Raw genomic sequence first — 138,271 nt, forward strand, 5'->3', positions numbered from 1 at the left:
TATCAGAGTAAATGGCTTCCAAGACCTGACACTTTCAAGCTGATATCCCCCCCCAAATTGCATTCAGAGACAGCTGTTTCGGAGCTCATTAATGAAAAGCATGAATGGGATGAAGAGCTGATTCGACAGAATTTTCTGAGAGTTGATGCAGAGCAGATTACAAGAATCCCCCTCCCACGGCAACCAAATCCAGACCAAGTAGTATGGCACTATGACAAGAAGGGAGAGTACTCAGTGAAGAGTGGTTACCAATTGGCGTTAAAGATGAAAACCCCAGACATGGCCAGTTGTTCGGAGGAGAAGCAGAATTTTTGGAAGGCTATCTGGTACCTTCAAATTCCAGAAAAAGTAAAGATTTTCATGTGGAGAGCTTTCAATGATTTGTTGCCAACTATGGAAAATTTGTGGAAGAGGAAGGTGGTGCAATTCCCGCGGTGCCAGAGGTGTTATGGAATGGGAGAGTCCATTTTTCATGCTCTTTTTGCTTGTAAAGTTTCAAAAAAAACATGGCAGCTGACTTGTTTTGGAGAAGAAATGGGGCTGTGTAAAAACAAGGATGTATGCAGTTTATTTCAATTTATGACGGGGAGAAAAAACAAGGCTGACATGGAGCTGATGGCTGCACTATGCTGAAGTATATGGCATTCAAGGAATCTTCTCATTTTCAAAAACAAAAGAGAAGATTCTCAATCATCAGTTGCGGCAGCAGAAGCAGTTGTGCAAGCTTACAGAAGAATCCAAATGCCACTGATGCAAGAAGACTCAAAGCATGAAGATGTTGTCCAAAAGAGGTGGAAACCACCTCCAGCAGGCTGGTTCAAAGCTAATGTGGATGCAGCAGTGAAGATTGATCAGCAAAGAACTGGATTGGGAGTAGTCATAAGGAATCCAGAGGGCAAGGTTGTAGCAGCAGCTATGAAGACCACAATATTCCTGGATAAAGTGGATTATGCAGAAGCTGAAGCAACTCAGTTTGGGTTGGAGATAGCAGAGCATGCAGGCTGCATTCCAGTGATCATGGAATCTGATGCGCAAGAGGTTGTAAGCTTAATGTTTGGTAAAAAAAGTACAAGAACTGAGATTTTCTGGGTTGTAGCCGAGGTTCATGATCAGATCAAAAGGTTAAAGCATGTAAAAGTGCAATATACTCCAAGAAATTGTAATAGTGTAGCTCACTCGCTTGCAAAGCTAGCACTAGAACTTAATGATTTTGTATATTGGGTGGATGATATTCCAGGCCAAATTTTGTACTTATTCACACAGTTGATGGAATGAAAGTATTACTTTCTCTCAAAAAAAAAAAATTGACAATTTGGTCGGATCTTCATGTTTTGAATATAGAATAATCAACTTATCATTTGGGGTTAATTCATGCTCTAACCCCGGTAAAAATATGGGGTTTAAATCATCACATATGGACTCTATTATTCCTCTTTTAATAAAAAAAAAATTAGATAGAGATAAGTATTTTTTTTTCAATAAAGTAAATGTGTTTGAGAATAAAAATTTAATTGTACCTAAAATAGTTCTTGATCTGTCCTTGTAGAATCTCTTTTACATATGGTTAAATTAATAATCAAATTAGTATTAAGAAAATTGTAAATCAACATACATCAATTGGTTAAATTAATAAAGTCTCTTTGTGAACTTCGTGATTTTAATCAAACTGGTCGCTTAATATTTCGCAAAGGGAATTGAAAGCAGCACGTGTCATGTTTATTCATCCATTACTTAAAGTCCATGCACATGGAGACAACATTTTAACCAATCAATATACCATTGAACTCCGATAAAAGCAAAAGAATCGATTGATTTCCTACATATAGATACTCGCACAGTACTCATGAACATCACTAAATTTTAGTCCCAAATTGTTGGAATATCAACCAATTAACAAGTTAAAAGACAATATCACCACATACATGTAAGAGGCCAAAACAACCGCACGAGACAGTGGGAAAATCGTTACATTTGAAGAGGAATAGGAGGATCCTTGTTTCTTCTCTTTTACAAATTAACTTCTTTCCTTGGCTTTATAGCATTATTGGCACCCTTCACCTTTCCTTGTTCTTCACAATTTTCTTCGAATACTCTGCAGCCGAAAAGCTCCAACGAGCTGCCGCTGCCACGACCACTTGCATGCTTATTAATCTCACTCAAAGAAGGCACTCTTTGAACCACTACCCCAGGTCCACTCCGATGGTCACGATCAGCAACATCAACTTTAACACCGCCACCATTTTTATTAGCTCCCTTGGCGCTAGCGGCCTTGAAAATTTTCATCATAATGGAAACTTTCTTCTCTTCCTCCTCTTTTACTATTGCATGTTGTGGTTGCTTAAGCCTATTGGGTTTGCACTTATTCTTCTTCTTGATGACTTGTCCCATGCATGAGACTTTTGGTGAGGCTGGCTCCTTTTGTTCGAAGCTTGAATTCTTTGGTTTTCTTCTAGCCTCCTTTGGAATAATGGGTATCTTTCTAGTTCCAGCTCCAGCTTTGACTGGACTCAGTGGTGGGCTTATTCGGAACGTCAATGGGGTCGCTGCTTTTGGCAGCAAGGCCATAATCTTGCCTTTTATTTTCCATTTCCTCTCCAGCATAATTCAATATCTATTTTGTTGCTGCTGGCTGCTGCTGCTTAACTACTTCTAATCAAAATCGAACAGGTACTTTGTGCTTGGAAGCTTTTAGATTAAGATTGAAAGAGTTTACTTGACAGGGTCAATATGTTGGACACAGTCTGTGGAAAAAGGTTTCTGACTTATGGATTAATGCTTGATTCCTTAATGTAACTTTTGAATAATTTCCTTGATTCCTCAATGAAACCTTGTAGCCGGCAGAATTAATATTATTATTATTATTCTGAGGACGGCATTCTGAATATATTTATGCCGCTCAAGCTATAGTAAAAACTAACACCTTCAAAATTCACATCCCAATAAATTTATCATTGTGGACCTCTTACATGTTACTATATGAAAGAAAATTAATAGGATAAATAAGTAACCTCTTAAATTACGATAATTTCAATTATGTCATCATACATATGTCACATTATTTTATATACAAATTTTGTTTCCCAATTTGTATAATTATTAATATTCTCTCCTAAAACAACTTGTCAATTATATGAATTATTGAAAAGTAACACTTTACCATATTAACTTTTTAAAAGTAACAATTTATTACATTTTTTTCAATTTACAATAATTGATCATGGGATGGATCAATTACAGGGGTAATATTGTCATTTGCTTGTCATTGTAAATTTAAGCAGAAATGTTGTTTCGTACCAAGAGTAAGACAAAATTATAAATTCACACGGCATTGATTTATATAATTTTATTTTTATTTTTGGAGTTATTAACTAGGGATAAAATTGATATTTTACAAGTCGATTAGCATAAGTGACGGAAACGTAGTAAATTGTTATTTTTAAAAAGTTAATGAAGTAAAGTGTTATCTTTCAATAATTTGTGTAGTGATTTGTTATTTTGTAATACTTAGCATAATGAAAAGATATTATATATATTGTGAGGGTAATGAAGTGCTGGGACGATATTACACCACATTGTATATTAGTATAATACTTATTAAACTAATACACTATATGGTCTAATAGCGTTCGCATACTGACTCTATTAAACTCCGTATGAAAGAAAAATGAGGGCTGTCACATGAGAGATTACATATATATATATAAATAAATGAGAGCGCACATGCATGAAAATTTTTATTTATACTAAATGACACAGATAAATAATGACTTGAACACTGACTCTATTAAACTATATGGGTTAATAACGTGTTGGCATGAAAAAAGAAAAAGGCACCTAAGAAGGACTATTTATAGCATCCTTTAATGTGTGTTGAGTGTGTGCGTGTATAAATATGGCATCCTTGTATATGTATGTATATATACAAGTGATGTTAGATAAAAATATTTAGAAAAGTTATCTCAAATTAAACTTCGTAAGTATCCTTCTGATATTTCGAAACTGGAAAGAGCAACCTTGCATTTAACCGGTAGGATCTAGGAACTTTGAAAGTCAAAAGTCCCAAAATTAGTATTATGGACTATACTTAATTTGTAAATCGTTGTCTCACTCTAATTTCTTTCAAGATCTTTTCTTCAAAATTAAGTCTAATATGGACTGTACTTAAAAGGTAGCTTGTTATTAACTCCGTGATTGAATTGTGTCATGCAAAGTCTAAATATTGTTGCTTGGAATTAGGCCTTTAACCACTATAAGCTCATTAATTAAGCTTGTAGGTTAACCTGGTAATTAGAAACTCAACAAAGCTGGACACTTAAAGTAACAGTAGCAATTCAACAAGATGGGGATCGAACCTCGCTCCCGCGCAGTTGGTGACGATCGATGGCCATTTTGGTAGTGGAATATCAGACCAATGAAGTTGGAAGTTCGTAATGATACAACATTGCAATTAGAAAAGAGTTGTAGGTACACAGCCAATTTGCAAAAGGTTTTACTTTTACATATAATTGAGGAGAAACAGGAAGAGCATCGTTTCTTTTCCTTCATATGTTAACTTCTTTCCTTGGTTGTGCAGAACAAGGCATGATCACCTCGTTTACTTCCTCTTGATGATCTAGCTGCTCATATCCTCCAATTCAATTTCGCCAACCCACCACCATCACAGGCTACTCCCATATTTCGTCATCCGACGCAAAGGAGGCCTGTGATCAACAATAACATCATCACATTGTTTTCCTCCCTTGAAAATTTTCCTCGTAGAAACTCGTTCATTCTTCTTCACATCTTTAGCAGATAACACTGGTGTTGTGTCCCGAGCTGGAGCTGGGTGCAATACTTCCTTTGGTCTGATCATGTTCTTCTTCTTCTTGTTATTTTTCTTGTTCTTCATGTTCTTGACTTGCCCCATGCATGAAACGTTCGGTGACGCTGGTTCCTGCTGTTCGAAGCTCAAATTCCTTGGCTGTCTTTGAGCCTCCTCTGGAATTATAGATACCATGGGACTACCAAATCCTTTTCTACCAGCAGCTGGACTGAGTAGTGGCGACAAGGGACGCAGCTTTGGCCAAGGATGCCAGAATCTTGCTTTTCATTTTAGATGGTCTCTGATGGTCTCTCCACACTATTTATCATTCTCTAAGGCCTCATAGTTGCGAATGCTTAAGGTTCAAAGCTTAGGAAACAGATAGGCGCAAATAATTCTTCGGGTCAAATAAGTGTGAGTTGTAACCGGCCAGCACTTGACATTCGACGTAATATCCCAGTTCTCACACTTGCTCTACTAACTTTTCATACTGAAGTACAATTAAACCTCAATTTAAAAAAATAATAATAATAATTTTGCCAATAAACACCTTCAATCAGCCCCCCAAACCACCTGTAAAGCTTAATTTTAACAGTATTATTACAATATGTCATCGAAGATTGCCCACAAAAACACGTTTCCTCGATTTAAGGAAAAAAAAAATTATTGTGTAGCATGAAAATCCTCCAAAACTGTGTACACTGAATACTAAACATTTACAACATAGAAGAAGACCAATCTGCAAATAATTTTATCAGCTAAATGGAAAAATAAATTATACAAACAAGTTGTAAACTCAGTAACAATCTCTCAATAAACTTGAACTGTACTGACTCTGATTTAGAGTCCGGCCTTTGGAATGATAGCATTCAGCAGTTAAAAAGATAAAATAACAAAATAACACCCAATGAACTGTCACGTCCGAGTTTTCTCTCGGTACAACACCTCAGGCATTCAAGCCTTAACGTGAGCTCTTGTCACCTTTGGTGTTCTTGTCATCTTTCGTCGCACTGTCATCTCTATTTGTTTGTGGTGTATACTGACTAGTCGACGATGGGGAATACCCCGGTGCACTGGGAGAGTACCCAGCACTTGGACTTCACAAAAGAAAAAAGAATTGTAAGAACAAATTGATTAAAAGCAATCTAAGTTTTAGTCAACATTGCAGAAAATTTTCTAGAACTTGGATTTCAATATCTGCTTACCTATACTGAGGTGAACTTGGGCTATAGTCTGGGTTTCCACCTCCAGCATTATATGGGCTGCAAAGTAAAAAGAAAAGCATTAAGGAAGGAAAAAGAAAAGCATTAACGCACGCTAATCAGTCCATATCTACAATAATACTATATTGGGGACCATGACCACTAAAGCCATTGTCAAGGCTCAAACCAAAAAGGAAAAGATGCATGTAAGATACAGTCAACATCACAAATAACATGAATAAACTTACCTGCTAGGGCTGTATGTTGGGCTCGAAGGAGAATAAGAGGGAGATGTCGGTGAATACGAAGATGATGTTGGACTGCGTAAAAAGAAAAGTTGCTTACAAGATACATCAACATAATCATCCAGATATAATAATGTTAAAAACAACAGAGATAAAATCATTAATAATTTAAACCCATCCAAGTCCAATCCCCAGCTACAGCAAGTCTTAGGTTCAACAGATATTTCAGTATATAGAATTCTATCAAAAACAAGACCTAATAAATTGGATACAGCTTTTAACACAAACATTAGACTTGACCACATATCGCACTATGGCTTACCTGTAATTTGGAGATGTAGGGCTGTACGGACTGGCAGGAGATAATCTTGGACTACTTGGTGAGTAGGCCAGCGACGGACTGTATTTGGCAGACTGAGGATTGTAGCTTGGGGATGTAGGACTATAGGTTGGTGAAGTTGGGCTATAACTTGGTGAAGTTGGACTATAACCAGGAGAAGTGGGGCTATAGGCTGGTGAAGTGGGGCTGTACGATGGAGAAGTGGGGCTGTATGACGGTGAGGTAGGGCTGTACGAAGGTGATGTTGGGCTGTAGGAAGGAGAGGTTGGGCTGTACGATGGTGAAGTGGGGCTGTATGCAGGTGAGGTGGGGCTATATGCAGGTGAGGTGGGGCTATATGCCGGTGAGGTGGGGCTATAGCTTGGTGAAGTTGGACTGTAACTGGGAGAAGTGGGGCTGTAACTTGGAGAGGTCGGGCTGTAGCTTGGGGATGTTGGGCTGTAACTTGGGGAGGTTGGGCTATAGCTTGGTGAAGTAGGTGAGTACGATGGACTGGTAGGAGAATAGGCAGGACTGGTTGGACTATAACCAGGAGAACTTGGACTATAAGTTGGTGAGGTAGGGCTATATCCAGGCGAGGTGGGACTGTATCCAGGCGAAGTTGGGCTGTATCCAGGTGACGTGGGACTGTATCCAGGAGATGACGGACTGTAGCCTGGTGATGATGGGCTGTATCCGGGTGATGAAGTAGGAGAGAAGGCCATTCCACCAACATAAGGAGAAAACTGGGCATCCGTGACCGGGGACAGACGGAGATTTGGGCTAAACAAGTAACCTGGAGACATCATGCCATCATGATAAGGAGTCCCAGACACCGGAGAACGAGCAGGTGTCATGCCAAACTCCAGACCTTCCATATAACTAGGAAGCTGAAGTTCGATGGCATTTTTCAGCATCTCATCATTGAGATACAATGAACAGTCTCCTGTCCCAATAGGCGCAAGCTGACCTAACATTATATTCTCAGTGACCCCCCTCAAATAATCTGATTCTGCAAAGACTGCAGCATCAAGAAGAATGTCAACCGTTTCTTCAAATGAACATCTCATCATTGGTCCAGTATCATTCCTGTTGATGCCATGACGAGTGATGGCCATCAAGTGGCCTCGATAGGTCATCGTATCACAAAGTATAGCCAGATGTCGGTAATTCACATAAGAGCCATCAAAAGATATAACTACTCTCAATTCATCCAATAGCGCCCGACGAACTGCCTCAATTCCTAGTACTTCAATTATTTCAATCAAGTGATTGCTTGTTGTCCTTCTCGCATCAACATCTTCATGACACATAACGGCTAAAAGATTCACACCTTCAGTATCCAGCATCCACTCATCTTCCGACTTAAATCCTTCATTATCATCATATTTGGTTGTTTTACCCTTTTTAATAAACACCTTGTTGATATCAGGGATACCTCGAAGAGCCATTTCTGTCAGCATGTTACTCTCAATCTTCTTCAAGAAAACATCATCTTCAGCTGATTCATCATTCAATTCTCCCTTTGGAGCTTCATCATTCATTATGCGAATACGAAGGATGAGTTTATCAGCATTATCATCATTGAATATGCAAGTCAAATCATCATCGAACTCCTGATTTATCTTCTCAGCAACAGCTGCCATGCTTAATTTCTTATCAACCATCATTTCCCGATTCAGCTCTATGCGAAGCAACCAAGGAGATATTTTTTCAGGTGCAATGTCCTCGTCTGGCATCTCATAGTAAGACTTGACAAATTCAACATCCTCTTCAATAATTGTGCCCATGGGATCTGGATCATACCATACTTCTGTAGCTTCAGTAACACTACGGAGAGTAGTGTACTCTAGTGCACATTGAACATTCTTGGCCCTCTCCTTAGTTGAGTTAACGCCAGGTTTCAGAAATACAGAGAGTGAAGGAGTTTTGATTTTCTTAGCCACATTTATAATTTCCCTCAACCTTGGAACTCCTAGAGTGACATTCTTTGCGCTCACACCAGCATAATGGAACGTATTAAGAGTCATCTGGGTGGCAGGTTCACCAATTGACTGTGCAGCAACACAGCCAATCATTTCCCCAGGTGCTACTAATGACTGTAAGAATCGTGACTCAATTTCACCAATAACCCACTCAAACGCTTCACGGGTAAGCCTGTGCTCCTTCAACACCCTTTTACTGGCAAAAGTGCTACGGAGCAAGATATTAAAGAAAAGGGTGGCATTCTTTTGGGCTTCCACACTCAATGGATCTTCACCAGGAACAACTTTCAGCCTCTCCTGGAGCTTATCAACAGCTTCGACTACTTCCATTGGATGCATATCAGAAGGCCTTCGCGGATCAACCTTGAAAGTCTTCTGCGCATTCCAGATAAGTCTCTTAAGGTTAACAGGGAGTGGCCAAGAACTATCACCTGAGGTTGCTATCTCCGTTGCAAGCTGGTATCTATCTGCTTCAAGTTTCTGAACTTCTGCATCAAAAACATCTCGTAATTCTTTAATTGTTTTCAAATCATCAATATATTCTTGCAGCATATAATTCGGGTTCCAGTTTTCTTCATCCATCTCAAATCTGAAAGCCTTATCAAATTCTGACTTTTTCATCTTCAAAGAATCAAGTGTCTGTGATTCTATCCAGACTGAATCCATACCATCTTCGCCATAGAGAAACTGGATTACATCACCCAATGAGTTCCTCACAGTTCCATCATATTTTACCATTATATCTTCCATTGCCTTCACTAGCCGCCTCTGGATGTATCCGGTCTCAGAAGTCTTCACTGCAGTATCAATAAGACCTTCCCTACCACCCATAGCATGGAAAAAGAACTCCTGTGGGGTCAGCCCACGCAGGTACGAGTTCTCCACAAACCCTCGACTTTCTGGCCCATAATCATCTTTAGTAAAATGAGGCAATGTCCGATCTACAAACCCAAATGGGATACGCTTTCCTTCCACATTCTGCTGCCCCACACAAGCAGTCATCTGTGATATATTGATGAAACTTCCTTTGGATCCAGCTGTCACCATTGCCTTAAGATTATTGCTTTCTGATAAACTCTTCTGCGCGCTACTTCCAGCTTCATCACGAGCTGTATTCAGAACCTGAAGAATGGAGATATAATAGTATGAGCTAAAGGAACCAGAACAAAAGAGTCAGTAAAGAAGCAATTCTAGACTTCTAGTTAGGCACCTGGTTCACTTTGTTCTCAAATGACTCCATCATAGTCCGTCCAGGCTCAGGCTCTAAGCTTTTGTCTTGGGCTTGCTTAATAAGGTTTTTCACATTATTCTTTGCTTTAGAAATGGTATCGTTGATAGTTTCCATTGTTTTTGCATCAGCAATTGTATCTCCAATTCCAATACTAAAAGCATTCTGCAAAAGCCAATAGTTAACAAGCCACTGTGTATGTCCCAAGAACTTGCGAGCAGCATCTGGACCAACTTCCTCCCTGTATGCATGAGACCAAAATAAAAGTTTAAAAATTGTAGAATTTACTAAAAACAACGAAAAGCATTAACAATGGTGTTATACCTGTCTCTCTCCTAGTATTTTACATACTAGACATAAAGCAGAATAAAACTTGGTAGGGCTACAGCTTATGGTTTTTTCCACTGTTACATGTATGTTCTTTCTCCAAATATATTCATTCAATATTTATTTTTTGGCTCCCAAACTAATATACAAGCATGGCATGCCTGTTAAACATTATTTTCCTTCACTATGAGCCAAAATGATAGATATTGTGGCAGGTCTCAATCACATAACTAGAATATCCAAAATTCTAGGTACCTCATACTTTTGACTACAATCTGCAATGCTGAAATATCTCTTGTTAACCATAAACCGAAAGGACTTACCAAATAACGTGTATAAGACTTCCTGTGGATGTGCCAAGGGTCTTCTTGCAAAGCGTTCCAGAAAGCAGCTCCCCTTTTTCTATTCGAACTAGGGTATCCCCTGCAGTGAGTATACCCTTGTCATTGTCTGCATGCCAGGCAGCCGTTCTGAATAGATTTATTTGCTTAGGTATGATCAGATTAAAAACTTGTTTCCCAGTCCAAAGAGGCCGAGGTTTTAAAATTGTGGGTTGAGGAACTTTCCCATCAAAATCCTCCCACCACATCAATATGTTCATGAAAACATCCTGCAGAAGGAAGTGGAAATCACACTTGAGTATCAACCAGGAAGAAATAACATTAAAGCAACCTAGCCCAAGTGAAATAGTTATCACTATTACCTTCTCAATGAAGGTATCTCTTTTAGTAATTTTACGGCATCCCAAAAGTGTATCCTGGACGATGCCCATTACAGGCCTATTTGATTGAGGAGACACAATGCATTTAGGCACCATCATTAACTCCAAAACTTCTGCTCTAGTTTCAAACGACTGAGGGACATGCATGTTCATTTCATCACCATCAAAATCAGCATTGTATGGCGATGTAACAGAAAGATTCAGGCGGAAAGTTGAGTATGGCATGATCTTGATTCTATGTCCCATAATTGACATTTTATGAAGACTGGGTTGACGATTAAAAAGAACAAAGTCCCCATCATTGAGATGCCGCTCCACCTGCAACCACATCAGCAATGGTTAGCACTTATTATGGAAAGGCAATAACTATTTCTAAACCAGTCCGAACAGTACCTTGTAACCAAGCTCCAAGTGGTGGTCACTACTTTTCTTCAAGTAACGGAGATCGAGCCTTTGACCATCATCTCTTATGATATATTTGGCACCGGTTTTTCCAGGAGGAGGATGGGGCCCATATTCAACAAGCTCTTTTAACCTGTTATATAAATGAAAAAGCTTCCAATTCAACATGCATCTAAAAATAGTAGAAAAAAAATAGCAAATTTGACGCACACATACCTTTCAATGTTATACGGGGTAACAGTTTCTGGGTAAGTCAGATTTAATGCAATGCTCCATGGCACCCCCAACTGATCAATGTTGATAGTCGGGTCTGGTGTTATAACCGTCCTGGCAGAGAAATCAACACGCTTCCCCATCAAGTTACCCCTGATGCGCCCTTCCTTTGCCTTAAGCCGACTACAGATTGATTTAATCGGTCTACCTGATCGCTGAGTAGCCTGATCAACAGAGAATAAACCCCAGCAATAAGTAGAGATTGAAAATATGCATATGCATGCAACTTATGCATGTGCATGTTAGCAACCGTACCCTTGGCTGCCCAGGCAATTCATTATCAAAATATGTGGCTATGTGAAACTGCAACAATTGTGCAAACTCGGATATGATATGTGCAGGTGCCCCATTCCTCTCCTGTCTCCTCAAATTCTCATTGTGCCGAATGATCATTGCCAATTGATGAGTCAAATCATCCTATAGTTGGCAATAACAAGTAATCAGAATATATATAGATAGATAGATAGAAAGAGTGAGCGAGAGATAGTCATGCTCAGGTACAAATGTTTGCACTCTTTAAAATGTAGATGCAGAGTTTTACGATGTTGTAAGAATGCACATTTTAAAAGTGTGCCATCTACATCTTTATATATGTTTATATATAAAATAATTCTCCAATGAGGACATCCTCATTTTAACAAAGTAAGGATGCCACTAATAGAAGAAAAAAACCCACAGATTTCAGCAACAAACAAAAAAACAGACTCCAATGTGTTCAAATATGTATTTTTATATATTTTAGCTGCATCATCATTTTGTTAAAGTGAGGCTGCAGGCCCTGCCTGACCTGCTGACCCTAAAAACACGAGCAAACAATTGTCAAAGTGGGAGCAGCAATATAGTCTTTCTCTAATAAGGACATTGTCACTTTGTTGCCACTGAAATTAAAAAAAGAAAAAAAAAACAGATATTTCCATACATTAGAGCCTCCTCTTTTTTATTTTTTATTTTTTGCTTGTTAGTGTACAGAAATCTATGTTTTTTTATCTGTTAGTGACATCTTCACTTTGTTAAAATAAGGATGTCCGCGATAGAGAATTTAATTACTATTATTATTGTTGTTGTTGCTGTTGTTGTTGATGTTGTTGTTATTCACCTTAAGAATACTTGAACATTAATTAATAAAATTTCATTATTGCACCGTAAATTGGACAAAAGTTGGGATTAAGGTAACAATCCTAGAAAAGTGAATACAAAAATATGAAATGGGGACTTGCCTCACTCCTAGAGGAGGTATCCATCATCACCGAGGGCCTCACTGGAGGTGGAGGAATTGGAAGAACCTGCAGAATCATCCAATCTGGACGAGCATACTTAGGATTCAATCCTAAGAGTTGACAGTCCTCATCGCTTATCCTCTTTAGAACACCAAGAACCTGAAATCCAGTCAAAAAAGTTAGAATCACGAAACAAGCAGGTGAAAATGAGGATAGGTATATACTGAATTTGGAATGAGATACCCTTTCAGCAGTAAGTGTCTGCTTTCTTTCAACAGGTTCAGGAAGTTGTTCCTGATCATCATTCTTTTTCCTCTGAGCCTTGTACTCCGCAATCATCTTCATGCCTTCAATAGTCAGCTTTGGTTGCTGAGCACCACAGCCACCCTTGTTCTTTTTAAGAGGTTCTTCACCATCTTGACCAGGTACATCAATCTCATCACCACCCTCACATTTAGTTTTGTTTTTGCATGCATCCAAAATCTTTTTAAGCCTGTTCTTGGGATTCCTAATTTTCAAGGCTTGCTTAAACTTGTGATCGTCCTGCTTGAACAAGAAGTAAATCATGCATGAAGCAGAAAATAATATACTAGAATTCCAAGGGAGGAAGAAGGAATAAGGCATACAAGGAATAACAAGATTCATCTCATCAACCTCATGAGAAACCAAATAGAATGAAAAAGGGAGGATTATTCCAACAGTTTAAATAACCTAGTCCACATGGAAGGCCTGCGTCAAAATGCATATATGAAAGCCTACCACAATCCACTCCAAAACCATAACTCGTTTACAAATCCTGTTTCCCAATGTCTAATGGTGAAATTGACCACATCTATTTTTTTAACTGCACAAGGTCAACCCTGCATGCATGAATAAAAAATTATTTACATCTACCTAATCAAGGTTTGTCATATGTGTGCCAAATGATTAACATTTAAAATGTCCAATTTTTCAGTTTTTAAGAATCTAACGAGTTCTCTGAAAATGATGCAAATGTCTGATATCAAATACTATTTGGAATCCCCTGATGCTAGCAAAAAAGCCAAGTAGGAAAAAATTCAATTAAAACCCATTGTGATCTATAACTACTGATAATCAAAATAAGGATTTTAAAATCAAGAACCAGAATCCTTCTACGAAGAAGGCAGAACAAACACAATATCTGCCTTAAAAACACAACGAATGGTAAGGGCTACCTCATCAGCAAGAATTTTTGAGCAATTGAAGCAAACAGATCGCATGATGCTGAGCACAGTCTTCATAAACCCTATATGAAACATCGGCTTAGCAAGCTCCAAATGCCCAAAATGACCAGGGCACTCCGCCATGTTGGCCGTACAAGTCTCGCACTTCATCTTTCTGTCAATTGTACCAAGCCTAGGGTCACTCAAACCTCCTGGCTTCGGCTTCCCTCTCTCGGTAGTTTCACCATGCTCAATCTGTACCACTGACATTTGCCTCTGTATAAACCAAATAGCAATTATTCAATCAACCGTTAAAAAAATTATCAACTATCAAGAACCATTTGCAGTGTCTTCAGTGTCCAAAAATATCATAGGAAAAATGATACAGAGAAAAAAAAAAAACACATTTTCACAACGAGTAGTGAAACCAGTGCTCTTCACAAGCTTCAAAAGTTCAATTTCCCCCTTTTCCTCCCCTTTTTTCCCGTTTATCCTCAGCAACCAAACAAACTACTAGGAATTACAAAAGAGATATTCGAGAGGAAATTACAATTTCATCGGGACTGAGAATGCCGAACTGGACCATGCGGACCTTGGCCACCTCCGCCGGGGAGTATGGAAATCGCGTATCCATGGCGATCGAATGTAGAAAACCCTATTCTAGGGTTTCTGAAAAATTGGGAAGTATAGTTTAATTATTTAAAAAGAAATTTTTTACTTAATAATAACTTATGTTGTTGCTTTTTTCCTCTTTTCTCAGTTTCTATTTCGTAAAAACTTTTTGGGTTGGTTACCGTTGTTATTTGACACAGAGAGATCGAGGGATATTGATTCGATAGAGGTCTCTCTGAATCCTCTGCGATCGAAAGAGTGAAAGTGCTATCCCCAAAGGCATATTTATAGACGAAACAAGCCGCCTAGGTCACGAGACCGACCTTGTTTAAGTGGACTGACTAAAATACCCTCTTGCAATTGCCTTGATAGCGGCCAAAAGCCCAAAAGAAGACGGAAATTGGAGAAGGTGTTGCTTTGAAACGGACCAGGGAATGGATTTTTCAATCCTCTATAGAAACTCATTTTAACACTTTTAAGGGGTTTAAAAAAATAATAATAATAAAATAGGAAAGCATGTATCTTACTTCATCAAAGCTTCTTAAATTAAATCTGAGTTAATTTATTACAACTTTAGTTTGAATCCCGCATCATTTAGGAATAAGATAAGATCTCTTGTTTATTCAATATTATTTCCACAAACATATAGAACATTTTCTATCAAAAATTAAAATAAAAAACATATAGGACATTTTAGATTTAACCACCTTTTTTATATTTATTAACACGTGTAGTATGTTGTATTCAAAATAATAATATGATTATTTTGAACAATTAGACTTGGACAAGTTGTCTAACGAGTCACTCATGATGGACTAACCCAACCCAATCCAACTTGACCCATATAAAAGTAACCATTACTTTGACAATTATTGATACTAGTGTTTATATAAAGAGAAGTTGAGGGGAAGTTGAATATGGTGGAAATCGCTAACTTCTCTTCCTCTTTGTTTTCTCTCCTCTATATGCAAAATAAAAAGAGCATAGAACCAATTATAGAGATTTGAGAACTCATTGATTCCAACCTCATCACTTATCCTCTTCGGAACACTAACCACTAAAAAAACACTTAATAGATGTCAACGTCATGAAACATGTGGCTTAAAATGAAGATATAATCATATTGCATGTGGTATGAACGAATGAGTTTCTTTTAAGAAGTTCAGGAACTTGTTTCTGATCATCATTTCTTTTCCTTTAAGCATGGTAGTTGGCAATTATCTATTGGATTTTTAACTTAGTATTGTTGGATTTTAATCTAATGTTGGACTTATATGTGAATAATTATGTGTTATGAACTATTATATTAGGGCAAGCCTAATTAAAAGTAATCTATTAAAATTTTTAGTAATATTGACTTTAATGCATCGGATAGGGTGTGTGCCTTTGATGTGCAGAGACGTAAGGGTAATTTATGTTTTAATGTTGGGTTGAAATAAGAATATTTAAATATAACAGAAAAGTTATCTATATAAGTGATCATGATCCTCAGGTCACATATATCATTATATTCTCTGCTTGCATCATATCATCAGAGAGAGAACGCAGAAAAAATGAAAGGATTCTCTATGAGAATGTGTTGATCTGGAAGACTAACAACACAACTCTAGATGGCAATTAAGTATTATAGATTCATGTATACTTCCACATCTTTTGTTATTGGTTATTGATGACACAATATAAATGTTTCTTAATAATAAGTGATGGTTTTTACCAAATGAATTTCTTGTTCTAATATCATTTTCATGCCTTCAATAGTCAGATTTGGTTGTTGAGCACCACAACCATCTCTTCTCTTTCTAACAGTTTATTCACTATCTTTATCAGGAACATCAATCTCTCCATCACCTTTACACATAGTTCTCTTTGTGCAGGATCCAAAATCTTTCTAAGTCTATTCTTAGAATTCCTTATTTTCAAGGCTTGCCAAAACTTATGGTCCTCCTGCTTAGATTACAATGAGATCACACACGAATAAGTTAATAATGGAAGAGCATATAAAACAAAAAGGGGACAATAATCCTCCAAAAAGGAAATTTTAGCAACTTCATTTAGATAATATTATGAATTTCCTGATGCAAGTAAAGAACCGAGAAGGAAATTTTCAATAATTACTCATGAATGATAATATAACCTATGGTAACTTACTATCAGTATTCTTAAGGAAGATCCCAGATAAATAATGAAAAAGTTCAGACCAAAATCAAATGCAGTACCTATCTAAAAACCATAACAAAGTGGAATGTTACCTCATCAGTAAGAATTTTCAAGCAATTGAAGCCAATAAACAGCATGATAATGACAACGGTCTTCATAAACCCAATGTGAAACATGGTTTAACAAGCTCCAAGTGACTAAAATGGCAAGTCTCACAAATCATCCTTCTATCAGTCCAACCAAGCGGAAGATCGCATAGACCACTTGGCTTTGGCTTTCATTTCTCTTGCATTTCATTGTGCTTGATCTCTACCTCCGAATTTGCCTCTAAATACACCGAACAACAATTATTATCATAGAAAGCATGGAAGAGTCAGTTTAAAAGATAAACTGTAGTCTCAGTAGATGCGACTAAAAATATCCTCATTTCAATTTACTTTCTTTGTTCCATGTACCAATTCACTAATCAACAAAACATTCTTTTTATCTATTTCCATGTGCTAATTCATTGGTCAACCCAACATTAAGTGAAATCAAGTATTTAGCAAATACTTAGACTTTAAAAATTGTTATTATATCTCTTTATCGTTTTAAGTGATAATCAATGGTTCATTTGTAGTTTATGTGAAAGTTTTGTTTTTTTAATAGGTTTTATTTGGGAGTATTAAAAAGATTGATAAAATTGTGGTAGTTTTGTAATGTCTAGCTCAATTTCTTCTATAATTAAAATGACTTTAGCTTAGGGGGTTATCGATGGCAAATGACTGCCATTGGTAGGAAGCTTTCTAAAGCTTTTGTCTGCAGATATTGTCAATGAGGGAGAAGGACTGAGTGATATTATTTGCAGTGTAAAATGGCATAGCAAGACCAAATTCGACATGGATACGGATACCCACCTCTGCACTTGGTGGTGTTTCTTGATTGCCAAGAAAAACTCAATACGAGTCCCTTCTGTTGGAACCGCACATTTGGGCCAACTCCAACGGGCACTTTATTGGGCCAAGTCGCACAACGCAATTAATAGTTGGGCCAAGTCGCACAAAACTGCCGCCGTGATCAACCGCTTGTCACTTGTAGAATGACAGCCTTTTCAACCAAGAACCTTCTAAGCCGCGGAAATCGTCAACTTATAGCAAATCGACAACTAGAAAATTCGCGACAACGCGCTTTTGGATTTCTTTCCTGTCCCCTTCCTAATTCAATTCTATAACCATCGTTTATCACCCCAATTCACCAAACATTCTCAAACTGAGAGAAACCAGATGGCTTCAATTTACAGCTGCAAGGAGTGCGGGACAAATTTGAACCTGAACACGAGCCACCTTTATCCGGCCACCGTCTACTTCCCGGCGGGCAACAAGGGCACTTTATCTTTTGCGATGATCGATAGCACCAAGTTCAGGCTCGAGAAAGAGGACAAGATCAGGCCATTTTTTGAGACTTTAGATTACTGGGGCATTCAAAGAAAGAGGACAAAGATTAAATGCAATAACTGTGGCGCTCTTCTTGGTTATATTTACGACGATGGGCCTCCGGCTGTTGATACCCCTGGCCAGTTTCATTTTGGACCCAGTCAAGTTATTCCAAGATATCCCAGATACCGGTTGAAGACCAAGGCTCTTCGTATCTCGACAGAGACTTGAACTGTTTGGTCCTCTGTTTATTTGATTGTCTTTGTTCTTAGGTTGTATAATTGATGGGGTTTTGGTCATTTTCATGTTCTTGTAAATATGTTGATTATTGATAGAAGGGTTGTTTTTAACTACTCAAATCGTTCTGGATTCTTGTTTATTGTGTTCAATATGTGCTTCGGTGTATCTGTAATGGATGTACGCTAAATTGAATTTGGTTTAAGAAGTTCTTTCATATCTTCTGTTTATTTTTAATGTTTTTCTTTCGGGCCTGCAAATTGCGAGCTGTTCTATTAGGGTATTAGAATAGATTTATGCTTCAAATCCGCTTGGGATTTTTAAAAACAAAATAAAACCCTGCTAATTTGTTTAAGGTGATTCTTGTGTGTGAAATTTACCATGAAAATGAAAATGATCAAAGCTTATTAATCAAGTCTAGGAACCAAGTACTCGCATCCATTGCCAATCTGGATTCTTGGATGGTTAAACCTATTTTATCCAATTGCTTTCTGGGTTTTGGTTTCTGTTGGATGAACTGGACTTCCTTTCCTTTTGAAAAAAAAAAATGAAATTACTTTGTCCCGATCGCATTAGATTGACTTGTAAATGTTGGTTTGGATGAACATTTCTTGGAAATCGAGAGTCAGTCAATTCAAAACCTGTAAAATTTTATTGATAGTGGACAAAGTTTATCCATTTCCTTTTTTTTTTTTTTTTTGAAGAAAAGAGTATTTATCCTTTATGGGAACCAGCTAGTGCATCCGTAGACTCTCATGTTAATTGATGGTTAAACTTATGAAAGTCAACTTGTATTCCAAGCCTTATTCTATTCTTGCTTTGAACTCAATTGGTTAACGTTTGTTAGATTTTTCTTGGCACTGGAAGCATTGGAGTTTTCACATTATGGAATTTAGTTGTTGCGTGTGCTTAGTCTTTTTTAACTCTACATTTTGGTGAACATCTATGGATTCTCCCAAGCAAAGAACTGCAACTTATAACATAATTTCTCAGACTCGTTTAAACCATCGGAGTTTTTTTTTTTAAGGTATTAAATTATTTGATATCCGAAAATCAAAGTGAGTCCTGACTAACTCATATTTAAGTCAGGTATGACCACTATGACGACAAAATTCTCCCAACAAATATTTAACACAGCTGCATTCTCAAATTTCGAACTGAGGACCTTAATTAAGATAGAACAATCGCATGCTAACTGATCTACGCACTTTTTGGTACTGTCGGAGCTACTTTGATTAACCGTATTGAATGATAATCCAGAAAATTGATTGCAAAGCATTAGTTATTCTATGTTTCATTGATAGGTGTTCTTTTTTGAAATAAATGTATCTGATTTTCGAGATTTCCTTGTCAATTGGTTATAATTATCATTGTAAAGTACATTTTTACGGAAAGTTTGGTTGTAGAAGTGTTTAAATTGTGGCCTATATGGTCTGCAAACAGTTAGCCAGTAGGCAGCACCTTGTTTATGAGATCAGAATTGATTTTCAGGTTCATAGAATGCGCTTTAATCATTTAAGCACTTTACTTGGACGCCAAAACTTTTTTCGGAAGTAGATACCAATTATGCCCTCACAATTTTTTTTTTTTAATTGGAGCACTGTTATCAAATTTGACAATTAAATCATTAAGTGCACATCTAGATACTTAATTATAAATTAGAATAAATGAATGAGTTTGATTTCTTGGCATTACAAGTTAATAGAATTCTCGAATTACCACGGAAGTGAATATATGCTGGAAAGGAAATAAATGCAAAGATAAAACAGAAAGGGAAAAGCAAAAAAAAAAAACAGATCGAAATGGATTATTTTCATGTTCGCGTAGATGAGTTGATTATTGATAAGACGATTGCTTTTTTAATTTCTTAAAACTACTTATGGGTTCCCGTTCTAGTGTCCTTCTTCTTCACTTGATTTGGACAAAGTCAATATGTGCTTTTTGTGTTTACGAGTCAACAAATTTTAGACCTCGGTCTACTTTAAGAATCCTGCATCTATTCATGGTGATGATTTTGGAGCGAAATTTACTTTCTTTTTTCTTTCTTTATAATATGCTAAAACAACAAGTTGCATTTAATTATTAATCCAGTCTGGGAACCAACTAACGCACCCTTGGACTTATCTGGGTCATTATATGAATAAACTTATTTTATTCTTTTGAACTAAGACTCTCTTTTAATTGGATGCTCTATGCGCCAATCCGTCAAGCCTTGTAAAAGTTTATTTAGAGTATCTTTGGCATTGAAAGTAATTGGAGTTAATGAATCCGCGTCTTCAATATGCGCTCTTGGTACTTCTTGAAAATTTAGCTTACATATCTGCCAGTCAAAATCTGCTAGACAAGCTCTTCGCTTGCCAAGAAGCCACCAGGCTCAGCATTCCATAGTTGAAAGGTAGGTTTGATTATTAGCTCTTGAAGGGTTTGCTTTATAGTAGTCTCTACATAATATTAATCTTTATTTCTCCTGTTATATTGTGATGATCTGAAGCTGTATAGTGCTTGCTAAATTGGCAGAAGAATCCTGTGAGAATGAAGCAAATAAACAAGGAAAAGGAAAGTGTTGATTCAAAGACAAAAAAGGTACTTCCACCCCCGCCACCTCCACCACTGCCACTTGAAAAATTCTGGGTGAGGAAGGCTACTCCAGAGAGTATAACAAAGCAAGAGATTGCCAGGTTTTGGAGGCAGAAACGGATTGATGAAGAGGATCATCTCCTTGCTGCTATTAAAGCTGCAGCTCGTATCAGGGCCCATAATCTCTCGGTAAGAGCTTATGCTGCACATGTGATGTGATTAAAAAAATTAAAAAAATAAAATACTTGTGCTGCTCATAACAATTTTAGGATCGCAGTGTCACATTCACAACATAATTTTATTCATATGAAGAGAAGTCAGCAGAGAGAGGACGTGACTTAGTCGTGCATATAGCTTGTATTAATTGATGTGTACCCTAGTCAAATAACATTTTAATTGCCAGGTAGCTGGAGGTCCTTTTGGGATCACAGTTACCGGAACTTGACTAGGGGAAAGAAGCACTGAAAGGTTTCTCGTGAAGCAATCTGTTGGAGGGATGATTTCACAAACTTTTGTGCACTTCAAATCCCAGTTACTTCCCAGTGTTAAATTACTGCTACTTGATGGCCCATTTAAGCATATAATAGACCCCAAAACTAGCCCATACCGAATTCTTGTATGATTGATCATTTGAATTCTGACGCTTGTCAGAAAATGATGTATAGGAGGAAGACTATAAGCTGTTTGAAGAATCCTTAAAGTATGATGATGACGGAACCACTGAGGAAGTTGTCCCTGATGCCAACAATAGCAAGGAAAGCAAGAACAATGAAGTTCGCGTTGGAATTAAGGACTGGTTAGTTGAATTTCTATATTCACGAAATTTGATACACCAGAATTCTTGTGAATTGGAGACTGTGCTGTTAAGTTTAAACTGACATACTTTTAACCAACATGAGCAGGTGGACAAAGAGCAAGTATGCATACTTGAACCAACCGGCTATTGGGTCAACGGATACTCCCAAGAAAAGAACTTCAACTTACACACCCAATTGCTTCACTTATAAGCCAGTTCCCCTGCATTCGGCATCTCTTGGAGTCTTTTAGACTAGCGGTGCGGCTGTTGAATTTAAATTTCTTCGGATTGTGTTATTTTATACTGTGATATTAGATTGCAATGCTTCATTTGTTGTATGTTTCAGCGAGAGTTGTTGTTCTGTTTCATAAGTGTGCTTGCACACGTGTAAGTTGTTGTTCTGTTTAAGAATATTTTCTCTGCAGGTTTGGTCGTGTCGAGGTATTAAACTGCTAGTCCTATTTTCCTTCTTGTGCATTCTAACAGCAATAAAAGTGTCTGCTTTTGTTATTTTAATCTAAACAGAAGCATTTATTCATTACCTACTAATATGTATTAGTTATTAGTTATTACCATGTCTGGAGTCTACGGAAATACTCTACACTTACCGCCCAATTTTTAAAACTGGAAATTGTTTACAATCACAAGATATATGCTTATTGGCTAGTTGACTCTTGCATTTTTTTTTTCAAGCTAATTAATAATGCCTTCTAATAATGGACGTTTAGCCATTGGTTCTCCATTATCACAAAAGAAGAATATAACACAAAATAAACAACATTTAAAAAAAAAAAATCTCACTTGACCAACTAACTAATTGTTTAATTGTACTTAAAAAGAATCAAACATACATCATTATTTTACTGAAGTCACCCGTCGAACGGGGTATTGCTAAATCATATTATTTACGTTAGCACACATTGACTGGTTATCTTAGCAATTTATTTTTTTCAAAAGGGCATAACATGAATAGAAATTAAATTCATTCCTCTCAAAATCTTAGCTCAATATGAATGAAAATTAAACTCCCTCAGTCATTCATATGTACAAGTTCATTCCCATATTCATCGAAAATTCAGAAACAAAAATCAAAATTTAAAACACAACCCTACCGTATGAATGAATATTCTTAATAATTAAAATAATTTTATTAGAATTTTTATGTGAATTACCTTCTATTTCAGCTCTTTTTACATATATATGTGTGTGTATTAAACATTTGCTTAATGCTCTATTTTCTTTATTTTTAAGGTGAAAAAGAAAAACATATTTTGAATTCGATATTTGGAAAATCGTTAGTTCTTTTTTTTTTTAATAAATGATGAGGAGTAAACGGGGACAGAATTGTAAATACAAATAAACTGAAATACAGAAAAGTCAAAACAGAAAATGCTCTTGAAATGCAGCCGCGTAAGACAAATTCTCATATTCGCCGATTCGCGAAAACTTCTTCATTTTGGTTTTATTTTTTGCATTGAAAAACAGCAAAAGGCCCCCAACTCCAATCTCCTCAACGCATCTGACATCACGTCAAAGAAAAGGGGAAAAAAAAAAAACGCGTACGTAACAGACAACGTGCTCACAAACTCATTTCTTATACGAAGCCTTTAACGGTTGCACTTCCGTCCAGATCTCGCTCTTTAATTTCTAGGTTTTGCGGATCGGATTTGAATTTTTTTTCACTAGTTTTGGAATTTCGATAGTGGAATCGGAGAACCAATGGCGAAACCGAGGTATTCGCGATTCCCGACGCGAAAATCGTCGTCTTCGACTTTGATCTTGACATTGCTGATCATGTTCACGTTCGCGATTTTGATTCTTCTCGCGTTCGGGATCCTATCCATGCCTAGCAGTTCCGGCGATTCGCGGAAAGCCAACGATCTCAGCTCCATTGTACGCAAGTCTATGGAGAGGTCTCTTTTTGTAATTTATGCTTAATTCTTCGAGGATAATTTCGTAATTTATGCTGAATTGTTTTGTTTCTTTCTTTCTTTGTAGAAGTGAAGGAGATGAAGGGAGAGCAGAGCAATGGGTTGAGGTGATCTCTTGGGAGCCTCGAGCTTTTGTTTATCATAATTTCTTGGTGAGTTCTTTTTCTTTTTTTTTGGTTGTTTTGATTTTCTACAATTGAGCTTAGAAATGCTAATAATTTTGACCCTTTGATGTGATTCTCCCTCTTCATTCTCATTCAGTCATGGCGATTTTCAGAATGAAATCCATTAAGCCTTGCCTCTTATTTTGACTTTTGATAAACTTGGCGGTTGTTTGTGATTTCAGCTGGCATTATTGATTGATTACGCTTCTTGAAAGTAAATCTGATCTACTATTGATTGTTATGAATTATATTGAAGTATCTGTCACAAGAACAGCAGTACAATTGGCTACTTGGCTTGGGTGTTTTGTTTGTATGCATGTGTGGATAACAAACTTGGGATCTTGGGCCCAATTTCATTTGATTTGATTTGCTCACATACTGAATTTGATCACCTTTTCTGCGCAGAGCAAGGAGGAGTGCGAGTACCTAATCAATCTTGCCACGCCTCATATGAGAAAGTCGACTGTTGTTGATAGTGATACTGGCAAGAGCAAAGATAGCAGGTGTGTATAATTTAAATTAAATCTGGTTGTTGGAATTTTTCTGACTTCCTTTCTGCCTTGCAGTTATGTATCTTCTACCTTGTAAAACAAGCATTTGATGTATCACTAAATATACAGGGTTCGGACAAGTTCTGGAACATTTCTTGCTAGAGGACGAGACAAAATTATTAGAGATATTGAGAAAAGGATTGCAGATTTCACTTTCTTGCCTTTAGGTATGCAGTTTAAGTTTTCACTTTTCTTTTTTTATGTGCTTAAGAAATGAATTTGTTTCATTGTTGTAAAATCCTTTTGTGTTTCTTTTGCTATCATTTCCTTGATAACAGTGAGATATTCCTGGAAGGGAAGCCCCACTTAAACCCTGAGTAAGAAAACAAACTTGGTAAAAAAAAAAATCCTATTTGAGGTTCGGGGGGTTCACCATCGGGGCTAGCATCATTTCACTTTACTTAATGCACCTTCTCCATTACAGTCCATTGTCAAGTTCTATAAATATGCTCCACTTTTATATTCGAGGTTTAGTGTCTATTTGTTATTTGGGGTCACAAATTACGTTGGCTGATGCTTGAGCTGACAATGTACATATAGAGAATGGAGAAGGACTTCAAGTTCTCCATTATGAAGCTGGACAAAAATATGAGCCTCACTTTGACTATTTCATGGATGAGTTCAACACCAAGAATGGGGGGCAACGCATGGCTACGGTGCTAATGTACCTGTAAGTGATATAGTTATCTACATTTCTTGGAGTGTATTATTTGTAAGTCCATAATTGTTCTTCTGATGATTTTCTTACTTTTAAATCATACAGCTCAGACGTTGAAGAAGGAGGTGAGACAGTCTTTCCTAATGCCCAAGGGAACATCAGTGCTGTGCCTTGGTGGAATGAGTTATCTGAATGTGGAAAGACAGGACTTTCTATTAAACCAAAAATGGGTGATGCATTGCTTTTCTGGAGCATGAAGCCCGATGCCGCTTTAGATCCTTCTAGTTTGCATGGTTAGTTGGAGTTATCAATTACATGCTTGTCAAGGTGTTCAGTTCAAGTTCAGTAATATGCATATGGACATGAATTAATATTTATTGAATGAAGAGAAAAATCCCATCAACTTTTTTGCTGAATTGATCAAAATGATCCTAGGAAAGTTGTACCCGAGTTCATTCTACACAAGACATTATGATCTGATGAGTTTGTTGTCTGTCTTACACCAGGAGGTTGCCCTGTGATTAAAGGCAATAAGTGGTCATCTACAAAATGGATACGTGTGAATGAGTATAAGGTTTGAACTACTGGCTTAAAGGTAATTGTTGTGTATCTTATTCACTACTTTGCCAATGATTGTGGACTAGTCGTCATAAACAGCATCTGACTATAGTTGCTGACTACAGAATGAACTCATTGATGTCTATACAATTTTGTTCTTTTAGACATTTTGTATTTGATATACTTTGCTTCTTGTATCTAAATACCTGCCACTGAGCTTTATATTATCCACGTCTGCATTTTTAAATGAGATACCCATTTTTAAAAGAGTTACCCATTTGAATTGGATAGGATAGAATATGGCTGTGTGAATAGGTATATTAGAGGTTTTATGCTATGCACCCTGATATTGAGAGGAATTTCCTTAAAACATTCGTGATGACCAAACTAGGATAATAGAATGTTCTGCAGATTGGTGTGGTTACATGTTCTTTGAATTTATACTAGTTGAGCAGCTCAATCTTTCACTTCTTACTTTTCAACTACAATGTCCTCTTATCTAATTTTCTTTTTCCTTTTTGACAGCTTTTAGTTTCTGAGTTCTCACATCATTGAAGCAAATTTGTAAAGTCTCAGCAAAAGTTCCAACGAGAATTGGGCTTCAATTATTAAAAAGATGACGTCCTTCTGCCCCTGCTAACTTATTTTTGTTTTATTAAGTTGAGAGCCCTCACGTATTGCCGCCCACATAGAATAAAACTTTGGAAATTTACAAGTATTCCAGGTGTCAAAAGATTTAGGACATTTTAGTTGCTGTTGAGCTAAATGTGTGCTTTGATGTAAAATCGACATTTTGTGTTTGTTTAATATGGCATATGGTTCTTTTATTATTTAGTTTCTTGTCTTAGCTCTCTCTTTTTCTTCTGTTTTATTTGTTTGGTAGTCAATTATCCTCATCACCAATGTGGGAATTAGGGTTTTAAATTCAGAATTCAAGGGTTAGAAAAGTTTAGAACTTCTTTTTCTTTTCCTGATTAAAAAAAAAAAAAGAACTAGAACATTGAATTGCTGATGTTTACGATCACTGAAATTATCATCATATGGAACTTGATTTGTTTCTGCCAGTTTGAATCGGACTGGTTGACACATGCATTCTGGTTTAATCTTGAGAGTCCAGCTCTTTAAGGGCATTCTACCCTAAGGCAAAAAAGCCGGAAACCAGTGTGAAAATTGCCATTTGGGCCTTTGGCCCATAGCATATGGTCTGGTCTAGTGTTTAATGCCGAAAACCCGCCTGGGCTACGAGGTGATCCGGCCGCCCTGACGTGCATATATATTTTATCTGGAATTCTCTCTTTTATTTGTGTTTTTCCCCTTCTCTGCCTGGGTAAACTAACGAAAAGGCCGAGATGACCATAATTAAAAAATAAAAAAATACAAAACTCAATTTTAACCAACCATTAAACCAAAAAAAAAATTCTGTCCATTTTCGTAGTTCTATACAGATAAAAAGACATCATATAAGACCGTATACTACAATAATTCCTATAAATTAGGAATCAGCATATAGTATATTGTTTCTATTACATCACACTTTTAAAATCCATTAGCCTTACTGTGTTCTTCGGTTGACGCCACGGAAAAAATAAATTGACAATCATGCTCAATGTGGAAATTAACAAAAATTTCAATAATTATTCTCTTATTGCGGGAAATTCATGTCTAGGGCGTGTCCTATTGTTTATCAAAGCTCTCGATATAAAAATGTAATTCAAAATGACTGCAAAAAACAGAAATTTCTAAACTTAGTTCCGTAATTTATTCATGGACGTCGGCTGAATCTGCTAAAGCGTTAAAGCAATGAAGAAGTAGACCCCGGTTGAAGAGCACCAGTTGGTTCTTGCGGAATCATTGTCTCACATTGATCAAGTTTCTTATGACATATTGCAGTATGCCTCCATGATCAAAGTAAGCCAATTCCACCTACATTTTGTAGTGATGAAAGATTCAATAGAAGGTGGCAATAAATTAAGCTCAAGATTGAAATAAGAGCCCCCATGGCCCATGAGATGAGAGAAGCACAATGAAATGGATGTTATTACCTCTGTATCAAATCTTATAACGCATGTGAATGACTTGCCACTGTCTGTGACCACTCTGACATCCTGACCAGGTCTAATTTCACTCACACTGTTTGGAAGGTCAATGGTGTAGCGTTCATGGCCAGTCAACCCATGAGTCTCGGCATCCTCACCAGGCTTGAAACACAACGGGATTATGCCCATACCCACCAAATTACTACGGTGAATTCGCTCAAAGCTTTTTGCAATCACCGCTTTCACACCCTGAGTCCAATTAAAATTTAAGCAATTTTCACAAGACTGAAAAGTTTATTAACCTGAACAAAAATCAGACATTATACAAGGATTTACCAGCAACATTGGACCCTTAGCAGCCCAATCACGAGAACTTCCACTGCCATACTCAGCACCAGCTAAAATAACAGTATCGTGCCCCTCATTCTTGTACCTCTGTTAAGAAAATGAAAAAGGAATTTAAGAACACACTTTTATTGAAAAATCCGGAAACTTCTCATGAGTAGAAAGAAATTACCATAGCAGCATCAAACACAGAGAGTTTCTCCCCAGTAGGAATGTGAATTGTTTTAGGCCCAACTTCTCCGTTCAACAATTTGTTTACAAGCCGAATATTGGCAAATGTACCCCTTGCCATAATCTCATCATTACCACGACGACTTCCATAAGAGTTGAAATCTCTTCTATCAACCCCACGTTCCATAAGATATTTGGCTGCAGGACTATCTTTGTGGATACTACCAGCTGGTGAGATGTGATCGGTTGTAATACTATCTCCAAAGTTGAGTAAGCAGTAAGCCCCCTTCACTCCATGGGGGCCTGGAGGAGACATGGTCATGTCTTTAAAGTATGGTGGCTCATGTATATAAGTTGATTTTGGGTCCCATGCATAGAGAGTGCCAGAAGGGACAGATAATTGATTCCACATGGGATTCCCTTTGGTGATTGCTTCGTATGTGGCCTTAAACATATCAGGCAGAACACTTTTTTGTACGACCTGAAAGATAAGTGACGAAACAAAAATTAAATATCCAGTTATTTGTCACTAATATTTTTAGCAGCTCAAAATGACACTAAAGCTGGATGAGTTGCTCACATGCGCTACTTCTTCACTGGATGGCCAGATGTCCCTGAGAAAGATCTTCTTTCCATCTTTCCCCACCCCAACAGGTTCTGTTTCAAAATCAATATTGACCTGCGACGTTGGTTCTTATGAGACACACTTGCAACTGAAGTTGCATATCCGGAAGGATGCTTAAAAAGATTAAATTTGCATATTCTACCAGCACTAACATGGAAAAAGTCAAGAGAAGCATCAAAATGTTGGATTGAAAGTTTCAGTGTTCTATAGCTTTTCTGAAGAAAAGTTACGTACACTGCCAGCCAGAGCATATGCAACTACAAGAGGAGGTGAAGCAAGATAATTAGCCCTTGTTAGAGGATGCACACGACCCTCAAAATTCCTATTTCCAGACAACACAGCTGCCGCGACAATATCTGGGAAGTTCAGAGAAGATTAGGAAACATGATCTTCTGGCAGTATTCTTAAGAGAAGCATCCAAAAGGCACTGCTTCTATCAAGAAATTTACCATTTTCAGTAATAGCTGCTGCTACTGCATCATCAATATCTCCAGAGTTCCCAATGCAAGTGGTGCATCCATACCCAACTATATGGAACCCTAAGTGATTCAAATATTTCTGCAAGCCACTGCAAATGCAATTGTTTGACTCAGGAATATATCAAAAATTTGAAACAAATAATGGAAGAAAATATTGCAGATTCTTATAAAGCACCTGTTCTGCAAATACTTGGTTACAACCCCAGATCCTGGAGCAAGGCTTGTTTTAATCCATGGTTTGACCTGTCAAAAGATATATCATAATTGATATACACAAACAAGGGAATGGAAACATTTTCCCATCACAATCCAGGCTCATCTACCAGGACATCATGATAGCTCTCAAGATCATATTTCCTAATTAATCTCGCAAACAATCCAGTGGACATTGCTACATCTCTAGAGATCGCATTTCCTGATTGATCTTGCTTAATAATTTGTCTTAAGTTTTTAATTATTCAGTCAGGAAAATCCATACAGGCTGATAGAAAAATGAAGAAAGAAAAAGGCATCTAACCTCCAATCCCAATTCACATGCTTTCTTTGCAACCAATGCAGCTCCAAGCATAACACTTGGATTTGAGGTATTTGTGCAACTGGTGATAGCTGCTATGACAACATCTCCATGCCTAAGTTGTGCTGGAGTCCCATGAAAATTGAACTCTGCAACCTTACTCTGATATTCCTTGGGTATAGCGAATCCCTGGAATATGATGTGTGAAAAGTTAGTATCTAGAGAGAAAGAGAAAGGTGATTATGCTGATTATTTGAGAAAACGTTACTCAGGAGTGAAGTATCAACCCAGCACCCATGGGCCATGGACAACCATTCCCATGAAAGATGAGCAAAGTCTGGTCTAAAGTTTCTCACCTTAAATCCAACTCTGTTATCTAAGCATGCATGCCAATCTGCCTTCATTTCATTCAGAGGAACTCGATCATGCGGCCTGCAATATATGAGGTTTGAGGGGCATGCCATTTTAAAAATTGTAATACTATAGATTATGGTGAAAAGGAATTGTAGTGGTACCTCTTGGGTCCTGACACACAGGGCACCACTTCCTCAAGATTCAATTCAAGATAAGAGGAGTACACTCTCTCACTCTGAGGCTGAGATCGCAAACAATTTTAGAAGTCAAGATCTATTACTATTAGTATGTTGGTTAAGAATGTCTAGAAAAAAGAATCAAATTTAGGGAGCCTGATTCACCTCACTATAGTCAACAAACATCTTATTGGCCCGCAAATATGATTCTATCATGGAAACCTACATTTCGGTTTGTAAGTCAGTTTATGAAAACAGACAAAGTTATAAAATAAAATCTGAACTCATGACTTACTGTGTCGTCACTTCTGCCAGTCAGTTTCAAATATTGCAGAGTAACATGATCTACAGGAAAGAAGCCCATGGTTGCACCGTACTCAGGAGACATATTGGCAATGGTAGCACGGTCAGCTAATGACAATTCACTCATGCCTTCTCCTGCATACAAGATACTAGTCAATAACTAAGTGAGTTCAAGTTAAGCACATAAAAGGACCAAGTGGTTGTATCAAAAAGCATACCATAGAATTCAACAAACATGCCAACAACTCCATGCTTCCTCAACATTTGGGTGACTGTCAGAACCAAATCAGTGGCTGTCACACCATCTCGCAATTTTCCCGATAGTTTAAAACCAACAACACCAGGCAAGACCATGCTCATAGGCTGCATAAGAAAAGCTAAAGTAAATAAATACTTCTTGGGAAGAAACTGCATAAGCACATACATCATTAAAAACGTGAGAGAAAGGGATAACGCTACAGATTAATCAACCAGAATAACAAGAGGTGATCAGTATTCCTAACCAGCTATTTAATTAATGCAACCAAGGCTTAAGCTAAACAGAAATAGCTCAACCAAAAATACAAAGGCGGTAATCCAAAACCGTATTGTCTGTTCACTGGTTGAAAAGTATGCAATGATTACATCAAATGGTGCATTGACCATAGCAATAAATAATAGCCAAAAAGTAAATATTTCTTGATTCTTGAGTATGTGATACTGCCAGATCTACAGTAAATCTCAAATTGCACAAATATCCTCCTACTAGTAAAATAGTGAAATATATATATATATATCTGTTCAGGTCCTTGGACAATTGGATATCCATTCAAACAACCAGCCCCTTCTCTGGTCCCAAGAAATATAGATGACATTTCAAAGTAAATATTTTACCTGTCCAAGCATTGCAGCCTCTGCCTCTATACCACCAACTCCCCAGCCAGCAACGCCCAACCCATCAATCATAGTAGTATGTGAATCTGTTCCAACAACACTATCAGGATAAAGCATCCCATTTGTGTTGAAGACAACTCTGCCAAGATATTCTAGATTAACCTGTAAATAAACATCACAAAACTTAAAAAACTCATTGACAAGCAAGAAACCAGCAGACCTAAAAAAAAAGCATATTGGTTTTCCACAATAGCCAAACAAAACTCCTAAATCATGAAGTCAGAGCATAATACTATGATCCTCCAATAACGCCCGATGTTGATTACCTGGTGGACAATCCCTGATCCAGGAGGCACAACAAGCATGTTGTGGAAGGCATTAGATCCCCACTTGAGAAAGGCAAATCTCTCTTTGTTCCTTCGGAACTCAAATTCCATGTTTGCCTGCACTGCATTTTCTGACCTTGCCACATCAACCTGAACTGAGTGATCAATAACAAGATCTACAGGAACCTGCATATACAAATATTACAGCCCACATCACAAGCCAAACCAAAAATAAGTCAAAATAAAGAAATACATTCTCAAACCAAGATTTCTTTAACAATTTAGTTTTTTTTTTTTTTTTAAAAAAAAAGAAAGATACTCACCAATGGATTAATTTTATTAGAATCACCGCCAAGCTTGTTCATAGCATCACGCATGCATGCAAGATCAACCACAGCAGGAACACCAGTAAAATCCTAAGTCACAACTCAAACAACATTGTAACATCCACAATCACCAATAAACACAATTAGATTAAATACAGCTTTAGAAGTTTCTTTTCCATAAAATGAATTTGCGAAAAAGAATCTAAATGACTTTTTACTCAAAAAAGTGCTTTCTGGAAATGCACTTGCCAAGTGCTTTTACACTCTTTAAGTACTACTTTCACAACATTCTTCTGATTATTTCAAATAAATTACTCTAGAATAGTTACCGAAGCTTAAAGCACTCCACTGTAAGTTTAGTTTACAAGTGGAGAAATACTCGGCTAGTGGAATGCAGTGATGATTTAATTTACCTGCAGTAGCACCCTAGCAGGCTTGAATGGAATTTCAACTTGCTTCGGTGAAGTAGTTTCCCAATCAATGATCTTCTCCACATCTTTACTCTTAACTTGAAACTCATCACAGTTGCGAATAGCTGACTCTAGAAGTATCTTAATCGAGTAAGGTAGCTTACCTGTAACATAAACATCAATCACATCAACGCAACTCCTCTTTTCAATTCAAAAAATATTATAAGTAAATATATAGTTAAATTGAAAAATAAAACACAGTTCGTTCGCATAATAAAATCATTTGATCTAAGTATGATATCGTTTTTATAGTACCGGATATCAATTTTCTCGAGAAACACACAGAGACGCTGCGCTGACATACAATAGAAATAAACAAACAGATAAATAAATTACTAACCGATTCGAGGATCGTTGAGAGCCGGCAAGCTGTAATACTTGCCGAATTCACCACCGTCAGGTCTCTGTAGAGTCTTCAGTATGCTCTTGAAAGGATTTTCAGTCGCTGTGAAATAACATAAAAGAGGAAAAACGCAATAAATTCAAAATCGGCCTTAAATAATAACAATAATAATAATAATCTAAAAATACAGAAGTTAACTAATAAACTTGAGTGACACGTCAATAAATGATTAGATGATTTATCATGAATTAGCAAGAACTGATTACTGTTACTAACCCATGGTGAGATGATTTTTACTTTATCAATATACTTTGTGTTGTGTATTTGAACCACTTAAGAAATGAAATGAATGAAGAGCGGTTGGTGAAATTGAGATCTATTTTTCCTTCATATGTTAGAGAGAGAGAGAGAGATTGCGTTCATTTTTGAAGAGGGAACGAGACTCGAGGGAAGAAATCAAAAGATGCGGTGGTGCATGTACCCGGTCCCGTTAAATTTTACGGGGGATATTTTATTCTTTTAGTCACTGGTGTCCAAAATAATCCTAGTAATGCTGACGTGGTCGCCCACAGTACGGTATTGATATGGTAAAAATGCCTGTGATTGGTTGTTCTCCCATTTTTGGCCATATTTTTATAAAGAGTTAGATTCAGTAACCTCACCTTTTAAAAAGATGCTAGTCGTTTTGATAAGAATATAATATAAAATTAACCAAATCTTAATCATGCGTAATGATATAAGAATATAAAATGTAAAATTAATTAAATTAAATTTTACTCTTATATCATTATGTATGTACACATACATGGAGTTCACTACTGAATTTAAATTTATTTTTATATACTCATGTAAAATAGGACATTAACATAAGGGGTTTAAAGTTTTAACTCCAAGAAAATTTATTTGCTGATTACTTTCTTTCAAAAAATTAAAATACTCCTTTAATTTGTAATAAAATTTATTAACGTAAGCTAGGATTGCATCATTTAACACCAAAAAGGAAAAAAAAATGAAATTGTTGAAAAGTTAGTAATAGTGTGCTATTGGCTAATTGTTTGGTTTTAAAGTATATTATTGAAATTAAAACTTGATTAGTTTTGAGGTGAAGGATTAGTGCCAATTACAAGAAATCATCTTTTTAATATTTAATTTTGGGTTTGAATCTCACTACTGATGTGTGTTGAGTTAAATAAAAAAACAAAAATAATTAGCTTTTCATCAGTTATATATTAGAAGGTGAAGAAACTTTTGGCTTCCAAGTTGTGCTCTCGGGTGCGTTTTGGTATCGTTTTCAGTTCGCTATTTTTCATTTTGCGAAAAGGAAAATGGATGAAGTCACATAACTTTCTTGGGGACTGGTGAGGGGCTCATTTTGGAGGGATGTGCTACAGTCTTCAAAAACACAACATTTCCATTCTTTAAAGTTTGGAAACTGAAGAACGCCATGTTCGCTTTTCGAATTTTCTTTATCTGCCAAACGTTTCCACAAATTTGACTTTGGAACCTCACTGCAATAAATTGTGGGTCCTACTATCTGTTGAATATATATTAATAATAATAAAAAATAACACAAAATTCGTTTAATTGTACATGTTATACAAATACAATACACATATTATTTTAATAAATAGATGGCAGCCTAATCTAATATACTTACATTTATTTATAATAATATTCTAACTAAATAAAACTTTTAATGATATATATATTTTAAATTTTTTACGTTACATTATGCAATTCTTTAGACGCTTTATTTTTTATATTTTATTCACTAAAATAACGTCTAACGTTATAAATATATTTTCTCACAATAACCTAAAAAAATATAATGCAACTATTACAAGATTTTTCATTAAATAATAAGTATATTTTTACTTTCTCTCATTATTTATAATTTTTGAGAAAATAATTAAACACGTTTTTGTCGATTTTATCTTCGTACATAATTTTCAAAATAAGTAAGAAAAACATCAATTGAAAGAGGCGCCCTAATTTTCTCTTTTATCACATAATTTACATAATTAAATGTCACGTCACTTAATTATGCCTGGTTGCAAAAATGGATAACCAGCTTATCACATGGTACGGCTGATAATTTGCATGTCTTTTTTGTTCTCTCATAAGTCATCAGTGGACGGACATAGGCTGTAATACTAAAATTTTTTTTTTTTTCTTGGGCTAAATTTAATTAATCAGCACCTAGTGTTACAACTCAAGCCTTACAATTGTAAGGTATTTAGTTGGAGCCCCACAATATTTTATGGGCGTTAATTTTTTTTCTTAATTTGAATGAAAATAATATTTTTTTTAAAATGTGAGTGGAGTAAATATCCTTCGAATATTAAGGAGGGTTAAAATCTGAGTTGTACTATATAAGATTTATAAATTAATCACAGTGATTTTTTAATTGTAAATAATAATATACTAATCTCATTAAATATGATTTATAATCCGAGCATTAGTCTCATATAATTCAAAAAAATTAATCAGCACAGCCACAAACTCACATTTGGTGAGAGAGCTCAGCTCCACGTCAAATACGGCCCCTTCTTGTCCAATCCGTAAACAAGTTCCATTAAGTCCGGTTGTATGTTCCTCTCGCTTTCTCTTCACCAAACTTCGGTTGGGAAGAGACTCGTCGAAGATTTGGTTTCATGCATGCATGTTATTGAAGCCCACAGCATTATTGAAAACCACTCAAATGATCCCAAACAAACCCGTTTAATCTATCTTTTTATTTTCTCTAAATAAGATTTATGATTCATGAAGTGGGTCAAAAGTTGCTTCCTAAATAATGTTACTATAATCCTATATTTAATCTCTAAATTAAATGACAGATTAGTGCAAGCTGGTCGTAAAAGCATCCGGATACCAGCACATTCTTGGTCACCTTGTAGTTTACCCACCAAAAGAAATTAAATTAATAAAGTAATTAACATAAACGTCCTCCCACAGTCACATGCTTAAATTTCCACAAGATAAGATTTTTTTTTTCTTGTACAGTTTTGAAGAGGAACCATTACCTAAGAAGATATTTTAAAGCATCGATTGATTAATTAATTGAAGCATTGTGCCTAAATTAAACACAACAGTTGCAGCAGCTTGAAAGACATAGATTATTCATTAGAAAGCATGATGCACATTGACTAAGCAACCGTATAAGTTTTCTCTAGAAATAAAATCTTTTGATTTTGATTTGAAACTTATATTAGGCCCACCCGAAGACGGAAGGAGAGAAAAGGTTAGTAAGCAAAGGGCCACAGCCACTAGAATTTTCGAGGCTTCAATCGCCAATGATCTTTAAATAGAAAGTTGTATTAATAATTGATGATTGATGATGTATTAATTTGTTCCCTCACAATTAGGTAATTTTTCTGCAATTGTTACTTGCTTGAACCAACAAAATTGGTTTGATGTTGTTGTCACCTCAACCTATTTCCAAATCCCTTCTCAAAGTCAGATTACAATACGCGTGTTTAGCTAAAGCATTTGAAAGATCGGGTGCGTGTAATTAAGAATTAAGATATATCCATGCATAGATAAATTCCAAAATAAATTGAGTCCCTATTTTCTTTTATGATTATTTAATAATGTGAGATGAAAGTGAAAATGCATTTTTTCGATATGGGAAAAATATGAAATTTTCTTTTGTTTTATTTTGAAAATACTTCAGTTCCAAATATATCTAAACATCATAAGAAAATGTTTTATAGCAATTATTATTATTTCTTCATGTACATAACTTTCTTTTTTTTTCAGATACGGCATGTGCAAAATCTTTAAGATCACCAATCATTTTTCATTTTTTTTTTCATTCATCTTTTGCAAAAACCACGGACAACAAACAAGAATTATTTTATAGCCAGTTAGCCGCAGTGATTGAGTATTAGGAGAATAAACCTGAACCACTTGTTGATTGGTAAAATTAAATAAAATCTCGCTTATGTTTTAAAATAGTCCAAAGATCCTTCTTGTGATAAATGTCTCCACTTTTATTGATCATTTTACTAATACCCTTTGTCTTGATGCCAGCCATGTAGTTTAAATGTATTGAGAATATAAATAAAGCACGAGGATAATGACTTTTATACTCTTAGACGTTGCATTAATGGGGTAAAGCTATGTTGTAACAGTAGTACCGTACCACTGTTGTAATTAGTTATTGAATCTATAATTATACAGTTGTATTAAGAATATTCAATGGTTGAAAGCAACAGTGATACCGTACCACTGTTGCAACATAATTAGACCCGCATTAATGTATATAAAAAAAAAAATTAAATTATAGAGAAAAGTAAAAAGCAATTTTGTAAAGTAACTTTGCAAAATATCACCACTAGTTGGCACTTGCAATTTTCAATTTGCAAAAGCATGAAGAAGTGGTCCTCCGTTTATGGTTTCGTTGCGCATTTCATTTTCTAACTTTTGGGACAATTGCTTCTAATCGTAGAAGAAAAAAAGAATCATCATCTTTATATTTTTCTTTATTCTTCTACCGTGCTGCGATTGGACTGTGAATAGAAAATTTGATTACGTTGAAATATTCACAATTGGCGACGTAAGCGTCATTGTATAATTTCTTTTTTTTTTTCTCTGGTTTACTTAGTCATGCATGACAATGAATGAATTCCGTAGAATAAGAGCAAATTTTCAAATATGCATTATTACTTCATTTATATTAACTGACATGAGCATCGTTCGTTTTACACGTATCAAATGTACATGTTTAGTTTTATAAAAGCTTATTATGCTTCCCCAGATCCCGTGTATGATGGTCGTTTTTATTGGTCCTTGTTATATAATGATGTAATATTGGTTTTATTTGTGCATGAGTTTGGTTTTTAAAAAAAATTATGAGCTCAATTTATACTTAAAAATTACTTAGAAGTTAGATATTTGTCTTAAGCTTATACTTTTAAGATCCGTTTTGAATCTTTTTGGAAGTTTTAATAGTGATTTTAAAAAGTTTAAAGTTAATTTTAGTGTTTGGAAATTTTTTTCAAAAATTACTTTTAGCAAAATAACCACATCTTAAGCATATTTTAAAAGGTAGAGAATGAGTAACTTTTCATTGATTTGAAAATAAGTTTTATAATTAATATAATTATATAGATATATCTTCATTGGTATTATAAAAATCTAAAGTTATCCTTATTAGTTAGAAAATACAATTAAGAAATTTAAAGAGATTATTATTATTAACAATAATATTGAGAAAAAAAATAAAATAAAAATATTTATTTTAGTTATCAATTATTGTGTATGCACAATAAAACAAATATTATATATAAATATTTATAAATGAATAAATACATTTAATTTAAGATTATGTCCGTTTTAATCATTTATTTTCTTATAGCAGTTTTAGTAGTAAAATTTATCAAATACATATGACTGTTTTTTTAAATTTACACCAGTTTTAAAAATAAATTTTACCAAAAATCTAAATGATTTTCTTCATAATTAATTATTTTTACAGTACAACTATAGTAATTATTTTAAAAAAATACAGTACTATCAAACTGGTCATTAGTCTGATGACTTTTCTCAACCAATGTAGGTTATTTACTTCAACAAGTTTAACTTTTTACTATTGAAAATACTTATTATATTTATAATATTAAAATTTATTTTCAGTTGGTTTAATGATATTTGATTTCAATTGGGTAAGAGCTTTTAGTGGTTCAAAAAGGTTGTTTTGCCTCTATTGGGAGAATCTCAAAATGGAGTAGAGGTTGTAAAACTTTTTTAAAGAGTTAAATTATATAAAATACCTTTATTTTATTTTACAATATTATTTCCATACTTTTTTATAACATAACTTCACCTGAGAATTCTGGTGTCCAACAATAATAAATTTAACAAAATTTAGATAATATTTTTTATAATCCAGTTATAAACTGATTTTTTATCCTCAAAATTAAAAAAAAAAATGATAGTTTGGGTAAATTGGATTCAAAGAGAATTTCCCTTTAAAAATTTAACACTACGGAAATAAATACAGCTTAAGATATTTGTCAGGATTTAAGTTTAGCCTAATGTTTGTAGGGACCTAATAGACCTATTAATTGTTAAAGTGGAAGGCTAATCAAGAGATTTAAAACCAAAATAAACTTCCTCATACATGAAGAAATTTTAAACCCTCGGCATCGAATACGGGGCGAAGAGATATTCGACTGTCGGCCCACTGGAATTAAACTTTTTCTTAATTCTAATTTCTTATTGCACTCTCTCCTACTCGAGATATATTCACGAAAGCTTATTAAAACACTTCTTAAAATTAGCAAACCTTTAAGCTCGTACAAGTTGTACAACGAGTGGCCACTCAAAACAAATAAAATAAAGCTTCCCCATTGTCAATAATATAATTCATTTTATCAGAAAAATTTAAGTTACTTTATATATATACATATATCCGTCTAAGTTAGATTAGCTCTGCGATGAAACACCGAAGATGATCTCACGATCATAAAAATAAATATTAAATTTATTATCATCATAAGACGATTATTAATAATATTATAATATTAATATATATATATATATATATGACTAAGTTGAATTAGCTCTATGAAGATGATCTCACGATCATAAAAATAAATATTAAATTTATTATCATCATGTGATAATCTATTCTAACGTAAAACTAATGTAACTTAACCACTGCCATGTATATTTCTAATTTGAAATCACTGTTGTGATTTTATTCTACTGTGGAATCGTCAAACCAAGTTTCTAATTTCTGGCGTCTGGCTGTCTTTGAAAAATTGAAAAAGCGCAAAAAATTATTTTCATTTAATTATTAATTAATAAAGCTCAGATATTTCTTTCACAAAAAGGGTCCTGTATTCAACGAAAACAAGCTTTAAATGCGAGTTGGTTGATACCGTCTCTTTTCATTTTCTCTTAGGGACGAAGTATTAAGCCAATACCAATGCCCATCTCTCTTTCTTTTCTTTATAAATAAAAGCAGCTCATTTGAGTCTTTTATTGTATTGCATAACGAGAATTCAATTGTTACAAATCTTTGCTTTGGACCAAAAGAAATAATGGAGTTTTATGCATACCCTTCTCGTTTTTCTATGTCGTCGTTGTCTTTGTGTGGCAATTTCTTTGAAAGGGTTAAAGAATTCTGCAATTTTGCGGTTTCTGCTGTTATTGGGAACATCTTCTCTGCGATCTTCACTTTCTTCTTCGCATTAGGTTCGTCTTTTCTTTCTTTTTTAGTTCAAACATTATGTGATTGCTCTTCAAATTCTCATTAATTGTTGTTGATTTTCTTTATGGTATGTTTCATTATTTGATTATGTCGTTTGATGTGGGTTTTTGCTTTATTTGGGATTTGGTTAAATAAATCTGGATATAGCTTTGATTGTATATGGTTAGATTTTAGATTTGGTTTAGCCAAAAGGAAATGAGATAAATAGGGAAAATTGATGCTTGCGATTTTTGTGGAATTTCAATTATGTGAATCAATTAGCATACAAAGAAAGTATATTCTGTGCATAATCTTCCCCCATGTCCAGCATACGGATCTTATATGGCATTTGTGTACTGTATGCAGTGGGCACGTTGTTGGGAGCCATGACTGGAGCTTTAATAGGACAGGAAACTGAGAGTGGGTTTGTTCGAGGGGCTGCAGTTGGGGCAATATCTGGAGCTGTGTTTTCGATTGAAGTATTTGAATCTTCCCTTGTTCTTTGGCAATCAGATGAGTCTGGGATCGGGTGTCTCCTGTATTTGGTGAGCCATTTAGCCAGCGTCATTGTTGCTTATCTGCTTAGCCAACTTGATGATTCCACAAATTGATCTTCAAGTTTCATGTTAAATAACCAATTTATGATCTTTTCCAAATTGTATAGATCGATGTTATTGCCAGCCTTCTAAGTGGGAGACTTGTGCGTGAGCGAATTGGTCCAGCCATGCTCAGTGCTGTGCAGAGTCAGGTATTTTGTTGTGATAATCATAACTGTTGGAAGATTATGCCGCAATTCTTGAATTCTTTATATTGTGTTAATGGTTTTAATATATCTGTTGTATCAGATGGGAGCTGTTGAAGTAAGCTTCGATGAGGCACCCAACATCTTTGACACTGGCCTTTCAAAAGGTTTAACAGGAGAATCAGTCGATAAGATCCCAAAGATAACAATTACTGACAAGAACAACATAGATGCTTCTGGAGAGAGAGTTTCTTGTTCAGTGTGCCTTCAGGTTCGCCCATACTGTTATTCTTCATTCAATCCACTTTTTGTAATCTCAATTTGATTTCTTAAATGTAATTAGTTGCCAAGAAACTGTTTAATTCAATTTCTTTGTGTGCTCAGGACTTTCAGCTTGGTGAAACAGCTAGAAGTTTGCCTCATTGCCATCACATGTTTCACATACCTTGCATAGATAAGTGGCTCCTTGGGCACGCTTCTTGCCCATTATGTCGGAGGGATCTGTAATGTGTGCATTTTCTTTTCTGTAAATAACTTTATCCAAAATTTCTTTTTTACTTATTTATACACTCATTACCATTAGATGTTTTGTATTTTGTTCATTAAATATGTAGCCACTCCCTTTCTGTGGTAGCTGGGCGCCTTGTCTCACTATGGGTCGATGTATTTTGATGAGCCATATGTATAAAATTTTGAATTAACAGTGTGCTTCTTTCTTCCGTCCATATCTCATTTCTTTTTCCCTTCCCTGATTCTGAGAAAACTTAGCTATCGATGTTTAAGCTGTCTGCTAATGGGTGATGTAAATTTTTGGAAGTCCCCATTTGTTATAGCTTGCAATTGGTCTAGAATCAGCAAAATCAAATTGAATCTTGAAGCTGCTGGATTGCTGTTGAGATCTTGTGCATGAGCATGATTGTGGCGATTCGACTTAATTTTGAGAGCACAACAACTAAATATTTGATGAAACTCATAACGGATTGCCCGGAGATTAGTGATAGTGACTAAATCCCAAACAGACCTGTATTTTTTTCCTTTCCCCGTATCATTAATATATTAGAATGTGGCATGGCTACCCATGCCTCATCACAGTTTCCACCGCATGAAAATTCGAAACTTATCCAGATCTCACTCTAGTCTCTACCAAAATATCTGTTCTGAAGAAGGGCTCTCTGGTTCATTAACTATATTATGAGCTAGTAGCTCGTTCTCATTTATTTTACTGTAAGGATAACATGCTATTGATTTCTTGCAATAAATATTTTCAAGGGTGCTGATAGGGTTTGGTCGGATATTTTGAATGTGCAGTTTCTTTTTCATTTTTTTCCTCTTAAAATGGCCCATGATTCATCGTCATGAAGAATATGGTCCTTGATTCATCATAAAGCCGATGACCTATAATAAAACATCTCATACCTGTTTTTTTTTTTTTTTATTTCTTTGGTTATAATCTTAATTTGTGGTTTGTGTTTGAGGAATTTGAATCCCATATTAATCTGAGTTGTAATGAAACAGTATTATTCATATATAAGAAGGAATTTGAACCCAGAGTTAGTGATTTGTATGGTTACAATAATGTATGGTTAAAATTTAATTATTTATATATTGTATTCTTATTTAATAACTTTTAATCAGGAAGTTTTAAAAAATTACTTAAGAAAAAAGGCATTTGAGCATTAAATCCACATCCAAGAAAAAGATCCTTTCTTTCATAATCATAATATAAGATTCTTTTAAGGTTTGATACTTTTAATGTAAAGGATTGCTTCTTTAAGTTTGGCAACAAATAGATTTTTTTTTTATTTTTTTAATTAAATGCCACATTAAAGAAACGAATCTAAAATTAGACTGTTAAATCAGATTTCTGGGATCCCCAGAAAATTTCGCACTGAACTAAAACCTAAAAAGGGAGGCTATAGATAAAATATTAAAAAAAAAGGACCAAAAAAAAAAAAGCTAAAGAAAGGCCATAAATAACTTCGTACATGAAAGTGAAGCCACAAGACAAAAAATTAAATGACTTGTGGCCTCTATTCACCAAATCAAATATTTCTGCCATTAGCTCGCCCATCTACCTGCATTTAAATCGACATGCTACCTTTTTAGAATCCGCCACGTTTTGTCGCCCCTGTATCGGTCCATGTTGACATAAGATTGGAAAAAGTGAAATAGGCCATTATGTGCACCTACTTCACTTCAGACAACTGGTCCAGTTCTACCTCTCAAACTTCATTTGCATTAATTCCTTCATCGGAGTAAAAATTATTGAGAAATTTCTTGCTGGTGGCGACTGGATTTAAAATTTTTTGTTAAAAATTAGTGTTTCTTTTTTTTTTTTTCACTTTTCGTATTTTCCAGGGAAAAGGTCTCTAACCCTTTAAATTTTATTCTAACGAATTACCAGTTAAAACCCCCCGGCAGAGATTCATCTATTTGACATTCAAATACCTTTTTAACGTTCTATCAGTGAATATCGTGTATTTAGATGATCACTTAACATATTAAATTAATTTCAATTGTTACTGTGTAGTATTGGAAAAGGAATTTGAATGTTCGTTCCAAAAACTGGAGTTAGAATTAGGGGTGTTCAAAATCTAATCTGATCTACTCAATTCGTCTGATTTGTAGAAATTGGATCCGTGAATTAGTAGATTAGATTAGATTGAAAATTTAAAAATCCACAGTTAGTGAATTGAATATAAATTTACATATATAAATTCGCAAAAATCTGCGAATCTGTAAAAAAAATAAAAAAATATTTATTTAATAAAAAATAATTTTGTAAGTATGACATTATACTCTCTAATAAATAAATAAGTTAAAATATAGTTACATTAACAACATATTATATCTTATCCGATAATAATATAAAATAAAAATATAGTTTCCTAAGTAGTTAATTTTCATGAATTGATCTAAACAAAAGAGATTTTTTTTTTGTGTTATATTTTGAAACTTTGAATGTATTTTCTAGCTTTATTTAAACAATTAATTAATTTAAATCTTATTTAATATTGAATTTGATAGGTAGTAAAATTATTTTTATATTAATTTTATTTATTTAGCTAGTTTGTGGATATGACATGATTAAAAATTTTAAGCCTCAAACCAATACGCAAAATAGTAGATTGTATCTGGATTGGATCAAAACTCCATCCTATCCGCAGACGTATGGATTAGATTTTGATTGAATTTCACAAATTTATGGATTGGATTGGATTAAAAATTTATAATCTGCAAAATCATTGATCAAATATGAATTGATGTTTAATCCGCGAACACCCCTAGGCTTAGAACTATCTATTTCTAAAAAGTCTCTATTTTAATTTCAACTTGAAGGTATCCATCACACTCGCGTATGAACTGTTTGCAATTGATTTTCTGCAACGCAGGTCATTTTTTGCACCACACGATGTCTTTTTCATTCTTGTGGTTTTACTTGAAGCTGCATGGAATCGATGCTTCTTGAATCATCCCCAACTTGTCCCATTTGATTCACTTTCTAGCAATTTAATTCTTTTCAACAAAGGGGTAAAGATCATGTGATCTTGTCACATGTTTGATTTACCCATTAATGATTGGAGGGATTGTCACCTCACATTTTATGGCAAAAATATACACGAAACCATTATTGACAATAATTGTTAACAAAGTAATTTCTTAGTCGAGATTAAGTGTTTAACATCAGGTTTTGTCGATAATGAGTAACGCCATAGTTGAATGTTGAAAATTGAAACTAATCCACGAATACATAAAACAAACCTCGGCATTCGGATAGCAAAAGATTCAAGTTTTGTTGCCTTTTATAATTGAATATTGGATGGGATTCAGTCGAAGATCATACCGCAAAATGTGTTTAGAATTCAGTCTAGCCCAGGGTCAGGAAATGTTCTTACTCTAATGATCTGGCTTAAGAAACCAGATTCAGATTCATCCTGTATTTTGTTAGAAATGGAGGTTGTATGACATGTCTGGGTCTAGCTACCAAGCACTCACTTCATCTTGATAAATTTACTCAATCGGCCAGTGCTGCTCCTGAAAAGCAACCAGATTCAGCCTGCTTTTTGCTAGATGTGAAATTGATTAAAGAGTGGTACTATTAAGTATTAATAATACGCCTCTGAAACCCCCCTTACTAAAAGTACCCCCATTAAAACGCTTTTCTGTCCGCACATAATAAAATTATGTGATAGGAAGAGGGAAAAAAGATAATATTGAAAAAAATTAACTGACGCTAACGTAGATGACCATAAGCTCGTCCCACTTAGAACAGCGCAGTTAAGCAAGAAGATTTTGCACAACAAATTGAAATCCCAGCATACAAAAATGATTAATATGGGGGTATATGTCTTATCCGTATGTTATTTGGCATATGTATGCGTGCATCTGTCTTGTTTGTTAACACATCTTTGGCTCTATTTTGATGAGAATTTTTCACTTAGCGACAACTCGCGAGACACTATCTAAAACATACAAAATCAAGCCAAAACAATAATTTTGAAGGCACAATTTGACAATGAAATCAATAGAAAAAGCAAGTAGTAAACGACACCACCTCCTGGCGCAATCAAACTTGTGATTTCAATCATACAAATAGATTAATGAATTATGGTTGTTACCCTGCTGATTAATTGGTTGCCTCCACTGAAAAAAGTAAAATAGATTAATATCCCTATCTTGGTATAGCTAGAAATGTAATCTAAGCGTCTGGATACATGTTTAGTATTCTATTTTTTCAACCATGTGGATCCAAAATACGTTATATTAATTAATTAATTAACTAAAACTGTTTAGTTACACCAATAACATTATTGTTATGTCCAGAAATCACCAATTAAGACCTAAATAAAAACGATTTGGATTAACAAAAAGGGTCATCATTGTCAACAAGGGCTTCCCACGAGCGAAAGTACAGACTACACACTGTGAATCGCATCATCAATACAATAATTCACTGGAATATTATAACACACACACACATATCGAAAATCATTCGAAAAGTTGGTTCAGACCAGAGAAAATGTGGATTTGAACTGAGATCATAACAAAACACTATTGACTACTATTGTATTGCTGAGAAATGAGGATGTTTTACACTTTTACTGTAAAATAATGATAAACGAATATGCACGCAGCATAATTAATTAGATTTTTCTTTGCATGCATATTGTTTTGGCTCATGTGCCGTCCTAATTAGACCAAGTCTATGGACTAAAGAGATAGAGAGAGTGACTCCGAATATACATGGACTTGGTTTTTGAAATTATATGGTCTGCCGGCAGTGAATTTAGTTCAGGCATTTTGTGAAAGAACATTATTGTTTGCGTAAATTTCTTGATCTTTCTTTCCTAGCCTTCAATTAAGCAAATTGATCGTCCAAAGGAGTATGAGCACGTACGTACAGTGAATATTGCAGAGGCGCCCAATGAAAATGAAACCACTGAGAAAGAGCTAAATCAACGGAGAATCTTTTCATTTCTTTTTGCAAAGGAATCAACCCACGTTATTACTTTTATTTCAAGTTACACATAGGTAGAAATAGAGATAATGCTGAAGAGAAACTTATTGGTTGCTGCGAATTCACCAGCTTCTGCATTTGGAAATGCCCCAGAGGAATCTAAAAATCAGGAGAACTCTAATCATAAATTTATGTGGGGAGCAATTATTATTGCCGTTTTTTCAATCTTGGTGGGTGTCTCTTTGTTCTTCTTTGTATGGAGGAAGCTTTTGCCTATTTTCAAGCAAAAACGCATGCTCAAAGGTCAGTTACTTTACATTACATTACTACATTAATCTTGTTTTCTCGGGAAAACTTCCACTGGAAAAATGCATGTTAGAGGATATTATTTATATTGATTTCAGCTAGAGCAAGCACTTTGTGAAATGTCCCTTTTTCATGGCCATTGCCCGTTGCCAAAATTTTATCTGCAACGTCACATGAATGCTTTTCTTTATCAGATCAGCCAGTACTTACCCTAGCTAATAAATTCATACCTCAGTGCATTTATAGACCGAAAAAGCCTGAGTGCTACACGTATCCAGGCCGATTCAAACATGCATATGGATATGGGTCCAATTTTTCATTGTACAATTAATGATGTCAATATATATTTTTCAATTCTAAGGGATTTTTCTGTTTTATTTTAGTGTGGATAAGCTCTTAAATTGTACGGTTTAAGAAAATTACTTTTGAATAAATTATAAAGCCGTGCGATTTAAAAAAGTTAAAATCTAACTCTCTTAAACCCATGTTTTAAAAGTTGTGTACGCATGAAAAAAAATAAATAAGGAGGTCCGTATTAGAGAAAAACTCATATATGTATATATGGGCACGTTGTTCTTAGATAATTACTTAGTCAATTGTGTTAATTAATTAGGACGTTTGAAAGCTGAGAGGTTGCAGTTGAAGCGCTTTGAGTTGGATGAGTTAGAGAGGGCTACTAATAATTTCAGTGAAGATTGGTTGTTGGGTTCTGGGGCATTTGGAAATGTATACAAAGGGACTTTTGATAAAGAAGGAGCACTTGCAATTAAGAGAGCCCATGCTGCTTCATACCAAAGTGCTGAAGAATTTAGAAACGGTAAGCTTCAATTGAAATCAAGTCAGATAATGATTTTGTTTTGTACAACAATAAAAAAAAATACGTTTAGTTGATTTGTTTTTTCTTTTCCAAACTTTCTTGAAACAGAAGTAAGGCTGCTTTCTAAAGTAAAGCACAGGAACCTTGTTGGTTTGGTTGGATTTTGTGAAGAAGCTGGTAAGCCATTTTGTTAGTCATTTAATTTTCAACTTAATTACAAGCATATAAATATTACACCTTACAAATTGCCCTACAAATGAATTGCGAGAAAAAGCTGTAAATTTTATTGTATGGGCTTACTACAGCTAAGAGCTTTCTAAAAGCGTATCTGTTTTGGTTCTCTTTTCACTGGTGAAAAAGTAAATTCCCAAAGTGCGTAACCTCTGCAACACACACACACACACACACACACAAAATATACGGTCAATTTTTCTGAAAAGAACAGAAGCTAGCGGTGCAGGTGCGGAAGCGTTGGTCTATGAATACGTACCGCATGGTTCTCTCCTTGACTACATCACAGGTAAATTCCACCTAGTTTCTTATCACAAACACAAAAATTCCAAAAAGAATTCCCATTATTTATTTATTTTTTAACTCTTTTACTAGGGAGAGGAGGAAGAAGCCTAACTTGGAGGCAAAGGGTCAACATAGCTATCGGAGCTGCTAAAGGTAATTTAACAGACATGTGCTTGACGTTAACGTGATGAGAGTAACATGAATTGTCTTCTAACACAGGAATCGCACATCTGCACGATGGGATAACGCCAAGCATAATCCACCGTGACATAAAACCGAGTAATATTTTAATTGGAGAGGGGTATGAAGCCAAGGTTTCTGATTTTGGTCTAGTGAGAATGGGACCAGTTGGCGATCAATCTCATGTCAGTAGCCAAATCAAAGGGACACCAGGGTATCTGGACCCTGCATATTGTTCAAGCTTTCATTTAAGTCAATTCAGTGATGTTTATAGCTTTGGCGTCATCCTTCTGCAGCTTATTGCTGCTCGGCCTGCAGTTGATACAACTAGACACCAGCCTAATTATCACATCATTGAATGGGTAAGCATTTTAAATTTAAATGTTAATAATAGTGGGTGTGGTGGTTTACAACTGTTTCATTATAAAATTTGATTATTTTATCTGGGGAAAAAAAATTAAATGCAGGCAAGGCCAAGCATAGAGAGTGGAAACATTGAAGAAATTTTGGATGCTAATCTTCTAACAGAGCCATGTAACAAGGAGATCATGCTAAAAATGGGGCAACTTGGCCTAAGATGTGTTGTAAAATCACCCAAAGAGAGACCTACAATGACCCAAGTGTGGCAAGAACTTGAGGAGGCTCTTCATTCATCTGATAATTTCAGTAACATAATGCCTATAACTTCAAAGGAATCTCGACGATCAACTGGTGGTTCGCGAAGATTTTCAATCGATCGTGATTATTCTCAAAGCTTTGTGAGCATAGACGGTGTTGGATTCCAAAGGTTTCGGATAGAGATGGATAGCCAGTCCTTTCAAAGCTCAAGCTTGAGGGCTTTTGCGACCGATAGAGTCAGCATTGATGTTGATAAGGAAAATTTGAGAGGAATAAGAGAGGAAACAAGTAGGGAACAGGATTTATATGCAGTTGAGCTCTAGTAATGCACCATTAAGTGTCTATAGATTTATAAGAGACAACTGATAGTGGATGAATTGTTCTTTTTATATTGACAAGAGAAATATCATGTTCAATCTTCATCAAAATTTTGTTAGATTTTTGGTTACCATATGCTATCAAAGTAATGATAGAATAGTATTGAGTATTTAATTGAAGACGAACCACCGTCAGGTAAAAAAAAAGAAAAAGAAAAGTGCTGACTAATACATACTTCACATAAAACATGAAACTAATACACAGCAAACATGTGCTGCCATGTTCGTCATAATACGTTAAAGGAGCAAAGTATAGTTGCCCCTGCAGGAATAAACAGCTCCACAAAAAATTATTTACAGCAGTAAGCCGCCTTAGCACATTCTAAACAACTATTGCTGCTTCAAAGAAACAAGCAACAAAAAATGGCTAACGGCCAATAATAGCAAAAGCAACTAAAACACTATTCTTAACTTCAATCTGCATATGCACCAACCATATCCACTTATATTCGGAGCTGATGTCCATTCCGTCTGATCAGCGGGATGAACTGGCACTGTTTTCTCCTGTTGCCTTGACATTTTCAAAGTAGGTTACCAGATCTTCATACATTTTAACAGTAGCCTTTGAAAAGCCAGCCAATGACTCAAAAACCTGAGAGAGACCTGTCTGGAAACCACCTAAGATAGCTCTTTGAGTATCTTCCATGCCAGAAATGTGCTTTGCCTTTTCGAATTCCACCTTTTGTTTCAATTCCTCCAAAGATGTTTTTTTATCTGCAAGCTGCTCCATCTTATCCTGAAAATCTCCATCGATTTCCATCTTAGACTCCTTCAGTTTCAGAATTTTATTCTCTGCCTTCTGCAACGCAGAAACCTTTCTCTCAAGTTCTCTTATAAGCCCATCAACTTTCTTCTTTAGCTTCTGCTCTTTCCTTTGTTGAACAGACAGAGCCTTAATCTCTTTTCTAAAACTCTTCATTGCACTCATCACCGCTTTATCAGGCAACTTCTCCATTGCAACCACCCATTCATGACACATTGCAATTACTGGTGGCCTATTATCATCAATTCCACATGGAGGGACTGAAGAAGAAGACGAACTTCTCCCAGGATATTCATCAGTTTGATCAGATTCTGGACCAATATTGCATGTCGAAAACCATGCGTCAAGAGCTTTAATGTATGACTTCTGAGCAGTAACATACTCAGAAAAGCATGTAAGCCACTTTTTAAGTTCAGCCACGAGCTCAAGAGTGGCATGGCGATGAAATTGACTGCAATATTTCCCATTTAGACTATTAAACGTGGTCACTTCAAACATGATCCGACTTTGAGTTTCATGTGATGTAGAGACTGCCTTCCACATGTTCATAAGCCTACAAAATTGGGAGACACGAGGGTTATATTACATCACTATTTTTTTAATATATGACAACTTAGTTTTCAAACAAAATTTTAGTCTATAGCTAGGATCTTACCCTTGTAAGAGTTCAAAAAGTTGTGGCTCAAGCTCTTCATCCCGAACTCGGATAATCCTATTGGAAATAGATGCAGCACACTGCACTGAAACCAAAACGCTGGCCTCCAAAGATTTTACTTTCAATCTTGTTTCGTCAGCTAAGTGAAACACGTCTCCTCTATCTCTTTCTTCCTTCTTTCTCAATATGGCACATTCTTTCTCGAAAAGCTTCCTTCTATTCTCACCCATCTGAGCATGTGAAATTTACAAATCAAGTTCACAAAGCACAAATGAATTATCCAATTACGTAAATACATGATAAAACATAACAGTAGGATACCTTTACATCTTCATAAAGCTTCTTTTCCCATTCATATAACTTTCCCATTGACATTAAATGACTACCGGACATCATTCCTCCAGATTCCGATATATTATCATTCCTTGGTTCTGTGCCTGCAGTAGAAGAACTGTTTGTGGGGGAGATAGATGGCAAAACACTTTTACGAGAAGTGCAGCGAGGTAAGCTTGACTGGTTCCTTACAATTGACCGAAAGATACTATTCGAGTTTTCTGCACAGAGTCAAGTAACTGTTAGAAAACGGAAATCAATGTGTAGTAATGTTGATCACAAAAAAAAAATGATGAAACAAGAAAGAACAAGAAGAAAGTTGAAGACCCTAAAAAAGGAGAAAAGAAAAGAAAGAAAACTTTACAAGAAAATATTACCCATTCATATCATTAATTAATCGCAAATTTAGTTTGAAGGACCGAACCAGAGCGTCTGCTTTGAATAATTAGGGCAACATTTATATAACCAAGAGACAAAATTGACAACTTCTATTATCATCTTACAGACACTTAAACATGTCGATATTGGTCCATTTGAATCTAAAATCAGACTTCAAGAGAGAAAACAAAACTTAACTTTCTTGTTTATAGACATAAATTGCAGCTAAAACAATAGCTCGTGCAAAAACAAAAATGTGAAAAAAAAAAAAAAATCAACCTGTCAAACCATTCTGCAACTGAATCTTGGTGGCCTCCATAATCTTTGAAACAGCCAAACCAGCTTCATAAGCCTTGATAAACAAAGCCTCGATTTCCTCCAGTGCTTTCATCGACTCCTTATTTGTTTTCTTTCTAGTGACTGTCAAATCTTGGGCCTCTTCTAAACTCACATCAGCGGCATCATCCTCCTCCTTCATTTTCACCTCGTTACTAACTCCACCACTGCTATCATTTTTTGCAGATTGCTTTCCCTTACGCTTAGAGTCAATTTTCTCCTCTATTTTCACACCCCCAACAGTCTTATTCATTGGAGCTTTATTCTTTTCTGAACCCTGCCTGCTACTCTCTCCTACACTTTCATGATTAGCCTTAGAACTAACTTCAACGTTCACCTGATTGACCCCACTTCCTAAATATGTCGATACACTCCTATACAGACACTCAAAATTTGTTGGATTCATCAATATGTCTTCCACTTCTTCAAGCTCAGGGATTCCCACTAGTTGCCTTGCCCTCATCACACTCTCAACAGAAATCATGCCTAAACTACCCTCTATGTGATTATAAGAATCAAAATAATCCCACCTTGAGCTACATTCTCCTCGCTCTACAAAGGGTGGCATCTCATGAAAAAAGTACTCACAGTCACTCCCCGCCTCGTCATCATCATCTTCACGATCTCCTTCATATTCCCATTCCTCAAGTATGACACCCTTTTGTTTTTTGTCTAGTGGGTTGTTTGGCTCTGGATTTTGATTCTCTTTTGTGGGTTGACAGGAAGTGGCCTCGGTGGTCGGTTCTTCGAGCTCTTGCATTGAAAAAATTTCGCTTTTCTCATTGTTCTGAGGGTTTTCGGAAGACGAAGGGTCGGTAACAGGGCCAGGCGAGGATGGTGAATGAGATGATTGCCTGGCCACAAACAATCCCAAGGATTTTGCTACCCTAAAATGTGCGTTATTGTACTTGCATTGAGCAGCTGCAAACGCTTTTCTGCGTTCAACAGCCAGCTTTAGTAAGCGCTTCCTCTCTTTGCAAACATAAAGCACATTCTTTTCATCTTTCTTTATTAGGCCAAAACAGCTCATTTTTGCACATGGAAAGATTTGGTCTTGAAGCTTTTCTGTGTTTCCAAAGGTTTGTTTTGAAGAAATGGAGCAGGAAGGTGACCTTGTTTCGACACAGTAACAGAAACAGCTAAGCTTGTATCGTGTTTGTCATTTAAAACTTGTAGTGTTTACAGATAGAACCACCCGTATATATATATATATATATTTATTTATTTATTTAACTGAGAGAAGAGTTGGGGGTTCTTATTAAAAGATGGAAATCATTTGTTGTTTTAAGAAAAAGTTTAAGGTGCAAGGTGATGAGGCTTTAAGGGTAAAACAGATGAGGTTTGTCGGAATATGAATGAGACAAACTGATACTGGTAAGTCCCATGCTTACATCTTTGTTACTTTAAAGCCTCTCAAAGCTCAAAGCAAAGCATGCAGGAGAATGCAGCCATTAGGTTGATTTTATTTTGTATTCTTCTTTAACACACTCATAAATCCATTAACATGTTGACAGTGCTTGTAACAATTCAATGGAGTGAGTTTACTTTCATGACCCTTTTCCTGTTGTGACCTTAAAAGCCAAGGTCTCTTCATTTACTCATTTGCCAAATATAGAGCAGATTTTGCAAGTCTTAGCAGAGATTTGCGCTTGGTAAGCCTGTGACTGATATGGAAAAGGAGAAACCAGTGACGTCCCTTTGCTTTGTTGTTTTGTAACCATTAAAAAATAAATAAAATAAACCCATCTCACGCTCTCCAATGATCATGCAATCCACTGCCTTTGTCAATTCCAAACAACTACATAAGCATGAGTGGATTTTCAGCCTTTTTGGTTAGTAACGTAGGACTTACTGGAAAATCGGTAATCGGTAGGAGCTGATAAAACGGGTCGTTGGTTAGTATTCATGTTGTGTTAAATTGAGGTGGAACGAAACATGACTTGTTTAATAATTGTGTTAAAATATTAAAATTTAAACTCGATACGAAAAATAAACAGATTATTTAATAACTTATTTATTATCTATATAGTTACCAAAATTTACATCAAATATTTACTTTTTTATATACACACATACCAAAATATTATACATTTATACTATTGAAATTTTAATTATATAGATGTAAATAATATTAAATATCGATATCATAAAATATATATGTCTACCAATATTTTTCACATTTATACTATTGAAGTTCTAAATCTATATAAAATTTTATAAATGAAATACTATATATATGTCCATCCTTCTAAAAAAAGTAAAAAGAAAAAATCATGTTCAATATATGAGTTTTAATGATAAGAACCTGGAAATTAATTTAAAATAGAAAATACAATCGTATCATTGGTCATATAAATGGGTTAAGAACTTTAACCCTAACACGACACGGAAAAAATTGTGTCGACCTGGACTCAACCTATTTAATAGTTGTGTCAAATTTGACGACGCATACCCATTTATTTATGTCATGTTCGTGTCAAATAATTAAATTGTGTCAAAATTTGCCTGCTCTACTAGTAATAATATCTTGGATGAGGCTATTTCAATCCTAAAAATTCACCTCTACATTTATTTTAAAAAATATATCCATTATTAAAATTTTAAAATCTCAAAATCTTGAAATTTTATCTTCCACTAGTTTCTTTCTCTCTCTATCTCATAAGTGTGTTATCTTTTTTACTTTCACATTCTACAAACTAAACTCCTATTTTTACGCTCTTTTGGAATTTTTTTTGTACTTTTCTTATTAAATCATAATCTCTATTCCATATTTTCTAAAAATAAGAATTTTTTTCCCTATTCGCAAGTTTTTGTGGTTGGTAAAAGTTAATTTCCTTTGATATTCGTCAACTTTCATGACTGAAATTTTTTTAGTGATTTTCATCATTGGATGATGGATTTTGATCCTCTTAACTTATATGATAGCCTATAACAAAACCAATTATTTGTAGTTTACAATTAAAAGAAAATATATAAAGGAATTAATGAGAATTAAATAATTAAGACTGAAAAAAGAAGAAATAATTAATTAATTAATTTTATCAAAAAAATGTTTAATAATAAAATTTATTAATTGAAAAGAATAAAGAGAAACTTGATGGATTCAAATAACCTCATCACTCAATAATTATATTTCACCATTTGGTATTCAAATAACCTCATCACTCAATAATTATATTTCACCATTGGGTGAAAAGAAAGTTCTCATCTACGTAACCTTCCTCTCTTTATTCAGGGAAAGACAACACAGAACCTCAGCCGGAGAATAGGATTTTTGTTAGCTTCAGGTTAGATGCCCGTGTGGGATTATGGAAACACTCACTCATGAATATGGATATATAGTTACCGATCCGAGAAAATGATTGATCAAACAATAGAGTATATTTATATAATGGCTTTTGCTAAATTATAATTCATATAACTTATATTGCCCCCCAAAAACATGTAAAAAAAGAGTAATACGGAAGTGGAGTCCGCTTCATTTTTCATGTGACTGTAAGTACCCTGGCCTCACATAATATGCAAATTTGCATGTGAAATTGTGAAATAGTACGTTAAAATGGAATCTAATCTCAGAGATATGATTATGCAGCTATTTTAATCAATCTCTTTCACTAAACTTAATCAATAAGATCAATCATTTTATAGTACACCGAGAAACAGACAAGTCTTTGAACTCTGAATTGACAAATCACTCAGTGCTAGAAACCTAGACATGTGGCGTGGCGCCCTCTAGCTCTAAACTCTACTATGAGCAAATTATGATGTCTATATCCCGGCGAGATTCAGATGTAGGAGCAAAGCATTGCTTGTACAGACAGCTATCAATATAGCAAATACGAAATGAGACCTAGCAAATTTTAAGGGACTTGCAATTGCAAGTGTCTAAAGTTCGAGAAATTTTAGAATAGATCAAATGTACTATATCAGTTATATAAAAAATAAATAATGTTACGATACGTGTGTATTTATTTTTAAAAATTATCATGCACGTGGTGATTATATTAAATTCAACTACACATATCATGTATGCATTAATTGATTGTAATACATCATAAATATTTTAAAATTTCTCTTAATGCCCACAAGCGAAATTGACTATCGTTATCGTTATATATTTTATATCAAGCAAAATTGTACGTAAAACAGAATTTAATATAATAAAACTGGATTGGTCTGCGGAGATTTGTGCGGATGAATTTGATGAGTGAGGATGATGCATGTCCTTCCCCAGCGTGTGTTAACAGTGTTACAATAGAACTTGCAACAATTGGGAAGGCAATCATAAATGAACAGAAATGATAGGGAGAGCCGAATTAGATTGTGACCGTGTGAGTGGGGCCTCTCTGTGTTACCGTGGAATTCCAATAGCAATAGCAAATGAGAAAAGGCAAGGATGAACGACCCAAACTTGTTCCCCTCCATTTCCTTTTATGCAATCCCTTCCTTTTTAACAAATTTGCTGCTACTTTCTCATTTAAAAGGCAGCCATACTTGAATCCTCAATCGTACCACAATGGTATAATCAGTTGAGGGTTCTCAAATGCCTCACATGGGGACGGTAGAACTTTCATGTCAACTGAGTTTCAAGGCTCATATCAGATTTGGCATCTGAGTTTTGGGCGCCTTTCTTACCCAGCCAAGTACGGATCTCACCAACTTGCTTTACGTAAATTGTTTATTAAACAATCTAAGGTACAATAAAATACTGTTTTGTAATTATACCTTACATACTTTATTCTGCAAATAAATGAAAATTATGATAAATTTATCGACTACAGGTTGGGAATGGACAGCAAAAGCAACGAAGCAAGTGACCGCTGGTCACAAACAGTCCACACACCCTGACCCTGAGAACCTAACCCAAAGTGGACTAATAAGTAAAAGACAGTAAAAATGTAGACTCTCGCCACTTCTATTCACCAGCAACAGCGCCTATGAATAGCACTTTCTTTTCCATTTATCTTGATTCATGATTTGTTTCACATTTACATAAAAATCCGGGACTTCCCTTTGTATCCAATTTTGAATGGCTCTGATCTGCTCTGACCATTGACGTGAAAGTTTTGCCTAAAGAGAACCTCCATACACAGCCACGTTTCACCGTACTTGCATCTCTTCAGGGAGCTCCTTCCTATGGACAAATTGTTAAGTAGATCTTGCATTCCCTAGAAAAATTAAAGGCAACGACAACTCCAATGGTGTACTTTTTGGCAGCGCCGCTTCAGAAGAGTTCTAAGGTGTCCTATTTCTTGTTAGTTGGCTTAAACTCAATCTTAAACGTGCCAAAAAACATCTACCAATCTCATTTATTCATTGATCATTCTTTATGAAGAAATAAAAAATAATTAATAATAGCAAAGCAATCAGTCCAATGCAATCCAAATGTGCAACTTAGAAACAACAGATATAGGGACTTTGATTATCAGGGATATTGTTCAACATAATTTACAAAAACCCAGAAGCTTGAAAATTATTTAAAAAAGGGTAAGAAAGTAAAATAAATGCGTAGAGAAACTTGCTCTAAGAAAGAACCCTTCAGTGTCACCTTTTTCTTTTACAGCTCTGCTTCCCTGATTCTTTCTTTTCTAGCTCAAAGTACTCAGAAATTAAATAAAATACAAGTCTTTTAAGTTAAAAAGTGTTACATTGTATATTAAAAAATTAATAAAAGGCTGCACCTTCTGCATCACCTCCATATACCAGTTGATATTTTGTAGAAGTTCCAAAATGTTTTCAGCACCAACTACAATTGCATGAAGAACCAGCCCCTTTTAAGTGGTGCTAAGTTCAACGGGCGTGGCGCATGGAGCTAAAGTTTTTGAAGGCATGTTAACACCACCCCCTCTCACAGACAAAGACGGGCCTCTGACTGAGCTGGCTCTGCTCACAAGATGTGAATCAAGAAATACAACAATGACCGTAATGTCATCGTGGAAGTGCCGGCGAACGCCCCGATCAATCTTCTTCAAATCCGAGTATCTCATTTCTCTCTTTTTCGCAGCTTCCTGCAATGCAGCTTTCACAAGCCTCCTAGCACTTCCCTGATGAAACAAAACAACCCACAGTCAAATTACAATTATTTGCCCACAATTCCTGATCAAAGAGAAAACCCATATTTGAACTGCATGACCAGCTTGATGCCATTAAGTCTACTAGCCACACAAAGTAAATGTTGTCAATTTATAACTGAATGTTGCAAACCAGTGCTGTTATAGACTGATAGATATCTTACACTGTGTGGGTGATTTTGGACTATATCAACCGCATCTTGATTGCTAAGATGCTCCCACAGTCCATCAGAAGCAAATATAAGAAACTGATCAAAAGGTTGAAGTTCATGCGCTGAAATTGATGGTTCAGAACTCAGAATTGGCTTTCTAAAAGGTTCACGAAGGCGAAATTTCGCATACAAAGGCTCCCTGTTATACTCAGCTTTTTTCAGATACACATCGCCAATAGATCTAGAAACCTGCAAGCAGAGGAGAGCAGCTGGAATATTAGAACTCACAATCAATATGCAAATTAGGCCATGTCATAGAACCATGCGCGCCAATTTAGCCTCTGTTAGTGGCAAATTTGAGCAGCCCGTGACAAGGAGCTCGGCATAAAACTACTTTTACACCATTTAATCAACATATTGGAGAGTCATCTTCAAATGAAAGAAAATTATGCATAGAAACATCAGCAAACAAAAAACATCAACTCATTATGCACTCCTCTTTTCTAGCAACTATTTGACAACATCATGAATAAAGTTATATGGATTGTCAAAATTCAAAAAGAAGAATGTACAAAGTCAGGCGTTTCATATCCTCACTTCCAATATGTCATCCCTTTTCAATATGTCATCCTAGTATATCTTCCATTAAATTTTGACCATAAAGTAAACTTCAATGCATCCTGTCCAATCACAACCATCATTGCCCTTTAGTTGCCGTCTTGGTCAGCCAATAACACATAGAGAATATAACCATACCTTAACACATTTGTCTCCCAAACCAGAGAACACATAAATAACAAACTTGTAAATGCATGCTTGATTAGCACAAACTCTTATACCCAAACTAGAGAAGACATAATAACAAACTAGTGAAAACTTAATTATCACAAACTTTATGCAATTTAGTTTTTACTTTGCAATGAAGCAAAACTGCTGAGATCTTCAAAATTTATTAAAAATATGGATGCAAAAAAATAATAACTTTTTTGTTTTGTTAACTCCTATTTTATAGAAATGGCATTACAATAGTTCTAAATCTATCAGGACACTAGCACTAGATTCAATTTATCATTTGTTTCAAGCAATAAGAACTAATGTACTATCTAACTCTTATGATACCAACATGCTCGTACAAATCTTACTATCTAAATTCCTTCTTCAATGATCTACAACTATGTTAAACTATGCAATTTACATCTCTATTTTCCCCCAAGTTCCATATTTCACCATACCTACAGTAACTAATCGTATTATTTCTAAAAAAAGGCAAACTAGAAGATAATGATATCTATTTACTGTTTTACTTAAATTCACATTCACAATCTCCCCCAGACTGGGCACACTCACTCCTACCCAAGATCGTTGACAATAGGTCATCATGGTACTCTTCTATTTTCTAATCACAATTTTTTCACAGCCAGTTATCAATGCAGTAACGTGTTTCCTCTTCTCTGTAGCTCACAGGTTGGTAGCTTCTTATTAAATTAAATTCTTAGGTTTTTTATACTATATACAAATATGACCATCAATATAAGTGTGCTACAGTTAAATATTCTATTTGACTAGTTATAACTCGCCACACGAAACACCAAATGAATGCTATGAAAAGATAAACATAAAAGAGCAACCAGAAAAAGAACTTGAAAACTGCTACCGTAGAAGCTACAAGTTTACCGCTCATCCAGAACCTAACCACCCTTCCGACCCCAGAATACAACCCCCACCACATGACCATCAAATCTCTTTTCTATTTTTTGGATTAAATCAGAGAATGGAATATCTTACTACTCAATGCCCAGCACAAGCTTACGAAAGAAATAACTGCAGAATCGAATCACATAACCTCTTCCAAATTTTTACTAAAACCTATTTATTATGCCCTCCGTGCACCGCCAACCACCGCGGCCGAAATATACTTATCAGACCACTCAGCGTGTCATGTTGCTACCTTACTCCCAAAATCTCTTTTCTATTTTCGGGATAAAATCAAAGAATGGAATATCTTACTAATCAATGCCCAGTGCAAGCTTAAGAAAGAAATAACAGCAAAATCAAATCACATACCTCTTCCAAATTTTTACTAAAACCTATTTACTATGCCCTCCAGGCACCACCAACCCCGCGGCTGTGATATACTTATCAGACCACTCAGTGTGTCAAGTTGCTGACTTACTCCCAAGAATGGTCCCCTACTTAGATTGTCTCATAAATTAATGTGTTTAGGACCGATGGATATGCAAGATGAAAAGCAATTAGTTGCATCTGGCCTTCTAAAAGCACCTTAGACCAAAAATCCTGAACCAGCTGAAATTTTACCCAAATTAGGTATAAGACAGTCTCATTTTATGATAAAGGTCAAAGTAGGGCATGGAAATCATAGTTTACTACGAGCTGACATGCTAAAAGTATAATTCAAAAGTAAAATTTAGAGAATAGAATGAACTTTAAGGTGATACAGGATATCTGGAAAATATGAGATATATCTAACTTACAGAACATCTCATTGTTTCCACATGGAAGTTACCTGTATCAAGCCTTTCACACGCCAGACATTGTGCTTTAGAACTACAATCTGTGAGTCATCAGGATGCATAGAGTGCATCTCTTGTCTAACAGATTCGATGCCTACATTATGCTCCGATGAAAGCTGGATGGCAAGCACTTCTCCGGTTGCCTTGACAAGCCTCCCAAGCACAGCACGAGAATCGCCAAGGTTAGCGATGTAGAGGGTTCCGCAACTGATAACACCAACCAGACAGCAAGATCCAACAGCGGCTATCTGAGGCTTCATAGGCCATTGTTTAGTTACAAGGGAGAAAAATCCATCTTCCGTAGCTTGATAAGCTTTCTTTATCACGTCCACAGACATGGATTGCTGCTCTGATGTGAACCCTGGAATTTTTAACCATATTAACCATATCATCAGAAGCAAGAACTATATTCTTGACTGCAACCTTCAAATAATTAGGACATAAACAACAATAGCCATCAAATTATCCATAAAAAGAGGAACTTCCAGTGTCTTCTTAAGTACTCAAACTTAGCAGCAAGAAAACATTTCAACAGACACTATTGTGACAAACCCTCCTCTCAAGTTAAGTTTTCTTACTCTTTAGATGCTGAAACAGGTGATCATTGATGTATCGTGAAGTCTCAGGCCCGCCATGGCCATCATAGATACCAATAAAAGTACCATAAGGACCAGACTCAAGAGTGCTCAAGGGGCCAGACTCAATCTGGCTCTGGTCCTCAAGCAAATTGTTAGCCTGAACAACGGCCATAGAGAATTCACCATTTATGTGTTGCCCATTGTCTTTGTACCAAAGTAGCCCCTCTTGCCGGCCTGCTGTATCCGCACTCGTATGGACATATCGGTCCGAGGACGGCCGCCAGCAGGCCCTCAGAAAGTTCATCAACCTTGATAACATCCCTCATCTCACCTCAGCCAACAGCCTCCTATTCTTCCACATCCAGAATTGGATGCAAATACAATTCCTAAAAAAAATCCCACCCAGAATTCTTTCACCTGGAAACCAAAACAACTATCAAAATCAAATTGTAAAAACAATAATCACAACATGTTAACCATTAAGCAACTACAGTAAGTTTTAAGCCAAAAAAATGAAATTTAAATGACAAAAACAAAAATCACAACATGTATACTAATAGAATCAAACCATGATCACAACAGTCAAGCTGCTAAAGTAGTTTTTCAGCAAACAATCTTACTAAACAAATTATATATATATGTATATATATATATGCTCTAAAATCTAAAACCCTTACGCATTTTTTTTTTTTTTAAATACAGGCATAGCCCAAAACCCTTATGCTCAAACCAACTCTAAAGTATACAAAACAACAAAAATTGAAACTTTGTAGCTCAAACAGGAAAGGTCCAATCAAGTTCAGACAAAATTAAGCATATTTACGTGAACAAAATATCAATCACATAAAATAAATAAAACAAACTCACGACAAAAAATCAAGCTGGTTGCAGAGTTTCCCGTCAGCTAAAGTGATGAAAACGATGGAGATCTAAATGAAACAGAGCAATACATGCAAGGGTTTAACACCGCTTGATCTATAGATCCACCAAATCACACCGTAGCTTCTGTTTACTTCAAAGCTTCGTGATTTTTTTCTATCTTTTCTATAAAAACTAAATTTTTAATTTGAATGAAAAAAAAAAACAAAAGAGATGACACAGAGGGAGATAGAGAGATAAAAATGAAATGATTATAAAGAAATAAAAGAGCTGTGAATGAGAGTGGCAATTGTGATTGAACAAACGAACTGAAACTATTTTATCTCTCTCTCTTTTTTTTTCTTTTTTTTTTTTTTTAATTTTCCCCTCCCCTTTTTCTCTTTCCCTTTGAATTGTTTTTTTCAGCAGACAAAACAGAGGCCTATAAAAAAGAAAACGAACATGGATTAAAAGCCAGCAATGCAAAATGGCCAACTGTGGGCTCCACCTGTAGCCAAAGAAAGAGAAAGTATAAACACCCAAAATATTTTATTTTTATTTTTGATCCTTAAATAAATCTATTTCCATTTTTGTTTTTCGATTTTGGACGCACCCCATTATAATATTAATTTATTTATAACAAGAAAAAAACAAACTGCATACATGAAATTATTTAAAATTATTGTAATCAAGCACGAAATGATGGTGAAGAAATAGTTAAAATTAGAAAATACGCATTTTATTTGTAATTATGTGTTGTTTTTAAAAAAGTTCTTTCAGAGATATAATGTGTATTCTTATTGATAATTAATTACGATATTTAATTAGAGAATTGTAATATTAAATAATTTATGTATAAATTGAGTTAAGCAGGTTAATTTATAGAAAGCATAAATTGAACTCAAGTACTCAATCTTGATTTCTTTCTACTTTCATAAATAAGGTGAAAATGGCCCTTAAAATCTATACACTTAGATTTATTGACATCTGAAAGCAATATTTTTCTGAAAAAGAAAATGTCAAATTTAGAATAATATTTGATGGGCAATTTTTTATTTAAAATAATAAGAACATGGACGTCTTGCGTGTGTTTTTTATCCTTACTGCTTTTGGCTAACATCTAATGCAAATTTCAAAGATCGGATTACTTTGAAAATAATAATAAATAATAAATTAAAATCAAGTGTGACATGAGTGGCCATGTGTCCATTTTGTAGCATACAAGATACGTGTCCATATATTCAATAAGCAAGTGGCAGTAATTTCATGAATTGCTGTTGAAAGAACATCTCATGGCAACACACGCGGCAGCTTGGTTGAAACTTCACTGCTCAATTTAATGACTACATGGAAAATAAAAACAAATATATATAAAAAATATATCAAACACAACATAAGAGTGATTTTGAGTTTATTAATGGAGCATGGGGTTAGCATTTTCTGGTCGGTATTCGGTCAGACTTTTTTCATTTCAAAAGGGTAGTTTAGAAGATTTTTGAAAAATTATAGTGATTTTTCAAATTATATTAAAAAAAATTAATTAATGAGATGAAAAATACACCTAACACTAATCTTTGTTGTCGTCATTACCCAAACTTGGGTGATTGAGAGTATATAAAGCACATCACAATCATTGAGTTACTAAATATACTTCAAGAAAAAAGATGCAAAACTTGGGGTCTAATTTAGATTATTTTGTATTGTTTTCAACAAACAACGTGATCATTTAATGTAATTAGATATTATTGATTGCTACATGAAAATTATTTATAGTAAATAGAGAATTATTATGCATTCTGATAACATATACTCTCAATCACCCAAGTTTGAGTAATCAAGCATTACTATTAAAAAAAAAAAAAAAGTTAATGATTATCATTAAAATAATGCTATCATTAAAATAACTGTTTAGATAACAATTTCGCCTATCACGCAGAACACGCTGTTATTAAATGACCTCACAATATGCGCGCATCACGAAGAAACGGGAAGTCCCGACGTCACTGAAATTTCACTCAACTGACCTTCGCCTATCCTATTGGAGGCCGACGTAAACTTAACCCTCCTGACTTCGACTTTGTATTTCCATCTTCAATCACTTATTGACAATTTCTCCATCTTCGAGTTCGACAGTTGACTTTCTGTTAATGGATTCCATAAATCGTAAATTGTGTGGATGCCCCCACTATATTCAGGGTTTCGTGACGATCACACAGTCTTCAAAGTTGAAATCCAAATGGGAAGCATTTACAAGATAATGGTTTGAAAAAAAAAAAGTTCCGAATTTAATTATTATGCACCAGACCGTGGTTTCATTGGATCTTCCCGATTAAGGCTCCGTTTGGTACAGCTTATTAAATAGAGCTTATAGCAGTAGAATTTATACCAATAGAGTTTTTGGATAAAAAGTCATTGGGTGTTTGGTTGTCAATAAAAAAAATACTTTTGAACCATTAAACTATGTGATATTTTTTATATTATATATATTTAGAAAAACTTTATAACCTCTACTTCCAAAAGCTCAAATTTTGGGTTTTTCCTAGTAGAGGTAAATTAGCTTATTTAAGCTAAAAAAACTTTACTAAAAAAATAACCAAACACCATAAAAAATTTTAAAAAGTGCTTATACGATTAAATAAACACTTATGGCTCTTAAATAAGCCATACCAAACAGGCTCTAAATATCTTCAACGAGGCAGATGTTAGAGCATCTCCAAAAGAAACTCTTCAAATAAGATTTTATTACTTATTTGAAAAGCCACATCAATATTTAAACCTCTAAAAAATACTTCAATTAAAATTCTTCAATTAAGAAATGATTCTCTCTCTTCAAATTTGGAGAGTTGATTTCTCTCTCTTTAATTCATATTTCATTACTTTTCATTGGAGAAAGAAAGATAAATACTTTAATTGTTATTGACTTTTTCTTTAAAAAATTAATTATTTGATTAAAATAATATTAATTTATTTATATTTAAATAGTCTTTTGGAGAATATCATATTTTTTCACCATTCTATTTGCTACATAGGTAAGTAAATAAATATTTGAAGAGTAAATTTTATAGTGAATTTTGGAGATACTCTTAAGTTACGTTATTTGAGTTTTGGGTCATACAAATAGACCAATTTTAAGTCGATGTAATTTAACAAAAACTGAATTACTGGCAATAATGAGGAAAATACAAATTATCGTACAACTTGAGTTGGTAGTTTATGTAATATGAATGGATTGATTTGATTAAAAAAAATCATAGTACAGATATAATTTTTTTAATTAATATAATCACTTTTTAACTAAACATTTCATTCCGCATAAGCTGTCAACTTAATTTATAAAGAGATGTTTGTGCAAAAATGTATAGATATATATAATTGTTGAATTATTATAGATGCGATACAAATCTTAATTTTCTCAACATTTGAATTCCAGCTAATGTAGTAGTGGTTGATGAATCGGATTAATTCAGATTAATTAATCACGTGGGACTTTAATTCTGTTGACAATGTTAAATTGAATGGTTCATATTAATTATTATCGGAGACAATTAAACAATGGCAAATTGCAACGTCAAAGTTGATAGTCCATATGAAAAATAAAATAAATTAATATATAAAACACTCCATTGATAAGCTCCTAAGCATGAGACGATGATCACTAAAGTCATAATAATAAATATTTAATCTCTAATAAGGTTCGTCTAATAAGAACGTAAATGTTAATGAGTTGGTAGTCCATTGATCACCCGTACATTCAATTTGAGTACACAAGTTTGAAATTCGGGTTGTACTATCTTAAAATTATTAGAAAGAGTTTCGATTGATTTTTTTTTTTGTAGAAATTTAGATTGTGATATAATAGAATTATCGAGAAAAATTCTGATCAATTTCTTATATTTATAAACATTAGTAAAGGTTTGACTGTAATATATAAGTATATTTGATTTTGATACGAAAATGAATAAAAAAATCGTGATCAATCACTCTTCCATAATTTTCTCTTTGCATTGAAAAATCAACAGTAGACAATTAATGAGATGCAAGACACCCAATAATATAATAAAATACATATAATAAGTTGGGCTTTGTTAAGTTACAACAAGAGTAACTTACAAAAACATGCAAAAATTTGTAACATAACAGTGGTGTCTGCATGCAAAAACTAATAATAAGTTTCATGCTCTTTTATTTATTTATTTATTTGTTTCAAATTTGTGTTTGAAAAATGTGTTTTTTTTTTTTTTTTTGGCTATGCAATAATCATATGTCCGAAACTATAATCTTTTAGGTGGCTTGCTCTTTAATATTATTCGGAACAAAGTAGAACAGAATTTTACGTTTGAATAATGTTTGATGATTTGTAAACCATTAGAATTCATCGTGTGTCGTGTCAACGCAGTGTAGTTAGCTATACATATCTACTAACATTATATTTGCAAGTCTGCTTTAAAAATAAATTAATATGATGACATAAATTTGTTACTACTACCCACTCAAGACTAGTTTCTCTCTTTTTTTTATTTCTATTTTTTTAAAAAAATTTAAACTCGGTCCACAAATACTCTCGTGCTCGTTCTTATATATGATCAACAGCGTGGATAGAGTGGCAAAACTTAGTTGGTTTGAACTACAAACTTGGGCTTGGGTGCTTGTTAGTCGTGTACGAACGTGGATGATGAGACAACCATTTTAATTTGGTGATGGATAAAATTTTTTGGTCGGATGCTGGGATTAGTTGCTAAATAAAATTTTAATGGTTTCAACTAAAAATCTCACACGGGGTTCACTTTGCTCTCAACCAATCAACTTTGAATATAAAATCTCACGCACCGAATAACTCAGCTTCAATGGCTCAGATCTGACCAAGTTATGCTGATTATTGCATCTTAACCGTACGAACTTAATAATAATAATAATAATAGGTTATTAATTTCCAAGTTTTGTCCCTGCAGTAACACTACAGCGTGTGTGCATTTTGACTAGGGATGGCAACGGGGAGGGGAGGGGACTAATTTCTCCGTACTTATTTTCGATATTTTGCGTATGTCCCTGTCCCTTTCCCATCTTCGTCAAAATTATTTAAGAGAATCCTCATCCCCTCCCCGAATAATAACAGGGGATCCCCGAGGGTTCCAGATCCTCGAATAATTAATATATTTTTTTTGTTTTCGATTTTGAGTTAATCATATTAAAATAAAAAATTCAAATAAAAGTAAAGTTCGAAATATATCTTACATTAATATCCATTACAAAAGTCACATACATTAAATTAGTAAGTAACACAACATGCAATGGATACAAACTATCATGAACAAATTAATAGCCTAATACAAAATTGTTACAAATAAAATCAAATTTAGATTCAAAATTAACTTTTCAATGGTGGCATAGGCACTTTATAAATGTGGACTATTCCCTTTACAACACAATAGTTAAGTCGAAGCAAATTAAGAGCAAATTATAAATGGAGATTCCATCTCATCCTCATCCCCTCTCCGAAGAAAAAATTAGGTAAAAAAATTTCTCTGTCCCTTCTCCGAATAAGAAATTAGGTATGAAATTATCCTCATACTCTCCCCAAATGAAAAAAATCTCTGAAAATATCCATCCGGTAAAAATTTTTACCATCCCTAATTTTGACAAGTTGATTATGGTTAGAGATGAATTTGGGCATAAAAACGAAACTACTAGGTCTGGCTGTGAGCCGGTTGGGTGAAAAATCGGAGCCTGGCACACATGAAATTGTGCTACAGTATACAAGTTCCAAAGCCAGTTGCGTGTGTGCATTTTAATAGTGTACAAGTTCCAAAGCCAGTTGCGTGTGTGCATTTTAATAGTTTTTTTTAAAATATTAAAATATTTAAAATATTTTCTACTAATTTAACAATCTCATTTTTTTTTTTACAACATAATTTTAAAAAATTTATTTATTAAAATAATTTTATCATTTTTAATAAAACGTTACTATCTTAGGTCCTTATTCTATAATTTTAATAAATAAAAAAAATGGGGTCTCATTAGAGTTAACCTCTACTCGGATGTTGGAAGTGGAACACAATTTGTTGATAAGTACAGTAGTATATAAGCTAACGAAGGAAAAAGAAGGAAAAAGAAGGAAAAATTCCATCTCCCCAAGCAGCTCAAGTTTCTGTGGAATCGACGGGCTTGGGTACGCACAGAAAGGTGTCTATCTCTGACTCACCTGACGTAACCCTAATCATAATACTGAATCAATTCCCCATTAAATTATCTCTTCTCGATTCTCAATATTTCTCATGAAGAAAATCCCCAAAATTAGGTTGCATAAATCCTGACGAATCCCCGAAATGGACCCGCCGCTGCCGTCAATAAACCACCCACTGTCTCCTCTGCCGTCCCACGATTCCGACGCCGATATTCCCGGCGCGTGGTACGGAAACATACAGTACCTGCTTAACATCTCCGTCATCGGTCTCTGTTTCTGCGTATTCATTTTCCTCTTCGTCAAGCTGCGCAGCGACCACCGTCGGATCCCTGGCCCCGCAGCACTCCTTACAAAACTCCTCGCCGTATGGCATGCCACGTGTCGCGAGATCGCCCGCCATTGTGGGGCAGACGCCGCTCAGTTCCTCCTCATCGAAGGCGGCAGCTTCGTCGTGCTCTTATCCGTTGCTGTTGCGTCTATTCTCGTATTGCTTCCGCTAAATCTTTACGGTGGGCATGCTGTTCTGAATGATCAATTCTCCAAAACGACAATTAATCATATTGAAAAAGGTTCGGGTTTGCTTTGGATACATTTTTTGTTTGTCGTGTTGGTTGTTTTTTTGGTGCATATAGGAATGCATGGAGTCGAAGAAAGGTTGAAAGTGACTAGGTTCAGAGATGGAAATGGTAATTTGAGTGATCCAAATGCAAATTCAACAGCTATATTTACCATTATGGTTCAGGGCTTACCGAAGAGTTTAGGTGTTGATAAGACTATTGTAGAAGAGTATTTTCAGTACAAGTATCCTGGGAAAGTTTACAAAGTTATTATGCCTATGGATTTATGTGCATTGGATGATTTAGCAACTGAGTTGATTAGGGTTAGAGATGAAATCACTTGGTTGGTTGCTCGTATTGATTCGAGACTTTTGCCAGATGATAATGAGAATGATGAAAATGAAAATCAGGGATTTTTCTGTTGGGTTGTTTATGTTTGGAGAAAAGTGAAATTTTTATGGGGAAAGGTGATGGATAGATTGGGTTTTACAGATGAAGTGAGGTTGAGAAACTTGCAAGAGCTGAGAGCAGAATTGGAGACAGAATTGGCAGCTTATAAAGAGGGCCGTGCACCAGGTGCCGGTGTTGCGTTTGTGATGTTTAAGGATGTGTATACTGCAAATAAGGCTGTTCAGGATTTTCGGAATGAGAAGAAGAGGCGGTTCGGTAAGTTCTTTTCTGTTATGGAGTTGAGGCTACAGAGGAACCAATGGAAAGTTGAGCGAGCTCCGTTAGCGACTGACATTTACTGGAACCATTTGGGATTGACAAAGCTGTCATTGAGGTTGCGGAGGGTGCTTGTTAACACATGTTTGCTTTTGATGCTTTTGTTCTTTAGTTCTCCTCTTGCAGTTATCAACGCTGTGAGTAGTGCTGGGCGGATTATTAATGCAGAAGCAATGGATAATGCCCAATCCTGGTTGGCTTGGGTGCAGAGTTCCAGCTGGCTTGCATCTTTAATCTTTCAGTTTTTGCCCAATGTGATTGTATTCGTGAGTATGTATATAGTGATTCCTTCAGTTCTTTCATATCTTTCCAAGTTTGAACGGTATTTGACTATGTCAGGGGAGCAAAGAGCTGCTCTTCTGAAAATGGTTTGCTTTTTCCTTGTAAACCTCATTCTATTGAGAGGTCTGGTTGAGTCATCCTTAGAAAGTGCCATCCTAAGAATGGGTCGGTGCTATTTGGATGGAGAGGATTGCAAGAAGATCGAGCAATACATGAGTGCATCATTTTTGTCAAAATCATGCCTTTCTACTCTTGCATTTCTAATCACAAGTACTTTCTTGGGTATATCTTTTGATCTACTGGCACCAATCCCTTGGATAAAGAAGAAGATTCAGAAGTTTCGAAAGAATGACATGCTTCAGTTGGTCCCTGAACAGAGTGAAGAGTACCCACTAGAAAATCAGAACACTGACAGTCTTCAGCAACCTCTAATTAGTCAAAGTATGTTTGACTCTCCCACAATGAATGCAATTGAGCATCAGGGACAGGCTCTTTCTGAATATCCAATTAGCAGACCCTCTCCAATACCCAAGCAGACATTTGATTTTGCACAATATTACGCATTTAATTTGACAATATTTGCTCTGACGTTGATATATTCATCATTTGCTCCGCTTGTGGTCCCAGTTGGTGCAGTCTATTTTGGGTATAGGTATGTGGTTGATAAATACAATTTTCTGTTTGTGTATAGAGTCAGGGGTTTTCCTGCTGGAAATGACGGGAGGTTGATGGATACTGTGTTGGGTATAATGCGGTTCTGTGTTGATTTATTCCTCCTTTCGATGCTGTTATTCTTTTCAGTCCAGGGAGATTCCACAAAGCTGCAAGCCATATTTACACTTGGATTGTTAGTATTATACAAACTATTGCCTTCTGATCATGATAGTTTTCATCCAACTCTTCTGGAAGGCATACAAACTGTTGATAGCATTGTAGACGGGCCCATTGATTATGAGGTTCATTCGCAACCCAGATTTGACTGGGATACACATCATTTTTGATTTGGGGCATACATTGTTCACCAATTAGTTTAACTTGTGCAGTACTCTGTGAGTAATATAAAAGAATCTGTTTGTAACAGGACATGGGTGTATAATATTTTCACTCCTTTCTCACTAGCTTGTCTTTGCATATCAAAAGAATTTTAATTGGTTGATTTCAGTTTGAATTTTTGCTAGTTTTGCAGTTCAAGACCAATCTTTATTTGAATTGATATCTACTGCCTGCTTGCTTACTGAAAAGTAATGCAGTATTGTTACAGTAGTTGAATGATACACTTGGTTTAAATTGCATTATAAATATATAGAGGGATAATCAGGTCATTGTCGAGCATTGGCTGAAACAACTAAAGCAAAAGGCTTCTTTTATAATTTATGAGGTGGTAGCCTTTGAAGTGTAGGAACTGATGCGGCAAATTGATTGTCTGATTTTTTATTGATTTAGTTATTTATTTTTTTATAGGCTTCTGGTAGCAATCAATTAGTTTTTTGTTTGGTATCTGATTTTCTCCCTCTAATACTAAATTGATTGTGCAACAAGGCTGTATGTTTGAATATCTCTTTATTTAATCTTTCCCAACTTTCCTAACCATTTGTCATTCAATAAACTGATAAATAGGGTGTTCAGATTTTTTTGATTGGACATGGAGCATCATCTGAAATTGCATAACTGATTATGTCAGTGTTATGTTCATATTCCTGTCATTTTTTTCCCTGTTTTTTTTTTGGGGGGGGGGGTGGGGGGGGGGGTGTTGCGTTTTATATTCCTTTATATTATTTTGTGTATTTATTGTTTACAGTTGTGTAAAGTTGGTGAATTCTTGTGATAAATGTATGTTTGGTATATTTTGAAGTCATCCTAGTAGTTGGATGGAATCTAGTCACATTAAGTGTAACTGTTCTTATGTTCTATATTTCAAAAGCTTGACTGGGTAGCGTTTTTTACTTTCTTTCCTACAATTACACTAGGGATGTGCATGTGCTGAACTCTGATGATTTTTTAGGGCATGCCATGTATATAATGTGATCACATCTTGTTCCACGGATAGTTCTCCATGATTTCAGGTTTTGAGCATTCACCCTCATTTGACCGTCTGTTCAAGAAGCACTTTTTTATTGCTTGTACAGTGCCAGCTCTTAAAAGCTGTATTTTGTGTATGATTCATTATTGCATATTGCCAGCTTTATATAGCATATACATATATGGACGTTCAAAAGCAGTTATGCTGGTCTATATTATTGGGTGATATTCGAAGTTTTCAACACTTGCTGCGACAATACATACATATGCCTCATTAGAAATGGGGCGTAGTAGTGCTTGCCAAAAATGTGAGCTGGGGCATTCTTTCTCTTGTAAAAGAAGAAAGGCATAAAAATTCAACAGTACATATTGTGTGATGCTAGTTATTAACTTTTATGCATTTTCTTAATTATTATTAAGGCAGCTGTCAAGAAACCCGAACAATTGCAAAGCATCCATGCTGCAAACGTGAGGGTGGCTCATGCAATTTTGGGTTAGTTGTCTCGTGTTTGTCACTGATATACAGAAAGAGATAAGTTGGTTCTCTCTCGTAAAGAACGTGCACCAGTTTTTAATTGTATAGTAATACGTGTTTGTGTGTATATAAGAGGACACAAAATGTTGGTGTTGATTGTGTAATACAAGAAAGAAATATAAAAAGATGAAAAGTGGAACTCACTTGGACGAAATGAATTTTAGGCAAAGATGGGAATTAGAGAGGAATTAGGAGATCAAAAGCCAACGAGTCAAGACCAAATCCTAGAACAACTCAGAGCCAAGAAAGTGCTTTGGCTTATGGCTTATGGCGAATGGCGAATGGCATCACTGCCACAGTAATTTCTCACTTATAACTCTCTCTCTTTTATCTTTCGGACAATCTTCGAATTACCCAACAGGTTTTGTCAAGAAATAGTGGAATTGCCAGTCTCTCTCTCTCTCTCTCAATCACATACAAAGCAAAGACATTGTGTTTTGTTCTCCACCTGTGTCTTTGTATTGTTTGGTTTTGCTGCTTATTTTCTTCAAGGGAAAAAATGCGTCGTTTTCCTGTTAAAAGCAATCTCACCGATTCAAGTACAGAGCCGAACAAGCTTAAACATGGAGGCAATGAGCAGCCTCTCTGCCCTAAGCCTCGCCGGCCGGCAGCCGCCGTACCTGAGTTTCTGAAGCCACCCAGATGCAGCAAACACAGTTTTGATAACAACAACCAAGCAAATGATGATGGAAAAAGTGGAGGCTTGAACATTATTACTGAAAAGGTGAAGACTTTCTTTTACATCACCAATAACCAAAGTTCTGTATTTTTTTTTTTTTTTATTTTTTCACATCACAATTTCACATGGATTCTTCTTCTAATATTCTTCTACACGACTCGACCGTGTCGTGTCCTGCAGCCAGTTGACGGAAAGGAACCAATTTTATGCAATGGGTGCAATCCTTCATGTTACCCTGGATCTCCGCCGGGAAGAACTGATAATCCATTGATTCACGACGTGCAGTTTCTTCATCAAATGGAGCTTCTTTCGCCATTTTCAAGAACCAAGCTTTCTGATAAATTTGGGATCACGTCTGCCTCTCCAATGTGAGTCCGTTTCAATAATTAATTGGTAGCATCAAGGCATTAACTCATCTGCATTATGAGATTTTTTTTTTCCTGCAGCAGTACCATTTCTGGGGTCATAAATTTTTGTAGTCATAAATAATTGGTGTCAACTTTGTTGGGTTTCACTAATTTGAGTGATTGTCGGTCGTCTTTTTCGTTTTCGTTTTTCCAATTTTGTGAATATTAGTAGATTATCGCACTCCGGATGTTGTAATTTGTACATAATATTTTCTTGTAATATGTAAGTCTGTTAGTTGTGGAATCCTCAAATTTCTACGAGTGGATCTCTTTTTTCTTTAATTATTCTGTTGGTTGATTTTGACTTCCAGTATTTGATTATTGAACATCAAAATTCTACTGATAAGGGTTCAGGTTGAAGTTGGAATCGGGCAGAGTTTCGATGATTTCCCCTTATGTACAAATTTATTAAAATTTATTTTATTTATTATTCTCTACTTTACACACAACCCTATTGAAAGCTTCCTGACTAGGACCGAAGCCTTAAAAAATATCGCCACTGGAGTTATGCCTTAACTCATTGTCTAATCTTCGATTTTAATGAAATTTAAGATGATCTCAAACCAAAATTTCAGACTTTACTTTTGTCAGGAGTTTTTGTTAGAAACGTTCATAAATCATATACATACATATGATTTGAGTGCCTTCAAAAGAATTATCATTACTTCCACAATCATAAAAGATTTGAATCCTTCTTCACTGGATATGATATGAAATAAAAAGAAGGGGCAAATGCTAAGTTATAATAATTGTAACATACATTTCTCATGTGAATTACATAAATTATGAGTTCTATAATTTTGTGTGGTTCACATAAAAAATGTATGGTACAATTATTATAACTTAGAGGCTCCCGAAAAAGAAGGTGCTAGGCCAACTCAACTTAGATTTTTACAAGTTTTTTTCTCAAATAATTTTGTGAAAACCTAAAGGACCAGACGGACTTATACCATTATTTTAAAGAACACTTCTTTGTTAGCTACCTACCCCAAAAAAAAAAAGAGGAAATTTTTTTTTAAAAAAAATCGGCATCTTTTTTTTTTTAACGTGGGATGGGGAAACGATAAGACTGAAACGAAACAACAAATCAACAATCTCAGTCTCAGGGTCAAAAATAAACCGAAAGAAATCCCGCCCTTTCAACCACCTCTATAAACTGTCAAAAGCCGGGCCCACTTTTCCACATGCATCTACAGTCACTCTAACAGAAACCACCAAATCTGAAAACAAAATCAAAGATTCGGGGCTCCATCAAGTCTCAATTTTATTTTTTAAAATTAACGCAACAATAATTAGATAAAATGCCTTGTTTCCTGAAATTCTTTTTCTTTTTAGTCCCAATCTGGGCCGTCATTGGCCCATCGTCCTGCGACGGCGGCCGAATCTTTAGCTTCGAAATGCACCACCGATACTCCGATCAAGTCAAGAACTGGTCGATTTCCAGCGGCAAATTATCTCATAGCGATTGGCCAGACAAAGGAAGTTTCGACTACTACGCCCTTTTGGCACACCGCGATCAAATCCTACGCGGCCGCCACCTGTCCGATACTGATACCAATTCCCCGCTCATATTCTCCGACGGCAATTCGACTGTACGAATAAGCTCGTTAGGATTGTACGTCACTTCTTTTTTTTTACCAAATATTTACGGTTGATGCCACTGTTTGATTTTCTTGTTATTTTTTGGTTCTTTTGAATTCTTGATGTGGTGGGGGGTTTTTTATTTTTCATTTTTTATAATTTTGCAGTTTGCATTATACGACGGTGCAATTGGGGACGCCGGGAATGAAGTTTATGGTGGCGCTTGATACGGGAAGTGATTTGTTTTGGGTGCCGTGTGAATGTAGCAAATGTGCGCCTACTCAGGGCTCTGCTTATGCTTCTGTATGTTTTATTCTTACCATATATATATATATTCCCTTGTAAGCTTTTATTTGATAGCAAAGGATTCCCTTTTGCCCATTTTGTGCTAACATGTTTAAGGTGCATTGTTGAAAGTGCTTCCCAGAAAAGTGCGATGAAGAAAGCCCTATGAAGTGATTTTTTGAAAAGATTTTAAGTGTTCGAGTACCTATCTAGCGCTTCTCCAAAAAGAACAAGAAATCTCTGGAGTGCATTTTTTTTTTTAAATAATAATCTCTGAAAGCACTTTTATTCATTTTAGCTAAATAGTAGAAAATTGAGAAAAAAAATAGTTTGATCTATTGAGTATGTTGGTGCTAAATGTACTTTCAAGAATGCTGAAGTTTTATGAAGAAGACCGGACTAGTAACTTGGTCACCCTGGGGAATATTTGAGATTGGGATAGTTTTATGAAGAGCAAACTAGTAACTGAATCACCAAAGCTTATTAAGGATTTGTTTGGGATTGGGTGCTGATGTTGTGATTGGTATACATTTCAGAATGAAATCATTAGCTATCAAATATAAATGGGTGGGTGGTTGTTGATTAACAATGTCTACCAAGTCAAAATGGGTGTTCACTAGACACTGTAGTTGTTGTGCTTTCAATTCACTTTCATGTTTCATTTTTTTATTATTTAAATAGTGGGCAAGGATTGGTGTTTAGTGGCTGAGGTTTCTCATCTCCATCAACAGTTATATACATGCCCTAGGTATTAGCTTGTGCCTTATGTCTATAATTATCTGATCATAATTATAATTCTTGCGAAATAAGTATTGATGAGTGAAAACAACCATCGACAAATGCTTTCTTGTACCTTGTTCTTCTGCATGTACATCTTGTTCTTTGGTTTAGGATGTTAGAATGCTATGCATATGTGTAAGCATCGGATAGTAGTGATAGTTTAATGCCCTTCATTGATTTTCAACTATGCCATGCATATGATTAGGCATCAGATAGCAGGCTATTATAACCCTTCATTGATTTTCAAATGTGTATAATTCTACTGTGGCAGGATTTTGAGCTTAGTATATACAATCCTGAAGTGTCATCAACAAGCAAAAAAGTCACCTGCAACAACCTTTTGTGTGCTCACCGTAATCGATGTCCGGGAACATTTAGCAATTGCCCTTACTCTGTTTCTTATGTCTCAGCTCAAACTTCTACTTCTGGAATTTTGGTTGAAGATGTTCTTCACTTAACGAGAGAAGATAAAAATCACGAATCTGTTGAGGCATATGTGACATTCGGGTCAGTTATTTTACTATTTTGTTTCCTTAAAAGCATTTTCCAGGGGCCTCCTGTCCATTTTGTTCAAATACTTGTCCAGGTTGAGATGATAATGCAATATGAAATATACAGCTGTGGACAGGTTCAAAGTGGTTCCTTTTTGGACATTGCAGCTCCAAATGGGTTGTTTGGGCTCGGTATGGAGACAATATCAGTTCCTAGTATATTATCCAAGGACGGTCTAACAGCAGATTCTTTCTCCATGTGTTTTGGAAATGATGGTATTGGAAGAATCAGTTTTGGAGACAAGGGTAGTCCCTACCAGCAGGAGACCTCGTTTAATGTAAACCCATCACAGTAAGTGGTAATTTCTCATCTGCTTGATGCTGTTTGCCTATGAATTTAGACTGATATTTATCTGCCATGGAAGGTTTTATCAAGTTTATCTTCAAGTTAGTTTGAAAAAATGTGTTGCAGCCCATCCTACAACATTACTGTAACTCAAATTCGAGTGGGCACAACTTTGATTGATGTGGATATTACTGCTCTTTTTGATTCTGGGACCTCTTTTACATATATGGTTGAGCCAACTTACACAAGGCTCTTAGAGAATGTAAGCCCTTTGATCTTGTTTTCTTTCTTTTTATATCCAGTGCTGGAACTTAGCTGTTTATACTTTTTCTGCAGTTCCATTCACAGGTACAAGATAAACGGCGCCAGCATGATTCAAGGATTCCTTTTGAATATTGTTATGATATGAGGTTGTATTACGTAATATGTCTATTCTTATTATTGTTTCAAGCTTCTCTCTATGTTGGCTGTAATAGATTTCTTTATGATGAACAGCCCTGATGCAAATGCCAGCTTGATACCTAGTATGAGCTTAAGGATGAAAGGTGGAAGCCATTTCACTGTCTACAATCCAATAATTGTCATATCCACTCAAGTAGTTTTTTATTTCTAGTCTTTGTACTTTTGCTTCTGTGCTTAGTTTTTCTGATTTTATAATATACCTGAAGCTTATACCCAACAACCATTTTTTTTTTCATTTTTAAAGCAGGGTGAACTTGTGTATTGTCTGGCTGTCGTCAAGAGCATGGAACTGAATATAATTGGGCGTAAGTAATGTAAATTGCATTTGGTATGAGTAGTCAAGTGCATGGTACTGAATACAATTGATGTGACCCTAGTGTGTTCTGTTGATATGAAGATTTATGACTGATTGGGTGCACCATATTTTATTATAATTGTTGCACGTGCACAGCACAGACGACCTTGAAATAATCTCGAGTATAATCCTTTTGTCAATTGATTTTTGTTAATTCTTCTATGTAAACTGTTACTGCTATTGAACTCATGTAAATTAAGTGTTTTTGTTGGTTATGACCAAAATTATTACTGTCCTTATTGGAAGAAAACAATCCAATTCTTTAGTAGGATGGATTTAGTTATTCGCGGGATATTTTATTTATATGGAAATTACTGATTTCTACGCAGAAAACTTTATGACTGGCTACCGTGTGGTATTTGATCGAGAGAGACTAGTCTTGGGCTGGGAGAAGTTTAACTGTACGTACTACTTTTCATTCACAAAATTAACTTTTCCACACTTCTATCATATGAACCATGCATTTGTTCCTTTTATTCAGGTTATGACATTGAGGATTCTTATACTTTTCCAGTAAAACCACACAATACATCTGTGCCTCCTGCTGTTGCTGCTGGATTAGGTAACAACTCCATTGCAGATGCAAAAAAAGAGACAAGAGATCATTCTCAGGGTTCAGTTGCATCCTTGTCTTACCATAGATATACATCTCTTCTGTTTCACTTAAGATGTCTTGTCGTATTGTTTATATTACTGTAGCTGTTCCATGATCATTCATTTCTGCAGTCTGCAGCTACTCACAATGGTAGTAATTTTTCGGTGATTTTCATTCACCTTACATCGATAAAAAGTAATTTTAGGTCATAGTTCAGTATCAGTGCCATGATTAGGGGATTTTGTATTCCTTTAAATTTCGATCCTTTGCCTCATTCATATTGTTCATATTTTTGCTGTTACAGTAATTTATATAAGCAAGCAGATGATGGGAGAATCCGTACATTATTGTATTCCAAATGTTCACACAAACATGACAGAACGATGTTCCAGGCTTCTTGAAACCATTAACTTAGCTCACGCAACTGCTTTGGTGGTTCTCTCTCTTTTTAAAAAACATTAGTGGACTTCAAATTGATTGGTTGTTATGTATCCGGCCGAATATTGGTCGCCGGTCGTTTCTGGGCTGGGACTCTGATTGGCCAGTCTTCATTCAATCCAGTTGAATTGAGGAAACTTGACCAAATACTTCTTTCTACAAGTAACACTAATGGCAAAGACTTTTGACCCCTTTTTCTCCCTTCCTTTCGAACTTGCAAATACTTTTGACTTTTTCACGACGTCTCAAGCAGTCATCCCATTACGTGAGCATAATAAATACAGCATTGCTTTTTATTTCTGTTTACTCTGTCAAGATAATAACTGTATCATCGACCTAACTTTCGCTTTCTTAATTTTATGTATCTAACAACTTGACATCTTCGTATAAAATTAATCACAAGGATTTGGGAAATTTACGAAAATAATTATAAATATTTTGTTATTTTCATAACTAATTCTCTCAACTTTTTTCTATCAATATTAGCCAAACACAAGCCTTTCTCCCGAAATTACCCTTCTTTACAGACCAAAAGCAACAATCTTTCTCCCAAACGCAGCTTTTCACTCTTCATCAACCAACGGTGATGGCAAAAGACAATGGTAAAAGTGAAATCCGATCATAATATATCCAAATCCAATGCTAATCGACATCACTTAGTGGTATGAGTTATTTTCTGAATTTGGTGAACTGAGTCGTGGGTGAATCTGGCAACAGGCTACCTGTCGCACCAAGCTTCGGGCGACAGGCAGCATGTCGCACCAAGTCTTGGAGATTCATTAAAACTGTATTAATTTGATCTGGATCCAAATATTTTTTTTTTATAATTTCAGGCTTAATGAATTCAGTTGTACTTGAATTGTGTTACGATGGTTGGTGGGAGACATTAGAGGATGGCCGTATAGAGTATGTGAATGGTAAAAATCGAGCTTTTTTTGTTGGGAAAAATTATCTGTTTGATCAGTTATTGGCAAGAGTATATAAGATGTTACAAATAAACCCTAATGAATATAGTATCACAATAAAGACAACTTTGAGGTCTAATAACACATTATATCGTATATAAGCACCGCCCATGGATATATTTGATGATGAAATGGTGAGGGTTGTATTGCATATGGCATCCGACGTAGCCAATTTTAGATGCATTCCTATATTCGTGACCACATCACCTCGAGTTCCGAGCGAAGGTATTGAGCCACATGTCGATACAAAAAATTGGTGCGACAGCGGGGCGCGCATGAGCGCGCGCTGTTGCCCAGCGATGGGTGCGCGCACGCGCCCTGTCCCCCTCCCTCCCCACCCCAAAAATTAAAGCCACAACACTCCAAAATCGAAAAACAATACTCCCAAACACCACCAACCACCACAAACACCACCACCACCACCATTATTCTCAAGCTATAACTATTATTATTCTAAAATCTCATTTTAAATTAATGAAAATAAGAAAAATGACTAACCTAGGTTTTGTTGAAGGTTGTAGATCGTAGATCGGATGCCGGTGAGAGATGGAGCCGCCGCCGACGAGGGTTGATGTCGCCGCCGATGATGGGAGTTGGATCGGTTTGGGAAAGACGAGTGAAATGGAGTGTTGGGGGAGAGATGAGGGAGGGGTATTTTGGTCTCAAAAGTTATTTTATGGCTAATGTTGATAAAAATATTTTGGGGGGATTAAAATGAAAAAAATCAAAACTTTAATGGTTATTACTGTAAATTTCCCCAAGGATTTGCCTTGGTGGACCAATTTATTTCCATTCACAAAACTCAAGACCTATGTCATTATCTAAACTTTGGGTTTAATTATGGTACAATTGTAGTACTACAATTGCACCTAACCGTTAGATTCAGTTATGGTGAAAAATTCAATGGTTAAGTAGTTAGATATAATGATTAGGTATAATTATGGTATGATATGATATCACAGTTACACTATAACTAAATCCTTAATCTTTATATAATGTGATAATGTTTAGTTGTGTGGGAAAAAAAAGAAAAAAGAAAAAAAAGAGAGATTATGATATGATCTTAAAATTATCATATTCCGCACAATTGGAATAATTTGGTGCGGTCGGTATCAGACCGTATTAGTCGGATGGAAGTTTGAAGACGCAACTTGTGCCCAAAAGCCAGAGAACGACATGACATTACGAATCTGTAGTGATTCAACAGTCCAAGCGTGAATTCTGTGTGTTGATACAAAAATGCATGCGTTCATACCTGAAAGCCAAAATTCCCTGCAGCGTTATTCTCGGATTAAAGCATTCAAAAATTCATCCGTCAAACGACGACTCCTAACATCGTCCCCGACCCTCACGCGGTACCGAGCATTGCGCGCACACGCACGCGCCTTGTGGTTACGTGTCGACAAACTCAAACAGTCGCACTGACACGGCAGTACCACGTTAATCTGATGTTGTATGGCGTGCGTTAGGCTTGGCAAAATCCGGGTCCGGTCCGGGTTTTGGTGTTGCCCGGGACCGGATCGGATGAGAGAAATGCAAGCCCGGACCCGGGTTAAAATCCGGTTTTTCCGGGTGCGGTCCGGGCTTGAGCCCGGCACCTTCCGGGTCCGGGTTTTGATCCGGGTTTTTTAAACCCACATGTGATAACTTCAATTTTTTTTCAATTTTTTTCTTTAATTTTTTTTTTCATTTCTCTAACAATGCAAATTTTAAAAAAGAAAATAATCAAATAAACTCATTCAATCTCAAACTTTAAAAAAAAAAATAGTCAAATACAAATATATAACACATTAACAATGCAAATTTTGCACAAATGATAAATAAAAATTATTTCAATCTACTTTCTAATACCTAAATTCATCTAATTTCTAACTTAAACTCATTCAATCTATATATAAAATAAATAAATTAAATTCAACAACACAATAATCACACAATAAATTTAAATAACATCCAACATATCATAAATTCATAATTATATATTTATATATAATATATTTATTTTTTAAATTTATTAAAAAACCGGGTCCGGTCCGGATTCCGAGTTTTTTGTGTTGAACCCGGACCCGGGCCCGGAAATGTCCGGGTTTGAAAATTTCAAACCCGGATCCGGTTTTTATATGCATGTGGTCCGGGTTTTGCCCGGACCGGATTGGCCGGGTCCGGGCCGGGTCCGGTCCGGGAGGGCTTTTTTGACACCCGTGCTTCTCGTTGTAGACAAGAAAATGGCTCCCCCTTTGGATTGATTGATTGATTGATTGACCCGCTTCATGTTTTTTTTACACCTGATAAAGTCTGATCCTAACCCCTAAGTCGGTGTTCGGGATGTAGGCCCTCCATCTACTCCCCATTGTATGATTACGTTGCACCGTGCGATGATCGAAACGTGTCATCTCTAGCATCTGCGCAAATATCTGTTTCTGCAGCTAACAGTCTAACACAGCCAATAATGGACTTGGATATGTCAGGATGTGCGCCGTTTACTTTCCAAGCCTACAACCTCCCAACGCCTTCTCTTACAAATTCATTTATGTCCCCCGAGCTCTTGTTTTGTTACATTTTGCTTAATACTTATGTTGTTTGTTATTCCGGATTTTTTCCCCCTATTTAAGAATCAAAGAGAATCATGGATTTCATTTCCTAGCTTTTAAAAGACTAGTAGAAGTCTAGAACATAGGATATGCTATTACCATTTAAGTTAGTCTTCGCCTCAATATTATTCCGAAATATATTTAGTGTATATATATATCTATTCTATCATAAATAAAATAAAAAATTCAAGCTTATTTATTGTATAGTCATTAATCTCGTCTCTTTACATTGTATTATTTAAACATATATATAACTTGATCGATTTAGTAATAAACTAATTTTATATAAGATATTATTTTTTTATTGAAGTAACTCGATAAATTTGTTAATCATAAAACTAATTATGTATTCAAAGATTACTTTTTATATTAAACTATTGAAATAAATTTGTTAATTAAAATAAGATATTTCTTTAAGATTCTAAAGCTACAAACTAAGACGTTACGCTAACTTGCAGGCTAAATAAAAAAAAAGTTGTTAATTAAATTCATTGACTTATCTAGTATCAACAACTAAAATTATTATATTATTACTACAATCACAAAGACTTTTGAAAAAATAAATAACGAAGATCATATGATCATTTTATTCAACTAATCATGTAGTTCTCAAATGAATAAAGTCATTGACAAATTCACACTACTAATTGGAGATTAAATTTTTTTTTTACTATTTATAAAAAAAAAAGTATTGAGGATGGAAAGAAGTGTTGGTAGATTTATTTTAGTACTCTTTAAAAGTATTTATTTGTTATTTTCTATATGAAAATATTCACATTACGTAGAGAAAAACTAAAATTGAAAGAAAGAAGGAAAAATGGGTAAAATTATAGAAAAAGAAGGGCCAACCAGAAAAAAAAAAAGGGAAAAAGGAATAAAAAGCAAATGCAAAATCAATTTAAAAATTTAAACTCTCAGGACCCACGTCGCTGGGTCTCACCCAAACAACCGCGGTCATCGTTTCACAGTGGAGATAGTCATCGAGAGAGATTTTGACTTTCGCCCTCAACACAGCCACCCTGGGAAGGTAAAGTGAGCGACAAATCAAAAACGACAAGTCTCTTTAAAATCCTTCTCATTTGGCTTCTCTTCTCTCTCTCAAAATAAGAAGAAAACAAAGGCTTCATTCATAATTTTTGTTTCTGTTTTTTCAAGCAATGGCTTCTAGTTATCGTAATTCTCCTGTTTGTGTCTTATTGATATTGTTAAGCTGTTGTGCTGGGTGCTGTTTCGGGTTCGGTACGTTCGGTTTTGATTTCCACCATCGTTATTCGGATCCGGTTAAGGGAATTCTAGCCGTTGATGACTTACCGAAGAAAGGAAGTTTCGCGTACTATTCTGCTCTGGCCCACCGTGACCGTTATTTCCGACTACGAGGGCGGGGGCTTGCTGCGCAGGGGAATGATAAAACGCCGTTAACTTTTAGCGCCGGCAACGATACTTATCGACTCAATTCTTTGGGATTGTACGTAATCTCTTCACTTGCCTCAGCCTATCCTCCGATATATATATATATATATATATATTTTTTTACTTCCTCTCTTACTTGAACTGTACGAATTGTAATTTTGGACTGTTGGTGGAGAACCGCAGAGGTGATCAAAGCTTTCAATATATTCTTTGTTTGTTTGCTGACAATCTTTTTTTTTTTTTTTACGATTTTTTCTGAAACAGGAGGAAGGTAAACTTAAAATCATCTAATAACAGCTCATGCTTAAACCTATCTAGTATTAATTTTCATTGAGCAAAATTATTTAATTATCGTTGTAGTCTTTATATATATCCGATCAATGCGGTTAGTATCAATTTGTTATTAATTTGGAAGTTCCGGTACAATTTCTTCTCGTTTGCATAAAATTTAATGTGAAATGAGTTTTCCTAATACTTTTTGACGCGCGTAAAGGGATCGATCATTTGCATTTTCATTGATATTGTTACAAAATTAATTTTTACAACATTGATCAGTGTTATTCATTTGCTGAATCATATTGTTTGATGCAATTAGATTACTTTTTCAAGCTGTGGAACTGTAATTCTTATGCATGGTACTGAGGTTTCATGTTTATGGGTTTTTTTTTTTTTTTTAAATACTGGAAATCTTTCCTTTTGTGGATTTATTTTAATTTTTATTTGATTTTATATTTTAGAAATATTTTCTAGTAATTTTCCTGCTTATTTCAACAGCTTATGTATTTAGGGGTAGAAATGGTATTCAAAATGTCAAAACTTTCAATTTCTTTGTATTCTTTTAGTACTACGATATCATCAACAACCAAATGGGTGCCTGCTATGGTTTTCAAATGACAGCGATATGGATTAATGTTTTCTTTATTTTTTTTCTTGAAATTTCAGCTTACATTATACCAATGTTTCGGTGGGACAACCAGCTTTATCATTTATAGTGGCACTTGACACTGGCAGTGACCTCTTCTGGTTGCCATGCGACTGTGTTAGTTGTGTGCATGGCTTGAACTCATCATCCGGACAGGTGTGATATTAATTTACTTTGAGTTCTATTGTGAGTTAATGATTGTAAATGGCTTGTTTGGCAGACTTATATTTGAAAGATAAATTTCTGAGATTTTTGTTCATTTTGGGAAAGTTTTGCATCGGACATATACAGAAGGGAATTTTTGAAAAACAGGTATCACATAATTGAATGCCAAGAGTTTGTGCTGAAATTTTGAAACTTTGCACGCCTGCAGGATTAGCATTGAGCATTCTAATCATCACCACAGTTTCCATATCCTTTCTATTTAAACTATTAATTTCAACAGACCACATGGATAGCTTGAAAAGCAAGATGTTCTACAGATTCACCTTTTAGGTTGCATTGCTTTTTATTTATCAACAGCCTGGCTGTAGTTTGTCGAACACTCCCTCTTGGTCTTCTATTATATTACGAAATGTAAACCTATGACACAATTTCTTCACTCTTCTGTATTATCTTGTAATACAGGTGATTGATTTTAACATCTACAGTCCTAATACATCATCAACAAGTTCAAAGGTTCCTTGTAACAGCACGTTGTGTGAACTACAAAAGCAATGCCCTTCAGCTGGTAGCAACTGTCCTTATCAAGTTCGTTATCTTTCTGATGGCACTATGTCAACTGGGTTCTTGGTAGAGGATGTGTTGCACTTAGCCACAGATGAAAAGCAAAGTAAATCGGTTGATTCTCGGATTTCTTTCGGGTTGGTAATTCTGTGCTGAAATCTTCATGTGGTTTTGGTGCAAAAATTTCACAGTTGATAGTTAATGTAAAATGGGTGTTTTCCTTGCAATTTTTACTTTTGAAACTGGAGTAAAATAGTCCATGGACCGAAAACTCCTCTCAGTATGGTTACCTCGGGAGGGTTTTGGGATTTTATCATAAATCTTCTTGAGGTTTTAAATAAGCTACTGATTACATATTTTTCACCCCAATTGACAAATTTGTTAACTTCAATTATTATTTATAGCACTTGTTATTCAGCTTCTCTGATCTTTTGCAGCTGTGGTCGGGTTCAGACTGGTTCATTCTTGGATGGTGCAGCTCCTAATGGTCTATTTGGGCTTGGGATGGACAAGACTTCAGTTCCCAGCATATTAGCAAATCAAGGGCTAATTCCAAATTCCTTTTCCATGTGTTTCGGATCTGATGGCACTGGGAGAATCAGCTTTGGAGATAAAGGAAGCCCAGGCCAAGGAGAAACACCGTTTTCCCTCAGGCAAACACAGTAAGTGGTCACTTCCCAATGTTCTTATGATTTTGTCGACTATACTTGTCATCGAACATTCTTGTTGCTTTACTGATCTTTGTGCTTTAAAACTTCTTAACAGTCCAACTTACAATATCACCATCACTCAAGTTAGTGTTGGGGGTAATGCCGTTAATTTTGAGTTTAGTGCAATTTTTGACTCCGGTACCTCATTTACATACTTGAACGACCCTGCATATACTCAAATTTCTGAGACTGTAAGTACTTTAAGCTATTTATTTTAATCTATTAAATAAGGTTTCCTTTACTTATGAGTGACTTATGTGTTCTGGCTATGTGTTCTGGCAGTTCAACTCACTGGCCAAGGAAAAAAGAGAAACATCTACTTCCGATCTCCCTTTTGAATATTGTTATGTATTGAGGTCATTTCTTCACTTACAGGCTTTAGTTGTGTTACCTTTTCCTTTGTAAAATCAAGCACTGACACTTTCTTTCCGTGCAGTCCAAATCAAACCAACTTCGAGTATCCTGTTGTGAATCTCACAATGAAAGGCGGTGGCCCATTTTTTGTCAATGATCCAATTGTAATAGTTTCTTCGGAACCTAAGGTAAGGGCTAACTTTTATTGCTATGATTTTTAACTCCTGCTCCTGAAATCAGTACTGAAATTTTCTCATGTTCCCCAGGGTTTATATTTATATTGTCTGGGTGTCGTCAAAAGCGATAATGTGAATATCATTGGACGTGAGTATCCCATTGCAAATAATATTAGCCTATTTCATAATTGTTATTCATACTGATAATTTGATCTCCCCTTGAGGTTCTGCTGCCATTTCCATTGCAAAATGATGTTAGCTTATTGGAAAATTTCTTTTCATATTAATGATATTCTCTCCCCTTGAGTTGCTGCTGCCATTTTCCAATTAAAAATAGTCCAATTCATGCACCTTTGGACAGACTAACTAAACTGTTATATTGTGTAATTGCAAAGGAATTGCTTATGATAAATAGGTCCAAGGAGGTTGTATGCAAAGATATATCCAATATGCAGAAGTTTTTATTGTTTATATTTGTTTCTGGACGTTATCAAGCAATATGGTTTCTCTGTGTGAACTTTTAGAAAAGTTTATTCGAAGAATGATGATATTAGAACAAAGAGTTTTAATCTGTAGAACCTTAAGAATCCAGTTTTTTTCAAGAAAGAATTTGTGCCTTTTCAATTCTGTTTGATATTTCTCTTGGCCTTGGAGCCTTTTGTAACTTGCGACCATATTAAATATATTTGTTTGTGCAATGTGTATGATTGCTTATACTGATGTTTTTGCCTTCAATCCAGAAAACTTCATGACTGGTTACAATATAGTCTTTGATCGGGAGAAGAATGTATTGGGTTGGAAGGCATCTGACTGTGAGTATAATACTTCCATTTAGAACTGGTCTGTGCTCTTGAGCTTCCATGCTCTTAAACTTAAGATCTATTTTTTCAGGTTATGGTGTTAACAACTCCAGTGCTCTTCCAATACCACCAAAATCTTCAGTTCCCCCAGCAACTGCTCTCAACCCAGAAGCCACGGCTGGTGGTATCTCTCCCGCGTCTGCACCACCTATTGGGAGTCATTCGCTTAAGCTGCACCCTCTAACTTGTGCACTTCTTGTGATGACTCTGATTGCGTCTTTTGCCATTTTCTGACCATTCTTTGTTCATTCTTAGGGTTTCTTTCAACCCTGTATCATGTGTTTATGGTCATTTATTCCAGGAAAAATGGCACGACAAATTGGTAACATTTTGGCTTCCATCTTTCGGGTGTTGGTAGCATTATTTTGGAGGTGGCTGTAAATATATCTATCCTATGGACAGAGACCAGTATTATGGAATTATTAGTTACATTACTTAGCTGGAATTTTGGGAGTTGTAAGAATTTAGCGATCCATTATATTTCAATTTTGGCAATTTCTTTGGGGCTTTCATTATGAAGCTCCATTCTCCTGGCAATTCCATGCAAATGATGCATTGTCCTTTTGATTGGGTGCCTAAACAAATGTCTCATATCTCGAGAAATGGAAATTTATCGTTTTCCAAGGTGCGAAAAAGGGCAAAAAAGAAACAGACCGACATTGCTAAATTAAATTTGAAATTAGATTAATGGTCGAGATTCTAATCCTACCTTATTTTCACACGTGAGTAAATTAAAATTTCAAAAATTTTAGTATATACGCTTAGACTTAAGAGATTGAATAATGACAGTTGCTCGCTCTGCGTTGATGAAATTCCGACTCTCAACAACAGAGAGAAAATTCTTCGATCGATAGGCGTATAGAATTCGTTCATCTCTAGTACCGAGGATAGAAGAGGAAGAACCCGAAATGGGGGTCACTGGTGAGCTCTTTATCATTTTTCAATTAAAAAATACATAAGAATTGGCAGTAGCTAGTTCTTTACAGGTCTTGCTTCGATGCAATCCGCCAGTTATGTAACATAAACAATGGGGGAAAAAAAATATATTACCATATAACGAAAGCATTGTTACCACTAACAATATTCTACCGGTACCGTAGAATTGTCGCCCCTCAGTCACATGCACCGTACAACTGTTGCACCTCAAATCACATCTCAAGTTCACCCAACGTATTGTCCCTTGGCCTTAGGGTCGGTGATAGACTCTAATCATGTCTAGAAGATTCAGAACTTGAAATATTAATTGAAATTTTTGATTTGCCGCGCACAGGCACAACTGACGGACTAGTTCAACTATCTTAATGAATTTGGAATTGGGCAACATGACTTGGAATCAATTAAGATGATCAAAACAAATACAGATCTTACACTTAGCCCTACAATATGAATAACTCGATGAAAACAGTGTCGACTCTAAACTAGCAAAGCAGTAAGGCAAAGGTGGCCGGCAGGAGTGAAGGCATTTGTTTCGCAACCTATGAAATGACTTTTACATTACCAATCAACACTAATGAAATAAATGCACCCTTTAATTATGGAATTCAGCTTAATTACGCAGATAGCAATTATCTCAGCCCACGGTGTACCTAAGACTCCCAACATCTCAATTCTCGCATAGACAAGATTACATCTCAAGTGGGGGGAAAAAAACTGCTATCTTCTCTTCCATTTCATTTTTTTAGTTTTTTGGTCTTCTTTAAAGATTGAACCAGGTTTGAAAGGCCATTATTCTCCTCAACTTCTTTAGATTGAACTCCCTCATCTTTTTTTGGCTCGGAGGGCAGCTGAATTTGCTTGGATTTCATCTTGAGTGATTTAACTAATAAAGAAACCTCATGGTTCTCTCTCTTCAAGGATGACACATCAGACTTCATGTGTCTGTGCCTGTCAGGGTCATCGGATGGCATTTGAGCATTTGTTGGTATCTTAGTAGACTCTCTGATCACCTGCTCTCGCTGGTCGCCCTTCTGCTTCTTCTGTGCTATCTGCCGAGCATAGACTGCACTCCTGCAATACCAAACTCAGATCTTCAGCACCCAATACTACAATCCTATTTATGAACTAAGCAGGCATTCATCATAGAAAAACTTCAGGATCTTTTAAAGAATTGTAATAGGCTAATTAATTCATAAGGGAAATGATAGATTGAACGAACAGCATCATCAAACACAAGAGGTCACGTCGGTTAATACACATACTGCTCGAGTGACAATCAATTTAAATCCTGCCCTGGAAAGAAATAAATTGGTTTATGCCGTATAGTATTTCATACCTTTTGAACTGTGGATCAGTGGGATCTAAGGCAAAAAGAGGAGAAGTAAACAGAGCAGAAAACCGAGGATCATCATAATCAGCAGTGGGTATTTTATCCTCATCTGGAACTTCTTTTCCCTTTTTCCCTTTGCGCTTCTTAGGTTTCATGTTGTATCCTTTAAGACCATTCTCTGCACCCTTGTCATCAGCAAGTAATAACTCAAGCTCTGCCGTGCTTGCAGTTGCTTCCTTATCTGTATCTTGCCGTTCCTTTTCTTCTCTTCTATGATTACCCCCAGCCTCCTCACCCTTTTTACCTTTAGGCTCCTCAACAAAGAAATCATCTGGTTCTTCAATTGCTTCACGATCTGTATCGCTAGCCTCATCTTCTGATGAGTACTTTGATTTATTTTTCCTAGCCTTCTTCTTCTCACGTCTTTTTCTGAGATAAGCTTCCCAAATTGTTTCTGATTTCTTATCCTTCTTTTCTAGAATGCGCTTGCTTATATCCTCCAAGCCAGTATTGAAAGTGACCTCCATATCCTGGCCATCCTCCTCACCATCTTCATCAGAACCATCACCAGATTCAAGTAAAGCACGGTACTTATCTTGTTTTTTACTCTTTTTATCAGATTGCTCGTCTGCAATATTATCATCTTCATCATCAGTTTCACTCTCATCAGAAGCCAAAAATTCCTTCAACTCCAATTCAGCCACCTATATAAAAACAAAACAGGAATCAGTATAGAAGAAAAGCATAAGGACATAAATAAAATCTAAAGAGTTGGAAAAGTATAAACAACTATCACTGTTAAACTACCATTCCTCAAATTACAGAAAGAAATAAACTTCATATTACATTAGGCTGAAATTTCACCAGACACAGCAGAAGAATCATCAGAAGTAGCAGTTGTTGGAATCCAGATCAAGCTACTAACCTGATCCGCATTAAATTTTCGTTTCAAGGTCTTTACACGATCTGGTTCATCATCATCCCAAGAAAGTTGAACATTGCTATGCTGCAATGCTTTTGTAAAAAAATCTAGACCACCATAATTAGCAGGTGCCTGAACAAAAACAAGGAAATCAACAATTTATAACTGTAGCTTTATCTCCTCTAAGTACCGAGGTCTACAAAAACAAGTTGTGATATATGAGAAAAATTCAGCCAAGCAGGCAACATGTATTTGCTGCTATGATGCTACATACTTTTATTCCTTGAAGACAGAGCATTCAAAACCCTACTTTCCATATCGACATAACACATAAGCTCCTTTTAATCTTAAGGACAAAATAAGTACCTCTGTTGCAACATCTCGTGGTGGATATTTAAACTCCATAGTGTCGGGAATAAATCTCAAATCAAGCTTGTTTGAAGATCTTTCAAACTCAACACCATCACAAGCTCTGTAAAGGTAATCTGCTGTTGCACTAGAATCACATTCCACTACAGCATAGTAGTACCTGAGAGTAAATCACAGGTACATTATATGAATACTTCAAGATAGAAAGGACAAATAAAAAAAATAACATCTATTTGCAATGTAGCAGCTTAAAGCAGTTATTTGGATCGACCATGAGTTAAGATGACTCTTTTCATAACAAAGACACTATTTGTTTCATATCTTGAGGCAAGGACAAGATAAGGAGACTCTTCCTGCCCCAAGCATCATTTCCAGTAAGCAAAACTATACTCCATTGATAATTCAATCTGCATACCCAAATTCTCAGATATTGAACAAAATAGCAAAATTTTAAAAGTAGTAATAATAATAAAATTAATAATATTATTATTATTATTATTATTACTACAAATTTGACACAACAAGAATTTGAACAAAAACGCATAAAAAACAGAAATTTACAATAAATCACCTTAGTCTACTTTTCTCATAAGCACGCAATTTCTCCTCATCAATTTCATCATTATCCTCGTCGTCACTGTTCTCATTTTGACTATCGAATAGACCAACAGGACCACGAACTTCTTCCTCTTTCATTCGCTGAATCCCAAACTCAGATGGATAGACTGCCACAGATAAAATTTGTCCATCTTTCGGCAGAAATGAGCTCAATATTACAAGCAAATCAACCGCCTACAGTTACAACAACAAAAACTTGACCCTAAGACACAAATATTACAATAATTATCTAACTCGTTTATGTATGATGTACCTTAACATGTCTCCAGTCCATATTAACAATAGCAAGCCTGTGAGTTTCGTTGTCAATTTCTGGTATAGCTTCTTCCTGGTAAGTAAGATAAACTATTTCAATAAAAACATTCGATTTGAAGATTCTACAGTATCAATTTAAAAAAAAATTATACCTCTTCTTCAGGACCTTCATCAAAATCAACATCTTCCTCTTCGTCATCAGTAGTGCTCTCCGACACGTCGTCATCATCTTCCTCCTCAGTCCCACTTCCCGAAGACACGTCAGCAGCTTCTTTCAACTCACTCTCGCTATCAGTCTCGTTTCTTCTCTCTTCTTCTTCAATTTCTTCATCTTCATCGCTTTTTTTATCTTCCGCTTCAATTCGGTAATAATGTTGCAGAGAGCTTTTCGACGTTTTTAGATTCTTCTTAGGCTTGCCTCTTTTGTCGAACGGCGCCGTTGATGAAGCGAAATTTTTGTCGGTGAACATGCGGTCGAATCGGGAGTCAATAGCGACTTTCGATTTTTGCTTCGGAACATTCTGGAACCTGGGGTCCGAGTGTACGGACGCAAATCGAGAATCTGTGATGATCTTTTTGTTTTTGTTGTTGTCTGAGCCATCCTTTGACCTGTTTTTCCTTTTGTTCTTGTTTTTGTTTTTGGAGCCCATGGTGAATTCTGGGGTTTGTGTAGCTGAGAATAGGGTTTTAGGTGTGGATGACAACAGGTGTTTGGACGCGGGAATTAATGCAACCAACACCGGTTTTGTTGAAACCGCCAAGGCTAAGATTATTCTGGGGGTGGATTTAGTAAACTTTTGACAGTTTTTTTTTTTTTTTTTTGGAGTAGACCTTTATTCTAAAATTTTTTTAACTCCATTTAAATTTTATTTCCTATAATACCCCATTTAATTTATTAAATACTAACCATTTATTAAAATCAACCATCTTACAATAAAATTTTACTGTAAACAAAGAATTTTTTTAATTTTTTATTAACATAAAACTTAAATTTTTTAATTATTTTCTTTTTATTATATGGTTTCTATTTCCATGATCCTAAACTCTATAAGTTTTAAAAAAATAAATATAAATATAAATTATTAAATGGAATGGAATGGATGTAAACAAATTTTTAAAGTAAACTACAATAAAGTTTATTTAAAATAATAAATAATCTAATTTGTCTTTAATTATTTAGATAATTTCAATCAAAAATAAATTTTATGAAGATTTTAAAGCATGTCAAAAGGTTTTTTTTTTTTTTAAAGGTTCATTCCAACGGACTATGATAGTTGGGTTTTGATGCATCACATGTATTAGGGTCGAAGGACTTTAGACTATATTTAGGAGTAGGATAAAATGTAAGATTATACTAATTTTTTGGACATTATATTTATCCCATATTTGGCAAGCCCACTTGGATTGGATTAAGTTGACTAAATTTAAATTTAACTCTACCATCATAGGATTAGTTGTCCTAATTCGCATGGGTTTAAAGAGGATTAGACTAAGAGTGTTTGTCTCTTTATGACATCTTATTTATTTATTTATTTATATTCATTATTCCATAAAAATTAAGTAATTTTTTTTATTTTACCTGTGACATCTTCTTTCATTTATTTATTTGTACTAATATTTAATGCTAAAATAATTAGGTGTGGTGTATTATACGTATTAACAAAATTATGATTAAGAAACATGCCATTTATCATTTGATTATTATGTAAAATATTTGATAAATAATTATTTTTATAATTAATTGTTTTAATTATATTTTATTTAATAGGCAACAATATACATCACATATAAAAGTATGTAATTTGAATAAATTTAATTGTTCCTTTTAACTACTATTTAACTTCACTTATATTTAATTTAACCTACTCTAATCATCAAACACAAACTATTTCTAATTCTTAATGGTGGAATTAGAAGATGAACACTTAAATCCTTAGAAAGTATCCAATATCAGTAAGCATGTCACAGTGATTATGATGCCAAAAAAAGGGTTGCATCTACAACAATATCCGCTATAATGTTTGAGTACATAACATAAGACGATATTCAATCACAGATAGGCCTAAAATTTAAGGAAAAAACCCAGCAAATTATTTCATATTTTTCCAATAGATTTGACGAATAATTACCTTGTAGCATTGCTAAATAACCTTAAGAAGCACTACTACACAATTACTAGACTTGGTCAGTGAACTTATTACAATCTCATCACTGCCATACTGTCAAGTGAACTCGGCCTCTTTAAATACTCTTCTTATGTAGGTACACACAAACCAAATTTAAGAGCTAAAAAATAGTATTAAATCATACTTTTGTTGTTGAATTTTCAGTGACTTCACCAAGGAAATGCACTAAGTTCAAATTACCATGATAAAACATGCCACGATGCTGAATGGGTCATCACAATTCATAAAGACAACAAAGCCGAAATATGGAAACTGTTCCTCAACACTACTTTGAATGTAATTTCATGACCATTTTATGAGAGTATAAAGTTTCCCATCAATCTGAGTCATAGAAATTTGAAACATGACATTTAATATGAAAGAAGGAATGCAAAATGAGCAATACATGACATACAATATGATACGACCTCCAATCAATATTTGTCAGTATCACGAGGTTTCCACCTTTCGAGCAGGTGTGACCGTTGCAATGTTTGCTCCACTTCCTGCATTTCAACTACAGGGCCATCTTCCAGCTCCCTTACTTTAATGGGCGAGGATGTATCACTCCCCTCCCCTTGAGAATGAACCTTGTCCTCAAGGTTAAACTTTGGGTACAGTCTGCAGAACTCAGCAAGGTCTTCCCAAGTTGAATTCTCAGGAGCACAGCCAGACCACTGAACCAAAATTTGATAATGCTTTTTTCCTTGTTTTAATATGAATCGGTCAGCAAGTATAGCTATAGGAGTAGAGACAGGCTTATTGTCAATGGTATCAGGAGGCAAAGAGGAAACATAAACAGCCGAGTTTCCCACATAAGGTTTGAGTGCTGAGATGTGAAATACCATGTGAACTTTGCATCCTTCAGGCAATTGCAGCTTATAAGCAACAGCTCTGATTCGTTCTGATACTCGGAAAGGGCCATAATATCGTTTAGCCAACTTTTGAGAAGCACGCTTAGCCACTGAAATTTGTCGATGAGGTTGAAGGCGGACTAAAACAAGATCATCAATCTGTAACTGGAGTTCTCGTCGATGGGCATTGGCTTTTTGTTCCATACGATGTTGAGCTTGAAGTAAATTAGTTTTTAAAGTTCTCAACAATTCATCTCGCTCCAACAACAGATCTTCTAAGGCTTGAATCGAAGTAGAACCTTTTGTATATCCAGGAATTGTGGGGGGTAATCTTCCATAGAGTGCTTGAAAATGTGTCATCTTCAACCCACTGTGATAGCTTGTGTTGTAACAAAATTCAGCCCAACCTAACAAGTAGGGGTGGGCATATTTTAACCGAACCGATCCAAACCGACCATTTGGATCGGTTTGGATCTGTTTCATTAGTAAAAAAACTGATTTCGGTTTATTGGATTGCAAACCGACATCACTCGGTTTGGATTTCGGTTTGGAAGGATTCCAAACCGATTCAAACCGATTCAAACCGATCCAATCCAGAAATATTATATAATTACATAATATTCTAAGTTAAGCAATCTAACTAATTATATTTATCATTTTATGCAGATTTTGACAAATCAAAAGTAATTGGGCCATAAATTTTGACGGACAAGATGCACAATATTTTAATTGTCAAATGTTGTTCAAGTTTATTTTAATTTTGTGAGTTTGTTTTGAATGAACATGTTAAGAACTTGTTTATTAGGATGTATTATGCTGTAAACTTGTATGGATGTATCTTTGAATTGTTATGTATATATCAAAGTAGATATGAATAATATAAAAGAGGTATCAATTTGGATTACGGACACAAAAAAATAACAAATAATTTAGGTAAAATAATATAAAAGAAGTGGAATTTTAGCTAATAAGTTCAAACCGAATCCAAACCGATCCAATCGGTTTGGATCGGTTCGGTTTGAAAAAATTTTAGGTTGATATCGGTTTGAAAATATTTCAAACCGATTAGTTTGGATCGGTTTGAGAATATGTCCCAAACCGATCCAAACCGAATTTGCCCACCCCTACTAACAAGCTTAACCATGACTGCGGTTTGTCCTGAGTAAAGGCTCTTAAGTACTGTTCGAGGCCACGATTCACTACCTCTGTTTGACCGTCAGTTTGAGGGTGATAAGCAGTACTGTGCCGCAATGTAGTGCCACTGAACTCAAATAGTTTCTGCCAAAAATTACTCATGAATATAGGATCTCGATCTAATATTATTGAGCTTGGAAACCCATGTAACTTGACTACCAAATCAGCAAAAAGATTGGCTGTTTTGCTGGTTGTGAACTGAGATGGCAGTGCACCAAAGTGGGCTGATTTCGTTAAGCGATCCACTACCACCAAGATTACCTCGAAGCCTTTAGAAGTTGGCAAGCCTGTAATAAAATCCATAGTCAAAGCATCCCAAACAAGTGAAGGAACGGGTAAAGGTTGAAGTAATCCAGCAGGTGCTTGAGTAGAATTTTTAATTTGCTGACATGTAAGACGGGCAGCAATGTAGTTCTCAACATCAAAGCGCATTTTCGGCAAAAAAAAAGTAGAAGAAAGCCGAACTAGGGTGCGTTTCACGCTTGCATGCCCTGCCATGGGGGAGTCATAGAATTCCTTAAGAAGCATGCTCTTTAATTTGGAGTGAGGACTGACGTAGTATCGATGGTTGTAAAGTAATAGTCCCTCACGAACCGAGAAGGCTGAAGAAAGTTCTCCCGTGGCAAACTTGTTATGAAGTAACAACAGATCAGGCAAGGACGAATTGTCATCATGCAAAGTGGTTAGGATATCCACGGTTGGCTTCGAGATTATAGAGAACAACTCAGCTTGAGCATTTATGGAGTCGGAAAATTGATCCACATGTACTCGAGATAAGGCATCAACAACTTTATTGGAACTTCTCGGCTTATACTCAATTCGAAAATGAAAACCCAACAATTTCCTGACGTAAGCTTGTTGTTCAGGAGTTTAAATTACCTGGTGAAACAACTCTTTAATGCTTTTATGATCAGTTCGAATGATGAAAAAGCGATCGAGTAAGTATTGGCGCCATTTTTGTACAGCAACAACAATCGCGTGCAGTTCTTTGATATAAGTCGAGGTAACCCGCAATCGAGGACCCAACTTTTGACTAAAATAAGAAATGGGATGACCCTGTTGCATCAATACTGCTCCAATTCCAATATTAGAAGCATCCATCTCTATAACAAATTCAAGCTCAAAATCGGGTAAATGCAATACCGGGGCAGCCACCATTGCATTTTTTAAAGTCATAAAGGCATCCGAAGCTGCTGGAGACCAATGGAATGCCTCTTTACACAACAAATCTGTCAATGGAGCCGCAATTGAAGCATAACCTCGGATAAATCGGCGATAATAGCCTGTGAGCCCGAGAAAGCCTCGTAGTTGCTTAACAGTCTGCAGCAATGGCCATTCTACCATGGTTGTAATTTTTTTAGAGTCTGCCTGCACTCCTCCAGCAGTCACTATGTGGCCCAAATAAATAGCTTCTTGGCAAAATAGACACTTCGACAACTTGACATAAAACTGATGTTCTTGCAAACGAAACAAAACATGTTCCAAGTGATTGACATGACCAGTCAATGAAGAACTATAAACCAAAATGTCATCGAAAAAAACAATAACAAATTTGCGTAAGTAAGATGCAAATAGTTGATTCATAGTTGCTTGAAATGTCAAGGGGGTATTAGTTAAACCGAATGGCATAACCAAAAATTTGTAATGCCCCTAATGAGTACGAAATGTTGTTTTATAAGTATCTCGCTTATGAACTCGTATTTGGTGATAACTAGCTCTCAAATCCAGCTTGCTGAAAATCCGTGCTCCTCCCAGCTCATCAAATAATTCATCAATTGTGGGAATAAGAAATTTATCCGGCACTGTGACTGCATTCAAGGCTCGGTAATCAACACAAAACCTGTATGTGCCATCCTTTTTCTTGACCAACAAAACGGGAGAGGAGAAAGGGTTGTGGCTTGGCTTTATTATCCACTGTTCTAACATTTCCTTGACTAGTTTTTCCATTTCTGTTTTTTAAAAATGAGGATATCTATAGGGCCTCACATTCACTGGCTTTGAAGTAGGCAGGAGGTGAATTTTATGGTCAATGAGTCTATGAGGAGGCAGACTCATAGGTGGGGAAAATAAGGTTTTATATTGTTGAAGGAGAATGATGATTTGTTCGGGTAATTGGGTGGGAAAGTGAGGTTCCAAGAGTGAGAAATTTGTGTCGGAAGCAAGTGTGTCATTAATAATGGGATGCAGCTCAAATAATGAATGCACGGCATCTGTAGATAACAAGGCATGAAATTGATGGAAGGAAATCATATGAGAGGTTTGGATGGGGTCACCTCGTAAAATGATTGGATTGCCCTCCCAACAAAATTCCATAGTCATTGCACGGTAATCTATAGATATTTTACCAAGATGTTGAAGCCACTGGATTCCTAGGACAGCATCGGGACCTTCAATTGGCAATATATAGAAATCCAACTTGAAAGTGTGACTCTGTATCACTAGTAGCACTTGAAGACATTGAAAACGGCAAATTAAGAAGTCGCCATTACCAATATAAACCCGAAAAGTAGGGATGGATTGAATTTGCAGGCCAAGTCGTTCTGCCCATTGTGGTTTGATGAAGTTGTGTGTACTGCCACTATCTATTAAAACATGTAAGTGTTGGCGGCCAATTTCGCCTAGTACCCTCAAAGAACGTGGGTTAGATTGCCTAGCTAGTGCATTTAAGCTGGATATATCAGCTGTCACAACTTCCTCTGTTTGTTCAAGCAAGGGAGACCCCTCCGATGGTTCACTTTCATCATCATTTGTGCCTAACAACAAGAGAAATTTACTACGGCAATGATGGTTTGCACTATATTTCTGGTCGCAATTGTAACACAACCCCTTGTCTCTTTTTTCTTTCAATTCCACTGGGGAGAGACGACAGATGGGAAGGGCTGGAGTGGGTAAAAGTGGCGATGATGGTATTGGTTTTGGGGTAAGTAAAAGTGGCGGTTGGGATGATGGTTTTTGAGTAGCAAAACTGGCATGTGGATAAGTGGAAGGAAATTTGTTGTGGACATGGTGAGTGAGAGCAGGGGTGGTTTGTTGTGGTTGAGGAGTAACAGTGTTCCATTTTGTCCAAGAACGGCCTGAAATTTTTTATTCCTCAGATTTAGCTTCATATGCTCATGCTAGAGTAAAGGCTTCCATGAGGGACGTGGGTCTGCCAAACAACAACTCTCGCCGAATGTCAGGTTTTAAGCCAGTGATAAAGAAACTAATTAGTAACGGCTCGGAAATGCCTGTGACTTTATTCATCAACTCTTCGAAGGCAGATTGAAACTCTGCGACTGTAGATGTTTGTGTGAGCTTGGACAAATTGCCCTGATGATCTTCATACATAGAAGCACCAAAACGTTGTTTGAGATTGATTAAAAAACTTTGCCAAGTGCTCAATAGATTGTTGGCTTTCATCCACTGAAACCATGCAGCAGCTTTTCCTTCCATGTGAAAAGAAACAATACGTAACTGTAGATGATCCGGAGTGCCATGAAAATCAAAAAATTCATTGATTCGAAAATCCCATCCATTTGGATCAGTACCATCAAACTTTGGAACCTCCATTTTCATGGAGCGTAACAGAGGTGAATTATCCGTACTACTAACAAGAGTAGTGGACTGTGTTGGGAAAGCCGTCGACGATGTCGGAACCGTAGTCGAAGATGACGGTGTTGACGCCGGAGGACGGGATAAATCTGCTGAAACTCCGATAGAACTACTGATATGAGATCGTAACTCCTCAAAACGAGAATCAACCGTGGACATATATTTTTGGAGGTTTTGATGAACAGCCAGTGTGTGGCTTTCAAGAAGTGTTTGCATCTTAGAAATAATCTCAGGATCCGTTGTGGCCTCTTGGTTGGTCATTTTTGCAGAGAAATAGGGAGTAGATGACAGAGAATGACAAGGAGCAAAAAAAAGGCAATGAAAGCACCAGTTGATACGACCTCCAATGAATATTTGTCAGTATCACGAGGTTTCCACCTTTCGAGCAGGTGTGAGCTCCACAAGAACAGAGAGAAAATAATAGAGATAAGAAAGAAAGAAACTTTTGTGTATTATATTCTTGTTTTGCTCACGCCTTTCCACTTTACATATATCTTTTTCATTCTACCACTTTTTGTATAACTAACCAATTGCAATAATAAAACAAAGATAATAAAAATCACAGTTGTCCTCGTGGAATAATTCTCCTGAATATTCCCCTAGGTGACATAGTCCTTGAGATATTCTGGAGTTTTGCGAGCACGAGCTGGCCGTTGCAATGTTTGCTCCACTTCCTGCATTTCAACTACAGGGCCATCTTCCAACTCCCTTACTTTAATGGGCCAGGATGTATCACAATATGCAACAAATTGATAACTAATATAAAACAACATAACATGCAATATTTCACTCAAAACATTAAACAAAGTGACGTTATATATGCAAAAAAAAAAAAAAATTTGTCAAAATGAAACTGGGGCAAATAGTAATAGGTTTAGTATGTCGACCATTATATCCAATGGAAGCATCGATGTCGTCGTTTGCTAGACTTCGATCACGGGATTCCTGAGTTTGAGTGTAAGAAATTTCGATGGAATTTTGCCGTTAGGGTTTAAGGAAATGAGATGCCTTGATGATAATTGCTGCTTGGCCGCGGGAACTAATGCGACCAACCGCCGCAGAAACATGGGCTGAGCCCAATTGGCGTTCTGGGCCTGCTGCATTTTAGGCCAGCCTGAAGAAAATTTTCTTTTAACAAACATAAAGAATTTTTGAAGTTCAATACGTTTCATTCCTGTAGTGAAGAGTAATGCTAGAGTCTAGACCATAATTAATCTTTTAGAGATTTCATGTCAACTGATGCCATATATTATCATGGTTAAATAAGTAATTATTTAAGTTATAATAACATATAGTTTAATTTAGCTGATTACTAGAGTCGAATCTTAAAAAAAAATAGGCATATTTTTAGGGGAAAAAAGAATATATTACATGAAATAAGTTCACGAAAATGAGATAACTTCATGAAAAATCCTTTTATATGTCTAAGCGCTTTGTTATAGAGCATTATCAAAATCCCCATCATATCGTTTGTTAAGAAACCGACCACTATAACTAATAGGAAGCTTAAAAACCAATCTTTGATTACAGAAATAACGACTCTGATGGCTGAATCCTAACCGCCTCAATCTTCATTCTTTTACAAAATTGTAGGGCCACTTTGCTATAATGCAAACAAATGCTTCTTGATTTTTATTATTAGTATTTTTTCCTCACGAGCTCTCAGCGGATAATTAATTAATGAATTTCAAGGCCAAAGATGGATGTGACAAAGATTTGTCTCGTAGCAATGCTAGAATGCTTAGAATTTAAGACTTCATAATTACCACTTTGGTTAACAAATTCGTTTATTAGGGCCACATTCTCATCCTGTCTAGAGAAAATCTCTGCCACTATAAATACCATTGTTAAGCTTCATTATCTCCACAAAAAAGCCCAAGTTAAGAGCAAAAAAGAGGTTTAATTATCATGGCATTTCGAGTTGCATTCTTGACCTCACTCCTCATACTTTCAATGTCTTCATCAGGAAATGCACTGAGTTTGAATTACTATGAGAAAACATGCCCTGATGCTGAGTGGATCATTGCGGCTGCTGTCAAGGCTGCAGCTGCAAAAGATAAAACTGTCCCTGCAGCATTACTTCGGATGCATTTTCACGACTGTTTTATTAGAGTATTAAGTTTCCTATTGATCTCACTCGTTAACATTTTTTTTTTTTTTTTTTTTGACGATTCAAAGTTCATTTTGGTCTAAATCGCCTGCATTTCTTTTCTGTTAAGGGATGTGATGCATCAGTCCTGTTAAATTCAAAGGGGAGCAACAAGGCAGAAAAGGATGGACCTCCTAATGTTTCTTTGCATGCATTCTATGTCATTGATAACGCAAAGAAACAAGTAGAAACATTGTGCCCCGGTGTTGTCTCATGTGCTGATATTTTGGCTTTGGCCGCCAGAGATGCTGTTGTCCTTGTAAGATACTGCAAACTAATATACTTTCTATTAACCAATCAATTTTTTCCCCTTAAATTGATCATCTTTGGATTGCTTATTTGATTTAATCTCACAGTCTGGAGGTCCAACTTGGGACGTGCCTAAAGGAAGAAAAGATGGAAGAACATCCAAGGCTAGTGAAACAGTACAATTGCCCGCTCCGACCTTCAACATTTCTCAATTACAGCAGAGTTTCTCCCAGCGAGGTCTATCAATGGAGGACCTAGCAGCTCTTTCAGGTAAACATGCCCCACCTGCCACGGTCATCCATATAGCAAATTGCATTTATGAGCAGACAATGACAATGTTTTGGTTATGACTCTTTTGTAGGAGGGCATACTCTAGGATTTGCTCACTGTTCCTCCTTCCAAAGCAGAATAAACATGAACAATGCCGACCCTACAATAAATCCTTCATTTGCAGAGAGCTTGAGGAATATTTGTCCAATCCACAACCAGGCAAAGAATGCTGGTGCTAACATGGATGCTTCTTCAGCAACTTTTGATAATACATACTACAAGCTTATCCTGCAGGGAAAGAGCTTGTTTGCTTCAGACCAAGCTCTGCTCAGTCACCCAGAGACCAAAAATTTAGTTTCTAAATTTGCCAGCTCGCACCAATCTTTCAATGAAGCTTTTGTGAAGTCTATGATCAAAATGAGTAGCATCAATGGAGGACAGGAGGTCCGGAAAGATTGTAGGGTGGTAAACTAAGGATCAGTATCTTAGCTTACAGATAGCTCCAGTCAATCTCACAGTAAGAAAGCAGGAAAATCCATAAACAGGCTGGCTTTGTTTTGATCTACTGGTACTTGATGTACTGCACAAGTAGATGCCTGTCCAACTTGCATTGATATGGTTGAATGACAACCATAATATTGTAGTAATAATTTTAAGCATAATATATAAGAGTTGGATCTAAACTAGATTATGTTGCAACTTGATAGCATAAATAAACATTTATCAAAATTCAACAGAATACGCTTAAAAGTTGCAAACACAAGCGTATGGCTCACACTGTAGTCCAGTTAGGAAGTTGAATTCTGAACAAATAAAAACTTGAATTCAACATCTTATCTCCTCAGATACTCTCATGCATTCAAAGATAACATATCTTACAGTCCATGACATGCAGAAGTCGTCCTAAAACATCAGTCATCTCACAGTGGAAGTCGAAGTTTCCTGTGCCGTAATATGCAAGAATGTAAATAAGAGTTGCAGTAAACTCACAGGTGCTCATCCATGCAATTAGTATTTGGTTACCTCAGGTGATTCATGATTCAACACAATCTCTGCCAATTGAATGTTGCCATTTAGCTCACGAGCTTTATAATGTGGCAAGAATGAAAAGCCATCAACAAGCTTCACACACTTCAATCCCCATTTCACCATCAAGAACTCAATAAGATGATGCCCACTGCAGTGTGCCAGAAACAGAAAGAATAAGTAAAGATTGGATGAGGGGAAAAAAAAAACATCATTACCAGTAGATTGTGCAAACCACAATCTGTGCAGACAGAAGAAATAAGAATACCTTCGATTATGATAAGTCGTAATGAAGACTGATCCTGGAGAACTCTGGAGCAGATATGTGATGGTGGCAAAGAGGTCATCAAAGGCTTACCAGCAAAACCAGAAACAACATTTCAGCTTGAGCCAACAAATCAAATGGTAAGAAGAGAACAGATCAAGATTTCAAAAGCACAAATTTTACCACTTGCATCATAAAATACATCAGCCCCCAGAATAATATTGGGATTTAAATCGAATATAGATGCATCCAAAAATCCCCATGTCAGTCCCATTACCTACAGAATATAACATGTCTACTGAAAAACAACTCAAAAGGCAACATTTTTTTTTTCATCTTTCAATGCGAAGACAAGCAGTAAACTGGCAGGGTAAATATGTGAAACAGTTAAAAATTGCGATAATTTACTCTACAGTTCAATTTATTCATTTCGCAGACTCTTCTCATGTTCTTCAGCACCTGCAATGGAAAAGTACAAGAAAAATTAAAGTAAATTAAATTAAATCAAGGCAAGAAGTAACTACATTCTTGACAAATTAATTAAAGTACCAAGTTATGTATTTACATTCATAATCTGCTTCTTCAACAGAATTCACCAACGAGCTGAAAGCAATTATAACTTGCGCTTTCAAAATGGTAAAAGCACTTTAATTAATATCTACTTTTTTTTTAAGATAACTGCTTTTAGGTGCTTTTACTTTATTAAAAAAAAAACACAAATAAATACAATGAAAAAACTTAAACATTTAAATTTTAATGAAACAGGTCCCCAATAAAGGAGAAAAAAAAAATGAAATTTAAAGGATATAGATACCTCTATCCGATTGGAATCATCAGTAAGAGTGACATTCGATCCCACTTTTGCTGCTACCAATCCAGGCAATGAAGTTCCTGCACCGAGCTGCAAAACTAGCAATCATGTAAACAACATTTATCAACACGATTATTGATTAATGATAAGCTGAATGAGGATCGGAATTGCATATGCCTCAACTACGTTCGCCCCGGAAAAGCGATATCTCTGTTGCCAAACATACTCCGCCAGGATAACACTACAGGGCCATACGAACAGCCCGTATTCTTCTTTCATATTCTGATCAGCGATAGCGAACAACAAACAAACAAACCAATAAATAAAATATAAGAGAAACAGTGATCGAACATTTTTGGTCTTTGATAATTTTCTCAAAAGAGAAGTACCTCAATGATAGCGATAGAGAAGGAGGATTTATCCGATTCATCGACGAAATAATGCTGAGATACCGTGGTCATGTGCTTATCGGTCATTTCATCCTCGTCCTTTTCAGAACCAACGTCCCTCATCCGGTGGCGCTTAACCTAGGCGCCAACTGAGGTGCTATGCTTTCTCTGATCTATCAATTAAAATATTTTTTTTTATAAAAAAATTATTTCTTGATCAAATTATACGTATACATACATATTTACGTATAACTTATGTCAACTTTTAACTAATTTTTCATAACCCCTTTTCTAAATAATTCATTTATGTTTTTTTTAAAAAAAAAAAAAAACTGAAATTGAGCCGATTAGTAAATCTCAGTTTTAAATTGAATTATTGTCATCCATCATTATCCTTCTTATGTCTCTTATCCGATAAGTATTTTCGGCCCAGAGAATTATCAAAAGCCTAGAGTTCAGTACGCAGCAGACATACAAAACTTTTGTTGCATCGATCGAAAATCAACGGTCAAGACCAAGGCCCCATCTAATGAGGCAGAATCAACGCGCCAAAATGGACAATGGCCCACGCCTAAAGCAAACACACCGATTTCCTACGCACGTCGCTCCCATGCAATCACTGTCCACCTGTCAATTCACTGATTTAACTTTGCACCCTCCCTTTCGATCGAGAACCAGCCCCAATCTTCTCCTTCACTTAAGCAAACCAAAAGTAAAGCCCTCAGTGCAAGCACTCGCTCTACTCCAATGGCTTTCGCTCACTACTTGACTGCTGTTCGCCCTGTTCCCGTTGTCACCTCAGAACAGACTAAAATTTCAATATTGCCGTTGTTCACTTCTTCTTCTTCTTCGTCTTCTTCAGTTAGCACTCAGTCTTTGTTTTCAAAGGCTCGAAAGCTCTCTCTCTTTCCTAGATTCCGCAGAATCGGACATAAAGGTAATTGCATCAGCTTATAAAAGTTTGATTATTTTATTAATGTTTATAGTTAGTTTGTCGAGGATTTATAGATAGATATTGAGAATGTTGCTGGGTCTAAAAGTACTACTCCTGAGAATAAGTTTTAAGTCACAGTTTGACGATAATGTTTTGTCAATTTTGACGAATTCTGATGGGAAGTGAAGTCATGGACTTTAAAATCCTATTTGGATTATTTATTTATTGCTGAGGAGGGCACTGATCATGGCCACCCCTCCACATGTAGAATTGTAATTTCTTAACTTGAAATATGTCTGTGCAGTTCATTTTATGAAGGTAATTTACTACTTCTGCAATAAAGAAGCTCACTTAGCACTTCAATTAATAAATGAATGGAAAGTAACATCTCTAGGGCAGGAATAAAATTTGCTGTAGCAGATCGACTTAGGTCTGGTTTCTAACTGCCACGCTTCAGCTTAGTTTTGAAACCACCCCAGCTATATTGTGTGGTAAATACGGTGCTTAAAGATTTTCAGTCTTGTAGTGTCTCGGGATTTGTATTCTTTCTTTTAGGGCTAGTGATTCATGGCAGCTGGGGATTAAAGCCACAGCACTCAGTTGCAAACAGGCCCATATTTTACCTCAATTTACTTGCTACATATATTGTGCATACTGCATCAAAATGATAGCACAAGAAGTAATTGCGGCAAGGCGACTTTATATGATACTTTAGAAGAAAATAAAAGCAGAAAGGAAGATATTGCTGTGAAGTTTCTTTTTCATTAAGTAGTCATTTGAATTGCTTTGTTTTGTTTAAGATGCTCTGATTTTCCTGTTGCCTGCTGATGATATTTATCCATACTTGGTGATTTTCTAGCTGCAATGTTTTCTTCTTATCTCATTGCAAGTAATTTTGAAAGTTAGAGAATGTATGCCCTTTATTTTTCTCTAATGACACTGTTTTTTAAAATCTGATTTCCATCAGCCAAGGTTAAGTCTCCAGAATCTGAAATCAACTCAGTTGCAGAAGCATTTACTAATTTCAAGCATCTTCTCCTGCCGATCACAGACCAGAATCCATATCTCTCTGAAGGAACAAGACAGGTGACTTTTCTTTATAGACACTCTTATGTTAAACTTATTTTCTTTAGAAAAATTACTTCAATCTCATGTGATCTTTGGAGATATTTTTTCTTATGTTCATGTTAAATATTTGTTGGAATTTAGACGCTTGGTACCTTTCCTATTGCAAGTATTCATGTCAGTTGTTAGGAGTATGAATGTGGTGCGATTTTGTTTTAAGATTCTGATGGTATATATGTGAGTTTCTGGTTGTAATGGGATTTGAGATATTGGTTCTCCTGTAATTTGAAACCGTAGAGTAGAGTCTTTCATAATGCTGATGACAGAGCAAAGTCTTTCATGACAAAATGGGAGGATCGCCGACCTCTAGCTTTGTCAAGTCAATGTCGAATCTAATTTTGTATTGTTTGCATGTTGCAACCATCTCACACATTGGTTTAATTGTTTCTAAAAGGCAGCTGCAACTACTGCTGCTTTAGCAAAGAAGTATGGAGCCGACATCACTGTTGTGGGTATGTAAGCTGGCCTCTGTTGATACCATTTTGATATATGCTAATGAGTGCAACTAAGCAGTAGAGACAAGTCTACTCTAACAGCCCAGTTTAGTAAATGATTCAAGGGAAATGGAACTTTATGTTCTTTGCAGTTATAGATGAAAGGCAGAAAGAATCGCTGCCAGAGCATGAAAACCGGTTGTCTAGCATCCGCTGGCACCTCTCTGAAGGTATGTACGAAACTTTGTGCTTTCGTAAACATGCCAGAGTATTTGTCTTTATCATGTGGAAATATGTTTCTTTATGACCCAACTACTGAGTTGCATAACTGTATTGATACAAAAATAACAATAACAATATATGTTTATAGGTGGATTCCAGGAATTCAGATTGTTAGAGAGACTTGGGGAAGGAAGCTCCAAGCCCACAGCTATCATTGGTGATGTTGCTGATGAATTGAATTTAGATTTAGTAATCATAAGCATGGAAGCCATCCATTCGAAGCATGTAGATGCAAACCTTCTTGCTGAGTTCATTCCATGCCCTGTCTTGCTTTTGCCATTGTAAATGTTTGCTTTTGCAAAACCCAAGCACCAACTGAATCGTGTTGCAAAATGCGGGTTTCCCTTGACGGGCATCTATGATCATAGAAGACACAGTTTTAGCTTGTTGGACTCTGTTTGTGTCTGGCCCGTTCTGAATAAGACCATTGGCACAAGGGAAAGGCCGAGGCTCAGACTCCTGCTGTAAATTTTAGTTTCGTTCTTGATTTGGCTTTTCTTGTGTGAATGTTATTTACCCCATTATCGAGTAATCATGGTGTGGACAATCCACTTTTCTGATTCATGTTTTGAGACACAGCATGGTTGGTATATGATAAAATTAGAATTTTGGTGTCTCTGACTTTCAGATTTCATAGTAACGTTTAGGATTGTACACAATTTTACTCCCTTTTAAATCTGGATTATACAAGTCAAAGCATTTTGGTTATCTGTCTGTTTGTACGTCCACCGTCAAAGCCCATGGACAATAGTTGTCAAACATACCCTACGTGTCGTCTGGCCCGGAATTAGAAAGTATTTTGAAACACAACTTTCCCGTCATCCCGTGCATCGGAGGAGCATGAACTTTGAATCAGAGAAAAGCTGCGCGTTGGCTTCTGTTTGGTGTTTATTCTTCATTTTTCCTGTTTCCCCTAGAAAGTAGAAACGCTAATCCAAGTATCCCTCTTTCTATTCACTTTTAAGACCAAACTCAGTGTTCAGGTCCATGAAAACGTAAGGAGAATGTTTTCTCTTAACTGAAATTTTAATTTGTAAGCATGCCGGGCGAATTATAAGCGCTTTTATTCGCGGCGAGGGCGAGCTCTAAAATTGAGAAATTCTGCCGAAAGTTGATGGTGAAAGCCCATCTTCGACTGTAGAAGCACTTTTACTCGCAACACCAGCTTCAAAGAGTTGGATTATTGGCACCCCTCCAAAATCCTCTTAAACCCCCACTATGCATTTTTAATTGTAGCCTTCGATATAATTACATTAAGAGACACAAACATATCTAATTAAACCCACATATATAATACTGGTAATTTTTCTTTTGCTAAAAATTAATTCTTTGTACAACCTGATAAGTTTTACTACCCGGTATTCTTTACTTCATTTTGAACGCCCCTTGCCATTATACACATTTTTCTTTTCTAAATATTAATTAAATTAGTTTATTTAAATAAAAAACTGAAACTGTTTTCATTCCGCTTAGAGTGCATGTGCATTCGCCAATGACAGCATGGTGAAGAACCCAATACTAGATTGAATTTCTTTTGTGTTTATAATAAAGCCATAACAAAAGTTTCAGATCTCCAAGAGGTTGAAAGCATCTACAGTTGTTTATAAATAGACTTAATTGAGGGGACAATAACTAATAAGAAAAAAATTGTTTTTACAAAAAAGTAAACTAGTAAGAAGAATATATTTAGTATAACTATAGTAGTGTTTTTTTTTTAAATCTAAAGTATAAATAAATCTAAATTAATTTGAATTTTTAAAAAACTTGAATATTTAAGGGTGTTTGTTTTTTAACTTAATGACTTAAAGTGATTTAATTTAATTAATTAAGTTAATTAGAAGTGCTTATTTTTATAATAGGACTTTTCAAATAATTTTGACTTAATAAGATAACCAATTTTTTTGGCTTTTTATTGAATAAAGAAATATGAATCAATCACTAATTTCTAATGTCAAAAATATCCCTAATTAATTGTTTATTTTTCATGTCTATCCTTCCTCGGTTTGTTTCTTCTATCAAATTCTTGAATCTTCCATTATTGGTAATCAAAAGTTTTATTTTGAAACTTTTTTATGTAATTATATAATTTGTTTTTATAAATATATATATATATATATATATATATATATATATATATATATATATTATAATTCCAAAATCATTATGTATTCACTTGAACGTGGTTTTACTTATATATGATAAAATATTATGGCATTTATATTTGACATTCAAATTTAATAAGGATACAAATATAAAAGTATATATTTTTAGTTCTTAAAGTTGAAAAAACAAATAACTTAATACTTGTTTTCAGAGATTCGGGGAAAAAAAAAAGCAAACATATCAGACAGTTCTCTTCAAATTTTATACCAATTCAGCTCTATTTAGATTTTGGATAAAAACAAATGCCATCTAAATCTGAATAATAGTTTTTTTTTTGTTTGAATCTCCGAAAATAGGTACTAATTCATTTTAAAAAAAAATTAAAAAAATCTTAGATCAAGAAATTTTACATTTGCACCTTTACATAATTTTAATGTTAAACAAATAATAGAAAAAACTTAAAGAACATAAATAATATAGCATTTTATTATTTCATACATTATGTTCAAATGAATACAACTCTTTAATATCCTAAACTAGAAAATGTTGATCAATTTTATTGTAGTTTATAATGTTTTATATGAAAAATATTCATAAAAAAATTATAAAGCTAAATGATGTTAATTTGGAAAAAAATAAAAGGATCAAAAATAAAAATATTCTTCTTTACTATTACAAGCTATAGAGATGAATGATAATGGTAATTATTAAGTTTAGTTTGGGTAAAGATGAAAATAAATTAATTTGAATAGGGATGTTTTGGAGAATATATTGCAATGATGACTTTTATATTAAGTAAAAAGCTAAAAAAATTGGCTTAATAACTTAATGATTGAAAATTTTTATTAAGTTAAAAAAATAAATAGACTTAACGGTTTAACTAGTTGAAATTAAGTTAATTAAATCATTAAGTTAAAAAAAAGAACTGTTGGTATGGGGTTTGAACAATATTAAGAAAATTAAAAGAGTGGGATACCTATGATTAATAGTTTTTAATTAAGCTAATTTTTATAATTACTGGAGGCGTCATAGAAAATTTATATATTTTAATGGGGTAAATATGCAAAAGATATTTCGAGGGATGCCAATAGAAGCCTCAAGATATATTGCAAGGAATCTTATACGCGTTCGGGCCATAGCCCAGCACCAGCAGCAAGTTAGGAAGACCACGTGACAAACTAACAACCCTCTTTGTTGGTAAAGACCACTCGTGTGATAGTCAATCAAGCGTGCGAATAATGGAAGGTTCTTTGCTCCTTTTTTTTCTTTTTCTTTTGGGATATTTTCATTTTCCCACCAAAGGTATTCTGACACATCATGTCAGTACCATGGTTTGGTAAAACTATCAATTTAACACCAAACATTTAAATTGTTAGTATTTTCCCATCATTCCGTTAAAACTCAGTTAATATGTAACAGGAATTTTTTAAAAAGTCAATTTTACCCCTGAAGCATAAAAGACCATGTAATTAATCTTTTATGAATTTTGTAATTAAATCATCATTTATTGTTCTTCCTTCTTAAATGACAAAAATTACCCTTTATGAATTTTGTAAAATTGACCGTGTGGTGTTAGGTAATTCATAAATTGATTTAATTTATTTAATTTTTAAAGGGCAAATTTATTTATTTAATTTTTTGTGTAAAATTATTATCATCATATCAAAGATTAAATTGCTTCTTTTGCATATTCTTTTTTTTTCCCTTTCATAAATTGAGTTTTAGTAGCATAATAAATTGTCTTTAGCTCGTCAATTTAATAAATAAATTTACCCTTTAAAAATTAAATAAATTAAATCAATTTATAAAGTACCTAGCACCACACGGTCAATTTTACAAAATTTATAAAGGGTAATTTTTGTCTTTTAAGAAGGAAGAACAACAAATGATGATTTAATTACAAAATTCATAAAAGGTTAATTACATAGTCTTTTACGCTCCTGGGGTAAAATTGACTTTTTATGAATTTTCTGTTACATATTAACTAAGTTTTAATGGAATAGTGGGAAAATGCTCACAGTTTAAACGTTTGGTGATAAATTGATAGTTTTACCAAACCACGGTACTGACATGATGTGTCAGAATACCTTTAGTGGAAAAATGATAATATCCCTTTTCTTTTTTACCATGTTCTTGTTCTATTTTATGAAAAATGCGATAATATTATATATTATATATATAGACACACACACACTCGACAAAAAATGCACTTGGTGGGTTATTCTTTCACGTATCTAAAATGAAACGGGTAGTATATATATAGCATAGCATAAATATGAATTTCTTGGGCTCTTTGATATAATTTAGATTTAATTCTTCAAAAAAAAAGTTGTTCTTGGATTTAAATCAACTTTAATTTACAACTTTTCTTTTAAAATTACTTTGTAAATTTTTTAGAGAATGTATTTGGGGACCTATCAAAAAATAGAGAACAAAACAACATTTGGTTTTGTCAAGAGCAATTCTTTAATATTAAGAGTAATAATAGAGCCACAAACTCTTGTACAAATTTAATTTGTACAAACTCATGTGGCATGATAAGATTGGTTGAATTAAATATCATTTGACCCACATGATTTGTTTTTATTATTTTATATTTTTATTCAATCAATAAATTAATGCCACGTCAGTTCGTACAAGATAAATTTGTGCAAAAATTTGTGGCTGTATCATCACTCTAATATTAATAATATATGGCGTACAAATAATGTAAAAGCAAAACAGCTTGTATTTCCCTTTCCATGTTTGAAACTGTCTACCGGAGAAAGGAAAAATAAGTAAAAATTTATGAAAATAACCATAAAATTTTAGTATTTTCTAAATTTAACCCCTAACTTTTTTCTTATCATAATTAGCCAAAGACTAAACTTTTGGTCCAAAATACCCAGTCAAACTAGCCTAAGTCGTTCTTCTCACCTCACCATCGTCGACAACTTCCTGTCAAATCTCTCCTGAAAATCATTCCTCTCACCGAAATCTCTCTCACTGCAATGCAATCCACCCATCTTCAATGACTTCCTGTCAAATCTCTCAACAAAATTTTCTTGTCACCCAAATCACCGGCATCAACTGTGCAATGAGAAGAACCAAGGTGAGCTATTTTCTTTATGCTTTATTTCATTAGTTAAGAACGAAATTTGAGAGTAATGTTGGTAGTAATTTGAGAATAATGGTGGTGTTAGTGGCTGTTGTGGTGGTGGTTGTTGGAGAGTGTGCAATGGGCTAGCCATCGCACAAAATTTGGGTGCAATTGTTGCCCTCGCACCAAAACACAGTTCTTGTACTTTTTCTTTATCTTAATTTTTATTTTATATTATTATTATAATAATTTTATAAAATTTTATTATGGATACATGGTAAAAAATAAATTGGCAAAGCGTAATTCACCCACATCGAGGAAGGATATGAGCCTGATGAAGTTAGGTTTTGAAGATCGTTTCTCGGGCTGTATAACAGAAATATCAAAATTTAAAATAGTCGTCAAAGTTATTTAGAGTATTAACGCGAAAATAATTATTGTTATCAAAAGTGATATTTTCATGCACTTCATAGATCTGGAGAGTTATGCATTCAGTAGTGTTCAAATTCACAACATATTCTTAGGCAAGTAACACATGAAGAAATTGATAAAAATCAGTAGTGGTTTTTATTTGAAGAGCATTTGATATGTTTATAGATTAGAAAGTAGTGCCTAATTACGAAACTTTCTGGTGGTCAAGATGTCATAAAAAAAAATGAAGATGCACCATGAGTTACTTGATAAGTATTTCAATAGTAGATTTAAAGACTTAGATCTCAAACAATTGAATGCTGTATTTGCCAATTTGAATTTTTGTGCTATGGACGACATTGATGGTAGTTTAATGCATTGAAAATTCATATTGTATAAGAACATACTCTAACCTTAAAATGCTCTTCAATTAATGAATTTATATTTTCAGTTACACTGAGAGTAATGAGGTTTGTTAAGAGTATTGAATAAAATTTAGAATTTGTAAAAGTGACATTGTTTGTAAATTTGTTGAAAATGATGAGAGTTGTTTGATCTAAAAAATTAGTATTTAATTAGAAATGATAAGAAAAAGATTGAGGAGTCAAATTTGAAAAGTTCAAAAGTTTTGTAATTATTTTCGTAAATTTTCCAAAAATAAAGAAAAGATCTGATTGCAGTAGCACTTGTCTGTTGCCTATTGGCAGCGCTGCTATATAATAATTTTCTAGGAATCAACTGAAAGCAAATCTTCTTTTTTTGAGTGCTTCGTCGACATTTTTCTCCCTTTTTCTTAAATCTTTTTCCACTTTGCAGACCCCACAAAAAACTTAAAACTAACCCTCCAGATAATAATGATTCATTCACGCGAATTGAGATAAAACCAGTATACGTTACCACACCAATATGAAAAATAAGGTTTTATTTATTTATAATCCCTTTTCACCAAAATAAATTGTTAGCATGTCACAATATGTTGCGCCAATAATAGGTATGTGACTCAAATTTTACTAAAAGCAATATAAATTGCTCTTCAATTTATTAGGACCAACTTATATATAATATTTGGAGAAATATATCTACCTTAATTATACATATATTAAGAGAGGATATATATTTGTATCATGAATGTAATTTTTTTTGTTAAAAAGAAGAGAAAAAAAGAGAAGAAAAAAGAGTGCTCTTAACCAAGTTTAAGTTAGTTTTTTTAGTGAAGTCTAATTAGATATGGCCAATGAGCTCAATAACGGTGTCAATGACAAAATCTTGAAGGTGGGCAAGAAACAAAGAGAGCCCGAAAGGTGGAAACTGGAAAGTGAGCTAAATAATTTTAAATTGGAAAAAAAAAAGTTTGCATGTGGATTAATAAACCCAAAAATAATAATTGAAACCAGTATTAACAAGACAAACATGCAGCCAATAATTTAGATAAAAAGGGTTCAATTTATCTTAGATGGTATATAGGGCAGTCAGTCCTGGAATTGGATTCCAATCTTGCAAGTGTATCCAATGCGTCTGCCGTCCAAATTGGTACAGAGAGCGCGTAATTCGTCTTCTGAATTCTGAGTCAAGATATTCCTTTCTCCTGGTCTGATAGCCAATGTGTTTGGTAGTGGTGGGGAAAAAAAAATGGAATCACCAAATGAACCGAAACGAACTAGTCATTCGGTTATGAAATTGACAAAAAAAAAAAACCATCGGTTTAATTAAATAAGTACAATACTGAACGGAAAACTGAATAATAAGAGAAAACCAAGATTTTAAAGATTATAAAACTGAAAAAAAAAACTACCAAACTGGATCCTTGGTTTTGTTCGGTTTATATTTCTACTAAAATTTATTCGATTCAGCAAAAATCTAATCCGAACCAAACAAATACATGTCCACACCTAGTGTTTGGGAGCTTTACAGGCATAAAATAATCAAAGTATAATAAAAAAAAAATGTCAACAATGACATGAAATATAATATTCTATCTTTGCGTAAGCATTATTAAAAATCTATGGCTAATAAAACCTCGCATAACGATCACAAGCATTTATTAATTCAATTATAACGTAGACATCGACTTAATTTCAGTCTTATGTATGCTACAAATTTTCTTTATGGCTCTTATATTGAAACTATTTTATGTCACTATAAATTCTAACTTAAATCAAATCCTATTCATATTACAAATTTTTTTTGTGTGTGACTCTTATGGCAAAACTCGTTCACATCATCCTAATTTTTTTTAAATTGGGAGCTGCTATGCATTTGAGAAGAGTAAAGGGTGTGTGTTATTTTACTTTATTCATAATTTCTAAAAACAATTAGTCTTTAAAAATATTGAGGGTAAAAAAAATAAAATGATTAATAAAATTGACACGTAACTGACATAATTAAGGTGACTTGGATGGATTTAGAACGTGATGGACTTCTAATTAGTTTCTCCAAATTAATAACAGGAGGGCTTGTCTCGGTTTCCTCCAACTTCGGCTAATGTCTCTAAATGCAAATTTATGACTTAAAAAAAATTAAGACTCATTAAGGATTACAACTTCTTGGAAAAAGTATGTGTGGAAAAAGGTGTAATATAGTAGTAGTACTTTTAGAATCTTTTGATGAGCATAGACTTTTGGATAAAGGTGAGATGATGTCGGTCAAGAATTTTTTTTTCATATCTGTATTACTAAAAATCATTACCCATTTTAATTACCGTTTTTAATCAAAATTCTTTTAAAATATTTTCACCAATTCAGTGGTTATCAACTTACTGCGCTGTGTAGAAGCACTTATGGTCACCTAGAACCAGAAGATCAGTAAAATATATATGTGTGTGTGTGTGTGTGTGTGTGTGTGGACGACAACAAATAATTGAAAAAAAATAACTGTTCATATATTTAGCATTAGGAGGAACAAAATACCATCGGTGCATTGAATTTGAAGCAGGTAAGGTTTTCATAGCTCTAAATTTTTTCACCGCACCAATTATTTACATTCACAATAGAGGGGTTACTCTCAAAGGTTACAGAATCAACTTAGTGCAGAAGCACTTGCAGTTACCTTTGGATGATGTAAAGACAACCAATAAATTTCGAATAACTTCTAAATTTACCTTTTAAAAGGCGTAAACGCACCGGAAGTGCTTTTGCTATCGGTAAAATACCCTCAGCTTGAAGGAAAGGAAAGAAAAAAAAAACTTCTCTGCTTTTGCATTGTTATTAATTGGGAGAAGCCTGCATCCAAGCAGATCACTTTTTGCTAGCTCTATGCTGCATTGCTGCTTGACCGAAAAGCCATCTAGTCGAAGACTCCTTCTGAAGGTAAACAGGCAACTTCCTGCAGAAGCAATTATACCTACCAGAAGAGTGTGATAACTAGGTTTAATTTGGAGGACAAACAGACAAATATAGGAATGCAACTAACATGGAGCTTACAATAGAACCGAGATTAATTTATAACAAAAAGTTTAGGATGTGTAACAAAAATCATGAAATTTGTAATAAAAATCTTCTTACAAGTTTCAAAATTCATACACACACACACATACATATACATACATACATATGAACCGACACGCGCGTGCACACACACGCGATTTAAATGTCATGATTTAATAGAATCAAGAAGGATAATATATATATAAAGGAACACTTTCACTAGAAAGCATTTTCTTGGAAAAATACTACAATATGAACCATTACTCATTGTCTCACTAGATAAAAGTGGAGGCTCATATCCATGGCTTCTGTCCATCCTTCTCTAATGAGTCAAGAAGCACTTTTGCCTTAGAGCAGATCCTGATCTATCTTCTTTTCGCGTCACCAGTGATATTCTGTTAGACCCTGCAAGTATCAAATAATGGAGGAATTTCTTTTAAAGGTGAAACAGCCAACTTATTGCAAACTGCGTAAGCTCTTATAGTTACTAAGAATAGTGAAAATGGATATGGGTGATCTAAAACCATTTATTAAAATCTCTTATCCAAGAAAATTTGAGATATATAAACCTAAGAGATTTTTGTTTCTTGTTTACCTTTTTTTCTTTAGTGCCACCAATCATGGTTGCTAGATCAATAAGTGGCCGAAAGAAAGACTATATTATGAAAAAGGATTTAATTTTTTTTAATGTAAAGAAACACAACTTATATATATATAATAGCAAGAGCATATTAGGATGACAAAACCCATAAGAAAATGTCACTTTTAACTTTAGTAGAGTTAGTGTATTTACATTGGGTACGTTTAGCATACTATATTACATTACACCGCATTATTTGTATTACATTATGGTGTATCGCATTAAGTTGTAATATAATATTATATTTGCTGTAGTATGGATTGTATTATATAAAATATCATTATTTAAATTTATTAGTATTCAAGTTCTTAGTAATTTTTAGCTTTTTGAAATTATTATTAAATAATTATTTTTATAATATAAAAATGATTAATAATATGCTATTATTAAATAATAAAATACTTACTAATAAATTATATTTTCATAATCTATTATAATTAATTTCTACATATTAGTTATTATAATATAGTATAATTTAATATTATATGGTACAAAATATTATTATATAATTATGCAATATAATATAAATTATATTGCATTATAAAATAAAATAATATTAAATTATAATGTCAGATATAATTGTTTAATATAAATTTATTTTTAAATTTAGTATTTTAGTAAATAATAAACAATTGAATAAAATTAAAACAATTTTTACATATATCAAGTTAAATAATTAAAACTATTCTATGTAATAAAGTAAAATAATGTATTATCATTTATTTATTAAATATTTAAGTTTATTGGTATCTTATATTTATTATTAAAAATTAAAATTTTATTTAAATATAAACATAAATTAATATTTAATAAATTTAGACTTATTATAATATATGAATAATAAAAGTTAAATAATTATATTTAAAATATGAACAGTATTTCAACGAAATACAGCCCAAACCTACTCCTTATAGCTAGATTTATTTTATGGTCCTTTCATTGCATTAACCAACTTTTTAATACAGTTCAAAGAAACTAGAATTTATAGGGAAACATGGGTTGGTATAGGAGTAACGTTTTAATATAATACAATGGAATATAGAATAATACAAACTGTTAAACACACCCCTTGTGAATAATTCTATATAGTACTGTAGCAAAATTAAGATTGATTTGATCGTTCAATGTATTTTTGACAACAATGTGGAAACTGCTTTCACTAGAAGGAGTTGAAGTATTTTTAACATTTATTTTATATTGGTACCAACCAATAACGACAGGAGTTGAGAATAAACAATCATATATAATAAATAGGCTTATAAGAACACATTCACTGGGAAAGTGTTTTCTAGCTGCAAAATGTGATTTTTTTTTTTTGTCTTAACTACGAGGTGTGTGGGAAGGGCCCTAATTGTGAAAGATATTTTTAAGTCCGTACCATATTTTAGGCTAGAAGTTCCCGCTTGAATCGGTAGACACAGATTCTCCCAACAAAAGCGATTTCTCTGCGCCTTGAATCGGGGAGCAAACCCAATCAAATTATTTAATGGAACTCTATTGCTAATGGAGCCAACAGTTTATTGGTTGCAAAATGTGATTTTAATACGGCACAAGACTGCCAAGTGCTTACAGCGAAGCACTGTTCACAAAGACGCCCAAACTCGTTTGACGATGCTCATACAATCCATGGCCTCTGCCTCTCTTTCCGTATCTCTCGGAGTACGCCACGAAGCAGTTATGCCTTAAAGCAGGATTTGCTTTAGCTTCTTCTGTGGCTCCAATTATTGTCCGCTATTGCTGGACTTAATTATATAGCTGGCCCATTAAGGAAGAATTACTTTTAAATTGACAAAAACCCCATTTCGATGCTCTGTAGAAACACAAGCAATCACAGTTCCCTAGCTAAAACAGTGTAATCGAAGATAATTGTGAACCATTTATTATAAAATTTAGGGAAAAGGACATAGAGACCCCCAATATTTGAATAAGGGACACAGAGATCCCAACGTTTGAAAAAGGGACACAAAACTCTCTAATGTTTCAAAAAAGACACCCAGACCTCCATTTGTTAATATGCTATTATAATTTTAAAGTGCAATTACCATTATACCCTTATAGCATATTAAAAAATAATTGTTCATTGTTCAATTTATTTCTATATTATTAATAAAATTACAAATATAACTTCATTACCCAATTTTTCCATTTAATTTTTGTCAAATTTTCTCTTCAACTAAATAAATTTAATCCATTGCTCAGAAATAAAAATAAATTAAATTGATTACTAATATAATAAAAATAACAATTCTCCATTTAAACTTATATAATCAACAAAATAAAAAAAATTGGTTACAACAATAATTACAAAATCTTAATTGTACTAAATAACATATTCAATAAATTTTTAAATGGAGAATTGTTATTGAGAATTGTTATTTTTATTATATTAGCAATCAATTTAATTTATTTTTATTCTTGAGCAATGGATTAAATTTATTTAGTTGAAGAGAAAATTTGACAAAAATTAAATGGAAAAATTGGATAATGACGTTATATTCGTAATTTTATTAATAATATAAAAATAAATTGAACAATGAACAATTATTTTTTAATATGCTATAAGGGTATAATGGTAATTGTACTTTAAAATTATAATAGTATATTAACAAATAGGGGTCTGAGTGTCTTTTTTGAAACATTAAGGGGTTTTGTGTCCCTTTTTCAAACGTTTGGGGTCTATGTGTCCCTTATTCAAACATTGAGGGTCTCTGTGTCCTTTTTCCTAAAATTTAATCAGAATTAACGGGTTCGTTAAATTTAGTTTTTGAACTAAAACATCCATCTTTCTTCTAATCACATATTAAAACGTATGCTTCTGCTGTTTCAATTTTCTTCACATGTAACACAAAATAATTTGTTAACCGACCAATAACAGACCCAATATTCAAATTATACAAGAGTTTGCTACTTTCAAAGGAGAAAAAAAAAGGCAACTTAGTTCAGAAGCACTTACAGTTTACGTAGAAACGGGAAAAGCATTTCGGATGACACACCCCGCTAAAAATGAACTTCTCACTTTATCAGGAGAGTAATTGATTTTCAGTTTTTTTTTTTCAAATATAATTAATTTTTTTTTCCTTTTACCTTTCATGAAATGACTTGATTGCTTACGTATGATAATGGTTTATCATTTCATTGCAGCTGAAATATAAATAATCCACTGTGTAAGAAAATTGCAATTGTGAGGGTGAGTTGAAATCACATAAACACCCCTGACAAGCGGGCTATTTAAGTAAAACCGACCGCACCCACACCTGGGCATCCCCAGAATTCCCAAGAGCTAAGCAACCGAACCAAAAACAATAAACACAGACAGAAGGAAGGAGAGAGAGAGAGAGAGAGAGAGAGCCACCATCGCTGGTCTGGTCTCTGCACTGAGCGACTCGTTCGCGATCGCATCGCCCAACAATATTATTTTTGGAATCCCAAAACGACACCACATTATCGAAACCCTAATTCATTTCCTCATCATTCTGTTCTGAAACAAATTACAAATCATTTCTTCATACATAAAAATATCATTTCTTTTTCTTTTTCTCGTCGATCAATTCCTCGTCGACTCCCTCAAGCACACACATAGAACAAAAATAAAACCGTTGGTTTTTTTTGAATGGCTACGGCGAGCAATATTACTAATTCCAATTTTCCGTCGATAGATAATAGCGTCGCGACTGGCTCCGGCCAACCCGGTGGCCCATGGCCAGTATTCGGGCGGGAACCGATCGCGTTGGTGTCATCGTCGTCTTCGCAATCGACGTCTGTGATTGAGCTAGCGGCTGCGGCGGCGGCGGCAGCGGACGAAGACAATGGTGCCGAGTGTGGGAATGGCAATGCAGGAAGCAAGAGGCCGCCGTGGAACAGGCAGCCGTCAAATGGAGCTGCGGAAATGGAGCCAGTGATGGGGGCCCACTCGTGGCCAGCTTTGTCAGAGACTACTAGAGGTTCTTCTTCTTCAACAAAGTCGTCTTCGGATTCGTTGAAAGGTTTAGTTGATGGATCATCATCATCATCATCGGTTTTGCAGGTTTGGTCTCTCTGTTTCGTTGCTGAGAAAGCGTAGTGATCACTGAAACTTTTACATTTTATTTCAACTTTGTTCTATATAGGTTTCCTTTTTTTAATTAAAAAAAAAATTATATGGAGCTAATCAACATTTGATCAGTATAGTTGAATTGTTAGTATTAAATAATCTTAAATAAATTTTCCAGTCCTGGATCTTGCAAAAAAAACTATATCAAGCTAAGTCTTTAGCTTTTCACTCACCTCAGTTGACGTAGTCCAAAAATATTTAGGTGCAAGAGTGTTCGTCTGCTAAGAAAGTTTTTAGAGGAAGATATTTTTATTACTTGTGACACTTTTAGGAACCTGTCAAACAACTTCTTGTTTGGTGGGACTAAAGAATAGAAGACAAGTTTTTGAGACATTCTTGAATTGTTTAATATTTTTCCTTAGTTTCTCAGCTTCCAAGCAGAGGGTTCTTTAACCGGTAATTTATAGTCTTAACGTTTTATAATGTTTGAGGTTTTCCTATATGCTAGTTTTGATTTATATTGCTAGATGTGAACCGCAGGGGACCGCGGCCACTAATTCATCATCACATAAACAAGTTAGTAACAATGCAAACCCGAATTCAACTACTAACCATGCAGCACCAAATCGTCAGAGATCTATGAAACGCAATAATTCACACTCATCTTCTAATGGTGGCCTCCCTCAGCCACCAGCATCTCAGGGTTCTGTTGTTGAAGGCCGCTCAAATAATCCTTCTCCTAGAGACCATACACAAAAGAGCGGGTTTGGCTCACAATTCCACGGTGGTAATGACCATCCTCATCCGCGTGGTTCATTCAAACACCGTAATGGTAACCAACATCCTCGTGGAGATGGTTCTCACCATCACAATTATGGTGGTAGGCGTGATCAAGATCGTGGAAATCAAGATTGGAATTCTCATCGGAATTATAGTGGCAGAGATGCCCACATGCAGCCACAACGAGTTGTCCAAAGGTTTACAAGACATCCACCTCCACCGCCACCGCCACCGCCTCCTAGTTCTTCCCCATTTATTCCACCCCCACCTGTGCGGCCTTTTGGCAGCCCCATTGGATTTCCTGGTAAATATTATCATATTTGAATTCCACTTTCTTAATTTCTGAACTTTGCTCTAATATCATTATATGTTCTCAGAGTTTGCATCCCCTGTGTACTATGTTGCTGCTGCACCTCCAGAGGCGCTGAGAGGGGTGCCTTTTGTTGCACCAATACCGCCTCATGCTGTATTTTTTCCTGCTCCAGACCCTCAATTGCATTCTAGGATTGTGACTCAGATAGATTACTATTTCAGGTAATCCCTTCCATTGTTTTGTTTGCACAGGTAACTGTAGTTAGTTTATTTTCGGTGATCATGTTTATCTCAAATCTGTCAGAATGTTAACTGCAGCTGCACCTCATGTTCCTTTGTTGCAGTAATGAAAATTTAGTTAAAGATACATTCTTGCGGCAGAACATGGATGATCAGGGCTGGGTTCCTATTAGACTAATAGCAGGATTCAACAAAGTGAGTTTTTTTAGGGATAATATTTATTTGCTTGTGATTGCTTGTGGTTTTCTTTGCTTATAGTTTTATCACAATAATAAGTTAGGATTGTATTTCTAATGGTACAATTATATTTGAAAATATAAGTATATAGATATGATAAGTATAAAAATACTGAAGTGCCAAGTAATGTTGTTTTTGGTTAAAAAATTGTCGTATTTATGGTATTTCCTTGCATTTGTTTGTTTATTCCATTTTTGGTACTCCATATACTACATATTGCGGATTATCATAGTTTTTCCTGTCACCTGTAGTGTATGTACATAGCCTACATTTGTCTGGTTTCAAGTTCTTCCTTTTTCATAAGATTATTGTAATATGAACGTACTTAAAGGGATTTTCATTTAAAGTTTGACATTTAGTTTTGACAGAATGGTTGGACAGAATAGTAAATTTAAAATGTCTGTACTCTGTAGATTATTCCATTACTTATCCACATTTGTTGAGAAATTTCTCCGTTATTCTCTCTCTATGGCATATGTCATGGTTAAAAGGCTCAATTTTTCATCATCTGTATGCCAAATGGTTGCATGTGTTGTTCTTTTGTGTGATATGATATCCAAGATTTCTTTCCTGTCAGTTTGATAAACTTTTGCTCACAGTGCCTTCAGGCTTAATGTTGGACCTGATAGGTTACCTTGTTAAATTCTTCTTTGTGGTTTAATTTTATGAGAGTTGGTTAATCTCTCTTTGAGTAGTTGATTAACATAATACAATCATTTTTGAGTTTATACGAGATATCAATTCCAAAATTATAATTGTAAGATGTTAAAGCCTTCTTTCAAATTTTCCTTAAAAGGTCCCCCCCCCCCCCCCCCCCCCCCCTCTTCAATTAATAATATTGACAAAGGCTGTACAGCCCTTCTAATGATGTTGCTTTACATTTCTTTAATAAAAATTGTTGTTGGTCCATCCCTATGGTGATTGTAGCATCTTTGCATTCTGTTGATCATATGTTTGATTTCTTCATTTTTCTCTAAAGAATCTTAGCAACAAAGTATTCAAGCATCCTTGCATACTATTTATCATATAATTTGAGATTTTATTTGTGTATAAAAAATTTTAGCAACAACGTAATCCATTTTGTAGATTTTTAGACTGGAACGAACCATGATGGATACTAATATTGTGTAAGTTGCATGAAATAGGAATCTAAATTGGGTTTGAAAACTCTGGTGGTTTACATACTCTTTAGCGGATTCGACAACCTTCAGTTTTTATATTAAGAATGGGAGTACGACTAAGAAATAGTCCCCATTTTTGGAGTTTGTATTCCTCTTAATTTTTTTATTTCTTTTTGGTGTAATGCTTTAATCTGACTACATGATCCAGGAACCAAGAAGTACGCGACCTTTTTTTGTTCAATGTTCTTCCTGCCATCCCAGTGATAGCATGAGCAGTTATTTACCAGCCATCTTGTTTCTAACACGAATTACTTTAGTTTGTCAAGAAACTGTCCAAAATTGGTCAAGAGAGATTTCATACTGACTCTGTATTTTGCTTATTTCACTTTCCGACCATAACATTAACATGTCTCTGGCATTTCTTGTTGGTATTCTGCTGGTACTGTCGAAATACTCTTTGACTATAGTGTGGCAGTAGTGGTTGGGATTGAGCTATTGTGGGAGCTGGCATTAATTGGCCTTGGGTCCATCAAACAGACAGACGTCTGGCATTTTGATTCATCCTGATGTGTTTGTTATGAAACATGTATTGCATCCTTGCTTGGATTTGTTTTGGTTCCATCTTCTCAAACCTTGAGTTCTTTGCATTTCATTGAAATACTATCTGCTTCTGTTCTGTAATTTTTGTCTTGTTTATTTATTTATATTTTATTAATCCTCAAGAGTTTTAAATTTCCAAGACTGATTCTTGTTAACATTTAATCTTGTTTTCATTGACAATTGATTAAGTGTGTATTCCTATCCTTTATATTCTGGGTCGAGGGTCACTATCGTTGAGGTCTATAATTGGAAATTTGGAATTGTGTGATAATGCTTGAACTATCTTTTTTTCTCTTTCAATAAGAAACTCAAAAATATATTAGTGATGAAGATTTAAAAACATAGAGAGTGGACCAACTGTCCACTAAGAACTTCTTATTGAAAATGCTTAAACTTATTGTTATTGTTATTGTTATTATTTTATAATGCTTAAACTATCTTCTGCTTTGCGAAATTATATTGATAATTTATTATGTTACCATATGGAACCACGAGAATCAACTGCTTATTGTATTTTTTTATTAGGTTCTGAGAGTAACTTTATATTTAAAATTATTTTACCTATGAGGGAAGGGCACAAGTCAACTAATCTGTGTTCTCTTTATGTAGTCCACCGTGATTTCATTGATTACTCCAAGCTGGGTTTTGTTTGGTTAACTGTCTTGTCTTTCCTTTTATTTTGGATATCATATCTAAAAACTGATAGTGTACTTCTGTCATAGCATTTCTTTTCCCTGCAAACATAAAATCTAAAATATCTTTCTATTGCCTCTTTCCAGGTTTCACTTTTGACTGATAATATCCAGCTTATTTTGGATGCTTTACGAAGTTCAACTGTTGTGGAAGTACAGGTATACTTTCAAATACCCCTTGGGTTCTGTATGACTGTAATAAGCTAATCAATTGGCTTTTTCCCACTAGATTTAAATGGTAAAAGCTTTTTCCCACCATATTCAAATACCTAAATGCCTATCACTCTTTGAAATGCCTAATGGAACAATGATATTCCATAAAGTTGATGTTCTTGTTCAGAGAAGAAGTGAGCCTTGGATAGAATGTGAATATAGATAATTTTTTGTGATTTCAAAATGCCCTTTTTTTCTCAAATCAAATCATTATCTGTTCACTTGCATGGTAGAATCATCATAGAGCCTTTTAGATCAATAATATATTGCCATTTTCTCTCACCATGTTCATAATGGCCCTGTGCTGAATGTTTGATTATATTAGTAGCATTGAGATAAACATCAAATTTTATGGCTTCTTTTGTTGGCATTGACTTTAACCTTTGGTTTCAGGGTGATAGGATTAGAAAGCGAAATGATTGGATGAGGTGGATTATGCCACCAGGGAAATTTTCTAGCCTTCCAAGCCCCCAGTCCCAAGGAAAATCTGGTATTGACATGCTGTCGGCACAAGTCCAAAGTATTTCACTGGATCAGAAGACCCTCAACCACAGTAGGTCATCCTCTGGAGATTTGAGCAATCTGTCACCGACATGCAGCAGTGCAGGAAAGGACCAAGTCAGCATTTAGGGGGGGGGTCTAGTTCTGCAAGAGTTGCTACTCGGAAGAAAGTCAGGAGGTGAATGTCTTGGTTTTTTCTTTTCTTTTCTTTTCTTTTTTTTCCTCTTTTTTTCTAGATAGAGGTCTTGACATGGCATGGTTTCAGGAGGTGAAACCATGATTTTCCATGAGTCAAGTAGGAAACAATTATAAGGAGAAAGAACGAAAACAACTTCAAAAAAACAAAAAACAAAAACAAAAAATAAAAAAGACAAAAAAAGGGGAAAAAAGAAGGGGGATGGGGGTTGGGTGAGGTTGTGGTCTTTAATGACTTAGCTAGCATGAGTTTGGTGGGATCTATGGTCATAGTCTTTGTGATTCATTGTGTCATGCTTAATCTTTCTTTTGGGAAATTTTCCATTTTATTTCCCTTGATGTGTTGGCACGCATGGATGGAGGTTAACAGAAGTGGGTGGGCTATATGGTGATGCAACTCGTGCGACATCTACGAGTACTCAATTTCTTGTGACGCTACCGGATTCTTTTTTCTTCTATCATATGACTTTATATGTCTATACATTTGACATTTCTTCAGACCTTTGAAGATTTCACAGCATAAAATGGTCCTTATGGGATCAGACGCTTGAAAGTTGAAGCATATGGAATGTTATATTTCTTATATTTTTAATTTAAGAAATGGTACTTAGACATGTGGAAACTTATTATTTGTATTTGTGTTATATTTTATGTGCATACCCTAGAAAAATATGAGACTTAAGGTTCTTATGTCTTTGAATCATACAAGGTGCTTGCAGATGGTTCATGGTTAAAAAAGTCTCTACGGATAGCCTTTTCACAGACGGTCAGCTTTATTTAGTCTGGGGAGGTGGAAGCAGCCAAAATGTGCTGTTAGTGACAACAAATGTAGGCTTCTGTTGGAGAGGGCTTTGTTGATGCTAACATTCTGTGTATTGTTTACTACATTACACAACCCACCTCCTTGAGGAACAAGCCGACGGGGTCCGAGTTCGTTTTTTCTTTCCTCTTTTGAAACGCTTTTTGGATTGGATTTACGCAAAACGTTTTCTAACAAATGTCTAGGCTTGCATGAAACACGAAACGAAACTTATATGGGTTAACAGACTATGGATAATTTGCTTTTATTATGTTAAATTAATATGGGAGTGTCGTGTTGTTCAGTTCATAAAAACGGTTGCTGCCTGGAATCCAAATTCCAGAGTCTATATAGTCTAAACCATGTAAAATGTGACCAAGTGCAGTAGAATGTCATTGAACAAACGTGGGAAAATGATTATTCAAGACAGTAACTTTGACCCCAACGAAGATCTCCTTGACCGAGAAACTATGATAAGTTTTTAACTATATTATTTATAAGGCTAAGAACACTTTGATTAAACCCAAAAAAAAAAAGAACAAAATAAAGCCATTATGAGTTTAATCTCAATAATACTCAAATAATGTACAATATTCATGGCATGGTTTCTTGTTTCAAATTGTCAAATTTTGATTCACATGTTGTGTGGTATATTACTCCACAGCTACCTACACTTGGGGCAAGGATCTTCTGAAATAACGATCACAATTACGAATCTTATCGTAGCATTTTACCAAAGCTTTACCTTCCTGTATTTTCCAAGACCAAGATAAACCTTTTTGATACCCTATACATGGGATACAATCATTTGTCCTTATAACTATCTTCATCGAGGGCTTAAAAAATAGTAATTAAGGGACATGTAAACAATGTTGTAACCTCATGAATCAAAACAACTTTTCAATTACTAATTAGCTCAAAAAAGAATAAGTAATTCCAGCGTACAAAGTTACTCTTGCTCTAACAGCCAACTGTCGATGATCACGATATTGGTACGTGTGGATTCTTTAATATCTAATATCTATGGTTATGTAAAATTAGAGAAATCTTCAAGGAAGGTCGGTGATACGTTTTTCGGGAGAAAGAAAATGTACTTGAAAGCGTGCATGAGGCATGGATTGTGCTTGTACGTTATTGTTGATAGGGAGTAGAAAAGTACACAAGTGCGTGCCAAAAGACAATAAAGGATCGGTGGCGTCGGTAACTAAAGAGAGATGATTATTTAAACAGATGGCTTTGGTGTTCAGCTTTCTGCGAAGTTGGGGTTCACTGTTTCAGAGAGTTTGGGGAATTGGGACAGTCTAAGGTGCTGTTTTGCATTGAAAGTTACAGAAATAAAAAAAATTTATGGATATGAAATAAGAATAAATATACGATGTGTTCAATCCACAGCATCTAATTATTGGGTCGGCCTGTTGTAGCTTAATAACAGCTGTGCAACCACAAAGAACAAACTGGGCTTGGTGTCTACAGCCGACAGCTGTCTACTAAAGACTAGTCTCCGCATCACGTCCTTTTTGACATTGCTGTCTGCTGATGGGATAGGATTCAATCAGTCTCTCATTTCTTCACTCTCTACCTTCAGGTTTGATAGTTCTATTTATTATTAGGGTTTGCCTATTTATTATTATTATTATTTTTAACAGTGTGACAGAGCAGTGTAATTATAATACAATTAATCCAGCAAAATATTGTTGCTGATCACACACGCGTGCTTGTACCTTTCAGTTCAGTCCCTGTCCTGTAGCCACATGGCTCGCGGGGAAGTGCAGATATAGAACCCCCCTCCCCCGTCTTGTTCATCTCTGATTTCATAGCTCTTGTCATTTGTAATTTTGCAGAGATCAACTAATTTTCCTTTATCGTATTCGCTCTTCTTTTTTTTTTGGCCTTTTGCCCGATTTTGACACGATAGGTGAATGTTAACAAAATTCATACACGAAAGCGCACACGCAAGCTGAAAGGACTAATATTCATGAAAGGCAGAAAGGGTACGAAGAAAGTTACTGTTGAAACATGAGGATAAAAAACATCACCATTCACTCACTTGCTATTCATCTCCTGCAAAAACCTTTACCCATTACCACTAGCGGAGATCATTGAAACCAATTAACTAAAAAATACTTGTTAAGTCTAGTTTATAAAAAGCATACGAACTCTATTAGATCTCCTCACATTAAACATGTGTTTGGGGTAAATTTAGAAAGATATTTTTCAATTAATGAACTAATGACACATTGACAATTATAAGGATAAAATGGGTACAATACTTCGAACGGTATAAAAATGACATTTGGAATAATTTACTACATTAGATAGGCTTTGAAAATCAAGGGTCGAGGTTAGACATGTCAATATATTTATAAAAAAGAATAAATCTTGTACAAAATGAATATTATTGTTGTTTTCCCCCTAAATATACAGATAATTATAAAATATTCTTTTCTTTCAACCTAATGATGACATCTATCCTTAATTTTTATGCACTCTCCTTACCATTAACCTTCATTTAAGGGTCTCATTTCTCTCTCTCTCTCTCTCTCACACACTGTTTTTTAGATCATTACCCATTTCTCCATTTGCAGTAGATCATTTATGTTCTCTACCTTCATCATCATCTCTACCATATTATCACTCTCCATATCTTTATTCACCATCCTCATCTTTATCAACACTAAACATATCTTTATAATTGTCTAGCTTATGTTATTCACTTAGATAATATAAAATCTTATGTAATCTCTCATTTATGTAACATATTGGTGATGACTTGCTCCTGTGGATATAGACCAAAGGTCAAACTACGTAAACATTATACGTTCTTTATATTTATATTTGTTTTACTATATTTTCAATTTGAGATTTATATTGTGTTTCACATACGAGATTACTTAAGTTACTTGACTACACAAATTATTTTGTGAGACCACCTAAGTTATCCACTAAGTACACCTAAGCTATTTCTAAGCACACCTAAGCCCCCAAATCAACTCTCTGAATTAACTATGTGGGGCTCCATTGAGCTCTCCCTATTATTACCCATACGACCACCTCAACTTGTTATTAATATTACTTTAGTTCACCACCTAGTGTACCTCAGCTAAATCACCTAACCCAAATATCAGCAAAACACATAAAAACCCAATCATCCCATGGGCTCCCTTCAAATATAAATTTATTTATTTGAATTATATTTCAGCTGAGTAAGAATCAACCAATTGGTTTGAATTAGATCCTAGCGAAAATTTGGTGAAAATAATGTGAATTCAATAAATATGAAATAGGTGTAAATTTTAAGAGATAAGTTGAATGATTTGAGCTCAAGATTTTGGCTCAAACATAATGACAATGTTATAGTAAATTAAAAGCACTTATCCCAAGAACTTCGATTATCATATTACTATAATCCATATTGAGCTCTCCGTATTGTTGCCCATATAAACACCTCAGCTTGTTACGCATGTCGTTTTATGTTACCATCTAGTGTACATCAACTAAATCTCATGTCCCAAATATTAGTGAAGCACATGTAAACCTAAACTTACCATAGGCTCCCTTCAAATATAAATTTATTTGTTTGAATTAGATTTGAGTTGATTGAGAATCACTCAATTGATTTGAATCAGATCAAGCCAAATGATTTGACCTCAAGATTTTGGCTCAAACACAACGACAACATTATAGTAAACTAAAAGCCCTTAACCCAAGAAATTACATTATTAGATAAATGTATTTTCTTTTTTTTTTTCAATTAGACAAGAATAAATAGTATAATTTCATATATTTTTTAATTTATGTAACAATATATGCTGATTTTATTATTAATGATCTACAAGCGTTTAAATAATCCAATTTATTATAATTATATCCTTTGAGTTTGCCTCTTCTCCATCTAACATTCTTTGGCTCTCTCTCTTAATCAAACACAGAGCCACATTCTCTCTCTCTTTTTTTTCCCCAGTGAGAGTTTCTCTCTCCGGTTGTCTGTGAAGGTTAGCACATTGACATACACGAAGGATGAAAGACACAAGAGATATCTACATGAGAAATCTCTATTTAAGTGTGCATAATAACATGAGACATATTATGAACTATAATGGTGAATATAATAAAGTTTTGACTGGTTATGCACTATAATGGTGCGTCTACAAAATTATTTTGAACTTAAAGTTAATATTTTACTCTTGTTGTACTCTTATCTATGTTGTTGGATAAAATTGAAATTGTGGTTTGAAAAAAAATTAATTCTATTTAATGGAGGCAAAATGAATTTGTGGGTCGAATACCAACTGAATCGGATTAAAATTCGGTGAATTCAAATTTAGCCTATATGATAAATGAACCCTAGTTTCATCATTCGGATTCAATTTTTTTATGAATGAATATTATTTTGATTTATTTAAATTAATTCATCTACATTTATATATCAAATATTAATTAATAAGCAACAAAAGTCAGACAAAAATAAATTTTACACAAGTTTATCGTCCAATTAGAATTCGAAGTTTTAAACATGCTGTTTATCCAAAGTCCAAAGTTACAAAATCATTCACAATGACAATACAAATAATAAGAAATAAGAATCCTTAAAGTAAACTAAATCAAATAAAATAAACGCATTCCGAACGTATTACCGCTCTTATTTCTCATAGAAAAAGAAAACCTAAAAGAGGAGGGTAATTAAATTTATTATCCTTTGAGTTCTGAACAATTGCAAGCGGAGGATGTGACCACTGACCATACAATACTCGCTTAGAAAGCCTGCAAGCAATAGTCAAGTTAGCGCAAGAATGGGACACAACAAAAGAAAGCATTGGCCCACGACATATAACATTACCATTTGTACTAGGTTCTATCTTCTGTGTCTTCAAAAGAGCAACTTACTAATCTACTAATCTACTAAAATCGTTGCTCTCTTCTGGTCTTAGCTTATTTTGAGCATATTTGCCCTAGCTGATTAAAAAACAAGAACAAAATACGTGTTAAAAATCTTGTGGACACTCAAGAGAAAAGAATCTAGCTGGGTTAATTATCAGAGCTAACCATTGACCGATGCTTTTATGGTGGCGTGCATATCCAAGCTCTTCAATCTTCATCTCTTTTCTTTCTCCTCGACCCATTAGGCATTAGCTTGCAACTCTCTGAACCCGTTAAAGAATTAAATATTTGTGAAAGCAACTTTTTTTTTTAATTTTTTTTTAAGAACAAAACATGGGAGAATAATTGATAAGTCAAATCGAGTATTAATTTTCTAGCTGAAAATACTCTTCTCCGATCGCGTTTAGTGTAATGATCAGCGACGTGATCCAACAGCATGACTCGGGTGAAAAACTGCAAAAGATGGCTCTACCTGTATGCATATCTTCAGCTATGAAGCTGCTAATTTTTATCGAGATCTTGGAAGTATGAGAGAGATTACTATTTACTAGGGTTAGAGGCTCATGAGTCCTGATGTTTTAGTTAAAAACCTAAAATTGCTTTTCGGACTTTTTTTTTTTCTCTTGTAATGATTACATAAAGTACCGTAAACTGATATTTCAATTACTTAATTATATATAATGATTGCCCAAATTTTAGATATACTCTAATTTGTATTCAGCCTTCGAATCAAGTGGCCCAGAGTTGTAGTAGAAAAGTAGAATATCCCTGATGATCCCGCTCTCAGTAGTAGAGGAGAATGAGAATTATCAATGCTTCAAAGGGATTTTTTTATCCTCAACGTCAAGGCTTTTCCATTATCATTAATATGCATTTCCTATCAGATGAAAAGTATAATTAAATGCAATCTTTTGAAGTAAAAGCTGGCATCGGGGATTTAATTCTTTAAACAAATAAAACTAGTGTCCAGGTATCTTTGAAGAATTTAATTCTTCTCACAACTTTGACAAAGAGAAAAGTTTTCATCGACCTGATCAGTAATTTTCATTATTACCAAATAATACAGTGGTTTAATTTACTTTGTTTTCTTTCCTTTTTCAAATGTATGCATAAGAGTTAAAAATTGTTTAAAAAATATATCATAGATAATATGACATTCAATGTGTAATATTAACCATCAAATCAGAGGCGAAAATTTTCCAAATTAATAAGAAGGGTCCTGATTATATAACATTTTGTCAATGTCTTTCAAAGTTGTATGTTTTAGCATTTATGTTTACATATTTTCGATTCTGACATCCTTTACTTTATATTTCCTTTAACTCCTTGTTGACCAAAAAACCATCACTTCGTCACTACATCAAACTAAGTTAATGATCATTACACTATGCTAATTATAACCATTAAATTGGTCATTGAGCCTTGTGGGCAGTGGTGACCACTTCTATCGACTAATTTTCTCTTATGGGGCTTCATTTTTCTAAATTTGATTAACACATCTTACAAAACTCCTAGTAATTTTAGATTGTAACAATTAAAGAGACAGCAGAAGCAACACAAACACACGCAAACTAAGCAGGTTGGATTGGAGAAGAATGTAAGCCGTTTGCTCTGGTCTCTCTCTGTGCTCACTCTCAAAATGCTGTCATCACCATCAACCGATGATGCTTCCGATGTAGACACAAATGAAAACAACCCTAGAAAGCCTAAGAAAATGGACGATGTTTGGAGAGATCAGAGTCTGGGCCTCGGCTCCTCAAGTTCAACATCATCAGGTGGTGGTGATACTGCTGCTGAAGGCCCAACTTTCAACAACAATAAAACCAAACTGACACTTCGCCACCGCTCGGTCCCAAGAATGGGAGTTCGCATGCAAGAATTTCTCGGTACCTTCAGCCGAGAATCATCACTGCGCAATAACCCACCACCAAAACCAAATGGAGTCTTTACTCTGTTTGGCTTTCCAATTCCGATATATGCGCCTGCATCAGCTACACATACGCCTACACAGGCCAACTCATCACCTGCAACTTTAGCTTTGGCTTCCGGCTCTACAGATCCCTTGCCTGAAGAGGGCAATTCTCTCCGAGCTGGGTTGCCTGCTGCGTTAGGAGGCTCCAATTCTCGTGCGCCTATTTCCCGTAGAAAGAGAAGGAAGCCATCGAATGACGTTTGCGCACGTCGTGCAAGGCGCATGACGATGAACCGTAAATCTGCTGCTCGTTCAAGGGAGAGAATAAGGGTTGATGTTCACTCTCACTCTAATGTTTTAATCATCATGTTGTGACGTTCGTTTAATTAATTAAGTTTCTCTAAGTATATATTTTTGCTCGCTCCCATTTTTCTTGCAGGCTTACAATTCTAAGCTAGAACGAGAAATTGCTTTTCTTACTGAAGAAAATGAAAGGCTCAGTAGGAAGCAACATTGGTAATAATTAACAATTAATGATTGTGCGCGCAATGCAATGCAGCAGTTGTCTTTTAAATTTAATTTGATTATTACGAAGCTGTTTTAATCTATTTGTTTTTATTTTCATCTTCATGCAGATGCGTCGGGTAGCCGCCATTGCTGATCATCAAGTTCCGGAAAAGCGAAAGTCCCCGCTTCGTCGATCGTCCACTGCACTATTTTAAAGAATCTCATCCCATCTGATCCGAACTGATCCGTACCTTGTGGTGAGATGAGAGACGATGAGAGTACCGGAGGCTTCTGTGTCTGCCTCGATGCTTTACTCAGGACTAATAATTTATTATTAGCCCAAGTTAATTAACAATTATCAGATTATGGTTTTAACTTCTAAGAAAGCACATCGGTGCATGTATGGAACTACAAGTGCCATATATAGTAATTGGTTATATATGTAAGCGTAATGTAATATAGAAGCACTGTTTGCTTTTATCCGATGATCTGCTGCTTTATTTCTATCTTTCTTCAGAAGAAAAGGTAACTCAGTCTTGACTATGTTACTGGGTTTCCATGATCATCTTACACGTTTGAAGCAACAACTTTGAGTTTTCCTACAACTTCCAATAATTAGGTTCTGCTGGCTTTAACTGAGCGCTGAATTCTAATTATTGCTTCATTTTTGCTGTTTCAGAGTCAGATTACTTTAAAAAAAAATCAAAATAAATACAGAAAATTGTTTGTTATATTGTTTTTATCATAAAATATATCAATGAAAATGGTGATCCTGATGAAACAAAACAATAAACTAAAAGCATTAATTTTCCCCATCTTGATCCTCAATTAAGAAAAATTGACTGTCTCAACCTTGATTAATAAATCCTTGGTCGCAAATGATACTAATTAAGTGCTTGTTTGTTATGGTTTATCTAATAGTCATAAGTACTTATTTAATCTCATAAGCTTTTATCAAAAGTTTTGTTGTTGTTTGGCTGTTCTTTTAGTAGAGATTTTGAAACTTAAATAATCTATTTTGCCTCCACTAGTAAAGCTCAATTTTTTGGCTTTTGGGAATAGAGGTTGAATTTTTCTGTAAATGTTAAAATATCTAAAATATATTTACTTATTTGACAATTTTATTTTTTTTATAACATAACTTTTAAAACTTGTCTATTAAAGTAATTTTATAATTTTTAATAAAAGCTCTTTTTGACAATGAACAACTAAATATTTTTAAGCAAAAGCTTTACTAGTATAAACTCTACTTAAAAATTTGTACCAAATAAAGCCTAAATCATTTTCTTTCTTATTTTCAAACATTTGTATAAATTAATATTTTGTGCTCATAAACCAATCAATAAGCATCAAATTTATCTTCTCTATGTTACTCTTTAAATTCTTTCATTATACTAGAGGGGATTTAAGAGTCTTAGGTATGTGGAGTTTAACCACTGTTCCTTTCTTATTTATACATATACTTCACCCAATCATAATAATATGCATATCCATATGGTAAGCCCTCAATGACAACGAAGAAGGAGTAATTCTACAGGAGCACTAAAGACCATCTTTAGTTAGAATTCCATATTAAACCCGGATAAACTATATAATAATACAAAACAAAAGGAAATCACAAAACAAAAACAAGTAATATCGAAGTTTGTGACTTCTTTATTCTGAAAGTATATCTAATTCTCATTGATAGAATTTTTTTATTATTCATGACTGATTACTAAATTATTTTAAAGTTTACATGGAAATAAATTAGATTTTTTTTTTCTTTTCGACAAGATTCAAAGAAATAATTTCCGGATCTACTACATAAAACCTGAAAGAAATCATAAAGAAAAGTCAAGGATTGACAACATGAAAGTAGGACGAAGTTCACAAAATTACCATACCCAACTGGAGGGATAATAATAAGAATTCAATGATGGAAACAAAATAAAATATAAATAAATAAATTTAAATAGTTGATTGTCTCCATCTTGATTTTTACGTACGTTGATTAAAATATTGAGTGTCAATCAATATTTACTAATAAATCATTATCCTCAAATTATATTAATTGTGCCATTTCTTTTTTTATTTTTTTAAATATTTATATAAATTAAGCCTTTATCACTTTATGGTCATGAATCAATAAAAATAAAATTATCAATACACACACATTAAAGCTTAAAGCTTTCAAGTATGAGAATGGAAATTCTCTCCATTATTGGGAGCGGACATTACCGATTCAACATTAAGATATATCTAGCCATAAATTTGATTTAAGCAAGGTTCGGACAGTGTGCTGAAGCAACTTTAAGGGCCCCGCCACGTGTGGCATCTTTGATAGTCATCATAGATTTCACAATTATTGCCCTCCAACAAAATTGACTTGTTTGTGAGAAACTGAAAATGGAATCTAGTGCTGCTGCTTGCTTCTATCACTATTTGGTTTGGTACCATCGATCAAAGAAGGTGATTCATTTTTGTTCGTATTGGCCTAAGAACCTCTACTTTCTATCTCTTTCTTATTCCTCAATACATTTTCAATCTTTTTCGTATGAGTCAATTGAGAGAACAGTCTTTCAAAAAAATAATAAAAGAAAAAAAGTGTAAATACATTAAGAATCACTTTATGATGGAGTAGTGGTTTCTATCTTAATTTGAAATTTTCTCAATAAAAAAAAAATTGGTGGTTGATGATTAGCAGATACAAATATAAAAATAAATGAAATGTCTGAACATATATATATTTTTTTAAATAAGAAATCGAAACGGTTATTACTACAAAAGTAAAATGAATTATTATTGAGACGTATTTAGAAATTCAGGTGGAGTCAAACTAGAAGGCATTTTCATTTTTCATTACTTTTGTTGGCACAAGGAACAAAAAAACTATCGAAAATGATTTTACTTTACTCGTTACGGATGAAAAAATTACGATTATTATTACTTTACTCTTTTGTTCAACTATTCTATACATTAATTAATCAGTTCTTAGTTAACTCATTGGGGACACCTTATCACTCATCTAAAGATCTTTATCAATCACAACTCACGAGTTTGTCTCACTTATCATGTAATGGAACCAACAAAAATTTGATGTTAGAAATTTTTTAATAAGTCTCCTAGCTTGCTTTTATTTGTCAAGTTTTCGCATGGATTATATATATATATATATATATATGCATAGAGAGAGAGAGAGAGAGAGAGAGAGGGATAGAGAGAGATACGTAAACCAACATGAACAAATCACACAGGTTGGCAGGCTTCAGCTGTTTTCTTAATTGGGCAAGTGGCAACCATTGCGGGGTATGAGCTTCTGCCATTGGCCATATTTTTCTTGTTCCCTACAAATAGTTAAACAAAAATCGCAAGGACATTACACAATGGCGAGCCTTTTGCCACTTCCCTGCAGTCTTGTTGCTTGTATTTTTGCTTATTGTAAAATATCAAAATGAAAAATGCTGGCACACACTACTATATTATCCGTTGTCGTCCAGCGGTTAGGATATCTGGCTTTCACCCAGGAGACCCGGGTTCGATTCCCGGCAACGGAAAATTATTTTGCTTTTCAAAAACAATTCATGCATCTTCACAGTTGTCTGTGATTCTAATTAAACGCAGTTCCATAGTTTTAGAAGCCAGCAACATGAAATGAAGAAAACCATATCACCATCTCATCAGTAAGCACCTCCCCTAGGCCTGCGTGAAGCTTCATCTCTTCACCCATTGAAAAGCGGCAGAGTGGGCAAGTTTTTGTCCATTCATTGAACCATCTATCCACGCATGCCCTGTGAAATCTATGCAGGCAAGGTAGAACACGCATCTCATCTCCTTGCTTCAGTCTCGACAAACATACACAACACGACTCGCCTTCAAACTCATTAGCTAAACGTGATCCACCCAGCAAGCTTGAAGATGATGAAGCACCTTCTGTCAGCCTATTTAGTACAACATCTGATGCTATTACTTCATAGGATGGTGATGCTTTATTCCTTAGCCTGAGTTGGCTTCTTAGGATGATCGAATCGCAGAGAAAGGTGGCTAATTTGCTGAGAACCATTTGTTGTGATGAAGCATTAGCATTTTCTTTTTGATTTTAATAAGAGATTCTGAGTCGAAGATCTGGGCGTCAAAGGTGCTATTTAGATAATTTGTTGCTTAGTTGTTTTGCGTGATCTAAAAGGGTTGTAGGATTGGGAGAGTCCAACATCCATATAGCAGTTACACCTAAATAAGATAATTACACTTGAC

At 34.9% G+C, this 138,271-nt stretch overlaps 22 protein-coding genes and 1 non-coding gene across 29 annotated transcripts; 14 read left to right on the forward strand and 9 right to left on the reverse strand.

Annotated features, from left to right (window-relative positions):
• The first annotated feature begins 741 nt into the window (after nt 1-741).
• LOC107174324 (uncharacterized) lies at nt 742-1,275 on the forward strand. Its single transcript, XM_015525110.1, has one exon. The coding sequence runs from the start codon at nt 742-744 to the stop codon at nt 1,273-1,275; it is 534 nt and encodes a 177-aa protein (XP_015380596.1).
• Nucleotides 1,276-1,768: 493 nt separating this feature from the next.
• On the reverse strand, nt 1,769-5,377 carry LOC112496193 (uncharacterized protein At1g76070-like). Its single transcript, XM_052431621.1, has one exon. It carries the CDS (start codon nt 2,599-2,601, stop codon nt 2,008-2,010), a length of 594 nt encoding a protein of 197 aa, XP_052287581.1. The 5' UTR covers nt 2,602-5,377; the 3' UTR covers nt 1,769-2,007.
• Nucleotides 4,658-4,996, reverse strand: LOC107174322 (uncharacterized). Its single transcript, XM_015525105.1, has one exon. It carries the CDS (start codon nt 4,994-4,996, stop codon nt 4,658-4,660), a length of 339 nt encoding a protein of 112 aa, XP_015380591.1.
• A 153-nt stretch (nt 5,378-5,530) lies between the features above and the next one.
• Nucleotides 5,531-14,781, reverse strand: LOC102617026 (DNA-directed RNA polymerase II subunit RPB1). Its single transcript, XM_006466965.4, has 14 exons — nt 14,455-14,781; nt 13,917-14,180; nt 12,964-13,263; nt 12,721-12,879; nt 11,759-11,920; nt 11,447-11,667; nt 11,222-11,363; nt 10,811-11,146; nt 10,431-10,717; nt 9,763-10,021; nt 6,571-9,674; nt 6,252-6,323; nt 6,007-6,063; nt 5,531-5,898 (listed from the first exon to the last, which is right to left on the reverse strand). The coding sequence occupies exons 1-14, from the start codon at nt 14,536-14,538 to the stop codon at nt 5,763-5,765; spliced, it is 5,583 nt and encodes a 1,860-aa protein (XP_006467028.1). The 5' UTR covers nt 14,539-14,781; the 3' UTR covers nt 5,531-5,762.
• A 3,007-nt stretch (nt 14,782-17,788) lies between these two features.
• On the forward strand, nt 17,789-18,539 carry LOC102616726 (hypothetical protein). The gene has a single exon (XM_006466963.4). The coding sequence runs from the start codon at nt 17,936-17,938 to the stop codon at nt 18,314-18,316; it is 381 nt and encodes a 126-aa protein (XP_006467026.1). The 5' UTR covers nt 17,789-17,935; the 3' UTR covers nt 18,317-18,539.
• Nucleotides 18,540-20,774: 2,235 nt separating this feature from the next.
• Nucleotides 20,775-22,211, forward strand: LOC102616431 (hypothetical protein). The gene is made up of 3 exons (XM_006466962.4): nt 20,775-21,088; nt 21,565-21,695; nt 21,802-22,211. The coding sequence occupies exons 1-3, from the start codon at nt 20,855-20,857 to the stop codon at nt 21,944-21,946; spliced, it is 510 nt and encodes a 169-aa protein (XP_006467025.1). The 5' UTR covers nt 20,775-20,854; the 3' UTR covers nt 21,947-22,211.
• A 914-nt stretch (nt 22,212-23,125) lies between these two features.
• LOC102615950 (probable prolyl 4-hydroxylase 10) lies at nt 23,126-26,391 on the forward strand. Of its 2 annotated transcripts, none has more exons than XM_006466961.4 (8): nt 23,126-23,608; nt 23,697-23,778; nt 24,196-24,293; nt 24,411-24,508; nt 24,882-25,011; nt 25,105-25,292; nt 25,506-25,594; nt 26,083-26,391. In XM_006466961.4, the coding sequence occupies exons 1-7, from the start codon at nt 23,415-23,417 to the stop codon at nt 25,577-25,579; spliced, it is 864 nt and encodes a 287-aa protein (XP_006467024.1). In that variant the 5' UTR covers nt 23,126-23,414; the 3' UTR covers nt 25,580-25,594; nt 26,083-26,391. The 2 variants fall into 2 exon arrangements, with proteins under 2 accessions (XP_006467024.1, XP_006467023.1); XM_006466960.4 differs by having other exon boundaries at nt 23,129-23,608; nt 23,694-23,778.
• Nucleotides 26,392-27,172: 781 nt separating this feature from the next.
• Nucleotides 27,173-33,369, reverse strand: LOC102578038 (aconitate hydratase 1). The gene is made up of 20 exons (XM_006466959.4): nt 33,175-33,369; nt 32,896-33,000; nt 32,499-32,659; nt 32,083-32,175; nt 31,760-31,945; nt 31,434-31,595; nt 30,779-30,923; nt 30,553-30,695; nt 30,423-30,479; nt 30,243-30,322; nt 30,084-30,159; nt 29,731-29,916; nt 29,389-29,456; nt 29,184-29,302; nt 28,969-29,090; nt 28,690-28,788; nt 28,111-28,590; nt 27,930-28,028; nt 27,600-27,842; nt 27,173-27,480 (listed from the first exon to the last, which is right to left on the reverse strand). Exons 1-20 carry the CDS (start codon nt 33,176-33,178, stop codon nt 27,406-27,408), a joined length of 2,703 nt encoding a protein of 900 aa, XP_006467022.1. The 5' UTR covers nt 33,179-33,369; the 3' UTR covers nt 27,173-27,405.
• Nucleotides 33,370-39,730: 6,361 nt separating this feature from the next.
• LOC102615357 (NEP1-interacting protein-like 1) lies at nt 39,731-41,557 on the forward strand. The gene is made up of 5 exons (XM_006466958.4): nt 39,731-40,101; nt 40,463-40,641; nt 40,761-40,844; nt 40,942-41,109; nt 41,223-41,557. The coding sequence occupies exons 1-5, from the start codon at nt 39,948-39,950 to the stop codon at nt 41,343-41,345; spliced, it is 708 nt and encodes a 235-aa protein (XP_006467021.1). The 5' UTR covers nt 39,731-39,947; the 3' UTR covers nt 41,346-41,557.
• Nucleotides 41,558-46,137: 4,580 nt separating this feature from the next.
• LOC102607102 (probable serine/threonine-protein kinase PBL11) lies at nt 46,138-49,177 on the forward strand. Its single transcript, XM_015525098.3, has 7 exons — nt 46,138-46,599; nt 47,216-47,419; nt 47,528-47,596; nt 47,880-47,939; nt 48,026-48,088; nt 48,155-48,477; nt 48,583-49,177. The coding sequence occupies exons 1-7, from the start codon at nt 46,386-46,388 to the stop codon at nt 49,054-49,056; spliced, it is 1,407 nt and encodes a 468-aa protein (XP_015380584.1). The 5' UTR covers nt 46,138-46,385; the 3' UTR covers nt 49,057-49,177.
• A 204-nt stretch (nt 49,178-49,381) lies between these two features.
• Nucleotides 49,382-52,722, reverse strand: LOC102606809 (protein ALTERED PHOSPHATE STARVATION RESPONSE 1-like). Its single transcript, XM_006467110.3, has 4 exons — nt 51,519-52,722; nt 50,850-51,082; nt 50,529-50,758; nt 49,382-50,426 (listed from the first exon to the last, which is right to left on the reverse strand). The coding sequence occupies exons 1-4, from the start codon at nt 52,603-52,605 to the stop codon at nt 49,586-49,588; spliced, it is 2,391 nt and encodes a 796-aa protein (XP_006467173.1). The 5' UTR covers nt 52,606-52,722; the 3' UTR covers nt 49,382-49,585.
• Nucleotides 52,723-56,963: 4,241 nt separating this feature from the next.
• On the reverse strand, nt 56,964-62,190 carry LOC102615075 (probable protein phosphatase 2C 60). Its single transcript, XM_006466957.3, has 5 exons — nt 61,775-62,190; nt 60,908-61,324; nt 60,323-60,690; nt 57,811-58,047; nt 56,964-57,619 (listed from the first exon to the last, which is right to left on the reverse strand). The coding sequence occupies exons 2-5, from the start codon at nt 61,224-61,226 to the stop codon at nt 57,350-57,352; spliced, it is 1,194 nt and encodes a 397-aa protein (XP_006467020.1). The 5' UTR covers nt 61,227-61,324; nt 61,775-62,190; the 3' UTR covers nt 56,964-57,349.
• A 5,609-nt stretch (nt 62,191-67,799) lies between these two features.
• LOC102614768 (CSC1-like protein At4g35870) lies at nt 67,800-70,626 on the forward strand. Its single transcript, XM_006466956.4, has one exon. The coding sequence runs from the start codon at nt 68,089-68,091 to the stop codon at nt 70,510-70,512; it is 2,424 nt and encodes an 807-aa protein (XP_006467019.1). The 5' UTR covers nt 67,800-68,088; the 3' UTR covers nt 70,513-70,626.
• Nucleotides 70,627-71,248: 622 nt separating this feature from the next.
• LOC102614482 (hypothetical protein) lies at nt 71,249-73,412 on the forward strand. The gene is made up of 2 exons (XM_006466955.4): nt 71,249-72,789; nt 72,925-73,412. The coding sequence occupies exons 1-2, from the start codon at nt 72,565-72,567 to the stop codon at nt 73,114-73,116; spliced, it is 417 nt and encodes a 138-aa protein (XP_006467018.1). The 5' UTR covers nt 71,249-72,564; the 3' UTR covers nt 73,117-73,412.
• An 823-nt stretch (nt 73,413-74,235) lies between these two features.
• On the forward strand, nt 74,236-78,262 carry LOC102613505 (aspartyl protease family protein 1). 4 transcript variants are annotated; one of them, XM_006466953.4, is made up of 10 exons: nt 74,236-74,766; nt 74,900-75,035; nt 76,069-76,304; nt 76,416-76,640; nt 76,761-76,896; nt 76,971-77,044; nt 77,130-77,229; nt 77,341-77,401; nt 77,781-77,852; nt 77,966-78,262. In XM_006466953.4, exons 1-10 carry the CDS (start codon nt 74,453-74,455, stop codon nt 78,148-78,150), a joined length of 1,539 nt encoding a protein of 512 aa, XP_006467016.1. In that variant the 5' UTR covers nt 74,236-74,452; the 3' UTR covers nt 78,151-78,262. The 4 variants fall into 4 exon arrangements, with proteins under 4 accessions (XP_006467016.1, XP_024948556.1, XP_006467014.1 ...); XM_025092788.2 differs by having other exon boundaries at nt 77,344-77,401; XM_006466951.4 differs by having other exon boundaries at nt 74,239-74,766; nt 77,933-78,262.
• A 4,814-nt stretch (nt 78,263-83,076) lies between these two features.
• LOC102612215 (aspartyl protease family protein 1) lies at nt 83,077-87,735 on the forward strand. Its single transcript, XM_006466946.3, has 10 exons — nt 83,077-83,505; nt 84,393-84,528; nt 85,000-85,235; nt 85,536-85,760; nt 85,864-85,999; nt 86,091-86,164; nt 86,245-86,350; nt 86,429-86,486; nt 87,079-87,150; nt 87,230-87,735. The coding sequence occupies exons 1-10, from the start codon at nt 83,198-83,200 to the stop codon at nt 87,430-87,432; spliced, it is 1,554 nt and encodes a 517-aa protein (XP_006467009.1). The 5' UTR covers nt 83,077-83,197; the 3' UTR covers nt 87,433-87,735.
• A 677-nt stretch (nt 87,736-88,412) lies between these two features.
• Nucleotides 88,413-92,301, reverse strand: LOC102611917 (pre-rRNA-processing protein esf1). The gene is made up of 7 exons (XM_006466945.3): nt 91,781-92,301; nt 91,627-91,701; nt 91,327-91,547; nt 90,753-90,915; nt 90,390-90,518; nt 89,471-90,168; nt 88,413-89,205 (listed from the first exon to the last, which is right to left on the reverse strand). The coding sequence occupies exons 1-7, from the start codon at nt 92,276-92,278 to the stop codon at nt 88,869-88,871; spliced, it is 2,121 nt and encodes a 706-aa protein (XP_006467008.1). The 5' UTR covers nt 92,279-92,301; the 3' UTR covers nt 88,413-88,868.
• Nucleotides 92,302-101,190: 8,889 nt separating this feature from the next.
• Nucleotides 101,191-102,790, forward strand: LOC102611127 (peroxidase 64-like). Its single transcript, XM_006466942.4, has 4 exons — nt 101,191-101,544; nt 101,652-101,840; nt 101,938-102,100; nt 102,192-102,790. Exons 1-4 carry the CDS (start codon nt 101,341-101,343, stop codon nt 102,572-102,574), a joined length of 939 nt encoding a protein of 312 aa, XP_006467005.1. The 5' UTR covers nt 101,191-101,340; the 3' UTR covers nt 102,575-102,790.
• On the reverse strand, nt 102,780-104,933 carry LOC102611418 (uncharacterized). 2 transcript variants are annotated; one of them, XM_006466943.4, is made up of 8 exons: nt 104,592-104,933; nt 104,380-104,484; nt 104,206-104,292; nt 103,800-103,850; nt 103,575-103,668; nt 103,395-103,479; nt 103,124-103,277; nt 102,780-103,042 (listed from the first exon to the last, which is right to left on the reverse strand). In XM_006466943.4, exons 1-8 carry the CDS (start codon nt 104,712-104,714, stop codon nt 103,016-103,018), a joined length of 726 nt encoding a protein of 241 aa, XP_006467006.1. In that variant the 5' UTR covers nt 104,715-104,933; the 3' UTR covers nt 102,780-103,015. The 2 variants fall into 2 exon arrangements, with proteins under 2 accessions (XP_006467006.1, XP_006467007.1); XM_006466944.4 differs by lacking the exon at nt 103,575-103,668 and having other exon boundaries at nt 103,805-103,850.
• Nucleotides 104,934-105,249: 316 nt separating this feature from the next.
• LOC102610823 (uncharacterized) lies at nt 105,250-107,979 on the forward strand. The gene is made up of 5 exons (XM_006466941.4): nt 105,250-105,528; nt 106,493-106,611; nt 107,045-107,102; nt 107,237-107,314; nt 107,455-107,979. The coding sequence occupies exons 1-5, from the start codon at nt 105,339-105,341 to the stop codon at nt 107,649-107,651; spliced, it is 642 nt and encodes a 213-aa protein (XP_006467004.1). The 5' UTR covers nt 105,250-105,338; the 3' UTR covers nt 107,652-107,979.
• A 12,285-nt stretch (nt 107,980-120,264) lies between these two features.
• On the forward strand, nt 120,265-126,556 carry LOC102610519 (la-related protein 1C). Of its 2 annotated transcripts, none has more exons than XM_025097643.2 (6): nt 120,265-121,045; nt 121,739-122,135; nt 122,209-122,365; nt 122,488-122,578; nt 125,121-125,192; nt 125,640-126,556. In XM_025097643.2, exons 1-6 carry the CDS (start codon nt 120,632-120,634, stop codon nt 125,874-125,876), a joined length of 1,368 nt encoding a protein of 455 aa, XP_024953411.1. In that variant the 5' UTR covers nt 120,265-120,631; the 3' UTR covers nt 125,877-126,556. The 2 variants fall into 2 exon arrangements, with proteins under 2 accessions (XP_024953411.1, XP_006467003.1); XM_006466940.4 differs by having other exon boundaries at nt 120,266-121,045; nt 121,592-122,135.
• Nucleotides 126,557-137,244: 10,688 nt separating this feature from the next.
• LOC107174311 (E3 ubiquitin-protein ligase RHA2A) lies at nt 137,245-138,265 on the reverse strand. Its single transcript, XM_015525090.3, has one exon. The coding sequence runs from the start codon at nt 138,078-138,080 to the stop codon at nt 137,652-137,654; it is 429 nt and encodes a 142-aa protein (XP_015380576.1). The 5' UTR covers nt 138,081-138,265; the 3' UTR covers nt 137,245-137,651.
• TRNAE-UUC (transfer RNA glutamic acid (anticodon UUC)) lies at nt 137,503-137,574 on the forward strand. The gene has a single exon. It is a non-coding gene; the product is annotated as a tRNA-Glu (tRNA).
• Nucleotides 138,266-138,271: the final 6 nt, after the last annotated feature.

This window comes from Citrus sinensis, chromosome 7 (genome assembly GCF_022201045.2).
Source record: "Citrus sinensis cultivar Valencia sweet orange chromosome 7, DVS_A1.0, whole genome shotgun sequence".
NCBI lineage: Eukaryota > Viridiplantae > Streptophyta > Magnoliopsida > Sapindales > Rutaceae > Citrus > Citrus sinensis.

Bases quoted from the DNA above. Each gene is read 5' to 3' on its own strand.
- LOC107174324 (XM_015525110.1), top strand. From the start codon at position 742: ATGCCACTGATGCAAGAAGACTCAAAGCATGAAGATGTTGTCCAAAAG.
- LOC112496193 (XM_052431621.1), bottom strand. From the start codon at position 2,601: ATGCTGGAGAGGAAATGGAAAATAAAAGGCAAGATTATGGCCTTGCTG.
- LOC107174322 (XM_015525105.1), bottom strand. From the start codon at position 4,996: ATGGTATCTATAATTCCAGAGGAGGCTCAAAGACAGCCAAGGAATTTG.
- LOC102617026 (XM_006466965.4), bottom strand. From the start codon at position 14,538: ATGGATACGCGATTTCCATACTCCCCGGCGGAGGTGGCCAAGGTCCGC. The intron at 6,064-6,251 runs GTAAGTTTATTC...TTTACTTTGCAG, and splicing joins CCAACATACAGCCCTAGCAG to CCCATATAATGCTGGAGGTG. The intron at 5,899-6,006 runs GTAAGCAGATAT...TCTTTTGTGAAG, and splicing joins CCAAGTTCACCTCAGTATAG to TCCAAGTGCTGGGTACTCTC.
- LOC102616726 (XM_006466963.4), top strand. From the start codon at position 17,936: ATGGCTTCAATTTACAGCTGCAAGGAGTGCGGGACAAATTTGAACCTG.
- LOC102616431 (XM_006466962.4), top strand. From the start codon at position 20,855: ATGAAGCAAATAAACAAGGAAAAGGAAAGTGTTGATTCAAAGACAAAA. The intron at 21,089-21,564 runs GTAAGAGCTTAT...AATGATGTATAG, and splicing joins TCAGGGCCCATAATCTCTCG to GAGGAAGACTATAAGCTGTT. The intron at 21,696-21,801 runs GTTAGTTGAATT...CAACATGAGCAG, and splicing joins CGCGTTGGAATTAAGGACTG to GTGGACAAAGAGCAAGTATG.
- LOC102615950 (XM_006466960.4), top strand. From the start codon at position 23,415: ATGGCGAAACCGAGGTATTCGCGATTCCCGACGCGAAAATCGTCGTCT. The intron at 24,294-24,410 runs GTGTGTATAATT...CTAAATATACAG, and splicing joins GGCAAGAGCAAAGATAGCAG to GGTTCGGACAAGTTCTGGAA. The intron at 25,012-25,104 runs GTAAGTGATATA...TAAATCATACAG, and splicing joins GCTACGGTGCTAATGTACCT to CTCAGACGTTGAAGAAGGAG.
- LOC102578038 (XM_006466959.4), bottom strand. The intron at 32,660-32,895 runs GTTAGTAATTTA...TTTATGTTACAG, and splicing joins TCTCAACGATCCTCGAATCG to GTAAGCTACCTTACTCGATT. The intron at 30,696-30,778 runs GTATGCTTTTTG...TCTTGTATGCAG, and splicing joins CATGTTTGTTGAATTCTATG to GAGAAGGCATGAGTGAATTG.
- LOC102615357 (XM_006466958.4), top strand. From the start codon at position 39,948: ATGGAGTTTTATGCATACCCTTCTCGTTTTTCTATGTCGTCGTTGTCT. The intron at 40,642-40,760 runs GTGAGCCATTTA...CAAATTGTATAG, and splicing joins TCGGGTGTCTCCTGTATTTG to ATCGATGTTATTGCCAGCCT. The intron at 41,110-41,222 runs GTTCGCCCATAC...TTGTGTGCTCAG, and splicing joins CTTGTTCAGTGTGCCTTCAG to GACTTTCAGCTTGGTGAAAC.
- LOC102607102 (XM_015525098.3), top strand. From the start codon at position 46,386: ATGCTGAAGAGAAACTTATTGGTTGCTGCGAATTCACCAGCTTCTGCA. The intron at 48,089-48,154 runs GTAATTTAACAG...CTTCTAACACAG, and splicing joins AGCTATCGGAGCTGCTAAAG to GAATCGCACATCTGCACGAT. The intron at 48,478-48,582 runs GTAAGCATTTTA...AATTAAATGCAG, and splicing joins ATTATCACATCATTGAATGG to GCAAGGCCAAGCATAGAGAG.
- LOC102606809 (XM_006467110.3), bottom strand. From the start codon at position 52,605: ATGAGCTGTTTTGGCCTAATAAAGAAAGATGAAAAGAATGTGCTTTAT. The intron at 50,759-50,849 runs GTATCCTACTGT...TCACATGCTCAG, and splicing joins AGCTTTATGAAGATGTAAAG to ATGGGTGAGAATAGAAGGAA. The intron at 50,427-50,528 runs GTAAGATCCTAG...CCAATTTTGTAG, and splicing joins CTTTTTGAACTCTTACAAGG to GCTTATGAACATGTGGAAGG.
- LOC102615075 (XM_006466957.3), bottom strand. From the start codon at position 61,226: ATGTTATCAAGGTTGATGAACTTTCTGAGGGCCTGCTGGCGGCCGTCC. The intron at 60,691-60,907 runs GTAAGAAAACTT...TAAAAATTCCAG, and splicing joins CCTGTTTCAGCATCTAAAGA to GGTTCACATCAGAGCAGCAA. The intron at 58,048-60,322 runs GTAACTTCCATG...CTCTGCTTGCAG, and splicing joins GTGTGAAAGGCTTGATACAG to GTTTCTAGATCTATTGGCGA.
- LOC102614768 (XM_006466956.4), top strand. From the start codon at position 68,089: ATGGACCCGCCGCTGCCGTCAATAAACCACCCACTGTCTCCTCTGCCG.
- LOC102614482 (XM_006466955.4), top strand. From the start codon at position 72,565: ATGCGTCGTTTTCCTGTTAAAAGCAATCTCACCGATTCAAGTACAGAG. The intron at 72,790-72,924 runs GTGAAGACTTTC...CGTGTCCTGCAG, and splicing joins TGAACATTATTACTGAAAAG to CCAGTTGACGGAAAGGAACC.
- LOC102613505 (XM_006466951.4), top strand. From the start codon at position 74,453: ATGCCTTGTTTCCTGAAATTCTTTTTCTTTTTAGTCCCAATCTGGGCC. The intron at 77,045-77,129 runs GTTGTATTACGT...TATGATGAACAG, and splicing joins GAATATTGTTATGATATGAG to CCCTGATGCAAATGCCAGCT. The intron at 77,853-77,932 runs GTACGTACTACT...CCTTTTATTCAG, and splicing joins GGGCTGGGAGAAGTTTAACT to GTTATGACATTGAGGATTCT.
- LOC102612215 (XM_006466946.3), top strand. From the start codon at position 83,198: ATGGCTTCTAGTTATCGTAATTCTCCTGTTTGTGTCTTATTGATATTG. The intron at 84,529-84,999 runs GTGTGATATTAA...CTTGTAATACAG, and splicing joins TGAACTCATCATCCGGACAG to GTGATTGATTTTAACATCTA. The intron at 86,165-86,244 runs GTCATTTCTTCA...CTTTCCGTGCAG, and splicing joins GAATATTGTTATGTATTGAG to TCCAAATCAAACCAACTTCG.
- LOC102611917 (XM_006466945.3), bottom strand. From the start codon at position 92,278: ATGGGCTCCAAAAACAAAAACAAGAACAAAAGGAAAAACAGGTCAAAG. The intron at 90,519-90,752 runs GTACTTATTTTG...GTTTTTGTTCAG, and splicing joins CACGAGATGTTGCAACAGAG to GCACCTGCTAATTATGGTGG. The intron at 89,206-89,470 runs GTATGAAATACT...TTGGTATTGCAG, and splicing joins ACTGATCCACAGTTCAAAAG to GAGTGCAGTCTATGCTCGGC.
- LOC102611127 (XM_006466942.4), top strand. From the start codon at position 101,341: ATGGCATTTCGAGTTGCATTCTTGACCTCACTCCTCATACTTTCAATG. The intron at 101,841-101,937 runs GTAAGATACTGC...TTAATCTCACAG, and splicing joins CCAGAGATGCTGTTGTCCTT to TCTGGAGGTCCAACTTGGGA. The intron at 102,101-102,191 runs GTAAACATGCCC...ACTCTTTTGTAG, and splicing joins GGACCTAGCAGCTCTTTCAG to GAGGGCATACTCTAGGATTT.
- LOC102611418 (XM_006466943.4), bottom strand. From the start codon at position 104,714: ATGAGGGACGTTGGTTCTGAAAAGGACGAGGATGAAATGACCGATAAG. The intron at 103,480-103,574 runs GTAAAATTTGTG...TTTGCTGGTAAG, and splicing joins TGTATTTTATGATGCAAGTG to CCTTTGATGACCTCTTTGCC. The intron at 103,043-103,123 runs GTAACCAAATAC...ATTACGGCACAG, and splicing joins TGAATCATGAATCACCTGAG to GAAACTTCGACTTCCACTGT.
- LOC102610823 (XM_006466941.4), top strand. From the start codon at position 105,339: ATGGCTTTCGCTCACTACTTGACTGCTGTTCGCCCTGTTCCCGTTGTC. The intron at 107,103-107,236 runs GTATGTAAGCTG...TGTTCTTTGCAG, and splicing joins AGCCGACATCACTGTTGTGG to TTATAGATGAAAGGCAGAAA. The intron at 107,315-107,454 runs GTATGTACGAAA...ATATGTTTATAG, and splicing joins CCGCTGGCACCTCTCTGAAG to GTGGATTCCAGGAATTCAGA.
- LOC102610519 (XM_006466940.4), top strand. From the start codon at position 120,632: ATGGCTACGGCGAGCAATATTACTAATTCCAATTTTCCGTCGATAGAT. The intron at 121,046-121,591 runs GTTTGGTCTCTC...TGTGAACCGCAG, and splicing joins CATCATCATCGGTTTTGCAG to GGGACCGCGGCCACTAATTC. The intron at 125,193-125,639 runs GTATACTTTCAA...CTTTGGTTTCAG, and splicing joins CAACTGTTGTGGAAGTACAG to GGTGATAGGATTAGAAAGCG.
- LOC107174311 (XM_015525090.3), bottom strand. From the start codon at position 138,080: ATGGTTCTCAGCAAATTAGCCACCTTTCTCTGCGATTCGATCATCCTA.